A 118,287-nucleotide genomic window follows, 5' to 3' on the forward strand; every position below is an offset into this window, starting at 1 on the left:
ATTTTTCCGGACAATGAAATGCACCGTGTCCTTGCTAATGCCCAATTCCTCCGTCATCAGTCATAGAGTGAATCGTCGATCTCATGCCTGCATTTGTCACACTTACTTAATCGTGTCTGGGATTCTGCTTGTCGCCGGCTGGCCCAAATGTGGCTCATCCTCAGTCGTTTCCTTCCCGTCACGAAAGCGTTTGAACCGTAATGTTGTAAACACGTCATTTTCTGCTCACGGCTTCTGCTCACGGCTTCTCTCCCGTACAGTCCCATACCAACATTTAATGTGTCTCCATTGCTGTTTTCCCCAATTTGTAGCAGAACTTGATGTTCACTTGTTGCTCCATTGCATTGTGACCCTACCTCTCACATGGACTACATTCCACTGCCCGCAGCGGGTTTACTCTGGCGTTCACGTGTGCTCCATACTAGGTGGTGCTTCGCAGTGTATCTCTGGATAACCATGTGCATGCGTGCGCACCTGGCCCATATTGCCATTGAGATATTGGGCCATTCACAAAACTTTTTAGACACACCTCGTATAGATATGTTCTGTTTTACTGTGCTTCGAACTGGCTTAGTAGAAGGCTTTTTGGTGACCCTCACCATAACCTGTCTGGTTAGAACTGCAAGCCCTTTTGGCAGCTACATGTTCTGGTGAGTGCGGAGTGCTGGCGGTGGCTTTGGCACAGTGGAAAACAATGGTATTTGTTTATGAAACACAGCTCGTGAGCCAACTATATGTAATTCAGATCGCAGTGATTCCCGCAACCACCCGCAGTGAAAACGCACTGTAATTAGGAGATGCGTGGGACTGCCATTCATTCTAAATTGCACCCCCATGCATTCTTAGCCCGCATCGCGCTTGCGGGAACCACAGGGGAATCGCATGGTCAAAAAGACCATGCGATTTAACTGCAGTCACGTTTTTGTAAAACACAGGCATAACAACCCATTCATTTGGCTGCAAAAACGTCATGGTGTGCACCTAGTGTAAATCTTCTTAAAATGATGAAGATTTAAACCCTATCTGACTTACATATCGTTCGCTAACAAGCTGTGTATCATAAACAAAAACTTTTTTTTTATGTAATACTTGTTTTTATTTATTTTATATTTTGTTGCATCTCACTACTACAGTTGCTACTGATCTCCTGCGGACTGATTTTTCTGTTTTTTTTTTAATTTTGTGGCTGCACTTAAAATGATACTAAATTCTCATTTTTTTTTGTTTGTTTAAAAATAGTGAGAAACAAAATAACAACAAAAATATCCAGAAAAACATACTTCAAAAAAGTTGTAAGTTGATTTGCATTTTAATGAGAAATAAAAATAAATGAAATAAGTATTTGACTCCTTCACAAAACATGACTTAGTACTTGGTGGCAAAACCCTTGTTGGCAATCACAGAGGTCAGACGTTTCTTGTAGTTGGCCACCAAGTTTGCACACATCTCAGGAGGGATTTTGTCCCACTCCTCTTTGCAGATCCTCTCCAAGTCATTAAGGTTTTGAGGGTGATGTTTGATAACTCAAACCTTCAACTCGCGGCACATATTTTCTATGGGATTAAGGTCTGGAGACTGACTAGGCCACTAAAGGAGCTTAATGTGTTTCTTCTTGAGCCACTCCTTTGTTGCCTTGGTGGTATGTTTTGGGTCATTGTCATGCTGGAAGACCCATCCACGACCCATTTTGAATGCCCTGGCTGAGTGAAGGAGGTTCTCACCCAAGATTGGATGGTACATGGCCCTAGCTGGCACTCCAGGTTTTCATTCCTTCATGGCGTAGTGTGTTACCAATTGTTTTCTTGGTGACTATGGTCCCAGCTGCCTTGAGATCATTGACAAGATTCTCCTTTGTAGTTCTGGTTCCTCACTGTTCTCATGATCATTGAAACTCCATGAGGTGAGATCTTGCATGGAGCCGCAGACTGAAGGAGATTGACAGTTATTTTGTGTTTCTTCCATTTGCAAATAATCGCACCAACTATTGTCGTCCTCTCATCAAGCTGCTTGGCGATGGTCTTGTAGCCCATTCCAGCCTTGTGTAGGTCTACAATCTTGTCCCTGACATGCTTGGACAGCTCTTTGGTCTTGGCCATGGTGGAGAGATTGGAATCTGTTTGATTGATTGCTTCTGTGGACAGGTGTCTTTTTTACAGGTAACAAGCTGAGATTAGGAGCACTCCCTTTAAGAGAGTGCTCCTAATTTCAGCTTGCTACCTGTAGAGAGGACACCTGGGAGCCAGAAATCTTGATTTATAGGGAATCATATACTTATTTCACTCATTAAAATACAACTTTATAACTTTGTGCATTTTTTTCACTTTGTGCAGTGAAAAATGCATTTTTCTGGATATTTCTGTTGTTATTCTGTCTCTCATGCCGCGTACACACGAGCGGACTTCTTGTCGGACTGAACTCCGAAGCACTTTTCGCCAGAGTTCCGACGGAGTTGCAACGAAACGGACTTGCCTACACGCGATCACACCAAAGTCTGATTGTTTAGAACGTGATGACGTACGACCGGACTAGAAAAGGAAGTTCAATAGCCAGTAGCCAATAGCTGCCCTTGCGTCGTTTTCGGACTAGCATACAGATGAACGTTTTTTTCGATAGGAATCGAGTCCATCTGAAAGATTTGAAACATGTTCTATTTCTAGGTAAGTTGGAATTTTTGACAGAAAAGGTCCGATGAAGCCCACACACGATCGAATTGTCCGACGGATTTGTTCCGTTGGACCTTTGATGCCAAAAAGTGCGGTCGTGTGTACGCAGCATTACTGTTAAAATAAACCAACATTAAAATTATAGACTGATAATGTCTTTGTCAGTAGGCAAACGTACAAAATTAGCAGGGGGGTCAAATACTTTCATCCCTCACTGTAGTAAGCAGCTTGCTATGGGGCACCTGAGCCGAGCCGCTGCTCTGTGTGTACATTCTCTCTCTCCTCATTGGCTTACTGCCTTTGATTGACAGCAGCAGGGCACCGTTGGCTCCAATGAGGAGGGAGAGTCCCAGACAGGCAAGACTCTCGTGCAACATCCCTGGATCAAGATAGGGATCAGGTAAGTATTAGGGGGGCTGAGAGGGGATCTGCACACTGAAGGTTTTTTTTATCTTAATGCATAAAATGCATTAAGATAAAAAAAAACCTTCTGACTTTAGAACCACTTTAAATTAATTTTGCATGCCCAATGTTTCACTTTAGGAATTAATAAAAAAAAAGAAAAGGGACATAAAAAAAAAAGAAATCTCCTTGAAATGTTGCTTTCCAGTACATATCAGCCTTCATTTGGAGTATGTATAGGAAAAGAGAGAGGCAGATCACTTCTGTGCACAGGAGAACTATCATCATTCGAGGCTCCTTAGATCACATCTATGCACCCAGCCTGGGACACCCTGATGCAATTTTCAAGTTGAACTAGGCATGATTTTTATTATATTTATAGTTAAATTGGTCTAGCTTGAATATATGTGTGATGGTGATGTCATGATCTCCACCTGATCTCCAATCAGTGAACGCTTTGTATTCATTGAAAAAAATATAAGGCATTTGGTGAATGGCAGAGAGTGACCTCCTGTGGTTACTATGCAGTAGGAAAGGCAAGCCATTGATGATTACATTTTCTTTCCTTCCACCCACTTGATTTCCCCATCAACACAGTCAGTGTTGATGGGGGAATTCCTCCCGTGACGCTATTGTGTTCTACCGGCAGGGATCCTTCCCTGCCGACAGAACACAATAATTACTGCTAGCGGCTATAGCCGCTGGCAATAATCGCATGTAAAAATTCGAAAGGCTGGTTGTACCTAAGTCGATCAATGGATCAACTTAGGTACAACCATCCTGCCCACAGACAGATCAAATTTCACCCAGTCCCTACTGAACTGGCTGAGACCTGAGCCATCTATGGCCGCCTGAAGCCCCTTGGCACGGGATCCTCATGATAGCAGCTATCTTAGTTGTAGAGCCAACACAACAATCACTGTATGTCATATTAATACTTAGATCTCTTTTAGATGGGTTATCAGTAGGGATGAGCCGAACACCCCCCGGTTCGGTTCGCATCCAGAACATGCGAGCAGGCAAAAAATTTGTTTGAACACGCGAACACCGTTAAAGTCTATGGGAAACGCTCATTTTAAAGGCTTATATGCAAGTTATTGTCATAAAAAGTGTTTGGAGACCCGGGTCCTGCCCCAAGGGACATGTATCAATGCAAAAAGAAGTTTTAAAAACGGACGTTTTTTCGGGAGCAGTGATTTTAATAATGCTTAACAATGAAACAATAAAAGTGTAATATTCCTTTAAATTTTGTACCTGGTGGGTGTCTATAATATACATGTAAAGGGGTGCATGTTTCCCGTGTTTAGAACAGTCTGACAGCAAAATGACATTTCTAAAGGAAAAAAAGTCATGTAAAACTACTATCGTTAGCGCCGGCTATAATAAATTGTCGGTCCGGCAATACACATAAAAGTTCAGTGATAAAAAAGGCATGGAATTTCTCCACAGGGGAACCCCGAGCCAAAATTAAAAAAAAATGCATGGGGGGTCCCCCTAAATTCCATACCAGGCCCTTCAGGTCTGGTATGGATATTAAGGGGAACCCCGTGCCAAAATATACAAAAAAAATGGCGTGGGGGTCCCCCTCAAAGTCCATACCAGACCCTTATCCGAGCATGCAACCTGGCAGGCCGCAGGAAAAGAGGGGGGATGAGAGAGCGCCCCCCCGACCTGACCATACCAGGCCACCTGCCCTCAACATTGGGAGGGTGCTTTGGGGTAGCCCCCAAAGCACCTTGTCCCCATGTTGATGGGGAGAAGGGCCTTATCCACACAACACTTGCCCGGTGGTTGTGGGGGTCTGCGGGCGGGGGGCTCATTGGAATCTGGAAGCCCCCTTTAACAAGGGGACCCCCAGATCCCGACCCCCCCGTGTGAATTAGTAATGGGGTACAAATGTACCCCTACCATTTCACAAAAAAAGTGTCAAAAAGGTTAAAAAACACAAGAGACGGTTTTTGGCAAGTCCTTTATTAATTTCTTCTTCTTTCCGCTTCTTCTTCCATCTTCTTTCTTCTGGTCTTTCTTCGGTGTTCTTTTTCTTCCTCTATCTTCTTCTTCTCCATCTTCTTCTTCCTCCGCTCTTCTCGTCCCGCATTTTCCTCCGGCTTCTTCTCCGCTCCGTTCCCACGATCCGCCTCAGTGGGAGTCTTCCGCCATGTGACGCTTTGGTTCTTCTGACACTTCTTATATAACGGAGGGCGGGGCCACCTGGTGACCCCGGTGACTTCACGGGGACTTCCCTCTGGCTTTCCCTGTGTTGTCAGAGGGGGCGGGGTCTCCCGGTTACATAAACGGGTGACTCCGCCCCCTCTGACAACAAGGGAAAGCCAGAGGGAAGTCCGTGTGAAGTCCCTGTGCATCAGAGGAGGGCGGGGTCACCGGATGGCCCTCCATTATATAAGAAGTGTCAGAAGAACCGAAGCGCCACACGGCCGAAGACTCCCACTGAGGCAGATCGTGTGGACAGAGCGGAGAAGAAGCGGAGTAAGATGCGGGACAAGAAGAGCAGAGGAAGAAGAAGATGGAGGAAGAAGAAGAACACCGAAGAAAGACCAGAAGAAAGAAGATGGAAGAAGAAGAAATTAATAAAAGGACTTGTCAAAAACCCTGTGTGAATTGGTAATGAACCCCTACCATTTCAGAAAAAAAGTGTCAAAAAGGTTAAAAAACACAAGAGATGGTTTTTGACAAGTCCTTTATTATTTTCTTCTTCTTTCCGCTTCTTCTTCCATCATCTTTCTTCTGGTCTTTCTTCGGTGTTCTTCTTCTTCCTCCATCTTCTTCTTCTCCATCTTCTTCTTCCTCCGCTCTTCTCGTCCCGCATTTTTCTCCAGCTTCTTCTCCGCTCCGTCCGCACAATCTGCCTCAGTGGGAGTCTTCCGCCATGTGACGCTTCTGTTCTTCTGACACTTCTTATATAATGGAGGACGGGGCCACCCGGTGACCCCGCCCTCCTCTGACGCACAGGGACTTCACGGAGACTTCCCTTTGGCTTTCCCCGTGTTGTCAGAGGGGGCCGGGGTCACCCGGTTCCGTAAATGGGTGGCTTTCGAATTTGCCGCGAACACCCCAAAGTGTTCGCTGTTCGACGAACGGGAGAACAACCAATGTTCGAGTCGAGCTTATGTTCGGCCCGAACATAAAGCCTATCCCTAGTGATCAGGGGGCTGTAAAAATGGGAGGTTGAGCCAGGGTTTTATGCCCCCATCCCCTGCCACCAACGTAATCCATAAGAACAACCGGAGAGGGACAGGGCTGTTTACATACCGTCGTGGTGCTTTGCTTCACAGATGCAGCATTTTTAACTCAGGGTGCAGAGTTTGACAAGGGGCACTAATGAAATCAATAGCAACCACGTGCAATACGCACAATTGCGGCTCAGTAGTGCGACATTATAAAACTAAAGTGGTTCTAAAGCCTTAAGGCTTTTTACCTTAATGCATTCTATATATTAAGGTAAAAAAAAACTTCTGAGCTGCAGGATGCACCCAGCCCCCCCCTTATCTGAGCTCGATCCCAATCCAGCGATGTGCACAAAAGCAAAGGCTCTCTCCATTGGCTCTCGCTGCTGTCAATCAAATCCTGTGACAAGGGAGCAGGGGGTGGGGCCAAGCCACCTGGTCTGTGTCAATGGACGCACACACGGTGGGTCAGGAGCGAATCTGCACGAGTGGCCCCATAGAAAGCGGCTTTCTATGGGGCATTAGCCAAAGCGGAGGAGCCAGGAGACCAGGGGGAACCCCAGGAGAAAAGCATCGAGGTGCTCTGTGCAAAACCTTTACACAGAGCAGGTAAGTATAACATATTTACTACTTTAATTTAAAACAAAAACTAAGCTTTAGTGTTACTTTAACCTCTTGCCGATCGCCGCACACAGATGTACGACGGCAGAATTGCACAGGCAGGCAAATGGGTGTACCTGTACGTCCCTTTAAATTTGCGCCTATCGGGCGCGTGCGTGCCCGCCGCACGCCGCGGGAGTGTGCCCACGGGTCCCAGGAACTCGATGTTCGCCGGCGGCCTGCGATTGCAGTGTGGAGAGGTAGAACGGGGAGATGTCTATGTAAACAGGGCATTTCCCCGTTCTGCCTTATGACATGACAGAGATCTACTGCTCCCTGTCATCGGGAGCAGTGATCGCTGTCATGTCAGTGGAAGCCCACCCCCCCACCGTTAGAACACCTCCCTAGGACACACTTAACCTCTTGATCGCCCCCTAGTGTTTAACCCCTTCCCTGCCAGTGTCATTTACACAGTAATCAGTGCATTTTTATAGCACTGATCACTGTATAAATGACAATGGTCCCAAAATGGTGTCAAAAGTGTTCGATGTGTCCGCCATAATGTCGCAGTCACGATAAAAATCGCAGATCGCCGCCATTACATTTAAAAAAAAATAATAATAAAAATGCTATAAAACTATCCCCTATTTTGTAGACGCTATAACTTTTGTGCAAACCAATCAATATATGCTTATTGCGATTTTTTTTAACCAAAAATATGTAGAAAATTGCATATCGGCCTAAACTGAGAAAAAAAAATAGTTTTTTTATATTTTTTGGGGGATATTTATTATAGCAAAAAGTAAAAAATATTGCTTTTTTTTTTAAATTGTCGCTCTTTTTTTGGTCATAGTGCAAAAAGCAAAAACCCCAGAGGTGATCAAATACCACCAAAAGAAAGCTCTATTTGTGGGGAAAAAAAAGACGTCAATTTTGTTTGGGTGCAACGCTGCACGACCGCGCAATTGTCAGTTAAAGCGACGCAGTGCCGAATCGCAAAAAGTGCTCTGGTCAGGAAGGGGGTGAAATCTTCCAGGGCTGAAGTGGTTAAATCAGGTGGTGAGGAGGTGATATAACGCCTCCTCATCACCTGTCAAATGCCCTCTGAAAAGTGATCAAGATGCAGATAGCTATTCAGAGGGCACCACAAGTCTGGAAGAGCCCCTACATTGGCGATTGCTGTGTGAGATATACATACTTACATTGTTCCAAGATGGACCAATGTAACACTGCAATAAAAATCATATCTAGAGTTCAGCTTTAATCCCTTCCATTGTAACAAAACTCACCAGGTTTTCCTTTTTCATTTACAGATTAGTCACTTTAGCGGATCTTATTTAGTATATAACTTCAAGCAGCATCAAAAAAGAAAGGATAATGGTGTTTTCTGACAGTTTGTCAACCTTTTTTATTTTTTTATTATATAACAAATTCTTCTTGTGTGAAGAATTGTGATGACTCACGTCCCTCCTCCAGGGATAACACTTGTCTTGCGCCCCGGTCTCCCACTTGAGTGTCACTGCAAACCCTGCACCGCGGATGGCTCTTGACGAATCGCTCAATTTTAATATACGATCGTTTCCAGAATAACCTGCGATTAACATAAACGGGTCGTGACTTGCGCCTTGCCTATGATCACATCTTTCATTGTCTTTTCTTTCATGATTTAGCTCGGGTGACAAATCTCGAACGCATTTTATGTCATCGGGAGAGAGGTTTATAGTGCACGGCCCCCGAATGGCGTCACCGTAGACAAATTGCAAGTTGCAACAGGAGGGGTCATCTGCTGGAGGGGGGGGGGGGGGGGTCATGATTACGTCTATATAGGCATATTAAAAAAAAAAAAAAACAAGGTTGGATTAAAAAAAATTCTTTTGGGAAAGCCTCCAAGTCTAATTGAATATTGATAAGGGAATATTAGCGTGCAGACGTCACACTGTCCCCCATATGGTGAATTGAGTTGGTTGGAATTAGGTAATTAGGTTTGGAACACGAACGTTCTTTAGTCCTGCCCATCCTCTCCTTATATATATAGTTGAGCTCTGGGGAGTGCAGTGAACAGCAACACACAAGCTGAACAGGCTAGAGCTGCCAGAGATCTTCCTATCCAAGTACAGTAAGTGATCACATCTTCCTCTTGGCTTCTTTATTGTAGGAGAAATCTATTATACTTGACTAGGAAATTAGGTGTAGTGAAAAGCTTTAATCGCTATTTTATGTTATCGTTTTTGCAGCTAATATGTTGAAATGTAGTAAAATAACATGCTTTGTATGTTAAAGCAACAACACTAGTTGCATTTTATGTATGTTTCCTTTTTTTTTCTTTTTTTTTAATCTTTTTTATCTATTTATGGATGACTTTTTTTTTCTTTTGTATTTATATATGGATGACTTTTTTTTCTTTTCTATCTATATATATATATATATAAGGATGACTTTTTTTTCTTTTCTATTTATGTATGGATGACTTTTTTTTGTATCTATATATAGTTGACTTTTTTTTTATTTTCTATTCATGTATGGATGACTTTTTTTATCTTTTGTATCTATATATGGATGACTTTTTTTTTTGGATCTATATATATATATATGGATGAATTTTTGTTTTTTTTATTTTCTATTTATGTATGGATGACTTTTTTTGTATCTATAAATGGATGACTTTTTTTTCTTTTGTATTTATGTGTGAATGAATTTTTTTTCTTTTGTATTTATGTATATATTACTTTTTTTTCTTGCTGTTGATTGACATTTCTAACTTTAACATGCTCTCAAAAAAACAGCTGCTTCCACATTTCTTTCAGCTATGTTGTTGCTTTGGATTGGGAATATCTATATTTTTGAATGTGTTACTTGCAAATGACTTTTTTTTTTGTTCCTGCTGATTGACATCTCCTGTCTTCTTTTGCAGAAGCTGCATCTCCTGACTCTTCGCTTTCGCTTCGCAGAGATCATTACTTCTCTTGTCTCTCGGTTTGAAACGCCACCCTTACACTTGTGTCAGAAGCAGAGCCGGTCCCGTTCAAAGGGTTCTGTGGTGAAAGCGGGAAAGCATGAAGATCCTCGTAGCCTTTGCTGTCATTATGTTGGTTTCAGCGCAAGTTTTTGCGGCAGAAATAGGACTTAACGAAGAGCCAGACTGGTACAACGACCAAATCCAGGTAAGATCGTTGACTCATCAAAATTGGAGAAGTTAGGCTAAAAGTTTCTTTCTCTTGTTCCTTCTTTTTTACTCTGTACAGATAGATAGATAGATAGATAGATAGATAGATAGATAGATAGATAGATAGATAGATAGATAGATAGATAGATAGATAGATAGATAGATAGATAGATAGATAGATAGATAGATAGATAGATAGATAGATAGATAGACCAATACAGTAGAGATAGGTCAATTACCTATGTAAGGGTTATTTGTATCAGATATTTAGCATTCAAAATGCTCTAAAATTAATTTATTTTTTCAACGATTTAATAAATACTGGAGTATCTGATTATCTCCAAAAATTGAATTTAAAAAAATAAAAAAAATAATTGGCAATTAAATAATTTTAGAAAGTTACATGCACCTGTTAGCTGCAGCCCCAAATGAGATAGATAGATAGATAGATAGATAGATAGATAGATAGATAGATAGATAGATAGATAGATAGGTAGATACATACATACATAGAAAAGTGACAGCAGAAAAAGACCGAATAGTCTATCGACTCTGCCCATTTAAAAAAAACAAAAATTCTTTTTTTTTCTTTTTAGTTCTTGATTTTTTTGTTTGTTAACTTTTTTGTCTGAGTATAGATCTATGTTTGTCCCAAGCATGTTTGAAGATAGATATACCATCTGCCTGCCTATAGATAAATATTTGCAGAAAAAAAAAAAAAAAATATATATATATATATATATATATATATATATATATATATATATATATATATATATTTTTTTTTTTACTTTCTGCTTGCAATATATATATATATATATTGCAAGCAGAAAGTAAATATAAGGATATTAAAATTTGCAAATACATATATATATATATATATATATATATATATATATATATATATATATATATATATATAAATAAAAATATGAATATATATAAGAATATATATATGTATGTAAATCTCTTAGACATAAATCTGAATGTTTTTTTCCAGCAAACAGCACCCAGTTGAATCTGTCACTGCTCCTACCTTAGTATTTACTGTAGATTGTACAATCATTATTTTTCCCATTGCTGGATGGGGCATGTCACAGCAGTGAACAATACTATCATTATATATAATATTCTCACATGTGTCGTATAGCAAGAACATCAATGATGTTATTAGAGAAGAGTATAGAAAATAACACGTTATCAGAATGATTTTCTGAGTCTAAACATATCCTTTTCTGCTTAAGAAAAGAATGTAAAAAAAATTTGCACGTGACCAGACAGAATTTAAAGGAGCTCATTTTGATGTGTATCTCGCTCTTTTTAGAACATACAAGCTTATTTTGTGTCCAAGGAGAAATGTTCAAATTTTTTATGGCGCTATAAGGGCAAATGTAAACATAAGGATTTCTGTGCCTGTTGAATTATGGATGACACACAGAAAACAAAAAACAGAAATTAAATGCAATCATTTATGGGCACCATTGACGCTTTCAATTCTTGGCTTAATGAAACGAGATAGATCACATGCATTATTTACCTAATAGGGTACAACAACATAGAAAGCACTTTTACTTTGAAAATGCACGCTACCCTTGCCGAGCACACAACAGTGTAAAAATAGCCGTTCTGGCACTTTTAATTTCCTGACTCCTACAAGCTGAATAGAATAGTCTGGACCAGCCATTCTCAGTCAGGGCTCCATGGAACTCTAGGTTTCTTCGAGGGGTTTCTAGGGGCTCCTTAAGCTGTTGAAAAATGACCTCCCTTTTGATGGTGCATGCATAGTTCTGGGTCTAACACCACTTTGCAGAGCCAGCGGCATGAACCCAGTGACCTTTTTAGCTGTTTTTAAGGGCAGCATTATGACCACCACTTTGGGGGACATTTATTCCATTGACTACCAATGTAAGGGGCATCCTTCTTACTGACCCCTGAACAATTAATCTTAGCAGGCGTTCCTTGAGACCTGAAAAATATTTCAAAGGTCCCTCTAAAGTAAAAAGGTTGAGAAAGACTGGTCTGGACTCTACCATGTGCCCATGTGCTGCACATGTATGCTACATAAGCAAGATAACATACAAAGGTACTGTGGTCTTCAGGTGAGATGTAGTAGCGATATGGTTTAAGAAATCACTGAAAATTATTACATGGATAATAGTAACATCTATCTATTTATCTATCTAATTTTGGGGCTGCATATCCAATGAATGAAACGTGCAGATTTATTTTCCAAATTATTCTATTGTGTTGGCAATTTTTTTTTTATAAAATTTTTAGAGGTAATCAGGTTTTTAGATATCCAATATTTACTAAATCATTGAAAAAACAAATCCATTTTCCAGGTATTTTGGATGCTAAATATCTGATGCAAATAACCCCTTAGCGACAAAAATGTAATGGGAATCAATAAGTAGCATAAATTAGATGGTCATCCTCAAGAGGTTAATCACATGCTGTCAACAGGGGCTATCTATAAAAACACTGGAGGGAAGAAATCTACAAGTACAATCTACAATGTTTCCTAACCAGGTTCTGTGGGACCCTAGGGTTCCTCCAAAGGTTGCTAGGGGTTCTTTGAGCAATGAGCTATGTCTGCCTCTAAGATAGGTTACTATCCATACAAATAGCTATCTGTATGGGGGAATTCTTCCAACTGACCACCAATGGTCAGTAGAAATAACCCACTCATTTCCATGGGTCCTTCTCTCCTCACCACCAATGTAAGGGGACACTTCATTGACCACCAGCGTAAGGGAGAACTTCATTGATCACCAATGTAAGAGAGCTCCTCACAGTTCAACAGTGTAAGGGATTACATCACTGACCCTCAATTTAAAAGGGCATTTCAAAGACTACCAGTGTATTGGGGGTTCTTCACTGACTACCAATGTGTGGGAGCTCTTCACTGGCCATCAATGTAGAGGGACATGTCACTGATCACCAAGTAAGCAGACACTTTACTGACCATCTATGTAAGGGGGCACTTCACTGACCACCAATATAAGGGGGCACTTTATTGACCACCAATGTAAAGGAGCATTTCATTGATCACCAATATAAGAGAGCTCTTCATTGGCCACCAGTGTAAGGGGGTGCTTCATTGACTACCAATGTAAAGTGACACGTCACTGATCACCAAGTAGGAGGACATTTTACTAACCACCTATAAAAGGGGGCACTTCATTGACTGATGTGTGGGAGCGCTTTACTGGCCATCAATGTAGAGGGACATGTCACTGAACACCAAGTAAGCGGACACTTTACTGACCATCTATGTAAGGGGGCACTTCACTGACCACCAGTATAAGGGGGCACTTCATTGACCACCAATGTAAGGGTGCATTTCATTTATCACCAATGTAAGAGAGCTCTTCACTGGCCACCAGTGTAAGGGGGTGCTTCATTGACTACCAATGTAAAGTGACACGTCACTAATCACCAAGTAGGGGGGCATTTTACTGACCACCTATGGAAGGGGGTACTTCATTAACTGCCAATAGAAGCGGGCATTTCATTGATCACCAACGTAAGGGAGCATTTCATTGATCATTAATCTAAGAAAGTTCTTCACAGACCATCAATGTAAGGGAACAATTCACTGACCACCACTGTAAGGGGACACTTCAATGACCCCCAATGTAAGAGCGCACTTCACTGACTACCAATGTGAGGGAGCTTTTCTCTGGCCACCAATGTAAGGGGGCACTTTACCATTCACCAATGTAAAAGGACACTTCACTAACCACTAATGTAAGGGGTCATTTCACTGATCAACAATGTAAGGGGGCACTTCACTGACCACAAATGTGAGGGAACACTCCACTAACAGCCAATGTTAGGGGGAACATCCACCACCCATTCATGTAAGAAGTATTTTTCCACTGACCGCCAGGAAACACTACAATGTTCACTGTCTGCATTTCTTTTCTGGTCTTTTATTGATTTTGCTAAAAGTAATTTTGCCACAGAATGACTGTCAAACATGCGCTTTAATGTATTCTTAAATGTCAGCTTACTGTTCATGCTAATGTACCGTAAGTTGTAGATAAAGTAACTATTAGCAGGGTCTCCCTGGGACCTGAAAGTCATTTCATAGGTTTCTCTAGGTTAAAAAGGTTGAGGAAGGATGCTCTACATTTACATAGCAGGGTCGATTTGGGTAGCGATCAATTTTTTTTTTTTTTTTTTTGGAGAAAAGACAGACAGAACATGCAAATGCCACACAGACGGCATCCCTCTTGGGAATCAAACCATGGACCCCTGTAGCGATTTATTCATAGGACCGCTTTGCTACCTTTGATTGTCTATACAATGTCAGCACTGGATATATCATATGTATGGCCAATATGTGTGATTATATTTACTTGTGGAACAACACATTCCTGCATGCCCTTAACTAACTCCTAGGGACTTGTCTTTTCACAACAGTTGGACACCCACATTTCAGCTGTCTTTTCTGATTTGATTTTTCATTTTGAAAACGATCATAGGATCTTTTTATTCCCAATGTCCCCAGAGACATGGAATACTATCCTTTGATTCAATCTTTGGAAGTGTTTTAAGCAAGTGTAAACTCTCCATCTTTAAGGGCTAACCTACTATTAGAAGTCTTATCTACTGGTTCTTCCACACCATAATGCATGCAGGAACGTGCAATAAAATGTGCCTAACCTCATGCATAGTAATGCATTCTACGGCATTCATTTACTAAAAGCAAATAGGCTGTTTACTTTGCAAGGGAATTTTCACCACCTTCACTAAGTGCATCGCAATGCAAAGATGTAAATGCTATGTGCATTGCGGTGTGCTGAGTGATTACAAATCATACAAGAGCTGGGCTGCTTAAGGCAATTAACCCTCAAAAACGCTCATATGTTATCGTCCGAACAAAAATGAAAGGAGTGGTTTTTACCCAGGTAAAATTACAGTATTTAAAAATCCTCTTTACTGGGCTGGTTATTTACGGAGCTTGCGTTAACTTCAAGAGTTAAAATGATTCCTTTGGTAAATCAAACAACTTAATCCACATTAGTATAGAATAGTCTTTCTTAATCTTTTCACCCCAGAGGAATAATTTTCAGGTGTCTGGGAACCCCTGCTAAGATTAGTCCATCAGGGGCCATAAGGAAAATTCCCATTACATTGGTGGTCAGTGGAAGGAATGACCACTTACGTAGCTGGTTGGAATGGCATCCTTACAGTTAGCCAACCTGGAACTATGAAAGCACCGTCAGATGGAATCAGCCACAGCTCAAGGAACCACTAGCAACCTCTGAAGGAACTCCACAGAACCCTGGCTGATAATGCCTAATATAGAGTTTAAAGGATCCATCTAAACAAGAGCAGACTAACATTTTCCTACAGAGAAGATATTTCATGTATGGCTTCATCTGCTGTCCATGGTCCTGAAACACATTGTCATTACTAACAGACCTGAATTGAAGTGCTATGTACATCCTGCAAAGCTACAATTCACATACTTATAAGCCTTGCATAAAACGAGTTGCAATAAGTGACTTCTTCATTAAAACAGAGATTAGAATTCTAATATTTGCATTGCATGTTCCATAGCACTGAAACAATTATGTGCAATTATCTACTGACCTCGATCGAGCGAATATCATTAGCTTTGTTAGTCCTGCTCCAAGAGGATTATATTCATTAAAGGGCAACGTATTCTGGATACTTATCTCAGATCTTTTATTACAGCTTGAAAATTTAGTCCCAGAGTCGGTTCATGGATGAGAATATTACAAGGGGGTGTGTGTGTGACCCCACGTTATATGGAAACTACTGATGAAATCATGATTATTGAAAAAAAAAACAAAAAAAACATTGGGGCTGATTTACGAAAGCCGTATGCCATCAGTAGAGGCGCACGGTGAGGTGCAAAGCACATTTTCATATTTACGAAACAGTGCACCGGGAACAGAGCGCGAATCCCCCATTTACTATAGCGATCTCAGCGCAATCTGTGCGCCACTATGGACATGGCGCATGCCATCTTCAATTCAATATTAACAGAAGATGGAGGTGCCAGTATTATGGGGTGATGTGGGGTGATGTGAGGAAGTTTCGTAACAACCACCCAAGTTACAAATATACCCAAAATAGAATGAGAAAGTAACTTTTTCAGAGAAAGCCTGCTGTGCCCGCAAGTATGTTTAGAACTACGTGAGATCAATGTAAGCACTGTGCATGCTCAAGCGGCTCTTGCGCTCGTTCAAATGCGTTTGTTCACTGCACAGACAAAATCTTAGTAAATGTCAAGCAACGCAAATGCAATTGCGTGGGTTGAACGGGCGCACCTCTAAAAATGACATTTTTTTTTTACACTGGTTGACTTTTGGGGTGCCCGAGCCCCTTCTGCCCCCAAGCATCCACCCCTCTTTCATGGGCTGGCTTGCTGTACGTTTGGCTAGGGGTTTGTTGGTGTGTGGGAGGGGCACAATATTTTTTTAGTTTGGGGTGGGATTTTTCACATGGGGGTTCTTATTTTAAGCCTTAACAGACCCAAATGGCCTTGTATGTATTGGGGGGCAGGCTATTTTTTGTTTTTGGTTAAAATCTTGCAGCTGCAATGTAGATTTGTAAGTTTTCTCTAAAGCCGTACATCTTTGAAGCAGCATTTTGGATACATGCTACAGATGCACCACTTTACATGCAGAGTAATCCCCCCCGTCCCCAAGTTACTAGCTTTTAAGCAATTTTGCATTTTTAAAGGCACTTTTCCTTGTTTCGTTTTTGGGGTTGTCCAAATTGGTGACATTGATATATGTCCCTCAGGGTGGGACCTGGGCCCCCATACCATATTTAAAGCCAATAGCTAGAAGATAAGCCAGCCAAGTGGGAACTAGCAAAATGAACAGTTCATTTTGTCAATCAGTCAGTTCCCATTGACTGCAATGATATTTCTTGTATAACTTTTGCCAATGTTAGGCTCTTTGTTTGCCCCCCTGGACCGGGGGGTGTTTGTCCCATCTGTAATTTTGTAGCATGCTGGATGATGTGCTTAATTTTGGACAAGAGGTTGCTTATTTTCTGCTAGCTGCATTTGGGTTGGTCTGGGCATGCTCAGAGACTTTGATTTTTTCCTGTGCCCTTTGGTGTGTGAAGTGCATTTGGGTTGATCTGGGCATGCTCAGGGACTTTGATTTTTTCCTATGCCTTTTGATGTGTGAAATGCATTTGGGTTGATCTGGGCATGCTTGGACTTTTTTTCGGATTTTTTTTTCAGCTTTTTGTGTGTGAACAGCACTTGGATGTTTCTGGGCAAGCTCAGAGAGTGTGTTTTTGGGTTAGTAATTTAAGGACATCCACTTTGAAGTTCTGTCTCTACATTGGGTGAACTTGCATTTTGTGTGTTTCATGGACTGTGCATGTGTGTGTGTGCGCAAGGGAGTACATTTGGGTGTCCTTACAGAGTTTGTAACACATGTATTTTCTCTTTGTATTTTGTTTGTTATGTCTTTGCAAAACAGATGTGTTTTAGAGCATTTTTTTTTTACTTTGGTTTATTGTATATTTTTGATGTTGTCACTGTGTGTCGTTTGTAGGTTGTTTCACTTTGATTTAATTGTCTGTGCTGCATTATTTTGCAAAATCTTCCTCCAAGATGTTGTGACTAATTAATATTTAAATCCTTGATAGATGTCCGTTTGTCGGCGCAGTCCTTTAAACTCCTGTTAATTTCCTCTGCAACCATATTCTGTTAGTGTCTCAAATTACATTCATGTATTTTTTGCTTTCCTTGCTCTTTTCCAAGTCCTGTTTTGTTGACCAATAGAATTTGTAGGAATTTTTATGTTTTATGTGTTTTGTTAATTTTCATGCAACAGATTTCCCAGCTGCAGCTTAAAGAGGAGCTCCACCTTAAACAAAAAATATTAAAAGCCAGCAGCTACAAATACTGCAGCTGCTGACTTTTAATAAATGGACACTTACCTGTCCCAGGGTCCAGCGATGTCGGCAGCCGAAGCCGATCGATTGCTCGTCTCTCGGCTGCCCCCGCCGCCATCCTCGGTCAGGGATTCAGGAAGTGAAGTGTTGCGGCTTCACTGCCCAGTTCCCTACTGCGCATGCGCGAGTCGCGCTGCGCGTCTGCACTGGTCCCCGTTGTGTTGTGGGAACTGTGTGATTCCCACAACACAATGGGGGGGGGGGCGGGCATTTGCGGCTAGCTGCGGCTAGCTATTCCCGGAAGTGGGTGCAGATACCTGTATTATACAGGTATCCACACCCCCCTCCCCCCTGAAAGGTGCCAATTGAGGCACCGGAGGGGGGGAGGAATCCAATGAGCGGAAGTTCCACTTTAGGGTTTAAGTAGGCTGATTTACATGGCAAAACAAAAAAAAGGTGTGATTTGTCTAAAAGCTACTTTCCTGGTGCCTTCATGGTAGCATATGCATGGATTGTGCGTATGCTGCCATGGATAGGCACCAGGAAAGGGAAATTACAAAGAGGTAAGTATTCAACTTTCCATTTTAGCTCAGTGCTTCTCAGCCTCAGTCCTCAAGTACCCCCGACGGGACATGTTTTGGGAATTTATCTTAGCTAAAATAGCTGTCCAAAATACCAAGCCATTGACTCTGATTTAAAGCACCTGTGCAAGATGAAGGAAAACCTGCAAACATGGCCTGTTGGGGGTACTTGACTGGGTTGGGAAGCACTGATTTAGAGCACTGAGCTAAACTCTGGCTAATTGGGGGCATTTGAGGGAAACCAAGTGAGAGTTAGAACCCCTGCTTGTCTTTTTTAGGTTGGGCTTTGTGTCCCTTTTCTGAAAATTGGCTTCACTTCCTGTCACAGCCAAACAGGAAATGAGGGTAAAACCCTACCAATGTCTTTCCTAGGGGACACACAGGTCAATCTAACTAGTATCCCCATTAGGCAAATTGCACTCTAGCACTTTGTTTTGTACACGCCAACTTATTAGGTATTTGGGGGTTTATTAAAGGCAAATCCACTCTGCAATACAAGTGTACTCGCTGAGGGGAAGCACTGCTGATTTTATCATCCAATCATGTAGAAGCAAAGATGCTGTTTTTTTATTTTCCTTGTATGTCCCCAACAACTGCACTTCCAAGTGCACTTGTAGTGGAAGTGGAAGTGCATTTGCCTTTAATAAATAAAACCCAAAGTCCAAGATACCTGATAATTTGGGGTGTACAGAGTAAAATGCTAGAGTTATTAGATTGACCTGTGTGTCCCCAAGGAAAGACATTGGTAGAGTTTTACCCTCACTTCCTGTTTGGCTATGTGACAGGAAGTAAATCAATTTGAAGGAGAAAGGGGCAAAATTTGGGAGGTGTCTTCACCCTATCAGGGGTGCAGACATCCCCAAAAACTGACAAGACTTCTAATCCCTCTGCACTCTATCCCCAACCAAAAATAAGAAAGGATTTAATTTAGTTTGACTTTGCAAAGACACATTCCTAAGTTCAACTGTGATGCATGTCAATGGCCCATTTAGACCTTGTTTAATAGAAAACACCAGTTGCCTTTCACTAGAAACATTTCTTAGTCCAGTCCTGGAAATCTGCATCTGCTTTACTATTAATTTCCCTAAAAATTGGGTTCCTGCAGCTAGATGCACGGCCAATGTGTATGTGAGATGCGCAACTGCTGTGTGCGCGGAGGTATGTGCCCGTGGCGCATATCTGGTTCCCGGAAGCGGTGGCCAGCACACAGGAATGACATCACGCCCCTACAGGAAGTTGCTTGTACTGCTGCTAATTTCTTCCCACCACCATGCCCTGCTCATTGTTCTCTGAGGAAGTGATGATCCTTATTTGCAAATTAGGAAAATTATTTAATTTTTAACATAGGGAGGTGTTGGTGTGGGTCCCTAACACACATTCATACATATTAGGGCCAATTTAGACAGGATCCGATTTACCTACCAGCATGTTTTTAGAGTGTGTGAGGAAACCAGAGTACCTGGAGGAAACCCACGCAGGCACAGGGAGAACATGCAAACTCCCGGTAGATGGCGTCACGGGCGGGATTCGAACCAGTGACCCTTTTTTCTGCTAAGTGAAAGTGCTAACCACTATACCTCTGTGCTGTCCAGATATATATTTATAGATGTAGGTTCTTGTGTCTACCAGCAGAGAGATGTTGGGTAGATGCCACACTCCCAATTCTGAAGGCATAATAATGGTCTAGCACAGGGGTCTTCAAACTACGGCCCTCCAGTTGTTCAGGAACTACAATTCCCATCATGCCTAGTCATGTCTGTGAATGTCAGAGTTTTGCAATGCCTCATGGGATGTGTAGTTCCGCAACAGCTGGGGGGCCGTAGTTTGAAGATTCCTGATCACTCTAGTATGTCTTGAAAAAAGGTGGGTTCTCATGTGCCTTGTAGAATGCCCAAGAAATATTGTTAGGAAAATACAAGTGGGTCATGGCACATCTACATTCCAAATTTGGCACTTAAGATGGTCATGCACTATGCAATCTGATTGGCCAATCTCTGTACAACTCAATATTTTGGCAAAATAGGTAATAGGAAGACGCACTTGAACAATTAATTCAAATTATAGGAAATCAAACAAACTCTTGCACTAAATCTGATTTTTTTAAGATCTAACCAATTGCAGTGTATGGTCACCTTTAAAGATCAAGATCTGAAAATATTAATTTATTGAGTTTAGAAACACTTCTCTGTGCTTTGTAATGTGTTGAAAGATTTGGGTAAAAATAGAAAAAAAAAAACACATTTCAAAATGATATTAAAAGTAATAGGAATGAGATTAGCATCAAAAGGGTTAATTATCTGAGAACACCTACTAATTGCCTAACAAGACACATCCAATGAGATGAAATGAACCAATTGTACTGGGAATGCGCTATTATCAATGAGAAAACCGCAGTTTACCCTAGCGACAGTTGTAGTTTACATATTTATTATCGTTTTGCGCTTCAAAGTGCGCCGGTTCGCACGTTAGGTTAATGACTTTTCCAGCGCACCAATTAAGGTATTAACTGGCGCAACGCATTCTTCTTAGTAAATCTGCCCCCTTGTGTCTAAATACACATTCAAATGCCATAAAGACAGCATCAGTGGTGGGAATCCAACCAAGGTGCTTCAAGTACTTCAAGGCGGGAGAGCTAGCTATTTAATCATAGGACTACCTTCCTGCTTACAACTGTATATTTGATTTCAGCACCGAACATATCATACCTAAGGCCAAATTGAGTTATTATCTTTACTTGTGTAACAACAAGTTTCTGCATGTCTTCCAACCAATTGTTAGGGAGTGTGGCAAAATAAACATTCAAAATCAACATTCACCCTTAAATTAATTATTTATTAATGTGCCTAAGTAGTTACTAATCAACAAGCACCGTTTTTTGAAATCTGGAACAAGCAATATCTATGTTACTTTAGTAATAGGCATTAGATATTTTTGATTCTAGTATGTATTTTTTTCTTTTTTTTTTAACAAAAACACTTTGAAGTTAATTTACTAAGAGCAAATTGGCTTTGCAAGGGAATTTCTACTTCTACTTTCCAAGGGAATTTACCCTTAACCTAATGCAGCCTTTCTCAACCTTTTTACCCTAGAGGAACCCATAAAATAATGTTAAGGTCTCAGTGAACCCCTGCTAAAACCAGTTCTTTGGGGTCAGTGGGAAAATTTTCCCTTCCATTGGTGGTCAGTGGGAAGAGCGTCCTTCTTACAGTGATGATCAGAATGTCACCCTTAAAAAACAACTCAAAAGATCATTGGTGCTATGCAACTAACTTTGCCAAGTGCCATCAGCAGCCACCATTAAATGGCAGGTCAATCAGCCACAGCTCAAGGAACCCCTGCCAATCTCTGGAGGAAATCTAGGGTTCTATGGAACTCTAATTGAGAATGGCTGGTTTAGTGAATGTTGGGAAAAATTCACTTTGCAAAGTGTATTCAAACACATGCATGGAAACTTAAAAACTATGAAAATAGAATAGAGCTTCAACCCATTCACTAAGCTAAGGGGAAATTCTCTTGCAAGGTAAACAGCCTATTTGCCTTTAGAAAATCAACCCCATTCTTCATCAATAAGCCAAATACTACAATGCTAGCAATCCCTTAATATATCCCAAGGCTAAATATATGCATTTGTTTTGGTTGTATGTTAGGAATTTGAAAACTGTCTAAAAATCATGCACAGTGGTCCCACAGGTCGCATTGTAGATTGAGGGTCTCGATGAGCACATAAACTGAATATTATTGGTCATACCAGCTGGGATGGTCTATTTTACAGTGAGAGTGATGAAGCAAATTAGGAAATCTTTGGCTTGACCAAAATACACCTATGTAGATTGCCCCTAAACTGGTCAGTGGTCTGCAGGGAACACAGCTGCTGTAAAACTCTTTAGCAGTTAATCTCAAATAGAGTCATTAAAAGTATTCCCAGCTGGGATTGTATTAATTACCGTGTCCGAATTATTAATCAGACCTTCCACTGACGAAATAGCAAATGCGATTTCCATTTAGTATAAATTGTGTTGATAAGGAGCTTTGGTGATTGGCTGTCCAACTCATGCAAACTCATGTAAAATTCAGGTGAACCTGTGACCTGTAAAATATTCATGACCCAACACATGCCATTTTGTGAAGTCCCAGATGAGAGCACTAATCTAAATAGAATAGCTGCTAATTTGTAAAATTCAATTCCACAGTTAGATTGGGGCATAGGGGTTGATCTATTTTATTAACTGTCTTAACCGAACACTTTTGCACAGCCCCAGCTGTTATTTGAAGTTATTAAGCTTTTATGTCAAAGTAGATATAAACCCAATTTCATATATGCTTTAACATGTTATTGCAATGTCAAAAGTCAATTCCTATTTTTTTAAATCTGCAGCATTCATGACTATAATATCTGGTGATTAGGGATGTGCAAACCGCTCTTTCCGGGAGGTTACATCTTCTTCCTCAATTCTGTCAATTTGTAGGGCTAATAAGGAAGCTATTGTCAAACAAAAGGCATGGGAAGCCAGGTACTGCCATTGGGGATATGTACTTTGGCCAAAATTCAAAGCACGGTATAACACATAGGGGTTGATTTACTAAAGGCAAATAAAATGTGCACTTTGCAAGTGCAGTTGCAATCATTTTTCCTAAAGCTCAGTGAATGTGGTGAAGCTTCACTTTGTAAAGCATACCCAATCAGGTCCAAGGAAAATAAAAAAAACAGCATTTTTGCTTGCACATGATTGGATGATGGAAATCAGCAGAGCTTCGCTGCATTCACTAAGCTCTGGTGACAATTAGTGCAACTGCCCTTGCAAAGTGAACTGCCTATTTGCCTTTAGTAAATCAAGCCCCAGTATCTCTCTCTATATATAGAGCTGTCAACTTTCCCTGACAGCAATGCATACTTACAATATGGCTGCTGTAAGTCCACCCTTTTATAGTTAGGGGACTGGTTTATTCATTCCTTCAAATTATTGGTTCTTGTGACTGAGCTGACCAGGGACAAAATCTTTGCACTGCACAATAGACTGTTCCTTATTTCTGGTGGCAATCCCTGCAATGTTTTCATCCAAAAGTTTACAATTTTTGAACCCAACAAAGCCCCAGGCTTTGCTGAAAACCCATAGTAAAAGGGAACCCAAACCGCTTCCCTTCTGTTAACCCTGCCATGAAGGTTCTTGTTCACGCCTTCTGTCATGGTCTACCAATTTTGCACATATGGGCATACCAGGAATGCCTTATAAATAATGATAGGTCACCTGGGAAGAGGCCTGGGTCAGGTCTCTGGTGAGAGCAGGGTAACAAGATGAGAGGGGTAAATAACAGGGTGGCTACCTGAATTTTACACACACGTTGACATCATTTTCAATATGCAATCTGAATAAGTATAGCAGAATTTCAAACAACAGACCAAACATGGAGAAGCCTGGTTTAGACTTATCTAACCTTCATCATCATCATCATCATCCTACAGCACCCAGGAAAGAACTCATTACCTCCAACCTGCTTGCCATAGGGTGCCACGGGCTATACATTCTTCACTAATAGACAGCATCTCATAGACATTGAAACAGAAACACACAAATTCATAGCTCTGCTTAAGACTGGCCTTTCCTGCACATAGACAACCTGGGTGGCACCCATCACAGTCTGTCTCCACTCTTCATTGAAAATAGGAAAAACCAGCCTTCCATAATGCTTTTCACCACTCCTGGCTTGCTCAAAAGTCAGGAGTGGTAAAACATGTCAAGGAAGACTGGTTTTGGGTTGGAGACATCATCATACGCAGTCCACACAGTGATTAATAACATTTCTGCAAGAAGAGCTAATTGGAGTACGGCTGATTTTTTCCTATCTCACAGACATTGCCTAACTGGACCCCAAGTATGCTATAGGCAAGTAAGCTGGGGAGTATGGAATTGATTCCTGATTGCTATTGGCTGCTGGATGTTCATATGCTAATAATGTGGATTTGTTCTAAGCTGGCTGCTGCCTCAGGTCATCCTTTTACACCTATTTGCTCAGCCTGCTTGATTGCCCCCTCTACACAAAAATATAACAAAAAAGGTCAAATAAAATGTACCTGTTCTGAAAAAAATACAGAGGTCTGCCATTGCTGACCCCCTTTAAAAAATACTAGTTGCTTGACTTTTTATGAATGCTCTTAGTTCTGATCACTGACCCCAAACATGTTTAGAGATACATCAGAGAAAACTCAGGCATTCTTCAGTGCATTACTGTTCCAGGTCAGTTACCTGAAGTATTAAACCACAAGGATCAGCATGGCAACCAGGCAACTAGAATTTTGAGAAGAGTACATCAGTAGTGGTCTCTATTTTTCAAGCATAGACATGAAGTGTTTGCTTTATGACTTGTCTTTCCTGGGGCAAGTACCACCCACAGCTGGTGCCCAATGGTGCCCATCTCACAGCTTGGCATAAAGTACACTACCTCTTCCCTCTGCTACCACCTGCATACATTATATGAGGCATAGCATTCATATAACCCAGCCTTTCTCAACCTTTTCAACACAGAAGAACTCTTCAAATAATGTTCCAGTCTCAAGAAACCCCTGCTAAAAATGACGATATATATAATGAAGGATGCATTAGTGTTATGGTCAGTGCTAAGAATGCTCCTTACACTTGTGGTCATTGGGAACAATTACCCCCTTACAGATAGCTATAAAGATTAATGGTGTCAGTGGGAACTTATCTGGGAGCCAGAAATTGTTCAATGCTCAAGGAACACCTAGCAACCTCTGGAGGAACCTTAGGGATCCACGGAACCCCGGTTGAGGGACCTTGGTATAACTGATCATTAATGCCAATTTAATTGCAAGATTTATTTTATAATTTCGTACAAGATGTTTAAATTTGTAATATCTGTATAATCTGTATTATGCCCAACCAGAGTTGTTAGTTAGGGCTTGTTGACACCACAAGGCATTATATAACACGTAACAGACTGTAAATGTGCATTGTGATGCATTGCCATTCATTGACAGGCACACCTCAATGCACATCTATGGTGGGCTACCACACAACTGCACTATAACACACCACAATGCATAGATGCAAATGCTGTATGCAATGCAGTGTGCTGCAATTTAAAAAAAAAAAAAAAAACAGAATCTATTTTTCATGTGTTGAGAAGCATTGATAGACCACTTCAAGAGAATGGGCTTCCTAAAGCACCACATTGATTTGTGAACGGTCTTTTTAAAAGAAGAGAACCACCCAAGCAAGGGTGTGACTATATCCACAGCAGATAGATGACTGGTATGGGGGGCCCAGAACACAGGGGGCCCAGGTCTGTCCGGCTAAACAGTAAGTTGTGCAGAGAACAGGGGCATCGTAATAAATAAATGCCTTCTGTTTATTGTTTGAGAACTCTAGCAATAACAATTTAGCATTGCTTGGAAAATTTACATACCTCCCAACTTTCTGAGATGAAAGTAAGGAAACCCTAAAACACAAAGAATGATGGCAAATGACACATACCCCAGAAGGAGTAGATCAGCCTTTCTCAAACTTTTCTACACAGAGGAACCCATTCTCAGGAAACCCCTGCTTAAAATGACTTTATCTACAATTCATAAAACATTAGTGTGATGGTCGGTGGGCAGAATGCTCCTTACACTTGTGGTCATTGGGGAGAATCCCCTCTTACAGATAGATAAAAAGATCAATGGTGTCAGTGGGAACTTATCTGAGAGACAGAAATCGCTCATTGCTCAAGAAACCTCTGGAGGAACCCTAGGGTTTCATGGAACCCTGACTGAGACCATGAAGAATCAACACACCAAAAATGCTTTTCTTTTTTTGCATTCCTTTTCTTTTATATCAGCTTTTCAAATAACAAATGCAGTAATTCAGAGGTTGGATGAAAGGTTTAGTGCAGTATGACACTTTTGGTAGTTGTGTAGTACATTAGATATATAAAAAAAAAAAAAAGAGTGTAAGCTGGGGAGTGGGGACGAAAGAGGTTTTTAAAAGAGGGACAGTTGGGAGTTCCTGAAATTGTCTTGAGATGGAGGTGAGAGAGGCGAAGGGACCCCTAATGGTTTTTCTTTGGGACCTCATCACATTGAGTTACAGTACTGACACCCAAGGCTTTCACGTGTAAAATAGTGGAGTGGAGATGAAATGTCTGATACTTCATTACTGTAACCAGACAAATTTGAGGTACTGCTGTGATAATATGTATATATAACGTAGGGGGTTTCCATATTCAAATTGGCAGGGAAATCTCTTGGCACATTATGCATTGGCAGACTGGGGGAGAGGTTAGAAGGTGGGGAGGGCGGTGGTGGGCAGAATCCAAAACCTCTGAGGAGGCCTAGTCTAAGGGTAAGGTTCGGGGACTCTACAATGATGGGACTGAAGTGAATCCAGTGGGCTTTGAGAATCCTGGTAATTTTTCTGCAGATCCACCCAGGAGAATCTGCACAAAACCCTCCCCCTGCTGTTTAGTATTTCAGAAAATATTGCATTGATCCATGTCCCCTAACCCCTATGGCAATGCCCAGCCTCTAGTTACTTTTTTGGGTAGTTTGCCTGTTTCTAAGCTTGGCTTTGATGTCTTTCAAACAGGATTCGCCAAACCCTTGGGGTCCTTCCTGTTTGGGCAGTACAGCTGGCAGCAAGGGTGCCTAAAAGTTATGTGCATTAGCCACTGATTTGTAAGGACTAATGCACCCGGCTTATAAGGAGCTTATAAGGGCCGCACACAGCTCAGCTCAGCATACTGTTGCAGTGGGTACAGCTTAGGCCTCATGTGCCCTAGGTGCTTGCCCAGCTATTCTGAATGCCTTTCTCCTGGAAGAAGAAAAACAGTGCCAAAAATGTGGCAAAAGCCATGTTTTTGTAAATGCGTTTAGGTGTGTTTAGATGCATTTAGGCACGTCAAGAGCTTGGATGTTAATTGATTTAATTAGCCAGAATAACCATTTATTTTGGCCATTGAAATTAATGAAAGTAGTTATAAAGCTTTGTTTTTTTTTTTTTTAAATAAAAAAAATAAATAAACATATCTATACTTACCTGCTCTGTGCAATGGCTTTGCACAGAGCAGCCTCAATCCTCTTTTTCTGGGGTCCCCCACCGGCGCTCCAGGCCTCTCCTCTTCATCGGGTGCCCCCGGGGAAAGCCGCATGCGCTCCCGAGTCCCGCTACTGTATCCATTGACACAGACAGCGGGACTCGGCCCAGCCGCCCCCTGCCATGTCACCGATTTGATTGACAGCAGTGTGAGCCAATCGCTTCTATCATCCTGTCCAATGAGGAGAGACACAGAAGCAGGAGCCGGTGCCTCTTGTGCACATTACTGGATCGGGTGGGTTCAGGTAAGAAAAAGGGGGGGTCTGGGGGGCAGCGGCTGCACAGAATGTTTTTTTTACCTTAATGCATAAAATGCATTAAGGTGAAAAACCTTAAGGCTTTAGAACCACTTTAATGCTCAAGAGCTAAGTACTCTTAGCACATGCTGCTCCTGAACACTCTGGCAGTTGTTTTTTTTTTGTCTGCCTGTAAATGCCTATGTGTGAATGGACACATAGGGGTTGATTTACTAAAGGCAAATAGATTGTGCACTTTGGAAAGTGCAGTTGTACTCTGTAAGAGCAGTTGCTCCAGAGCTTTGCTTACTTCCATCATCCAATCACGTGCAAGCAAAAATGTTTTCTTTTATTTTCCTTGTACATAATTGGGTTTTCTTTGCAAAGTAAAGCTTTACCTCATTTACTTACCTCTGGAGCAATTGCACTTGCAGAGTGCACAGTCTATTTGCCTTTATTAAATCAACCCTGTAGGCTAACATTGAGAGGCGTTTAGAGGAAGAAAAAAAAATACATCAAACGTTCCTAAAAGTGTAATTTTTACTGTGCAGTGTGCATGAGGCCTAAGCTCATCGAACACCTTGTCCATGACCGAATGAGTCGCTACCTCACGGACAACAACCTTCTCGACCCCCTACAGTCCGGCTTCCATCCACAACATTCCACTGAAACTGCCCTACTAAAACTCACCAATGACCTACTAACTGCTAAAACCAATGGCCATTACTCCATACTCATACTCTTAGACCTCTCTGCTGCCTTTGACACAGTTGACCACCTGCTCCTCAGCAAATTACACTCCCTTGGCCTCTGTGATTCTGCTTTATCCTGGTTCTCCTCCTACCTATCTCAGCGCACTTTCAGTTTTTACTTACAACTCCATCTCCTCCGCTCCTCTTCCTCTTTCTGTTGGGGTACCCCAAGGCTCCGTCCTTGGGCCCCTCCTAATCTCGCTCTATACCTCTTCCCTGGGCCAGTTGATAACCTCCCATGGCTTCCAATACCACCTCTATGCCGATGACACACAGATCTATCTCTCCACTCCTCAACTCACCCCCTCGATCTCCTCACGAATCTCAAACTTACTGAATGACATATCAGTATGGATGTCACACCACTTTCTCAAACTTAATCTTTCTAAAACTGAGCTTGTAATATTTCCTCCTTCCCGGTCCCCCTCCATGACTTTACCATTAAAATCAACAGCACAACCATTGGTCCCTCCACACATGCCAGGGTGCTGGGTGTAATGCTTGACTCTGACCTCTCCTTCAGCCCCCACATCCAATCACTGGCTAAATCCTGCCGCCTTAACCTCCGCAACATCTCCAGAATTCGACCCTTCCTGACTAATGACACCACAAAGCAACTTATTTACTCCTTGATTATTTCCCGCCTTGACTACGGCAACTCTCTCCTTAATGGCCTACCCTTAAGCAGGCTATCCCCCCTTCAGTCTATAATGAATTCTGCTGCTAGACTAATACACCTCACCAACCGATCCATGACTGCTGCCCCTCTCTGCCAATACCTTCACTGGCTTCCCCTACCCCACTGTGTAAAATTCAAAATGCTAACCACAACATACAAGGCCATCCACAACATCGCACCCAGCTACATCACCAATCTTATCTGCAGATATCACCCAAATCGCCCCCTCCGCTACTCCCAGGACCTCCTGCTCTCTAGCTCCCGGCATTTTAACTGTGGGCGCCCAGCTGTGGCTTCACAGCCGGGCGCCCACTGCGCATGCGCGAGCCGTGCTGCGCGCCGTCACTGGCCGCGCAATCATCTGGGACCGGTCATGTGTCCCAGATGATTGACAAGAGGGAAGGGGGGAGAGGCGATCTCCCTTCCTGCACCGAAGCAAGTGACGTCAGGCGCCCAGGCGCTGAAGGAGGCAGACTACGAGGGACCCCCTAGCAACAGGCATTTAGAGGTGAGTAAAAAAAAAATTTTCTGCAAATGTTTTTTTTTTATTTTTTTTAAGCACATTAATAATTTTTTTTTTTTTTTTGGGGGGTGGAACTCCACTTTAACACATAACGGTCAGGAACCATGAAACAGACAGAGACAGAAAATGCAGTAAAAATAACGCCTTTTAATAAAATGGTAAAAATGTGTACAACTGATAAACATAGGCAAAACATAGGCAGAGTTCGGTAGCCAAATCGGGTAGTCAGAACAAGCCAGGAAATCAGGAAGCCAGAGATCAGCATAGGTAGAGGCAGCAGACAGGTTTAGGAACCAGAAGGGAAGTCAGCCAGGTAAGTCTTCAACAGGAACATAGCAGAGAGTCTCTAGATATGTTGACTGAGGCAAAGGCATTGAGAAAATGAACCAGGCGGTTTAAATAGCCAGAAGGGGCTGGCTGTGGGCTTGACTGACGAGCAGGAGATGATCAACATGTGAGCCACTGTGGAATGATGAGTACTGGCAATTAACCGACAGCTGAGCAACCTGAGCACAGAGAAGGAAGGGCTGCGAGCCAAGTCCTGACAATAACACCTTAGGCCCCTTTAACACTGCTGCAACTTGAAAGTCACGCGATTTTGCTGTGATTTTGTCGCAATTTGGCAGCAATTTTGCTGCTATTTTGCAGACTATAGCAGGAGACCCCAGTATCAGGTTGCTTTGAGCTGATTATATTAACATCTGCTCTGAGCCTCACAGTCTATAGCAGTCATTGTTGGTTTAGGCACAAAGGCCCCAAATCTGTATCCCGGGCCTATATTTCCAGAGTTTGTGTGTTTCGGAGGGGGGGGGGGACATTGCCCCTGTCCTGGTTGGTTCTGTCACAATGTGTATACAGTGGAACCTTGGTTAACGAGTAACGCGGTTAACGAGTGTTTTGAAAGACGAGCAACTTTTTTCTTTTAAATTCTGACTCGGTTTGCGAGTGTTGTCTCACAAAACGAGCAGAATTCAAGCTAATGGGGTGTGCAGTATCTCATTTGCTCAGAGGTGCGGCGGCGCCGGGGACACTTGGAACGGTTCGGAGCCATTTGGAAATACTCAGAACCACTCGGAAATACTCAGAACCACTTGGAAATACTCTGTTCCCGAGTGTTTCCAAGCCTTTCCGAGTTCAGCCGAGCTGTCCCCAAGTATTTCCGAGACTCTCCGGCGCCCCCCCCACGTCTGGCCATATGCGGTATTACATGTAATAGAAGCCAATGCGGAACTAATTATCTTTGTTTCCATTGACTTCTATGGGGAAACTCGCTTTGATATGCGAGTGCTTTGGATTACAAGCATTCTCCTGGAAGGGATTATGCTCGTAATCCAAGGTTCCACTGTATATGAATGTGAGTTGGGGACCTTTGATTGTAAGCTCCTTGAGGGCAGGGACTGATGAATAGAAAATATGTGTAAGGTGCTGAGTAAATTGATGGCGCTATACAAGTATCTGTAATAAAAAAAGTTTACTTTCCGCTTTAAATACAGCAACATGACATGTCCCTTTAAATCAGTCAGAGCTAAACACGCTCACAATGGCTTTTCATACAATATGTTTTAATAAAAGTCTGAAAAGGTTGTGAGCGTGAAATGTATGTATCTCTTCTTGCATGCCAGAGCCCCTTTCATAACGGCAGCTGTTTATTCGCGCAATATTCCGCTCATTATAATAAGCTATTTGTCCGTAAAATGCTGAGCGCCTTATCTGCAGCATGGCTGCTCGGGGACATTGTCTTCCCTCCGTATTTACTCGGATTCATTTAGTCATCCGGATGAATTCAGTTTTGCTTGATGTGCGGGACCTCCGAGTGGTTTGAGTATAGCGGGCGAAGGAACAAGGTGACTTTTTTTTTTTTTTTTCATATGTTACGTCAGGGCAGCCAAGGGCGGCCAATCAGGAAGGAGGATTTTAATTTGTTTGTATTTCATCTCTCTAATCAAATAAAAAAAATCTAATTTCTTTATGGAAGAGGTACGAGATGTGGATGTTCAGATGCTGGAGACATCCTTGTCTATATACTCACATGGTGAATCATCTGGGAAGTGGTTGTACACCTCAGACATGAAATATGAACAAAGCACATCCCTCTGTAGTGTGTACTTGTCTCAATTAACCACTTCAGCCCTGGAAGGATTTACTCCCTTCCTGACCAGAGCACTTTTTTGTGATTCGGCACTGTGTCACTTTAACTGACAATTGCGCGGTGGTGCGACATTGCACCCAAACAAAATTGACGTCCTTTTTTTCCCCACAAATAGAGCTTTCTTCTGGTGGGATTTGATCACCTCTGCGTTTTTTATTTTTTGTGCTATAAACTAAAAAAGAGCGACAATTTTGAAAAAAACACAATATTTTTTACTTTTTGCTATAATAAATATCCCCCAAAAATATATGAAAAAATGTTTTTTCTCAGTTTAGTATTCTTTTACATATTTTTGTTAAAAAAAAGTTGCAATAAGATTATATTGATTGGTTTGCGCAAACGTTATAGCTTCTACAAAATAGGGGATAGTTTTATGGCATTTTTATTATTATTTTTTTTTATTAGTAATGGCAGCGATCTGCGAGTTTTATCATGACTGCGACATTATGGCGGACAGATCGGACACTTTAGACACCATTTTGGGACCATTGTCATTTATACAGCGATCAGAGCTATAAAAATACACTGATTACTGTGTAAATGACACTGGCAAGGAAATGGTTAACACTAGGGGTTGATCAAGGGGTTAAGTGTGTCCTAGGGAGTGATTCTAACTGTGGAGGGGATGGGCTACCATTAACATGACACCGATCACTGCTCCCGATGACAGGGAGCAGTGAACTCTGCCATACCATTAGGCAGAACGGGGAAATACTTTGTTTACAAAGGCCTCTCCCCGTTCTTCCGCTCTGTGATACGATCGCGGGCACCCGGCGGACATCGAGTCCGCGGGACCTATGGTCACGGAGCACCCGTCGCGCGCCCACAATGCCGCATCTTAAAGGGGACGTACCTGTATGCCCTTTTGCCCACCCATGCCATTCTGCTGACGTATGTCGGCGTGTGGCGGTCGGGAAGGGGTTAAGAGCTCATAGGGGTTGATTTACTAAAGGCAAATAGACAATGCACTTTGCAAGTGCAGTTGCTCCAGAGCTTAGTAAATGAGCAGAAGCTCTGCTGACTTCCATCATCCAATCATGTGCAAGCAAAAATACTGTTTTTTTAAATTTCCCTTGCATGTGATTGGGTACTCTTTGCAAAGTGAAGCTTTACCTCGTTTACTAAGCTCTGGAGCAACTGCACTTGCAAAGTGCACAGTGTATTAGCCTTTAGTAAATCAACTCCTAAAATCAGATGACAAATCATCCGAATTTTTCACTTGCTTGTCGCAAGCAAAAATTGAAGTGTTTGCTAAAGTTAGGAAAATTCTTGTATGACAAAATAAAAATTCCGAAGTAATGTCATGTGTTGTAGTGCATTTGTATTGTATTTTTGGACGACAACTGTACTGATTAAAAGAAAATTGTGCGATCTGGTATCATACGAGAAACATTTTCATGCTTGTCCAATTGGATAATATCGGATGAACTGTCGTTATCGGCTACCGAAAGCTCTGTACTAACGGTCAAATTATCATACGATCGATTCGAAAGCGGTATTTTTCGCACGAACGTGTGTACGGGTCATAAGTGTCATTTCTGTCTGCTGCTTCCTTCCTCTGCTATCAGCCTGAATCACTTCTCACAAGCTTTCCTGACACCAAGAGAAAAATGGTGACAGGGGAGGGAGCTCCTGCGGATTCACAGCCTCAGCTCTGTTCCTGCTAGCTGTGTGGAGGGGGGGGGGGGGTGTCTCTTCCTTCCAATCAGCTCTGAGAGATCTCCTTACTGAGTTCTGCAGAGTGTAATTTTAGCTGTCTGCCCCCCTTTTTTTCCTGAACTTTCAAACAAGCTTATAAATTCAGCACTTAGAATGGCTGTAGAGAACAGAAGACTGCAGATAAACAGGTGCAACCCACATAGGAGGTTTTGTTTATTCTCTATATCACCTGTGGCCAATCACTTTACTGGGTTTACAACCACTGTAACATAGATTGGATGACATTTTCACTTTTTTGCCCTATAAAATACTGTCTTTACCTTTATTCTTCATCCTTTCATCCAGTGCTGCTGACCTGCTCCAGCCGCTTTCAACCACTTCCTGTCTACATTGCTCCAGTTTTGACTGCACATCATTGCTATGGACCGGTTTCCAATGGTGAACCATGCTTGTTGGGTTTTGGAAGAGCCATGTGTAGTCTTCATCAGGAGCTCATGAGACCGAAGCAGAGAAATAATTATTCATCTGAAAGATTTTGTACCTGGAGTTTAGCTTTAAAAATGTTATACATTTTTAACATTTGTAACATTTATTTTGGGGACCCTTACATATACCCAGTGAAGTGACTGGTCTCAGGTGATACACATAGATGAAACAAATCCTCCTACATAAGTTGTACCTGTTTATCTACAGCAATCTTTTCCCTACGCCCATTCAAAGTGCAGAATTTACACAGGATCTCTCAGCTCTGAAAATCAGGGGGCGGAGAGCTGAAGTTACATCAATGAGCAGAGATCTGAGAGCTGATTGGAGGGAAGGGACACAGCCCTTCTCACAGCGCACAGGAACAGAGCTAAGACTGTCACTCCTCGGTCACCATTTTTCTCTTGGTGTCTGGAAAATTTGTCAGAAGGGACTCATGCTTATAGCAGAGGAACAAAGCAGTAGACAGAAATGAGACTTAGTGTTCTGGATTGAGACAAGCACACACTAAAGAGGCATATGCTTTGTTAATATTTCATATCTGAGGCTTACAATCACTTTAAAGGCAGAGCATACAGTATCTCACAAAAGTAAGTACACCCTTCACATTTTTGTAAATATTTTATTATATCTTTTCATGTGAAAACACTGAAGAAATGACACTTCGCTACAATGTAAAGTAGTGATTGTACAGCTTGTATAACAGTGTAAATTTGCTGTCCCCTCAAAATCTAAACCGCTGGCAACAAAAGTGAGTACACCCCTAAGTGAAAATGTCCAAATTGGACCTGAAGTGTCAATATTTTGTGTGGCCACCATTATTTTCCAGCACTGCCTTAACTCTGTTAAGTATGGAGTTCACCAGAACTTCACAGGTTGCCACTGGAGTCCTCTTCCACTTCTCCATGACGACATCACGGAGCTGGTTGATGTTATAGACCTTGCGCTCCTCCATCTTCTGTTTGAGGATGCCCCACAGATGCTCAATAGGGTTTAGGTCTGGAGACATGCTTGGCCAGTCCATCACCTTTACCCTCAGCTTCTTTAGCAAGGCATTGGTTGTCTTGGGGTGTGTTTGGGGTCGTTATCATGTTGGAATACTGCCCTGCGGCCCAGTCTCCGAAGGGAGGGGATCATGCTCTGCTTCAGTATGTCACAGTACATGTCCGCATTCATGGTTCCCTCAATGAACTGTAGCTCCCCAGTGCTCATGCAGCCCCAGACCATGACACTCCCACCACCATGCTTGACTGTAGGCAGGACACACTTGTCTTTGTACTCCTCACCTGGTTGTCGCCACACACGCTTGACACCATCTGAACCAAATAAGTTTAGCTTGGTCCACAGGATATGGTTCCAGTAATCCATGTCCTTAGTCTGCTTGTCTTTAGCAAACTGTGTGTTGGCTTTCTAGTGCATCATCTTTAGAAGAGGCTTCCTTCTGGGCTGACAGCCATGCAGACCAATTTGATACAGTGTGCGGCATGTGGTCTGAGCACTGACAGGCTGACCCCCCACCCCTTCAACCTCTGTAGCAATGCTGGCAGCACTCATACGTCTATTTCCCAAAGACAACCTCTGGATATGACGCTGAGCACGTGCACTCAACTGCTTTGGTCGACCATGGCGAGGCCTGTTCTGAGTGGAACCTGTCTTGTTAAACCGCTGTATGGTCTTGGACACCGTGCTGCAGCTCAGTTTCAGGGTCTTGGCAATCTTCTTTTAGCCTAGGCCATCTTTATGTAGAGCAACAATTCTTTTTTTCAGATCCTCAGAGAGTTCTTTGCCATAAGGGGCCATGTTGAACTTCCAGTGACCAGTATGAGAGAGTGAGAGCGATAACACCAAATTTAAAAAAACAAACAAGATATTTGGTGGGCACACCCTAAAAGATGCATTAAAGCTGGTGCAGCCATAAGACTATACAGCAGAGCAAAATATTACAGCGCACACATGCAAAAAAGACATTTACCTCCAGCAGGGCTAGTTTAAAACACCTAGACAGTTTAAAAAAATATTATTATCAAAAAATATGGGGATTTGGTCACACCATATTGCTATATGGTGCTAAGCCCACTTACTGCGTCAAAGTACCCCATTATTAGTGGGTCCTACACTATCCATAGATTGGGAGATCCTGCTTCTCTGAACCATGAGAGCAATACACTCTTTTATATGGGAGAACTTTGAGGTCTCCACCCATGACACAAGTGGACACTAATGAGAGATACTTAATGAGAGATTGGGGTGCTCCTCACCCAAAGGGATTTGGTCAGAATCCATACAATAGACAAACAAGATATTTGGGGGCACAGTGGGCTTAGCACCATATAGCAATATGGTGTGACCAAATCCCCATATTTTTTGATAATAATATTTTTTTTAAATGTCTAGGTGTTTTAAACTAGCCCTGCTGGAGGTAAATGTCTTTTTTGCATGTGTGCGCTGTAATATTTTGCTCAACACCAAATTTAACACACCTGTTCCCCGTTCATACCTGAGACCTTGTAACACTAAGGAGTCACATGACACCGGGGAGGGAAAATGGCTAATTGGGCCCAATTTGGACATTTTCACTTAGGGTGTACTCACTTTTGTTGCCAGTGGTTTAGACATTAATGGCTGTGTGTTGAGTTATTTTGAGGGGACAGCAAATTTACACTGTTATACAAGCTGTACACTCACTACTTTACATTTTAGCAAAGTGTAATTTCTTCAGTGTTGTCACATGAAAAGATATAATAAAATATTTACAAAAATGTGAGGGGTGTACTCACTTTTGTGAGATACTGTATGCTCTGCCATGACTGCGGCAGGTAGAGGAGGTGGATGCTGTACTTTATTTTTTGTAGTGAGGGATTTAGTGTGTCTTGTTTAAAGATGACCTATCAGCGCCTCACAAACCTGCGAAGTAGATTAAATAAGTAGAGCGGCTGGTTCATCACCTTTTGATTGTTCAAAATATCTCTATATAGAGTTGTCTAATCTACAGAGAAACATAAGACAACAGGCAATTGTGACTCATACATTCTATGAATTAATGCAGACTGGACAAACCAGCATGCATGTATATGAGGATATTAAGAAAACATTCCTAATTCATAGAGATGTGTTCATCACTAATTCCATGAGTCCTGGTCCAACTTCATCAGGGCCCCTCTGCACCAGAGGAAGTCTTTGAAATTTTGTCCATATGTATGAGGAGGACCCAACTTCAGATTTGTCCTTTTGTTGCTACCAGGGCTGTGGAGGTAAAGGCATTTATTGGAACCCTACTGCCCTCTTCCTGATTAAAGAGGCCAAGGAGACAAATTGCTGGAGGACACAGTGCACCCAAGACTGCATGCTACAGATCATTAACAACCTTGCCCATCTTTTTCTTGGCTGAAGCCCTGCTTTGAAGTGCAATGCTGTATGGATAATGTAATGCCAAAGTTATCGCAATCTGCATGTGTGCAACTAGAACATTATACTGTATATCTCTATTCACTATCTAACTTCTATCCAAGGTGGAAACTGTTGTAAATTCTGACATGGATATGATTGATTAGAACTGAGAAAAAAGTGGTTAACAAGACTTAAGGGAATGGATGAGTGGTGATAGGCATTAACCTGTCCAGTAATTGCCACCAACCACAACCTAACCATCAGCTGCCAATTATTTTCTTATTTACTGTTGCACAAAATTATTATTTCAGATTTAGGTAGGTGCAAGTTTGCTGAGTTTCTCACCTTCCTCCTTGTAGTATGGCAGTCAATTGGTTAGCATTGTCCAACTGTGCTAGGATCCTTGTAGTGCTCCTTGCGACTGGTGGTTAATTCAGTTCAGGCCCTGGATCCTACTGCATTATTTATAGTGATTGAGGATCCAAAACCCATGTTGCCATTGTTCCGGCTCTACTCTTCTTAGCCTACAAGCCACGTCAGGATAAACACAGTCAATTACGAGGGGCTCCTCAGATTCCATTGGTTACAGGCCTAGTCCATTTGGGATCCAAACACCAGAACCCAAAAATCACCAGGGTCACGGGTTACAAGGTGCGTGGTCTCATCAGGGAGCCCATCTCACCATTTTATGTCTTTGCTCACCACATATAGGCTTATCCTCTGTTCCAAAGGAATAAAGATACTCCATCCATATCTTCCTTTATGTCCTCTTTATTGCAAAGGAACGTGCACAACAACAGTTAACAGACAAACATTATTCCATCTTCCATGATTGGCCAAGGTCAGATCTCTTATCCTCAAACACAGGGATTGCTTAACCTTCGTAACTTCTGGCAATGCTGGGGAAGCCCACATGGAGGAGAATTTGCCCTAAAGCCCCAAATTTTCTAAGCAAAGGGTCAATTTACAGTCCTTCAGGCTTAAGGGGAGCTGGATGGTGTGAAGTGGGTGTAGAAAATGTCCCAGCATCAGTGCTCCTTCATTAGTTTTAAGGGGGGAAATGGTGCTCCATTTATAGTGTCAATAGGGAGAATTATGCCCCATTATTGGTGTCAGTTTTTGGAAGAGTGCCCCAAGGGCCAGATAAAGCAGAAGGGCAACATTTGGAGACCACTGCCCTAAAGAAATAGCTGTGTGTTGGTGTTCTTACATTCTCATGGCTGAGGCCTCAATACTCCTAAAAGAGCTCCAACTGGACTTCTCTCTAATACTGACACCGACCACTCTCTTTCTTCATTTATCCCCACCTAAGCTCATGACACCACCCCAGCTAAACACCCATTTGTCCCTGCCTAGCACTAGCAGGCCATACATCCTGGGTTCAGGTTCCACCAAGAACACTATCTGAATAGACTTTATATGTTCTCTGGTTTCCTCCCACAATCCAAAAATCTATTTGTAGCTGAATCAACATAGAAGCCGTCATTACTGACCTCATGTTCTGGAGGTGTTGGTTGCCTCGCTTTCATGTTGACCTTTTAATATTTGTACGTTCAGTCACTTAACTGGAGCAATGTGGCAATGTCTACGAAAAGGGTCAGCCATGAGTCCTTTATACTCACCTTACTTGCACCCCCCTCACAGCTCCTTGCTCCTCCACAGTTGGTGAAAATACAATGCACTTCTCAGTTAGGGGAAGCATATGACCTGCTCCCCTGGAAATCACCACCGCACTGGGTCACTGAAACAGTCAATCTCAGCAGCGCCTGTAGAGAATATGATATACATTCATTTACATTGATAACATTATTTACATCAGGCCAGGTTTTATTACATTATTTATTTAGTTATTACAATCATAATAACTAAATATTGAAAGTAATAATTATTATTAAATGAAATATAATAATTACAATTAATAATAACAATAAAAATGATAATAATAATAATAATAATAATAATAATAATAATAATAATAATAATAAATTATGAAATCATAAACACATAATTATTCCATTAAAATATAATACGTATATCTGATATACAATAATATTCCTTGATAACATAATTTGAATCAGGCACATTTTTATTTCATGAAATAAAATAAATAAAAATTAAATATAATAATAATTATTAAAACAAAATATAATAATTAAGAATAATACATGATAATGTAATATGTATATCTGGTATTTTATTATATATATATTTTTTTCTTTTCTTTTCTTTAATATATGAATCTAAAATGTCTATTAAAAAAGTCATACATTATCCTTTAAGATAAGAGATTCTGATTCTTGCATATGTCCGTTCTCTTAAAAAAATAAAAATAAATAAACCTGACATTCTCCATTGAGCAAAAAAGTAGCCCGGCCTCATTTCTCTTATGTAATTAATGCCATTTATCAGGACAGATTTGGCATGGTCCCTTCTGGATTCCAGGCACGCTCCATAGACATGATGTTTCACCTATTTTACCGTACTAACAACTACAGACATCTCTGCCAAAATCCCCCCCCCCAATTACTTTAAATAATCAATGTGACTCAATTACTGGCCTCCAACTAAAATGTCCCCCGTTTCCGACCCCCCCCCCCCCATGATATATAGCTGAATGTACAGATTGATATGCAGGCTGCGGCTCATGTCAGGAGTGACCTTGAAAGGATGGCTGCAATTATGTTAAAAGAGTTGTCTAATTCCGCCAGGAACTCTTTGTCATAGTTTAAATACACTGGCGGGACTTGCAACGCAATATTGCTAATTGCCTTTAAAAAAATGGTCGATAGAGAGAGTATAGCGGTGGGAAGACATGATTTGTAGATCCATTTTATCTGCAATTTTGCTTAGGATGCATTTAAAGGGGATGCTAAGTACTATTATATATAATTATATATTATTCCCTTATTATATTCATTATATAGCATTGGTATAAAATAAATGAGTATCGGTACACTAAAGTTAATTTTAGGGCACAGAAATGCAATATATTACCCATTGAGGTTGTTCTGAGTAAATAGATACTGAACATTTTAAGCTTTAACCACCTCAATACTAAGCACTTTCACCCCCTTCCTGCCCAGGCCATTATTCAGCTTTCAGAGCTGTTGCACTTTGAATGACAATTGCGCGGTCATGCAACACTGTATCCAAATACATTTTTAATCATTTTGTTCACACAAAAAGAGCTTTCTTTTAATAGTATTTAATCACTGCTTTTTTTTAATTCTTTACATAAAAAAAAAGTTTTTCTTCGTTTTTGTCAGTAAATTTAGTAAATAAGTAATTTTTCTCCTTCACTGATGTGTGCTGATGAGGCTGCACTGATAGGCTGCACTGATGGGCACCGATGAGGCGGCACTTATGGGCACTGATGAGGAGGCACTAATATGCTGCACTGATGGGCACTGTTAGGTGGCACTGATATGCGGCACTGATAGGCGATACTGATGGGCACTGGTGGGTACTGATAGGTGGCACTAGTACGTGACACTGGTGGGCACTGGAAGGCAGCACTGGTGGGCACTGATGGACAGCACTGGTGGGCACTGATAGGCGGCACAGATAGGCAGCACTGATGGGTACTGATGGGTGGCACTGATGGAAGGCACTGATAGGCATTGATGGGCAGCACTGATAAGCAGGCACTGATGGGCACTAAAAGGATACACTGACTGGTCTCACTAATGGGCACTGATTAGTGGCACTGATGGCCACTGATTGGTGGCACTAATGGGCACTGCTGGGGCTTTCCTGTGATCAGTGCCCTGATTACCTGATTACCTGCCCTGGTCTCCCCTGAGAGGAGATACCACTGATCGGCTCTCCTCGCTACACACTCTGTCAGTGTGCGCAAGAGCGGCCAATTTGGGGTGCTGTCTTATGACATCCACCCAGAACGAGAGCCGCACTGCTCCTCCATTTGACAGTGGGCGGGCGGGAAGTGGTTAAATTTGTGCACCCCAGCAAAATTAGTGTGAACTTTGGTACCCTATATTTTTTCCATAAGCGATGCTTTAAAAGTCCCTAGAGGCCATAAATTTTGAGTTAACTGTGAATAACGGCCCTAGAATTATTGCTCTCTCTCAGGCGTGAATGGTGATATGTAACATGGGTAAGCAACGATTTCATATGAAGGTGTCTTCAATGGGTGCGTTTATATTTATGTGTGCGTGTACATGGGGGCAGGGCAGGCTAAAACATTTTTTTTTTTTTGGAAGGGGGTTTTTCAGTGCTTGGGTGTAACTTTATTTTTTAATTTTTTCTTCTCTTTAATGAGACATCTGGTTTCTTTTTAGCCCCCTGATGTCCTTCCTTTGAAGCTAATGGAGTGGAGATCACACTTCATTAGCTTCTTCCCTGGCCAAAGCTAATGAGACATCAGGGGTCTTTTAGACCCCTGATGTCTCCTCTGCCATCCATTGAAGCTAATGGAGTGCAGATTATACTTCATTAGCTTCTTCCTTGGCCGTAAGGACTAGGGATAGTGACACCAGGAACCAGAAGTGAAGTTTTATTCATTGCTTCCAGGTTCATTCCCAGCTAAGGGAAGTACTGCCTATCATGTCAACTTTACAGGATGGCCCCTTAAAGACTCTGCCCATAAATACGCAGAGACTTTCCACTTGAGGCCCCAATCCCAGCAATTAATGTCTGTTTGAGTTACTGCACATGCTCAGTAACTCAAATGAGGGTTGACACTGTGATCCGGGGACATGGCATTGGCAGGATAGAGGGCCAAGATGTGGGACTGTCCTGGCAGATCTGGGACAGTTTGCATATATAAGATAGTATCCCTGGAAAGTGAAACCCTTGAATGGACCACTGCCATTATGCTGCCAAGCCAACAATCGATAATAGGCATTGATGACTGGATCGGTTCCCAAACAATTAGCCTGATGTCAGGAATCAGCAGCAAGGATGGCCAAATCTGTGGGGCTATACTCAGGAAACTGGGACCATATTATTTACAATAAGCCAAAATCCATCCAAACACCAGCACACAGCAAACATAAAGATATAAATGAAACAGTACCCAACTAAACAACCTAACAAACAGAAAGCCTAACTAGGAACTAACTCTTTACAATATAGACAAAACAGGGAACACAGAAAAGTAGGGAAAACTGGAGGTGCAGAGGGCAGATGGGAAGGGGGAAACAAAACTGGGATTAGGAGCAAGGCAGCAGGGTACAAGGCAGGATCCAGATCAGAATAAATGGCAAACAGTATCTGGCAGCAGCAAAACACTAGTGCGAGAGGCAATAGTAGAAGAGGACCTGAATACCCTCCCAGCAGCCAGCATCAGGTGGAAAGTAATTACTCGGATCTGCTGGCTACTGGGAGACATCTGCTGGTGAACACCAGAACTACAGCCTTCCACACTGGGAAGCACAGTGATAGCAGCAGGTGATCCAGGTCCTGACACCTGATTAGCCTGGGGAACCAATCTGCTTAATGGTGAGCTAGTCCCTGCAGACTCACTTACTGGTGCCATAATGTATATGGGATGCCCATACCACATTCTGTGAGCACAGCACTCCTCAATCACACAATATCAGCCAGCGAGTTAGAACAGAGGGCCAATTAGGCTACACCCCCACCCCCGTAATTTCAATGCCTTAAAGGGTATGTAAACCTTTTGAACGAACTTCTGCTATTTGGACCCCTTTGTAACATAGCACTGAAGGCACTTTGTTATATCTGTTTGAGGAGCATAAAAACTACCCGTTGATCCTGCCAGAAATCTTGTGGGCTGACAGCTTCCTGTCCTTTCTAATTATGCCGACTGTTAACAGTTACATTGTTCGCAGCTTTTTCTGAGGACCACAGGACTACACCCCGCTAGGTTATGGAGCATAGCAGAGGGGTGTAGTTCTGTTGTCCTGATACTGTAGGGGGAGTAAGCATTGTCAACCTGGCACAGGAAGTGTGTTGCTGGCAGAATCACCAGATGAAGATAAAGGAAAAAAAAAAGCTTAAAAAAAAGCTCCTCCCACCAACCATCATCTGCCTGCATTGCACAGGAAAGCACAGAGACCCAGAGATGACATCACTGGGTCTAAGGCTGGGTTTACATTAATGCGAAATGGTTGTGGGTTTCCCCGCATCCAATTCGCACAGTAGGAGATTGTGACCCGCTCTCTATGGAGCCAGTTCACCTATCTCCGCAGCCGATACGGTGCGACTTGTCTTTTGGTCCATTTCAGGTCGAAATTCAGCCAAAAATTCGGGCTGATTTCGGACCAGAAACAGTGAAAGAGGATGCACCGGACTCCTGCTGTGAGCCGCTGCGTGCTCATATGTGAACCCAGCCTAAAGGAATGTAATGAAAACAGATATACTTAATCTAAAATGTTTTGTATATTCATGAGGCAGGAGGAACCAGGGAAGGGCACATTAAAGTAATATTAAAGGCAATTTTTTTTTTTAAATAACAAACATGTTATACTTAACTGCTCTGTGCAGTGGTTTTGCACAGAGCAGCCCCGATCCTCTTCTTCACGGGTCCCCCGCTGGTGCTCCTGGCTCCTCCCACCTGCCAAGTACCCCCAAAGCAAACAGCTTGCAATGGGGCACCCAAGCAGACTTGTTCCCAAGCCACAACTCTGCGCATCTATTCACACACAGAGCCGTTGCTTGACCCTGCCGCCTCTCTGTCCTTATTGGCTCACTGGCTGTGATTGACAGCAGCGGGAACCAATGGCTCCCATTGCTGTCTCAGCCAATGAGGAGGGAGAGTCTCTGGAGAGCCACTGCTCTCCTGCACATCGCTGGAGGAAGATGGGGCTCACGTAAGTATATGGGGGGCTGGGGGAGCTGCTGCAGACAGAATGCATGAAGGTAAAAAGCCTTTAGAACCACTTTATGGCGTTAAAAAGGAAATGCTACACTTACTAGTATCAAAGTTTTAGGCATTATTAGGGCAATTATGCAATGGGGGATATGCAGGATCTCACATTATATTCCCTTTTGGTCAATAATAGAGGGATCTTAGTTTACAGCAGGGGAGCCCTCCCCAAAGACAAAGCAGATAAGAGCCACGCCGGACCAAGCACCAGACACGTCGAGAGGTTGAGGAACCGAGAGGAAAACCCCTCACTGAAGCGAACCGTCAGAATCTGCACGTCACTATTTTGTGACTATATATTCTGCCAAATCAATACCGACCATTTCTCAGGTCCAACATCCCTTGGTGTCTTTCAGTTGTGGCCCCTCTTTAGGTGGATCTGCGTAGGGTTATCCTATAACTGAGGGGGGTGGGGGGCAGCTCCCTACCACCATGCCAGCCTGGTTCCTTTTTGTACCCATTGACCCTCTGTGGGTCTTTTGCTTTTATTTGTATGTATGAAGTCAATGGATGCCAACAGATTTGATATATACAATTGCAGTCTTCTCTGTAGAAGAAGGCATTCAAGTCGGAAACGTTGGGTCCACCAGAGACAAAATCGTCACCTGTTTATATCGTATAGTACTATATGTATAACATCCATGTGTCTTTGCATAGACATTTTTACTGTAATGTAATTTATTATTATTTTTTGTAATAAAATGTATACTATTTTATACTTTTGGTGTCCATGTCACCTTTAAAATCCTGTCCCGTCAAGGGGGTTTTTCTGTTTGTACCAATCATTGGGATGTGGTAACAGGACACCTGGCTCTGTGAATGGTGGAATCTTATTTCAAAGACAAAGCAGGTACAAAATGAAAACAGAAGGGACTGGTTAGTGTTCATCACTTTCATGTAGATTGAGATATACCATTAGGCACAGTAGGCTCATGCCCAAAGGTGGCAGATGCAAAGTGGAGGCTTTTCTTTCTTTCTATTTCTTTGTAAGTTAGTTGCTTATTATCAGTACTAGTAGTCTTCTCATATAAGGATAATACATTATCACAATATTCTAAGCCAAGCCAGGACATGGAAAACAAAGACGTGTTATGGGTGCCAAAACGTTTGTGCCTAAGAGCTCTAGTGATTAAAGTGTATGCAAATCCTACCAATGTACTTTTTTTAGGCCCCTTGCACATGCGGTCATCTAGGTTCAATGCGTCCCTCTCGACATACAATGAGCCTAGGAGGGACAAGCCCAGCATCCAGCTCCGCGTCAGGCAGCCTATCAAAGTCAGTGTCAGACTCCGGCTGGACGGGGCCGGACACTGTACTGTCCGATTTTACTCTGTGAATGCCGCACTACCATGCTGCGTCTCTGGGAGGGTGGGGTGGGGTGCTAAAACCATGACTCAATCGCCTGGTTTTAGCTCCCCCTAGCTGCACATGTGAATGAAGCCTTAAAAACTGATAAGCTACAACATTTTTTTTCTTAGGTTTACATACATTTTAAAATAGTAAATATACTTTTTGTTTGTAAGCTGATCAAATACAGTGTTTCCCCGAAAATAAGACCTACCCTTAAAATAAGACCTGCAATAAGGGTTACAATAAGGGCTGCAATATAAGCCATACCCAAAAAATAAGCCTTAGTTTAAAGTGCTTTTAATTATATTACAGAAACCTACACAGTTTACATTATATACTACTGTATAAGAGAGGATGCTAGGATTTTACTATGTTCCCACTGGGGATTCCTGACAGGCAGGGAGGGAGAGGGGGAGAGAAGACATCATAATAAATGGTAAGACTTACCCCGAAAATAAGCCCTACTGTGTCTTTTGTTGCCAAAATTAATGTAAGACCCGGGCTTATTTTTGGGGGAAACACGGTGAAAACCTCCGCGATATACACCCATCAGCCATAACATTATGACCACTGACAGGTAAAGTGAATAACACTGATTATCTCATTACAGTGGCACCTGAAAGTGGAAGGGGTATATTGGGCAGCAAGTGAACATGTTGTCCCTGAACTTGATGTGTTGAAAGCATATAAGATGGAAGTCAGGATTTGAGCAACATTGACAAGGGCCAAATTGTAATGGTTAGACGACTGGGTCCAAGCCACTCCAAACCTGCAGCTCTTGTGGAATGTTCCTGGTCTGCAGTGGTCTGGACTTACCAACAGTGGTCCAATAAATGAAAACTAGAGAACTGGGGACAGAGTCATGAGCGACCAAGGCTCATAGATGCACGTGGGGAGCTAAGGCTGGCCTGCGTAGTCCCATCCAATAGAACTACTGGAGCTCAAATTACTGAAAAAATGAATGAGGGTTCCAATAGAAAGGTGTGAGAACACACAGAGCATCACAGTTTGCTGCATATGAAGCTGTGTATCCCCAGACCAGTCAGGGTGCCCATGCTGACCTGTATCCACAGCCAAAAGCTCCTACAATGGGCACATGGGCATCAGACCTGGACAACGGAGCAATAGAAGAAGGTAGCCTGGTCTGATAAATTCAAGAATGGTTTAAGGGACACAACAATGAGTTTGAGGTATTGACTTGTCTCTCAAATTCTCCAGTTCTCAGTTTGATGTGGGATATGCTGGACAAAAAGTCTGATCCATGGAGGCCCCACCTTGCAATTTACAGGGCATAAAGTATCTTCTACTGACGGCTTGATGCCAGATACCACATCATACCTTCAGAGGTCTAGTGGAGTGCATGACTTGATGGGTTATGGTGGGTGGTCATATTGCTATGGTTGATGCCGACCAGTGACATACCTAGTATGCCGATGGCCTTCAAGTGGTTATACTAGGATGATGCCTGCACCTGCAGGCATCACCCTGGTACTGTTTTATAGAGCCGACAGTCAGTTCTCTTGTACTCTTGTAAAAGCAATCCTAGCAGCTAAATAGCCCCTGGATTGCTTTTACAAGCAGTGGGAGGGGATGTCCCGTCCCATCCCCCTCCTGCCGCTTTCTGCAGCTTTACCAGGATCTCCCGTCCCACTGAGAGTCCCGATTAACCAGCTGCCACTATCTACAGATGTGAGAGCCACACAAAGACCGGAACAGCTTTGTTCAGCTTTGGGCTATGGTAACCCGGAAGCGGTGACCTGACATCACTTTACCCAGTTGTAAACAGCTATATTTTAAAAATATCAAAAGCATTCGAACATACCAATCTTAGTATGTTCAAAAGATTTTAAGGGCAGGGGAGGGATTTGGGGTCTTATAGACCTCATATCTCTCCATAAAGAGGACCTGTCACATGCCTATTGCTGTTACCAAGGATGTCTACATTCCCTTTGACAGGAATGAAAGTGATTAAAAAAAATTATAAATTGATGGTGTAAAAAAAAAAAGTAAAAAAAAAAAAAGGTCTGTGTCCCCTCGTGCTCACGCACAAAGACGAACGCACGTGGCGGTCCTGCATGCACACGAACAGTGATCGTCCCACACATGTGAGGTATCAGCACGAACAATGAAATGATCATGGGCAGTAATTCTAGCACCAGACCTCCGTAAATCTAAAGTGGTAACCTGTAATGACTTTAAAAGCGTCGCCTATGGATAGTAACAATTTACATTGTTTGTTGCTGTTACATGGCATTGCAAAATTTTAAAACGTTACATGTTTGGTATCTATTTACTCTGCGTATCATCATCTTTTATATTTTACCAAAAACTGGGTTATGTATTGTGTTTTTTTTTGCATTAGATTTAAAAAAATTATATATTTTCAAAACAAATTGCGTTTGAAAAACCGCTGCACAAATACCGTGTGACAATAAAAAATTGCAAAAATCCAACATCTTATTCTCTAGGGCCTTTGCTTAAAAAAAAAAACAACAAAAAAAAAAACATATAATGATTGGGGGTTCTAAGACATATTCTAACAAAAAATACTGATTGTTCAATGTAAACAAAAAGTGTCAGAAAAGGCCTGGGGGTGGGGGGTGGGGTGGTCAAGTGAATATACACTACTGGTCAAAAGTTTTAGCACACCCCCATTTTTTCCTAGTTTTTATTGACACTTATGCAGTATATATATCTATATTTATATCTACAGTATATATCTATATATCTTATGATGTGTTATTTTCCATGCTAATAATTCTGTTTGCTGTGATATGTTTTAGTAATAACCTCTAATTTCTATGTAATAATATTACTCATCGCCCGTCCTCAGTGCTCGGCCTCGGTTCAGGTTCCATACACAGGGCTCTTCATACATAAAGAATTACCTGGGGCTTCATTCCAGCTCTGAATTTAATTTTACTTAATGAGTCCTGTGCAGATTAAGCAGTGAAGGGTGATCTGGGCTGAATTATTTTAAGCTCTCTGTAATAGGCTGAGTTACAAGGATGGACCTGATTGACCAAATTTACTGAACACTGACAACATTACATAGAAAGATGAACGTCTGTGTACTGTATACATGAGTCAGTTAGGAAAAGCTTACCTCTAGTCTTCCCTTCAGTCTCGCACAGTTGTAGAGGTCCCTCTTCTGCACTGAAATGGCTTACTCTGATTGCACTGCACACTGTGAGCTTCTCACAACGTGCATTAGAAGCTTCAGCAAGTCCGATAGAGCCCACCTCAGAGGTGAAGGTCTAGATCAGTGATGGCAAACCTTGGCACCCCAGATGTTTTGGAACTACATTTCCCTTGATGCTCAACTACACCGCAGAGTGCATGAACATCATGGGAAATGGAGTTCCGAAACATCTGGGGTGCCAAGGTTTGCCATAACTGGTCTAGATTCTCCAGTCTAGTCTAAACATAGTGTGGCATTTCCTCCATGTAGCATCTCGGAGAGGCTAGTTCCACCCAAAGCCACCTTGTTTCATTGGGAACCAAATTTCCCGTTCTCCCTGCAGTGCTGGTGGCTCATTCATCATCAATGGGTTGGTCCACCGAAACATATCTAATACTAGAGAGACATTTCACCTGACAGTCTCTTCTATCTCTTGGGGACTCTATTGGTGAGATCTCTGCATTACAGTCCTAGGTCTGCAATCCCAATGACCCATTATGAGGGGTTCCCACCATCTCTGTTAGATGACTAGTGTATTCCAAATGATGGAGAATGTAACAGGAAGAGCCAGCCCACCAGGCTCCACCTATAACACAAAATATCACTATTGGGTGGACTGATCCTTGAACTATTAAAGCTGCAAAAGTATCCATTGTTATCTATAAGATTTGTCAATATTGTGAACAGATATCTATATAAATATTTCAGGATCCCTTTAGAACATATCCTATTATCCGGGGGGGGGGGGTGGGGGGGGTGGGGGGGGGCTACAAACTTACCAGTATCAGGGACACATTGCAAATTTTATAAAAAGTCACCCGTATATCAGGATCCCCATTAGAGTCCCCCTTACATCAGGGCCCCCACCAGAGTCCCCCTTACATGAGGGTCCCCATCAGAGTCCCCACTTACATCAAGGTCCCCATTAGAGTTCCCCTTTACATTAGGTTCCCAATTGAAAGTCCCCCCTTACATCTGGGTCCCCATCAGAGGATCCCTATACATCAAGGTCATCATCAGAGTCCTCCATACATTAGGATCCCCATCAGAATCCCTCTTGCATCAGATTCCCCCTTACGTCAGAGACCCCCCTTACATCAGGGTCCCATCTGAGTTCCTCTTACATCACAGTCCCCATCAGAGATCCCCTTACATTAGGTTCCCATCAGAGTCCCCCTTATACTAGGTTCCCCATCAGAGTCCCCCCTTTCATCAGGGTCCCCATCAGAGTCCCCCCTTACATCAAGGTCCCCATCAGAGTCCCCCTTACATCAGGATCCCTATCAAAGTGCCGCTTACATCAGGGTCGCCATCAGAGTCCTCCAACCGAGTCTTCATTACATCAGGATCCCCATGAAAGCGAGCCTTACATTCTTACATCAGAGTCCCCATCAGAATCTCCCTTACATCAGGATCCCCATGATAGTGATCCTTACATTAGAGCCCCCATCAGATTCCCCTTACATCAGAGTCCTCATTTACATCAGGGTCTCCATCAGAGTTCCCCTTACAATTTAGTCCACCCTTACAACATAGTCCCTCCTTACATTACATTACAGGCCCCATCAAAGTTTCCTTTTCATCACCGAGTCCTGCTGCCTGTGTCAATGGCTGCCACCAGAGAAAGCGTCTTTCCGGGGGGGCTCCCGATGAAGAGGAGGGACCTGGAGCGCCTGCAGGGGGGCCCCAGAAGTAGAGCATTGGGGCTGCTCTGTGCAAAACGATTGCACAGAGAAGGTAAGTATGTATATTTGTTATTTTTATAAAAACAAAAACAAAAAAATTAGGGTTTACAACCCCTTTAATAGCCCAAAATATTTTAATATTAATGTTTGCTTAAAACAAGGAACAAGGAAAAATAAAACAGCAAACACGTTTCAGGTGCAATGATGCTCCCCTCTCATCAGGGATACAATAGAAACAAGAATTCAAAAATGGAAATACTTGGAACAATCACAAAAACGTCAACATATAATAACAAGATATAAGTTACAAGAAATTCATAACAACCAGGTCATGAGGAAAAAACATATGATATGCAAACATGATCAAGGAGATGAGTATTGAGTATTCACTATTGTGGTTTTCTTTTTCTAAGCATGTGCCATTAGCCATATGAATGATGATTTATCTTTGTTAATATCCTGAAATACCTTTTCATATGCCCATATACATGAACTAATTCATCTATGGATGTTGAATTGTATCTTTTCTTGATCATTTTGGCATGGTAGATCATTTTTGATAGATACTTTTTGCATAGAGAAACAAAGAGGCCTAGTGATGACATCTAAAATAAGGTAAAAAAACAAAAACAAAAAAAAACCAGAAAAGTTGTATTTAAACTACTCATTAGCATGTTGATAAGGGTGAGGGAGGAACCAAGAAAGGCCAAATATAAATTGAAAAAACAAAACACAAATAAATTAAAAAAAAAAAATATATATATATATATATATATATATATATATATATATATATATATATATATATATATATATATATATATATATATATATATATATAAATTAGATTATACCTAACCATTTTCGCCCATTCCCAGTGTCTTTACACCTCAGGGATGGGATGGACTTCCCAATCACGTGTCTACTGTGATTGGCTGTCAAAAGGGCCCAATCCTGCCAGCTCCCAATCATGACTAGAGACCAAGAGCTGTCAATGAGTCTGACAGCAGATATGCAATATGTGGGCACCAAAAGGGTAAACTTTAATTTTTTTTTTTTGTTATTTTATTTGTGTCCGGATTTCAGCCCTAAGGGCCGGTTCACACCATAGAAGTGCAGTCCAGATGCATTTCTGTTTGCATGTTTTTGATACATTTTCAATTCGTTCCAGCACGTTTTTCTCTTATTATTTATTTATTTTTCCCAAAGTTTCCTGTTTTTTTGGGGTTTTTTTTGCTGTAATGCATTTCACTGCGTTTTTGATGCGTTTTTCTACGTTTTGCCGCATGCCAGTGCAGTTCCTTGCAAAAAAAAAAAAGCAGCATATTCTACTTTTGTCAACTGTCCTGGAACTCACTGCATTGGTGTGAACTTTGCCATTGGGATCCATGTAACCGATTATCCATGTGTTTCTGATGCAGAAAAAAAATATACAGGAGTACTCCATTTTTGGTAAAAAAAAAAATAATATAGCACATACAGGCCATTTTGTAATTTATTACATCTGGGTACATCTTTGCCATTTATTGTAATTAAAAATGGCCCTTCCATTTCAATATGCAGGGGCTGAAAAATATGTAATGCAACACGCGAATCAGAACACCTCCAAAAATGTTATTTTCTGAAATTGAAGGCATCATCTGCAATAGGTATATCATTTTTGGGGAAGAACCCCCCCCCCCAAGGGTTAAATACTTCTAAATGGCTGCAGACACTGCAACTTTTCTCATGAGAACACTTAAGCCTCGTCCACATGTTCGGATTTTCTGATGGGAAATGTGTGATGACAGGCTGTTGGCGCAAAATTCGACTGTGTGTGCGCTCCAACGGACAATTGTTGGCCAACTTTCCGTGGACAAATGTTGGATGGCCGGTTTATAAAATTTCCGCGGACAAATTTTCTGAGCGTGTGTACACAAGTCCGTCGGACAAAAGTCCAAAGTACAAACACGCATGCTCGGAAGCAAGAACGAGCCAGAAGCGGTCGGTCTTGTAAACTAGCGTTCGTAATGGAGAATTAACATTCGTGACGCGGCAAATTATGAAATCTCCAAATGCAGCACACAATTCTCTTCTTCTTTAATGGGATAATAATGGAGCTGCTTTGCTGGTGATACTGATGGAGTTATTGCAAACAAATTTTCAAAGGCTTTTTTTTTCTAGTGATATCAAGAATAATATTATTATGCTTGTTATTTTTTTTTATTTGGGCAAGTTACCACAACACCATTATCCTGTAGTTTTCAAGATCAAAGATACAACTATGTTGGTGTCCCTTGTCAATTTTACATTGTATTTTTTGATGTAACTGTCTACTCCCAAACTGTCATTTGAAGTAAAACACATAGCCAAGTATTTTTCTCCACAATTTTTTTTATTGTGCATTAAAAAAGAAAACAAATAAAATTAGACATGCTATCTGCCAATAGAACTTAACCAAAAAGTGCATTCTATGCATCAAAAAATATAGAAAATATACCAAATCAAATCATTATTATATAACCAAAATAATGTCAAAGTAATAACCCCAAGGCCAATAATAAATAACCCGTTATCTCCTCCGATTCTGCGATTCCGCAATATGTCTGGTTGGCGAACGGCTGTTCAGAAACGAACTGAAAAGCACAAAATGAAAAGCGCAAAATGAAAAGCGCGAAAAGAAAAGCGCGAATCAACACTCAAACTTCTACTAACACGAAATTAGCAGAAGGAGCCCAAAGGGTGGCGCTAAAGAGCTGAAAAACGACGTAGTACGTCACTACATTTGTAATTGTTGGCTAACAATTGTGTGGCCGTGTGTATGCAAGACAAGTCTGGGCCAACGCCCTTCGGACAAAATTCCATGGTTTTGTTGGCCAACAGTTCGATCGTGTGTACGAAGCTTAAGAGTGCACTAGGTGATTATAACGAATCAGGTCCTCCCATTCAGAATTTAGTTTGGAAAGGACATGGTCAAACAAACAGCTATTTCTTCAGAACAGGAAAGGGTAAGAATATGCAACAAAATATGTTAAAATCCTTGCAATGTACATTGGTCACCCAGGGTTGTTTTTTTTTTTTCTTAACAAAAGTGGAATTTCACTTTGAGACTGAAAATGTAGATTCTTGCACTATTATCTTCACAGACCTGTCTTTTAATGACTCAAATCTTACAGTAAAAGGGGACATTATGTGAGATGGATTACGGAAAATTGAGTTAAAAAGCGGAGTTATTCCTTTGAGGTCTTCCTGAGCCGTTTTCACCTCCTAACTCCTTGTAACTGTACACTATTTATCTGCATTATACTGTTCTCCCCGCACACTTCCACTGCTGGACTTTCTGTATAATGTGTTTTTCTGCTTGTAATGTGCGGAATGCAGTTGGTGTAAATATTACTATCATCGCAATTATGTGTAATGTGATTTTGTATTAAGGTCATACAATATATATGGACTGTGAAGAGGTTTTGCATTACTGTAGACTGTTTACTGAGAGGAGAGAGCACTTCCGTTCATTAAATATATTATTCTTGTAGGAAGCAGATGTTTGGAGGCAAAGCTTTACAACTTGATCTTGTATAAGCACTATGGGATGAATTATTTATATTTAAAGTGATTCTCAGGCTCGTTTCACATATATGCGAATCGGACACTCTTCAAACAGGATTATGGAGCCAGTTCACATATGTCTGGTCTGGCCAGAGTCTGTTTTTAAAAAGAGCCCTGTACATTTTTCAGTCCGGTTTAGGTGCGATTTCAAGTAAAATTTCACACCTGAATCGCACCTGGACCAGTGAACGAAACCACACCGGACTCCTTTTAAATATCGCAATTAAACCGACTTATGTGAAATGAGCCTAAACCTTTATTTATTTACTTTGTAATAACAAGCATGTTATATTTACCTGCTCTGTGGTTTTGCAGCCTAGATCCTCCTCTCCTGAGGTTCCCCGCCAGTACTCTTGGCTCTTCCTGCCTTTGGAGTACCCTCCCCTAGCTAGACACTTGTACTCATGCCGGCATGCTCCCAAGCCGGCATGCTCCCAAGCCTCACTGCCTGAATCCAAAAAGCACATAGCGGGGCTTTGTCTCGCTCCCTTTTGTCCCTCCCCCGCTCCCTTTCTCATTGGATTTGATTGGCTCCCACTGCTATCAATCTACCTGGTGAGGAGGGAGTGGAGAGAGAGCATCTGTGCCCCTTCCCTCTCAGCTCTCAGGGCTCTCCTCACTGAGCTCTGCAGAGTGTAACCTCACCTCTCCACCTTTTTTTTTCTGAACTCTTAACAAAGCTTTAAAATTCTGGACTTTGAACAGATGTAAAGAAGAGAAGACTTCAAATAAACAGGTACAACATATGTAGGAGGATTTGTTTCATCTCCGTGTATCACCCGAGGCCAGTCACTTCACTGGGTATATAGATTTTTTTTTTGTTATATTTGATAACTGATCATGTGACCACGCTTTCTCTTTGTTGGTCCCCCTTCCCAAGTGTGGGGTAGGCTCACATTGCCTGAGGGTCGTCAGCTTAATAATGTCAGTAGTGAAATATATTGGCTGTCTATGTGTAATGTGTGTAGCAGAGCAGGGCTGCACAGGGAGCATGGCAGCAAAGCTGCAGGCATCCTACCCCCCGGTTCTGGGATGGATGATGACCATTGCCCCAAAGCCACTCCCAATGCAGCTGTCCTGCATTATACCCGAGGACTTCAAGGGCCTGCCCATATTACAGGGTTGGAGTGAGGAATAAGGTAAGCATTCCTCTACTTTACAACCCCTCCTTCCCACGGACTAAATATGCATTAGACTCTTACTATATAGGAGACAGTGGGCACCCAAAAGTTATTATTAAAGGGTGGCTGGAATTCAGTATTAAAGAAAGCATTCAGGAATGAGTTCAATGTTCTTACAGTGCTCATTGGAGGGGAGGGAAGGGTTTTTCACTCATTAAACTGAGCCTTTTAAGAAAGATACAGTACATGTGAGGTGCCATTGCTGACCTGTTTTTTTTAAAGGCAAAGTTCCCACTGCTATCATACTTATTCTATAGTGTGTTACTCTTGTAGAACCCGCATGCAGTCAATAATGTCTGAGTTTGAACTTTTGTCCTTTGCGCTTATTCCAGATCAGTGATTCATTGGCAATGAAGCCATGACATGGTGCCTTTAAAATCCAGCTCAACAATGGCAGTCCCATATGCCTATCTTCACAGTTTTCCTTTAACCTTCACAGGAGAGCTGAGAGCTGCTGAAGTCCAGACCCAACTCTGGGCAAGCCTTTACTCGCATATACTATCAGAACCACATCTGTGTTTAAAGTAGCATCCCCACCCCCAACAAGCACTCCACACAGCTGATGTCCGAGCCATGTCACGTTTTCAAATAAGCCGAAGCCCATCCATGGAGCCAATATTCTAATAGCTGTATATCAGTGTAGTTATGTATTGTTATAAAGTGAAAGTGGTGCAAAGCTTTTGTTAACGATTCAAATGGTCAGTGGATAGCACCATGTCCTCACTGTGTCCTTACCATGATGTTGCCTCAGGTTAGGGCAGGGTTTCTCAATCAGGGTTCCTCCAGATGTTGCAAGGGATTCCTTAAGCAATGAGCAATTTCCACCTCTCAGATAAGTTCCCACTAACACTATTGATCTTTTTAGCTATCTGTATAGGGGTAATTCTTCCCAATGACCACAAGTGTAAGGATCATTCTTCCCACTGACCATCACACTAATGTATCATTATTTCAAGGGTTCCTCTGTGTTGAAAAGTTTGAGAAAGGCTGGGTTATTGTCTTCTCACAACATTTGTGCAAAATTATCCCATTTTCATAGAGTTAGTTTGGTTTTGCTTTGTTTGCTTGGGTCTTATTTCTGTGCTCTGCTTTTCTCTTTCAATCCAAGGCATACTGGTAGTTAAATCAGTTTTCACACAAACTGACCCAATTTAGTACTAGGGTGGACATTAGATTGGAACTCAACTAGAGTTAGAACTGAAGTTTTCTATAGTGCCTGTCTACGTTCTTTTTTTTCTGTGTATGGATATCTCAGATATTTATTTGGCATTGTATTAGCATGTTAGACCCAACTGGATATAACAGGATATAACAAGCATGTTTTTTGGTCAATTTTAGGAGGATCTCCCCGTGTTTGAAAATTTTCTACAAAGGATCGCAAGGAAACCAAGTCCAGACAGATTCTATGGGTTAATGGGAAAAAGGAATAATGGTAAGATTGCCCTTTGCTTTATTTATTAATTTACTTTTTTAAATGTATGAGAAATTCGGGGCCGCCATTGCAGGCTCCTTTTTGAAAACGCTAGCTGCCTGGCTGTGTCTGAGTCACTGAGAAGCATGCACCAAATGAAAGTCAAAGAGAAGTCAAATCAAGTCTAAGGCAAAATCAAAGGAATGTACCTACGCCCCATAGGGTTGATTTACTAAGACTGGAGAGTGCAACATCTGGTACAACTTTGCATAGAAACCAATCAGGTTTTATTTTCAAAAATGTATTGAACAACCTGAAGTTAGAAGCTGATTGGTTACTATGCTCACTATAATTTTTTTTACATTTATTTATTTTTGAGTAGCTGTAGATGAGCAGATTTTTTTTTTTTAACTTGATAGAATTGTGCTCTATGGGCCCCCTTAGACCTCCACAAGCCATGTTATATTCATTTTCCATTAGAATGTTCATTGATAGCAGAAATTTCCAACATGCCAAAAACCTCTACATCTAATAAAAGCCACTTCTAACATACAGATGTGCTCATTACACATGGGTGGAAAGTTTTCTTGATCATTGGTGAAGAAATGCAAGCATTGGAATCTATCGCACCATTTTAAATATCAGGGGATGCCACGGTCAACCTCAGGGCTCACGCACACGCAAGCACTTCACATGCACTATGTTCTCTGCTCTGGGTCAGGCGCCCCAATTGGTAAATATGGCACAGATCCTTGATGTGTATTTTCGAGGTATTGTTTACTTCTTTAGAGTGAATAATGTTATCCTCCACCGAACATCAACACACCGGGACTCTTACCCTAAACAGTGGACCACTAGATTATAGGTGGTCAAACAGGTATAGTGTATATCCACAGGCTGGTCACGTCTCCACCAAGACAACAAGCAGATGGATCTTGTATAGTCCTCACATGTAGTGAATCCACAGGTTCACGCATTGAAATAAGAGAAAATGACTCCTCATGGTGCAGTATATCAAATCAATGTATAATTTATTCCTAAGAGAATTCCAGAGCACTCACATTTAAAACGATAAAAATAGCAATTCATAAGGTACAAAATGAGATGTTTCCAACCCACAAGATGGCTGCGGTCAGTGCGTGTAGCATTAGATCCCTGGCTCCACCCTACATGTTTCGTCCAACGAGGAATGTCGTCTGGATGAAGAAACGATACCTATGCAAGCTACACTTTGCTTTAGTCCAAGCTTGCACAGGCATATAGACTTTCTTTTCATCCCCATGTGATAGTGCTGAGCCAGTCATCACTTGAGGGGAAGGGGAATGAATTGCATACTCCTCTGTACCTGGAACTACTGGGTGTTTCCTTCACTCCTAGTGGCCGAACAGTGCAGTGAGAGAGCAAAAGAAGTGAAAGTTATGTACTGCTTTCCAGGGAGGCATTCAGGAGAACCTGTTTCTTTGCATGTTATCAGAAGATTGGGTAGACTTTGCAAGCTTAAAATAATATTAAACCCTCAGCATTTATTTTAGCTTAACACATTGAGCACAATAAAATAAACATTCCCATGTAAACTATTTGTTAAAATTTTTACCCCAGCAGTTTACAACTTTCAGCTCTCCTGACTTCTGTTCTCTCAGTGCTGCTTCCAGTCCTCCCAGGAAAGTGTTAACAGAGGATGGTGCAGTCTAGAGTCAGTCTATTACTTGGAGAAGAGAGGAGGAGAGAACCATGCACAGCTGCAGCAGATTTTGAGTACTCCAGTTTTAGTAAATCTCAATCACCCCCTCCACCCATTTTGTCTTGGTGAAAATGAGCATCAGGATAAAAAAAAGGGGTAACTGTTCCCAGTGGGGGGACACACAACAATTGAAACCTGATATGGGCTGTAACCCTTTGCTACTCTATTAAAAGCTATGTTTTCGCTGAAAGCTGAACTTTTGGACAAGAAAATGTTGTCTATATAGAAGAGCCCTGTGTATTCTTGCTTAAATCTTGCTGTGCTTTGTGTATTTTTTCCAGATCTGTACAGTAATCTAGTGTGAGACGTTCTCTCTGTGCAGAAGCTTCCTGTAATAAAGACTGCTCACTGCTGCTCTCTCTCCTTGTGCAGGGTGGCTGGTCTTGTCTCCGCCCCCTCCTGCAGTTTTCTGTAGGCAACCTGTAGTGGGTGGAGCCTGCTGGGTCCCTCCCACAGCTCTGCTCTCTGCACAGGCTATGTACAGCACAGTGATGATGTCATTGCTACCTTTATATTATTATACAGGATTTATGTAACGCCAACAGTTTGTGCAGTGCTTTACAATACAAAAAAGGGAGACAATACAGCAACAATACAATTCAATACAAGGGGGTTAGGAGTGCCCTGCTCCTGAGAGCTTAAAATCTAAAAGGGAGGGGCTGGTGAAACAAAAGGTAGTAACTGCGAGGGATGAACTGATGAGGGAAGTAGAGGATTCTGTTGTGAGCTGAAGGCAGGATAGGCCTCCCTGAAGAGATGAGTTTTCAGGGATTGTCTAAAAGTTGACAGAGTAGGAGACAACTGGACAGATTGGGATAAGGAGTTCCAGAGGATGGGAGAGGCTCTGGAGAAGTTCTGGAGAGGAGCATGGGAGGAGGAAACAAGGGAGCTAGAGAGTAGGGGGTCTTGGGAGGAGTGGAGAGGGTGGTTTGGATGATATTTGGAGACAATATTGGTGATATAGTTGGGTGCAGTGTTGTAAATGACTTTGTATGTTATTATTAGTGTTTTGAATTTTATTTGTTGGGCAATGAGAAGCCAGTGGAGGGATTGGCAGAGGGGGGTGGTGGACATTGAGCGGTTGGTATGGTGGATGAGTCTGGCAGAGGCATTCATGGTAGACTGATAGCTTGCGGAGGTGTAGGCCAATGAGGAGGGAGTTACAATAGTCAAGGCAAGAGATAACAAGGGAGTGAATAAGTTGCTTAGTGGTTTCAACGGTCAGAAAGGGGCGTGTTTTGGAGGTGTTATGAAAAAATTGAAAATTGAAAAATTATGAGCTCAGTTTTAGAAAGACTGAGTTTGAGGAAGTGGTGTGACATCCATGCTGATATGTCAGTTAGTAAGTTAGTAATGCGAGAGGAGACTGAAGGAGTGAGGTGAGGAGTAAAGAGATAGATTTGTGTGTCATCAGCACAGAGATGGTACTGGAAGCCATGGGAGTTTATTCATTGACCAAGGGAGGAAGTGTAAATGGAGAAGATAAGGGGTCCGAGGACAGAACCTTGAGGTACCCCTACAGAAAGAGGAAGTGGAGAGGAGAAACAGAGTTATAAATAACACTGAGGGAGCGCTGTGATAAGTAGGAGAACTAGGAGAGAGCAAAGTCTTGAAGGCCAAGAGAGTGGAGTTTTTTGAGGAGGAGGGGATGGTCAACAGTATCAAAGGCTGCAGAGAGGTTTAGTAGTATGAGTATAGAGTAGTGGCCATTGGTTTTAGCAGTTAGTAGATCATTAGTGAGTTTCAGTAGGGCAGTTTCAGTGAAGTGCAGTAAGCGAAAGCCGGACTGTAAGGGGTCAAGAAGGTTGTTGTCAGTGAAGTAGGAGCTCAGACAAGTGTAGACTAAGCATTCTAAAAGTTTTGATGCAGATGGGAGTAAGGAGATGGGTCTTAAGTTGTTCAGGCTGGTGAGGTCCAGTGAGGGCTTTTTAAGTATGGGGGTGATCAGGGCATGTTTTGAAGGGGAAGGTGCCATTAGAGAGGGGGAGATTGAAGATGTGAATGAGGGAGCATAGGATAGAAGAAGAGCTGTTGTAGACAGAAGTGGCCAAGTCAGAATAAGACAGGGGTGAGATTTTGTCATGGAGGTGGACAGTTATAGAAATAGAAAATAGAAAATAGCAGAATAGAAAAGAGAAGGATTAAAGTGGCGAAGGTTTCTGCAGGTAATCGTTTTCTGCTTGGAGGGACAGGTGGTTGGAGACAAGGACATTATGAAAGTGATGAGGTTGGGGGTCAGAGAGAGGAAAGGGGGTGTTGGTGAGGTTATAGGGGGTACAAAGATGGGAGAAAAGGTAAATGGTATTACCATCAGAGTAAGTGGGGGACTTTGTCCTTTATATGGTGATATCTGGCTTTGGTGCTCACAAAGTGAATTTATATCCTCTGACTTTTCAGGAATATATTTTAATGAAAATTTTGTGCTACAAGTTTAGCTTTAATGTAAGCTTGAACCACTGGCCTGGATTGCAGGTACTTGGCTTTTTAGGTCACTTAATTGCAGATAACATTGCAAGAAATTGATACTGGAGTTTCAATAACCCCTCCCCAAGGATCGGCAATCATGTGGCCAATGCGAGAGTGATCACATGATCAGAAGCTGGTCCCACTGACTCCCAGTCTGTAGCCTGGACCAAAAGCTGTCTGTGACAGCTTGGTGTGTGTAAATAGGAAAAAATATCAGCCGCACTCCAATGAGCTCTTCTTGCAGTATTTTTAATAATCAGTGAATTAACTGCATACAGTGATGTCTTCAACAGAAAACCAACCTTCCTTAATGCATTTCATCACTCTTGGCTTGCTCACAAGGGGACTTCCCATATCCTATTGAGCAAGCCAAGAGTTGTGAAATATGTCAAGTAAGGTTGGTTTTGGTTTGTAGACATCACCATATGCAGTCAATTTACTGATTATTAAAAATACTGCAAGAAGAGTTCATAGGAGTGCTGCTGAAATGTTTTCCTATTTTTAATGAAGAGTGGAGATGGACTGTGATGGCTGGCACCCAGTTTGTCTATGTGCAGTAGAGGCTGGTTTTGAGCAGAGATATGGATCTGAATGTGTTTCAGCTCAGTCTAGGTGTTGACAGCACACAACTAGCACTCTCCTAAACAACAGCAGCCCAGCGACGCATATGTGCAGTGTGTGGGCTTCAAAGCCCATCCTTTTGCCGCCACACATATATGTCACAATTCATAAAGGGGTTAAATACATTTCTACCCTTGACGAATAATGAATTCTTTTTGTCAGTGAAAATAGAAAGTCCATTTTTGCAATTGCATATACTGTAGCTTCTGGTTTATTATCTAATGTTTTTCTTAATTTATATTTTTTCTAGGATTTGGACAGATGTCCCGCAAAAGTAAGTTGACGAGATTGTGAAATATTAAAGACCCCTTGTCCCATTTCTGTTTGTTCTGTTCTTTATCTGTTTCATGCATCACCATACTCCCTGTCCTCTCTCTATATTCACCTGTTTTCAGCATTTGGCATTTTACATTCTGTCCCAGAAACTGTCTTGCCAACCAGATCTATGTAGAACATTATATGATCAAAAATATGTTGACAACCCTCTAAATGATTGATCTCTCCAGTGAGGGGTGCTGTCAATACTACAATATACAAAGACATTTTAGACCAGGATTTCTCAACCAGGGATCCATGAAACTCGAAGGTTCCTCCAGAGGTTGCTAGGGGTTCCTTGAGCAATGAAGCAGTTTCTGCCTCTCAGATAAGTTCCCACTGATGCCAAGATCATTTTAGCTAAGGGGGTAATACTTCCCAAAGACTACAAATTTAAGGAGCATTCTTTCCACTGACCATCACACTAATGTATCATGAGTTGTAGATATAGTAGTTTTTAGCAGGGGTTCCATGCAGGATGGGGCCCCATAGAAAAATATTATATATTAGCATTGAACAATAAAAAAAAAGACTAAAAAAAAAAAACAGGCAATATGGCCTCCTGAATGCCTGGTAACCTCCCTTTCCCGTCCTCAGAAAAGTGATCTACTGCAGCTTTCTATGGCTCGCTCCTGAGCTGCTGCTCTGTGTTTCCATTAACACATGGCCCCATCCCCACTCTCTCCTCATTGGCTCACTGGCTGTGATGGACAGTAGCGGGAACCAATGGCTCCCTCTGCTGTCTAGGCCAATGAGGAGGAAGAGACCAAGGAGAGCCACTGCTGTCCTGCACGTCGCCTGATCGAGATGGGGCTCAGGTATGTAATGGGGGGGGGCACACCCAAGATTTTTTTACCTTTATGCATTAAATACAAAACCTTGAACCTTTATAACCATTTTAAGGATTGGTAAGCTGCAAAATATATCCAATATTTGTTTTTGGGTTTCGATATGCTTTAAAATGAATATGCATTCATTTTCATATATTTGTCAAATGCTATTTCTAGCTACATAAATCACTGTGTGAATAAACAGCTTTGGGTCCCTGTACTTTGGGGCCCCATAGCAATTGTATGCTATCTTAGTCTCAGTTGTTACATCCTTGCACTTAGGAAAATGCTCGTTGGTATTGAAACACATAGCCCTATAAAAAAAAATATATTATTAGGGCAATATTGCAATTACATTCCTTTGTGAAATTAACATTTATAATTAGTTTAACTAGAACTGAATTATTTGCAATATGAAACAATGCCTCTTTGGAGCACAGTGTTCTCTCAGTGCACCAAATGCTCATTATACACAGAAAGATGTGTTGGCTGCACACTCTTGTCTTTTGTTCTCCTTGTAGGATTTGGTCCGATATCCCGCAAACGTAAGTTGGAACATCGGTGGTGTAGAATATGGAACAAAATCAGTGATTGCTTAAGATTTATTAATGAAACGACACAGAAATCGATTGCTTTTTAAAGGGGAATGTATAGTATATTTTCAGTAAGCACATGCTGAGTTATTACTGCTCTGCTTACCTTTTTATATGGCTTTGACCTTTTTTTTTTACAAGCTCGTCTTTCAAGTTTGTGTTATTGCATAAAAAAAAAAAAAAGAAATTCGTAGAATGGCCTCTCCTATGGTGGCAGAATAAATAACAGATATGAAAAAAAAGTATATATTGAAAAGCTATAAGTATGGAACTCTCAAATCAGATCAAAGTCAACCATTTTTTAAGACGTGGAAACAATTCATAGACTGCACAGATACAACAATTTATGTTCATATTTAGATATCTAGAGTATTACATTAATGCTGATATTATTTATAGTCTAGGTAATCTTAAACGTAACTCATAGATCTCATAATTAACTCATGTTAATTAAAGCGGAGCCCAAAAGGGGAAGCTCTGCTCATTTGCACCCTTCCCTCCCCCCTCCTCCACTGCCACATTTGGCACTTTTTTGGGGGACAGGTACCCACTCCCATTTCCACCTCAGATCACCACTGCGATCTACAAGTATGGTTGCCCCCTCTTCCCTCCCTCCCGCAGCCTTCTGGGATGCACACATAGTTACATAGTTACGTAGTTAGTCAGGCTGAAAAAAGACACAAGTCCATCGAGTTCAGCCAAAAAAATATATATATATATATATCATACAATCCCATATACACAATCCTTCAACCACAGTTGATCCAGAGGAAGGCGAAAAACCCCAGCAAAGCATGATCCAATTTGCTACAGCAGGGGAAAATATTCCTTCACAGGTCCCAGAAGGTCCCTGTTAACCTCCTTTTGCCGTCCTCAGAAAAGTGATCTACTGCAACTTTCTATGGGGCACCCCAGCAGACTCGCTCCTGAGCTGTTGCTGTGTTTCCATTCACACATGGCCCATCCCCACTCTCTCCTCATTGGCTTACTGGCTGTGATTGACAGTGGGACAGTCCCAAGAAGACTGTGGGACGGTTCACATAGCGCAGCACGACTCGCGCATGTGCAGTAGGAAAGGCTTCACTACCGGTTTCCCCTACGTAAATGCCGGCGCCTGCACCCATAGCCAATTGAAGAATCAGCTTGGGTGCCAACATCGCTGGATCCCTGGACAGGTAAGTGTCCTCAATTTAAAAGTCAGCAGCTACAGTATTTGTAGCTGCTAACTTTTATCTTTTTTAGGGGGAGACTGCAGCTCCTCTTAAACCTATTTATTCAGCCATTTCAGTACCGGGCACTTATACCCCCTTCCTGCCCAAGCCAATTTTCAGCTTTCAGTGCTGTCACACTTTGAATGGTGATTGCGTGGTAATCATAGGCGTGCGCAGGGGTTGTGCCCGGTGTGCCTGGGCACACCTTAATCACCCATACGTGATTCCTCCTACTGCCCAGTGTTCCCCGATGTTGGCCACCCCACCCACAGTGCTGCTGGCTTCCCTCCTCTCCTTTCTTCCCAGTTGCTGCGGGGGATATTTCAGGATGTAATGTGAGGGAAGGGGTTAGTAAATATGTCATTTACCAGTGCCTTCCTTTTCTAAATGAACACAGTGAACACATTCACTCACTGTGTTTACTTTGCTTCAGTTTGTGAATGAACAAGAAGCTGCTCAGCACAGAGCACTTCCCATTTATCCCCTGTCCCATGCAGCCTCAGCTGCAGAGAAAGGCATATTTGTTTGAGTTTTGGGGTGCGCACACTAATTCAATAGGCTGCGCACACCTATGGTGGTAATGAAACACTGCACCCAAATGACAGTTTTATTATATTGTTCACACAAATAGAGCTTTCATTTAGTGGTATTAATCACCACTGGATTTTTGTTTTTTTGCTAAACAAACAAGAAAAGACCGAAAATATTGAAAAAAAAAACATTATTCTTAGTTTCTGTAAAGATTCTTTGCAAATAAGTAATTTTTCTTCTTCACTCATGTGCGCTGATGAGGCTGCACTGATGGGCACTGATGTGACTGCGCTGATGAGGCTGCGCTGATGTGCACTAATGAGGCTGCACCAATGAGGCTGCACTGATGGGCACTGATGTGACTGCGCTGATGAGGCTGCACTGATGTGCACTAATGAGGCTGCACCAATGAGGCTGCACTGATGGGCACTGATGAGGCTGCACTGATGCGCACTGATAAGACTGCACTGATGAGGCTGCACTAATGAGGCGGCACCGATGGGCACTGAAGAGGCAGCACTGATGGACACTGATGAGGCAGCACTGATGGGCACTGATAAGCTGCACTAATAGGCACTGATGAGGGGGCACTAACAAGACTGCACTGATGAGGTGGCACTGATGGGCACTGATAGGTGGCACTGATGGGCACTGATAGGCAGCACTGATGGGCACTTATAGTCTGTACTGATGGGCACTGATTGGCACTGTTGGGGCTGCACTGACAATCAGTGCCCTGATTATCAGTGTAAATGTCCCCGTCACACTTGTCGGTTACTGTCTCTCCTTTCCTCAGGCTGTGACAGCGGATGAGTAAAGCAATGCCAACAAGCGGCAAGTTTGTTTACATGTGGTCAGCTGTGATTGGACACGGCTGATAACATGGAAAAGGCTTGCTGTGATTAGCCCTTTACCTTGATCTGCGATCAGCTGTATCCAAAGGATCACAGAGCCCACCTGATGTGCGCCCCAGGGGGCGCAAGGAATGCGTGTTCTGGGAGGACATCCATAGACACCCTCCCACAACAATAAAGCCATGCTGTAGCTGTCTTTTGACTATGGCGCAGTATTGAAGTGGTTCAAGATAAATAGTTGCTTGCAATTGCAGTTGCTCCAGAGCTTAGTAAATGAGATAAAGCTTAACGTTGCAAAGAATACCCAATTACATGCAAGGAAACTAGAAAAAACAGCATTTTTGTTTGCACATGATTGGATGATGGAAATCATCAGAGATTCCGCTCTTTTACTAAGCTCTGGAGCAACTGCACTTGCAGAGTGCACAGTCTATTTACCTTTAGTAAATCAACCCCCATTGTATAACAACACAAAGGAGCAAGAGAAGCCTGTACCGTTTATGGAATAAGCAAATACACCATATACTTGGAGAATTACAAATTATATATAAAAGGAATCATTTTAAAAAGCAGTAGCACATTGCTTACTGAATATTTGCGTTAAGGTGAGATCACATACTGTACATGTTAATGGAAAAAATGAAAAGTCTATACATTCCCTTTAAGAAAACCAGCAACAAATCAAAAAATGAAAAAAATGAAATGAGCAAAAAAAAAAACAAAACAAATCTGCCTAAATATGATTTTTGTTTTTGTATTAATGTGCATGCCTAAAGTAGACATAATACATATCATGTAGTCTATTTGTACATATCTTCCTAAGGCTGGGTTCACACTTATGCGAATTGGATGTGGGTTTCCCCGCATTCAATTTGCATAACAGAAGACTGTGACCGGCTCTCAATGGAGCTGGTTCACACAGCTCCGGGCAGCCGCAGTGCGCACTGGAAAAGGATCCTGTGCGTCTTTGACTCCATTTCAGGTCCGAATACAGGCAAAAAGTCAGACCTGATTCGCCCCTGAAACGGAGAACAGGGATGCACTGGACCCCTGCTGTGAGCTGCGGCCACATCAGTGTGAAGCGGGCCTAAATGTTACTGGTCTGCAAAGTATACTATATATTTCCATGTCCATGTACTGTCATGTCCACTACACTTTACAGAATTACAAATAGTAGCTATCTTTTCAGCAGTCAGATATTAAACCGATGACATAGAATACTTATACAAAAAAAAAGAATTTGGGGATTTTTAAGGTGATAATATTTGTAAATAAAAAATATGAAAAAGTCACATATATCTTAGTATACACACACACACACACACACACACACATATATATATATATATATATATATATATATATATATACACACACATAATATATACATTTGAAGTCATGTGTAGTAGTAGCGGAATGATTATTAGCATGATTACATTCTCCTTCTGATCCCTCATACATATTTGAGATCAGAAGGAGAATGTAATCATGTTAATCACTCCATTAGTATAAATTACTTTAAATATAATTGGGGCTTCAATACGTATTCAAACAGGTCAGTAAAGGTAAAAGACAGTTATTCAGAGAGTTCACTGGTTCTGGTTAGGCAGGTCACAAGCATACTTCCCCTCAATAGGTACCCAGAGCATAAACAAACAAAAAAAAGGAAAGACAGACCATATTCAAAAAAAGATTTAGAAACTGCTTTAATTTTTCAGAAAACAACATCCAGTGTGTTTCTGGGGCAACCACAACCCCCTCCCTGCCAGGGCTCAGAAATATTTGCAAATGCTTAAATAGACTTAGGAAAGCAAATTCCAGATAAATCTTAAAAGTCTTTCATCCCGTGTTTCATGTTACTCCCATATATAGGGTTTAACTTAACATGGTCACAGTCTGCAGCCCCCCACCCCAAAACTACACCTGACTCCCCATTTTCACAATCTAGGGGTTCTTCTCCCCACCATCTCCAGTCAATATTTGGATTTGGCACGTCTGCCTCTAGCTGACAGCACCATCATCCATTCACAGAAATCTGTGAACGAAGAAACTGTGATAGAGAGACTGGTGCTGGAGCTCAACAAGGTCACTGCACTTGTAGTCCAGCTCTGTAACTAAAGGTCCATACCTTGGCGATGGAGGAGTTAGTCTGCAGGAGCCGGAGCATTGCACCCACAACCCACAAGTTATGATTGCAGTGCATCACAGGCTCAAATGCAAAAAAATAGGAAATGCACTTTTTTTTTTTTAAATAATTGCCATGTACTGGCAGTTAAACATTGGTTCCTGTGGAACTCTCTATAAGAGTGATGGCGAACCTTCGCACCCCAGATGTTTTGGAACTACTTTTCCCATGATGCTCAACTACACTGCAGAGTGCAAGAGCATCATGGGAAATGTAGTTCCAAAACATCAGGGGTGCCAAGGTTCACCATTTCTGCTCTATAACATCAACAAACTACTTTCCTTTCATGCATTTCCAACTCATGGTTCTAGCTACTTGGAATGGTCTTTGGGTATTAGAGGTCCTCAGGTTGTCTATTGGCCATGGTGGTCATGGTCACCCAATAGTCATGTATACAAATGTGTGCTATGTTTGGTAAGGATGTCCAGCCCAGAAGGAAAGGGAACTTTGCTCCCTTTGGCCTCCCAGGAAATTACATATAGGAGCTCACATTATGAGAACAGCAATGTCTCATTTTGTGATATACTTGCCTGGTATTATGTTTATTCTACACAACATCTCTGTAATTGTTTATTTGATGTAACTTGTTGATATAATTCATATTATTCATTATTTCCCAGATTTGGTAGCAGATTTTTTTTAAGATAGACACCTTACTTTTCTGCAAGAGGCCAAATCTACATATTTGGTTAGATCTGAATTTTATTCCATAAGCCTATTTTCCAGTGACCACACAGCATGGTACAGGTGGTGTGCTACTATGCCAAGGACCATGAAGTTCTGTCTCCCAAGCCACCCAAGCCCAGAATAACATGTATGAATCTGTGGTTCCCAACCATGGCGGAGTGAGGTCGCCTTTCCATACACACATGCTACATAAAGTTGTATCTTCTGAGCCCATGGTACATTGACCAGTTGGCAGTTAGCTTACAAGATCATACATGAAAACTAACTTATTATACCTTTACATAGTCACTCTAGGTAGTGTGGTTGATTTAATAAATCACAGATAATTTCCATGTTATACCCTTGTATGAACTCTCTATCCTATGTCTTTTCATTTGTCTGTTATGCCCAGTCTTCTTTAATCAGCCTCCTGCCCTGAGCAAAGACGTATTGTGATTATAATCAAAATTGTAATGCTAACAATTTTGTAATTGTATTTTTAGCATAAAGGTGTCCACATACAATGATAGCTAGAATGCTATCATAGCACTTTAAAAGGTTTGATTCCTATTAGTATCTACCTGTAGCTGTAGTTATCTATCTGGAGAAGGTACAAAGTTGTCCATCAGCAACACTGTCTTTAGATCTTCTCTCCATGTCTGCTTGAGTTTCCTGTGGGTTCTCCTGAAATCCAACACCATACTAACAGGTTTATTAGCATCAGTATTTGTATAAAACACAGATATGCAATTAGCAGACCTCCAGCTGTTGCAAAACTACAAGTCCCATCATGCCTCTGCCTCTGGATGTCATGCTTGTGGCTGTCAGAGTCTTGCTATGCCTCATGGGACATGTAGTTCTGCAACAGCTGGAGGTCCGCTAATTGCATATCTCTGGTATAAAACATTAGATTATGAACTCCTGTGGGGGACCGGTGTAATTTTTGTATATAAATATGAGGAAAATATATTTCAAGTGAACTGGCTATTTGAACTCTCTCACTTTTGACCATGACTGTTCATGAACGTAAAGTGTCAACATTTTTTTTTTCTTTTAGATTTGGACAGAGTAGGGATGATTAAAACTTGTTTCTGTTTGTGTCCCATTGGACAAATTTCGCTTTCTGCCCGAGAGATGCAACAAAAACTTCCAACAAATCTCCTTTTAGGCAGCAGTCGCCATAACAGGTGCCCCAATAGAAAATGTACCTCACTGCATGTTCTGGTGACAACTTTAACATTTTAGATTTTCCATCACTTTATGTCGTGGTGACAATTAGTAATGAGCTAAGCTTTGGGCAAAACTCAGTTTAGCCTGAACCTGTGGGAAATTGTCACCATGATAGCAGACCACCAGCCCAATTGTTTGAAACTGGGGAAATTCCAGAAAGGGGCAGTGATGTGGTCATATTAGGGTTATAATGTCACCAGCATCCCTGCCTCTTTGATATATGAGGCTGAGGGGCAGGAAATTCCCCGATCACAACTCATTGGGATGGTGGCTTGCTATCTTGGGAGAGTTCCAGCTGAACTGAGTTGGACCCGAACCTTAGCTCATTACTAATTGTCACCAAGGCATAAAGTGATGGGAAATCCCAAATTTTACAGTTGCCACTAGAATATGCAGTGAGGGTACATTTTTAATTGAGACACGTGTCAAAATGGCTATTTGTTGTCAACCTGTAAAAGGAAATGCCCAAACCTTCATGGCAGGATTACCAGGTATTAGTTTGATGTAAGCTTCAGATTTTAAAATATTGAAAAAGACTTTTGAAATGACATTAACATGTTAAAGCGTATCTGAAATTTTAGCAATTGGCTCTTTAAATACAATACTTTAAAAGAATATTTGTGTTTGGACACCTTTATTGCTAATAATATGTTAATAGTGCTTATTTAGATCATAAACTTTGACATAAAGCTGTGTTTTCTAAGACTCATATGGCCTCTGAACAAAATTAAAAATGCAAAGTTCACAAACATCATATAGTAGTTGGAGAATCATTTTTTTTTACTAAATCAATTATAACACTCTATATAGGTCTACACATACTTCTGATATTATTATATTGATAAAACTTGAGCACTCAGACTCTGGTACAGCTGTGCATGGTAGCCAATCATCTTCTAACTTCAGCTTGTTCAATGTTCAATTCAGCTTTAACAATAAAACCTGGAAGCTGATTGGTTACCATGCACAGGTGCACCAGATTTTGCACTCTCCAGTTTTAGGAAATCCCCTCCAATGAGTCAATTGTTACACAGTCAAGTACAACACTATATTATATCCATTCACTGACCTGAATAAAAACCGCAAACTTCAAATGTATATTTTTTCAGGGTATAAATCAGATTCCTTTTATGGACTAATGGGAAAAAGATCTTTATTGTCTGGTATGTATTCCTCCCTTGTATCATTTATAGGAAATACAAATTGTGAATGTCCCAGATTGAAACTTATAATTTGTGCTAATGCAAAAAAGTTTTTTTTTTTTTTTAACTTAGACCTTGATCATCTATTAAATTTACTTCAAAAGTTAAAAAAGACTTACAAACTCCAAAATAAAATTTATATTTATGTTTTGTTTATATATAAAGGCAGTTTGATAGACATATTGGTATACATGACCCCCAATCAAAATTTGATTGATGATAGTTGACTTTCTGACATTTCCTCTGCAGTAAACCATTAAGGCTTTGTGTAAATAACAGAAGAAAATATCCTTCAAGGATCAATCCATGCACAAAATATAATATTGTTATAGGTGGAGTCTGGTGGGCTAAGTCAGCCCCTGGCTTCTTATGTGTTGGCTAAGTCAGCCCCTGGCTTCTTATGTGTCTTGGATAATCAAACATTGAGATCTCCCTTACCTAATTCCTGACTTTCTTCCTATCCAACTGGGAGTTTCCACTTTTGTGTGTTCAGGCTTCTTCTGATAAGTTCCCCATAATAGAAAATACATAAAAAATTCAGCAGAGATGTTGGGATTCCCTCATAATGGGCACAGCAGGTATGCAAAGCCTGGAAATCAGCACAGAGAACAGAGCCCTAGGAGACACTCTGCACGTGCTCAGTTTGGTATGTATTGCTGGAAAGTTTTTTTTGGGGGGGGGAGGGGGGTGCATGTGATCAGCACAAGACCAATCAGCACTGTCCAGACAGAGGATCAGGGATCATACACCCTCATAAGACAGTCAGAGGAGAATGAAAACTCCTCCTACAAGCTTTAACCAGACATTGATAGAAGTCAGAAGACTGCTATATACTGCTGATGAGAAAAGGTATTTAGCTGTTTACATTTACTAAACTAATTGCATTTCCATGTTCTGTGTACTGTGGAAGGCCAGATATAGTGAATGCAGGGTCTTGGGTTTAGTATCACTTTAACTCTCCAGCATCTGCCAGATGCTGAAATATTAGTCTTGGGTGGACTGTCCCTTTAAGTTATCAATACAGGATTAACTACCTAAACTATTAGGGTCATTCTTTTCCATAATGATCATTTTTTATCAATGACATCAAGGGATAAAATGTCACATACAGTAGATACATAGGTTTAAAAAAGACATAAGTTCATCTAGTTTAACCAATAGAAAAAAAATAATTAAATTTAAAAAATGTCCGTATACAGAATCCTATATCCACAGATGATCCAGAGGAAGGCAAAAAACCCCTATAAAGCACTGTTTAATTTTCTCCAGCAGGGGGAAAAAATGATTTTCTGATCCCCCTGGAGGTAATCATATAATCCCCAGATTATCAATCTCTTGTGTTAATACCTACAAATGTTAATAGCCACCTGGCTTAATTAATGTTATGACAAAGTATCACATTCATTATTGCATAATGAAACAAGTCATACATTTTGTTTTCATCTTGCTGCAACCGTTACTTTTTGTAACTAAGTCACAAATGTAATTTAATCCATTTAAAGGCAGAGTGGTCTAAGGATGTTGTACTACTGCAGGAACTTGTTGGACCATGTTGGGTCATACCGAGGCCATGTTGGGTCATGGTAGGCAATGAATCTCATCGAGTATTACAGGGGCCTTTTCTGAATGCAGTAAGGCTATGTTCAAGATCATAAATTGGACCCCTTTCCTCAAGAAAAGAAACTCAGAGGAAAAAAAAGAAGAGGCATGGGCAGCATGCCTAGCTACAGAGTACAGGGGTCAGAAGTATGTAATGTACAAAGTTTAGGTGTGAGGAGTATATACTATTCAAAATACAGGGCTCAAGATTATGTAACAGAGTGCAATGGTCAGGAATTTGTAATGTACACAGTGAAGGGGTTATAAATATGTAACATACAGAGTGCAATAGTCAGAAATATGTAATTTACAGAGTGCAGGGGTCAGTAGTACGTAACTTACAGAGTGCAGTGGTCATTAATATGTAACTTACACAGTACAGGGGTCAGGAATACATAATTTACAGAGTGCAGGGGTCAGGAATACATACTGTACAGAGTGCAGGGGTCAAGAATATGTAATGTACAGAGTGCAGGGGCCAGGAATATGTAAAATGCAGAGTGCAGTGGTCAGGAATATGTAACTTACAGAGTGCAGGGGTTGATAATATGTAACTTGCAGAGTGTAGGGGTCACTAATACATAATGTACAGAGTGCAGGGGTTAGGAATATGTAAAGTACAGAGTGCAGGGGTTTAGAATATAAAAAATGCAGAGTTCAGTGGTCAGGAAAATGTAATGTACAGAGTGCAGGGGTCGATAATATGTAACTTACAGAGTGCAGGGGTCGATAATATGTAACTTACAGAGTGCAGGGGTCACTAATACATAATGTACAGAGTGCAGGGGTCACTAATACATAATGTACAGAGTGCAGGGGTCACTAATACATAATGTACAGAGTGCAGGGGTCAGGAATATGTAAAGTACAGAGTGCAAGAGCCAGGATTATGTAAAGTACAGAATGCACTGTATAGAGTGCAAGGGTCAAGAACATGCAGAGTACAGAGTGAAGGGGTCAGGAATATGTAACTTTACAGAGTAAAGTTGCCTTGTTATCCTAAAGTATATAACATGTGAAGAATCAACTCAGATCAGAGCTGTTCTCAAGCCTGCTACTGTAGGATCCCTGGAGATGTTGTCATTAATCATAAGGATGTTGTAGAAGCTCCATGCTGGGAGGCAGAGAAGTCACAGCATCCTCTGTAAACTTTTAGAGATCTGCTAGGAAGACAAGCAGCAGTAGAGGGACTTAGCAGCCCAGCCAGTGAAGCTGTGCCTTGTGTTTTAAATGAAACAGGAAAAGAGGCCGTATAATTCCCTCTCTCCATCTCCTTCTTCACCTCCTGTGTCTATAGGCACACTTCAGAGGAGAGGAGGGGGAACATCTGCAGATGGTCCTAGGCGTAAAGCTGGGATTTGATCCTTACTAGCAACAATTTGATCCTTACTAGCATCTATCTCTTATATTAAATTGAGGTGCTTGACAGAACAGCCCAAAACAATGAAAATAGTACTACTCGAATGCACCCAAAAAGGGCAAAACCTGTCAGAGAAAAAAGGCAAAACCCGTCAGAGAAAAAGGGCAAAACCCGTCTCAGGTGTTCTCTGCAGGTGGAGAACAGGAGCTGAAGCCATCTTTTACTCATTTCACTCACATTTATGCAACAAGGGGTTGGTTTCTGTGTTCAGAAAGCCATCATTCTGCTTCATTCAACATGAATGAATATCATCACCATTTCTTTAATGTTCATACTCTGATTATAAAGGGTGCTGTTTACTCGGTGAAGGCCCAAGGCCTCTGAAGGCAAAGATCTACTGAAAGGGGTCATGTTAGGAGCATGACAGGCGTCATGTAATTAATAATGCACCCTGATTTATTTTGATGCCTTTTTTCTTCCCTTTAAGTACGTACAGCTTGTACATTACTGATCAAACCCTGCTTAATTAGGGACCCCAAGGGAGCGAGTTTTTTTTTTTTTTTTTAAAGCTTCAACTCAAACGATGACAAATTGCTCAACGACTGCAGGGGAGGTTTTTGCTGACGAGCCAGTTAATACTGCAAAGTTTGGATGTTTGATGTCGAGTTTTAATGCTTATTGCTGGGAAGGGAAGTTGCATACTCTAAGTCATTAAGGAAAAAAAAAAGTCAGCAGTAGGATGATTAACGTCACTTACAAACATAATCTGGCATCAAGCCTGTCTCTTCACTTTCTAGGTTAATGAGTTTGTCATCATAAGAATGAAAGCACACCGCAAAATTGTTGTTTTTGCTAGTTTGCGTGGACATGCTGCCACCTCCTATTAATCGATTCGTAAACAAAAAGTAAAGTGCAATCGTGTGAAAAGATATTTCATTAGCAAATTTATATTGAAATCAAGTGTATACAATCAGCACCACCTGTAAGTTGATACTTTTTAAAGCGGTGTTCCGCCCCCCAAAAAAAAAAATTAAAAGCCAGCAGCTACACATACTGTAGCTGCTGGCTTTTAACAATAGGACACTTACCTGTCCTGGAGTCCAGTGATGTCGGCACCGCAGCTGATGTTTCCATCAGCTGTCGTGTGCATGCCGCCGCCATTGCGGGTAAGGGTACCCTTACTGTGTATGCGCAAGGCTCCGCTCATCTCTCCTACTGGCCCTGCGACAGGGAGAGGAGGAGCGAGGAGGAGGGAGCCCTGCGGTGATGTCACGGGCCGTGGCCCGGACTCCCGGAAGTGGGAACAGGATACCTGTCAAAGACAGGTATCCTGTCCCCCCTCCCCCCCGAAAGGTGCCAATTGTGGGACCGGAGGGGGAGAGGAGACAAATGAGTGGAAGTTCCACTTTTGGGTGGAACTTCGCTTTAACCAACTAACCTAATCCAAACAAACAATAGAGTAAATTTATATTTACATTACATATATTTATACCCATACACCTATATATATATATATATATATATATATATATATATATATATATATATATATATATATATATATATATATATATATATATATATATATATATATATATATATATATAGTAGCATTGGGGGTTGTTTAACTCTTGTAGTAGATGCTTTTGCCAGTGATTCAAACCAGTCAAGAACTATATTTTAGGGCCTTGTAGCCCATTTTTATTAAAAAGGTAAAAAAAAGCAAGGTCCATAAAGACATGGATGAGAGAGTTTGGGGTGGAGGAACTTGACTGGCCTGCACAGAGTCCTGACCTCTACCCAAGAGAACACCTTTGGGATGAATTAGAGAATAGACTCTGAGCCAGGCCTTCTCATTCAACATCAGTGCCTGACCTCACAAATGCGCTTTTGGAAGAATGGTCAAACATTCCCATAGACACACTCCTAAACCTTGTGGACAGCCTTCCCAGAAGAGTTGAAGCTGTTATAGCTGCAAAGGGTGGGCCAACTCAATATTGAACACTATGGACTAAGACTGGGAGGCCATTAAAGTTCATTTGCGTGTAAAGGCAGGCATCCCAATACTTTTGGTTATATATATATATATATATATATATATATATATATATATATATACTTATGAATGCACTGAAATGTAGATATTGGCCACCTCAAGCTCAACTCAACTTTTAGAATTTGTCAGGGGTATGATTAATCAATCAGTTATACCAAGCAAGTGCTAATGATTTTAATTTCATATCAATTTCATAAGTACTGTATATGTACAGTATAACATATATATATATATTTATACAGATACTTATGACTGTACTGAAATTTAGATATTTGGCATTTCAAGCTCAACTCAAGGCAAAACTTGTTTTTTTTTCTAATGTGGGAAAGGTTTACGTTTTAATTCCTGTGTCCCAACAAGATTCACCCTCTCTTTTCAAAAAAGAGGCACTGGAAATTCAAAATTGTACAGCTGTCATCAGAAAAGGAAGTCAGGGGAATGAAGACAGCTGTTGCAGTGACAGCTGTCTTAGAGGAGATTTTCCCTCACTTTGGAGAGATTTCCTCTCACTTTCTGTTCTGTTCAGGAAGTAAAGAAAAAATTTCACAATGGTAAAAAGACAGCTTAAAAAAATATATTAACCATTACTCCATCAATCCAAAACTCCACAAAGAAGTTGAGGTTCAGGTTCATTGGGGTTGATTTGCTAAAACTGTAGAGTGCAAAATCTGGTACAGTTCTGCATAGAAACCAATCAGCTTCCAGTTTTTTTTTTTTTTTTTTATATCAAAGCTTAATTGAACAAACTGAAGTTAGAAGCTATTTGGCTACCATGCAGAGCTGCACCAGATTTTGCCCTCTCCAGTTTTAATAAATCAATCTCACTGCTACCAGGGGTTTGAGGTGAATCCTGTGGGTTCAAGATTTAAAATCCTGGTGAATTTATGTGCAGATTCACCCTGGATTAAAAAAAAAAAACAATAATACATTGCATTTCTGCATGGCCTTTGAACTGAGCTAGTCCCCTAACTAAAAAAGAGTTTGGAGCACAAAGCAGCTACTGTAGATAATCAGTGTTTTGGAAGCTGCTGTTGGGAAAGCATGGAGGAAACTGACAAAATACAATACAAAAGATTAGGGTCAGTTAGGAAATGGTACTTTATTTCTGATTGCTTGGTCCGCAATCAACCTCTGGTTCATCGGATTTAGGGCTTTTGTTTCAGGGTTTGGTATTTTGGAGTTTTTATCTAATTTTGCGAGAGCATTTTTAATTTACTTTATTTTAGGTTAAATTACTGTTTCTTTGCTGCAAGGTTTCCCTTAAACAAAGTGCACTTTGGATTCATTGGTAGTATTTTGGGGTTTATAATTCTTCTGTGGGTTTTTATTTTTATTCTACTTTTTTTTTTTTGGAGTGTTCAGAGCAGAGCATTGACTTGTTACTCGCCATCTATTTTTGGAGCCGCTTTTTGTTTATTAAATTAAAAATAATTAAGTTAAATAAATGAATCAATTAAATAATGAATAAAGTTAACACACCAATTATTATTATTATTAGCGATTTATATAGCGCCAACAGTTTACGCAGCGCTTTACAAAGTAGAGGGGGGACAGCACAATTACAGCACAGTTCAATACAGAAGGGCCCGGCTCGTAGAATTACAGTTCTGATGTAGCAATGAGTGATGCATTGTAAAGATGTAGTAAAAATATACAAACATATATTATGTAGTGTACATACAAAGTTGGAGTAAAATGTACATGATAGCAACAAAATGTATACAAAGTATCTAATTACAAAATTATATTCCAGGACTAAGCATATTGCAGTATGGTGGTCACAAAGGTACAGTCAAGCAGAAAGCGAGGTCCTATACAGAAGCATCTTTCTTGGGGGAGCTGCTCATTTTGAGGGGGACCCGTACCTACATGATTACCAACTCCTGCAGCCTAGGGCTGAGAAATATACATGTACATTTCATATAGATGTAAATGTAGATAAAAAAAATCCCAAGCTGGTCCACATAAAATATATATTTTTTTCCCATTAAGAGTTTCTAAGCACTGTGCATCACTAATTGCTTGTTTGTTAGTAATTGAAAAGGATCCTTCGGGATGTGTTCTCAAATGTCCTTGCATGGTCAATAAAAGTTCTAAATTAGAATTAGATACCTGCTCGTAAATATCCCATTTATAATTTTATTTTATTTATCATAATTGTTGTTGAGCTTTGAGATTACCTTTGCCATTGGACCCCCTTACTAATTCATTCATATTCTGGAAGGCAAACTCCCTGCCATTAATCCTTTGAAACATGTATATGATAAGATATCTAATTAGGAAGTACGATGCTTCTTTAATAGGTGCTGGGGTATTCTGAAAGCAGTTGTCCTATGTGCAAGCATATAAGTTGGGTCCCCTTCCTCCAGAAAAGTACAACTTAAACTTCGTTCACACTGGCGTTTGTAGTGCTGCATTCAAATGCTGGCACAACTCAAAATCTAATCGAAATCGAAAACTCGAATCTCTAGTGTTTGAAGTGCACAGCAGTTGTAAGTGGGCAGTTCCCACGTAATTAAGGGAGAGCCTGCCCAGAAAGTAAATGTGATCTGGTTGGGGTCACCCAGGAAGCAATCATGATCTGAGCCAAGGTGACAGTGTCCTGGAGCAGGGCAGGGCCGTCTTTAATATTGATTGGACCCTGGGCAAAAATTTTCTTGGGCCCCCCCCCATGCAATTTCACTCTCCACCTGCTCTGAGACATATAATAAATAGCAGCTAGACTTAAAATCAGTTTACTGTATCAGATCAGGCAGCAATTGCAAGTGGTTGCCAGCAGTTACAGCATATCATTACTGCTTACTGACTGGTTGCTAGAGGTTACAGCACACATTACAACTCACTGATTAGTTGCTAGAGGTTACAGCAAATTATTTTTGCTTGTTAATTGGCTGCTAGAGATTACTGTAGAGTAATACTGCTCACTGATTGGTTGCTAGAGGTTACAGTACATCATCTCCTCACTGCAGGGGGCATGATATACATATGAATGCCGCTTTTATTTACATATCAATGCCGCCAGCCACAGCTATTTACATGTAAACACAGGGTCTACAGGTGAGTCATCTGTACACAACAATAGGGCAGAGTTGGGCAGCATTAGTACCAGCACTTCACACTGAGATATCAGGACACAGCACAGGACTAAAACTTCAAAGGACAAGGACATTTAAACTGGGATAGTTGGCAAGTATGAGACAGCTGCTTTGGGCCCCACAACAATGACAGGGCCCAGGGCAGCTGCCCCTTTTGCCCTGCCTTAAAGATGGCCCTGGAGCGGGGACTAATATTTTGGCAAGTATGCAATCAGAAACTTGGTCTACAGCAGGCTTTCTCAACCTTTTTACCCCAGAGGAACCCTTGAAATAGATTTCGGGTCTCAGAGAACACTGCTAAAACCAATTCATAGGAGGTCAATAAGAAAAATGCCCCTAGGCCTGTTTCACACATTCTTGAGTTTGTAAAAAAGCAGTGTGAACAGCAAGCTTTTATAAAACTTTCAGCAAGCTTTTATAAAACTTTCAGCAAGCTTTTGCAAAGTTTTCAGCAAGCCTCAAGCAGCTTTCTCTAAGCTTTTAAAGTGTCCTTCAGCTCCTGTTTGGAAATGTTATACACGGATCTTAATGGGAGTGCTGATTGCCACATTAAACAAGCTCTTAGCAGACTTCAGCAGGCTTTTAACAAGCTTCAAATGGTGCTGAAGCCTGCTAGCAGCTTGTTTAACCACTTCAGCCCTGGAAGGATTTGCCCCCTTCCTGACCAGGCCATTTTTTGCTATACAGCACTGTGTCGCTTTAACTGACAATTGCGTGGTCATGCAACTTTGTACCCAAACAAAATTGATGTTCTAATTTCCCCACAAATAGAACTTTCTTTTGGTGGTATTTGATCACCTCTGCGGTTTTTATTTTTTGTGCTATAAACAAAAAAAGAGCAACAATTTTGAAGAAAACACAATATTTTGTACTTTTTGCTATAATAAATATCCTAAAAATTAAAAAAGGCTGATATACATATTCTTGTATATATTTTTGGTAAAAAAAAAATGCAATAGGCATATATTGATTGGTTTGCACAAAAGTTATAGCGTCTAAAACATAGGGGAAAGATTTATGGCATTTTTATTACTATTATTTTATTTTTACTAGTAATGGCGGTGATCAGTGATTTTTATCATGACTGCGACATTGCAGCAGACAGATTGGACACTTTTGACACTTTTTTGGGGCCATTGACATTTATACATATATTTATCAGAGCTAAAAATACCCACTGATTACTGTATAAATGTCATTGGCAGGGAAGGGGTTAACACTAGGGGGCGATAAAGGGGTTAACTGTGTTCCCTGGGTGTGTTTCTAACTGTGAAGGGATAGGACTGACTAGGGGTGGAGACAGATCGGTGTTCCTAATTAGTAGGAGCACACGATCTGTCTCCTCTCCCCTGAGAGAACTGGGATTCGTGTGTTTACACACACAGATCCCGGTTCTCGCTTTGTCACGAGTGATCGCGGGTGCCCGGTGGTCATCTCGCCCCGCCGGGCACGCGCATCGGCTCCAGGGACACGCTGCGGGCGCACGCACGTGCCTGCTTGAGCGTCTTAAATTTCTGGCATACAGCTACGACGGCTCGCACAGGGGAGCCAACCTGCCACAGTATAACTGCGACGGCTGGTCAGGAAGGGGCTAAAGTTGCAATCAGCACTCCCATTAGGATCTGTGTTCAGCATTTACAAACTGGAGCTAAATGGCACTTTAAAAGCTTCAACAAACCTTACAGTGGTGCTCAGAAAGCCACCCAAACAAATAGCTTAAAAGACAATTGGTGTAATTCTTCTGGCTCTGCCAAGTACATTGGCCCCAGAACTACGGATATGTGTTACATAAGTGTGCTGTGGTTCTCAAACTATGTGGGGAGGTCAAACAGCCACAGTTCAAGGAAACCCCAAAAAACTCTGGAGGAATCCTGGGGTTTTCCACAGAACCTTGGTTGAGAATGGCTGGTCTAGAGCAATGCAGCCAAGTGAAGGAATGTAGACAACAAGTGGCTGAAAACAGCTGGGGGAGATCAACAGCACTAAAATGCAAAAAAAAAAAAAAAAAAAAAAAAAGATCAATCGTTTATGATATCTGGTACTTTAGCATACTAAACATAATCTTTTTTTAAGTTTAAATCTACTAAATAATAATTAAAATGCTGCAGTTGCTTGGATGTAGGTGTAAGGAAGACAAAACCTATGTTAGCAAAGGAATCGCTTCCTTCAGTTTTTGATCCATTTTAAATCCTTTTTTTCTTTCCAAAAATCAGTCAGGCAGGTCTTCAGCACAGGGCAGGTCTTCTTTTATCCGCCTGTTTGGTCTCATGAATGTCAGTTACCAATTATTTTCTTTAGGGTTTTTTTTTTGTTCTTCTTTTAAAAATACGTCTTGAAGTTTTTGATTTTGATGGTTTCTTTTCTTCTTCACAGTCAAGGGGATGAAAAACTCAATTTCATCCCATTTTTTATGTTTTTTCCTTTTTAGTACAGAAATCAGAAAAAAAAACTCTTGATAATGAGGATTTAAATGGAGTGCTTGAAACAAAGTACGGTGAAAAAAAAATAAGGATTTAAAACTGAATAAAAATGGAGCAAGGAAGGAGTAAAATTGATTGTGTTTTCTTATAGTTGTTAATCCTGTTTTGTTATGCAATGAAAAGAACAATTTTCACATTAGATGATCAGGTTTAAAATGATCTAATTATCCCTTTTATGTAAAACGACCACAAAGTTGGACATGCAATGGAGGCCTCACTCCATTGCTAAGATGCACCTCCTCCGACATATGTGTCTGCCCTCCATGGCCAAGGAAGATGGGTTATAGGGCTCTCCTCTGGAAAAGGTAGACTTTAAAAGAACATGGGTATACGGCGTGGTCCAAGACTGAAGGTGGGGTGGGCAGGTAATGTCCGGTACAGCACCTCAGCAGCACTTCAGGAGAGAGAAGCATACTCTAACAGAAACAAAGCAAAGGAGAAAGCGCTTCTAAGCGCAATAGAAACTGAACTTTAATAGCCCAAACAAGGTTAAAAAACACTTACAAGATACACAAGTTAAAAGGCTCATCAATGGCGTCCAGCAGGAGGAATCCTTCTAGGATGTGACAGATGCAGATGGAGTCCAGCTTGGCCAGTGTTAGGGAGCTGTGTGGGGTAATCCAGGAAGGGCAGCCACGCTGTCAGGACCAGCGTAGAACGCAGGGACCCAAAAGTGCTGTCAGATTGGGCAGGACTCATTTGGGAGCATGCCCAGTTCGCTCCTTCTTCAAAGCCAGCATGACTGCCCTTCCTGGATTACCCCACACAGCTCTCCACTGCTGGCCAGCCTGGACTTCATCTGCAGCTGTCACATCCTAGAAGCATTCCTCCCGCTGGATGCCATTACACATTGATGAGCCTTTTAACCTGTGTATCTTTAAGTGTTTTTAGACTTGTTTGTGCTATTAAATTTAGTGTCTACTGCACTTAGAAGTGCCTTCTCCTTTCCTTGCTCCCCATGGCCAAGCATACTGTAAGTTCAAAGAAGTAGAAGCTGCACTGAGAAGAGGAGGAGCATAGAAGGCCAATGGGGGACCCGAGAAGACAATAATCAGGGCTGCTCTGTGTAATGCCATTGATCAGAGCAGGTAAGTATAACATGTTTACTAATTTACCAAAAAAAAACCTTCACAATCACTTTAAAAGAGAAGTATAGGATTTAGGTAAAAAAAAAAATACACTCACTTAGGTAGATACAGCATCGATCCAATGCTGCATCTGTCCCCCGCTGGCTCTTCACTGGGAACTGAGCGATCAAAGACAGCTGATCGCTCAGTTTGTCAGCATTCTTTGGGCAGAAAGTTGGGAACTCTCAGTCTCCGATGCTCTGCTCTGCCCCCTCCCCCTCACTGGAGTGCTGAGCTGGGGAGGGGGCAGGAAGGGCTGGCTCAGGGTTCCAGTGGATCACTAAGAGGCTGAGCCAGGTGCTGGTCCAGGCTTTTGGGTGGACCCCGATCATATGGTCGGGATCTTTTCAGAGCCTGCACCAGCTCTGTGATGTCAGCCTACTGCCAGCTGAAAATGGATCACAGGTGTGCAGAGCAAACTTCTCCAGTGATTCATAGAAGAAGTATAGCCAAAATAGCTTTGGCTATACTTCTCCTTTAAGCAATAAGGGCAGTTTTTGTGATTCCAAAGTGCTAATTATCAAGATTAAAGTCTTTTTCAATAGATTGCTAAACTTTTTAGGGGTAGAATAAAGGATCTTACTGGACACTGTAAGAACTTTGAATTTCACACAGTCAAAATTTGCACAAAACCATTAGGGTGATATGGTGGCAGAACAGGATGACTAAAGAGCATGGAGAAGGTAAGTTCCACCTGCCTGTATTGGCCGCTGTACGGCAAAACCTATCATTTTGTCTTATATGAGCTAAATAGTCAGGTTCTTTCAAAAGCCCAATTGTGAATCGTTCTTTTTAACAAAATATCACAGTCTAATGGAGCACTTATACCATGTATTTTAGACAACAATAACTATATTTTGCATTAATATGTTGATTAGAGTTGCTATTTTTTAAAATTATTTCTATTTTTCCCCCCTCAGGATCAGCAGAAAGAAACACGATACATAACTATGAAAGAAGACGCAAATGAATTATCCTCCCCGGTTGCATTGGCCAGGCTTCATTCACTAATTCAGAAGATGAAGTGTAATATACTATATCCAGTGTAAAATGAATATCTATTTATTTTAAGATTGATTGTTTTAGCTTGTATATTCAATAAATTTATTATTTTTAATAGTGTGGCAATGATACTTGTTACATACGTGTGCTGTGGTTTTCAAACTATGTACAAGAGGTGAACGTTTCTGGGGTGGGCTACTGTAGACGAATGAGGCAATATGATTGCTCTGTGGGGGTAGAGTTTCTGTAGACTTTCAATGTGTAGTACGATAGAGCTGTATTCAGTTTACAAGGTTGTCTACTCCTTAAAGGGACAGGCTTTCCAAAGGTTTTTTCTTATTTAGGTTGGTTGATTTAAGATGGGGTAATATTCCCTTTAGTGCTCTTTAGGGGTAAAGTTTCTGTAGACTGCCACTGTGATATTTGATGGAACTCTTTTAATCTATAAGTGGGTTGTCACAGGTTCTCTACCCAAGGGACACTCCACTCAAAGTTTTTTTTTTTTGGGTTGGTTGAAGTAAGATGGGGTAATATTCCCTTTAGTGCTGTGTAAGGGTAGAGTTTCTGTAGGCTGTCATTGTAAAGTATGATGGAACTGTTTCAAAGCTATAAGTGGGTTGCCACAGGTTGTCTACCCCTTAAAGGAACAAGTCTATTCAAAGCCTTTTTTTTTTTTTTAGTTAGATGATATAACATAAGATAATTAGTCTGGGTTTCTTCCATGCTCCCCTGCTGACTGCTTTCTCCTTTAATTCTTTTGTAGCCATGTTACCTATGGTGTGTCAGACAGGAGCGTTTACCTCCTGACACACAAGCTTGTGGACTGCAAGAAGAATGGAGAACATGCTAAAATAGGGAGCATGGAGGTGCATCAGATTAAAACTCTTGCCTTGGTCCACCCAACTTGGTTTAATGTGAGCTTGAGCTTTGTTTATGCAAGGAAAAGCAACAGGTTCAATTAATTTGCCTCCTCCTCAGCCGCACATACTTCCCTTTCCTCCCACGCCCCTCTTTTGAACCATTGGGAACAAAAAGAATGTTTAAACGCCAAATTGCTCTAGACAGAGCATACACAGGGCTGAGGACTTTTCCCGATCCCAGGTGACAGCGTTAGGCCAATCACCAAGCACCAATGCTGTCACATGAGAGGAAGGATATTGAGTCACATACTCCCCCCAATACCCACAAGTACGGGTATTTATCTTTGCCCCAACAAGTAAATAGAGTTAAGGAAAGTTAAGCATATGCTGGGGGAGGGGGCATTAAAGCACATACGGAAGTGATATATTTTTCTATAAAACATGTTGGGAAGTCTCCTTTCAGTAAACCTACCACGTATTAGGGACACATTTTTTTGGCCTGAAGCAACAGTCTCTTGAATTGTGGCTCTTCTCCTGCGGGGATACCCAATGAAATAAGCCATTTCCATGGTCGTCAGTGAGTGACAGAAATGCAAATGTTGTTTCAATGTTGACACATGAAAATAAAATATGTTGTACCTTTGTTATTTGGAATAAATTGGTATCATTGCAGCATGTTTATTTTTCTTTTATCCTTTTTTTGTCCTGAATGTGAATCCAAAGTCTTCATTTCATAGTACAGATGTTTTTTTCTGATAGTGGCACTTTGAATAAAAAAAAGAGATTTTGCAACATTTCTTTTGGTTTGCGGCTCGTTCATTGTGAATTTGTTGTGTTGAATGGCGAATGGGCAAGCTTTTATGTCTAAGTATGCACAAGCAAACTTCTCAGAGGGATCAGGTTGTAGAAGCAATCTAACCCAAAGCATATCTACAGCCAATTTTACATTTTCATTGTGAAAAGAGCATAGAACGACTGCCAGGCTATTATTGCTAGGCAAACAGGATGAATGGCACTGGAACCCTGAGGTTTCTTTGTATGTTTATTTTTAGATTATGGTTATTATCCAATAGCATGGTGATGGTGTAGATATATAGAATCTGAATACTGGACTGACGACTTCTGCACACCGTAGGGTTTCTGCAACCACCTTGGGTTGTTTTAGGAATGAGTCAGTCCAGAACTGAAGAGCCTAGACCTGATACAAGTTTATTCCAATGACTTTATTCCAGACTCTTTATAGAGGCAACACATTTTTAGGGGCTGTAAATTTGCCTCATTAAAGTAGAACTTTACTCTTTCAATCAACATTGACTATTTTTAATCCTTATGCTGCTGGCATTAGCAAATAGATAGGAGGGTATTTAATATTTACTTGGTTTAAACTTTTGAAATTTCTATAGTTGTGTCCTGGTTTCTGACCTAGGCAAAAAGGAGAGGAAAAGGGGCTTTCTCAGCCAAGCACGCCCTCCTGGCTGCATGCCTGAGCTAAGAGCAGAGGAGGGCAGGAATTGTTCCTAATTTTTACTGACAGTCTACTGACTAGAATGGTACCAGGTGATTGGACAACTACATGGCAAATGAGGTTTAATGTAGAAAAATGTAAAATAATGCATTTGGGTAGCAAATATATGAATGCAATCTATACACTGGGGGGAGAACCTCTGGGGGAATCTAGGATGGAAAAGGACCTGGGGGTCCTAGTAGTTGACAGGCTCAGCAATGGCATGCAATGCCAAGCTGCTGCTAACAAAGCAAACAGAATATTGGCATGTATTAAAAGGGGGATCAACTCCAGAGAGAAAACGATAATTCTCCAGTTCTACAAGACTCTGGTCCGTCCGCACCTACAGTATGCTGTCCAGTTCTGGGCACCAGTCCTCAGGAAAGATGTACTGGAAATGGAGCTAGTACAAAGAAGGGCAACAAAACTAATAAAGGGTCTGGAGGATATTAGTTATAAGGAAAGGTTATGAACACTGAACTTACTCTCTCTGGAGAAGAGACGCTTGAGAGGGGATATGATTTCAATTTACAAATACCGTACTGGTGACCCCACAATAGGGATAAACCTTTTTTGCAGGAGGGAGTTTAACAAGACTCGTGGCCACTCATTATAAATAATAAGAAAAAAGGTCTAGCCTTAACCTACGTAGAGAGTTCTTTACTGTAAGAGCGGCAAAGATGGTGGTGGTCTCAGCGGGGAGCATAGTTAGTTTCAAAAAACTATTAGATAAGCACCTGAATGACCGCAACATACAGAGATATACAATGTAATACTGACATATAATCACACACATAGGTTGGACTTGATGGATTTGTGTCCCTTTTCAACCTCACCTACTATGTAACTATGTAAAAGTGCAGGAAGTAAAAGCTAGATCAATCATCTGCCCTTACTCAAGTTGGCCAAGGCTAGAAATGCCAGGTAGGTGTTTTTCAAATGAATTTCTCAACAAAATAAAGCATGGACACATGGATGGATGAATGAAAGACATGTGCGGTTCGTTACGTTTCTAATTGAAATTCAGACAAATTTTTAGTTATTCAGAAATTCACATGTATCCAAATTTCCGAATTACAATTGTAATGAATTTAAACAAATTCAAAATAACGAATCAACATTTTGGATGAAATTTTAGATAGAAAATAATAGAATATAAAGGAATATAATAGAAAAGAATATATTAGAATATAAAATAAATAAAACAATAGAATATAATAAAGTAAAACAGAACAGGAGACTAAATAAAAGAATAGAGGAAAATAGAATAGAAAAAAATGGATACAATAGAAAATAAAAGAATAGTGTAAAACAGAACAAGATAGAATAGAAGATAAAAGAACAGAATAAAAAGAATAGAATAGAAAATAAAGGAATAGAATAGAATGAAAATAGAATAGAATACAATAAAATAAAAAGAATATAACCATCTTCTTCAAATTTCAAATAGAATAAAGTCAAATAGAACAGAAAAGAATAGAAAGTAAAATGATAGAATAGAAAAAAAATATAGAATAGAATAAACAATAGAAAATAATAAAATAGAATAGAAAGAATATAACACTATAACCATTTTTGGAAATTTGAATGTAGAATAGAATACATTTGAATTTAGTCTATTCTAAATTGAATGTATTCTAGTCTAAATTCAAATTTCCAAAAGAATATAATAGAATATAATAGAAAAGAACAGAATAGAAAATAAAAAATAGAATAGAAAAAACAATAGAATAAATGGAATAGAAAGAATATAACCATTTTCCAAAATTCAAATTTTGAATAGAATAAATTTGATTCGAATGCAATTCGAATGGAATTTGAAAAATTTGAATCAATTCAAATTCGATTAAATTAAACGAATTCTGAAAACAAATTTATGTAAATAACGAATCGAAATGAAACAAAACACAGTTTTTCGTTTTGCACATTTCTAACGGATGAATTTACTCTGAAAAAAAAAAATGAAATAGGTTTTTGGTTTGAGGTGCTCAGATACCTTTAAGCTCTGCTTTAATAAGGGCTTGAGAAAATAAAACAGTTTAAGTGGACTCCATAAACAATATATAAATTAGGCATTATTAATGAGTTGCAAATGCACACCATCCCTCAAAGAGAGGATTCCCTCAAAAACACAAACAGAATGCAAAGACTTGGCATTCTTTTTTTTTTCATAATAAATTAACCATTCTTTACTAATCTAAAAAAAAAGTTTTGGTTTTAGATACACTATAAACAATTATCTAGAGCAGCCTTTCCCAACCTTTTTAACATGGAGGAACCCTTGAAATACCTTTTTGGCTTTAGGGAACCCCAGTACTTTAGCAGGTGATGGTCACTGGGAAGAATGCTCTTTCCATTTGTGGCCATTGGGAAGAATACCCCCCTTTCAGATAGCTAAAATCCTAATTGGTATCAGTGGTTACTCATCCGAGAGGCCGAAATCACTTATTGCTCAAGAAACTCCTAGCAACTTCTGGAGGAACCCTAGAGTTCCACAGAACCCTGACTGAGAAACCCTGCTCTAAAGCCATGTGTTTGCTGAGCTGTGTCTCCAAAATAAGTGTTTGAGATGTAAGATCACCTAAAACTGACATTTCAGTTATTGGTAGATGTTGACGAGGGAAACCACTCATTTCCTATACCTCTTATGGGTTGCTATGGTGGTTAGAACTCTGTTTAAAATGTATGATCACCCAAAACCAATATTTAAGTAATTGGTGGATACCCACATGAATTTTGGTACCATCAAAGACATCCACCATAAACACACCAGCTGCAGATGCCCGCATCTTCAGAATCCATCTCCTTCCACATAAACTAGCGCAATTTAATGAATCTCCAGACTGCTAATTTTAATGAAGCACACTGCCAATTGTATTATTTCAGCACAATAGAAATCACCCAGGACCTCTAACCAAACCTCCACCAAAATGCAACAGAGAGCGGTGCAGAGTGGAGTGTTTTAGCTTCTTGGATGTAGAGTTGTGCAGCTTCATTACATTGCTTTTGATTTATTGGTAGATGCTGGAAAGGTAAACCACTTAACAGTGTTTTTTTTTGTTTTTTTTTTACCTCTTATGCCGCGTACACAAGGCCGGACTTGCCAACGGGCTGAACTCCGTCGGCATCTCCGACGAAAGATTTAGAACATGTTCTATATCTGAGTCCGTCAGAAATGCCGACAGAAAAAGTCAGATGGGGCATACACACGGTCGGAATGTCTGACCGAAATCTCCCATCTGACTTTTTCTGTCGGGAAGTCCGGCCGTGTGTACGCGGCATTATGGGTTGTGATAGTAAGATCTGTCCTTTTGTTCCCAGATCTGTACACCTGCTGTGGCCATTACGAGGGGATCCCATATACCCTGCTAGAGTGGGAATATCACAAGCAGGGCGGAAACACCCAAAACTGCAAGAAGGGTGGGAGACAAAAACCTTAGCAAAGAGATTTTCTAACTGGAGTAGGTTCCATAATGTGATTCAATACACCAGACTGCGCCTGTAGCCAAAACACAACTTTATGGTGGACTGTTCCTTTAGGCAACCTTCTTTGCTTGTCTGGTACTGGTGTTGTTCTTTTCTAGTTTTTATGATCCAGTATGACACAAGCTAATTAACGCAAATTTGCAGCTCAGTACATGTAGCCTATATCAAAGGGAAAATGGAATGTATTTTTTCTGGTCACATATTGGAGTTTTTATTATAGTTTATTCAAAAAGCATTAACTATCACACTTCAAATCATGGCTGCATTATATTTTAATGATCATATAGATTAGTTTGACAGTTTTTGTAGTCATGCAGTCTGGTAGAGTTGCACTGAGAGGAACCATGAAATACAACCACTGTGCAGCATGATGGCCCAGCGGGAAGCAGATCCTGTATTTGTAATGAGGAAATATGGATGCCTCCAACATCAGTTTGTGTATTGAGGATACTTGGTTCATGATTGGTCATGCTGCCTTTGATCTGTAGACATTATGTCATAGGCCCCTGTTCAAACTACGTGGAGTGCTGGGAGAAAAAGGCTGTGCTGCATCTTGACCAGGGATAACTAGGACTAGAGATCTTAGGAGAAGGAGACAGCATGTAAGTTACCTTACTGGCCAACCAGGGAAGGGCTTGCAACCATTGGCCTGGGGGACAAACACAGCCAAGTGACCTTTTCATGACAGGGTCAAATTTCTGTGGGACAAAGAAAGTATACTATACAAAGTGTTCCATGGTGCTGCATTTACTGGTGGAGTATAGTAAAAGATGAGTTTTCCTATGGGACAAGGTCTATTGAGGCACACATCTTCCAGCATCAGCTTCCATTGGGGTTCTAAGTATTTGGCCACATGACATCTCAGAACTGCAAAGGTAATCAGTGCTGGATAGCTTCCATCTACAAGACGTGAAGGAAGCCATCTAATTGGGAAGCTGGTAGCTATATACAGTGCCTGGAAAAAGTATTCACACCCCTTGACATTTCCCACATTTTGTTGTGTTATTGATGAGCCTTTTAACGTAAATGTATTCTATAGGGATTTTATTTGATAGACCAACACAAAGTGGCACATAATTGTGAAGTGGAAGGAAAAATGATAAATGGTTTTCAGAATGTTTTACAAATAAATATCTGAAAAGTGTGGCATGCATTTGTATGCAGCCCCCCTGAGTCAATACTTTGTAAATACTTTGTAGGACCACCTTTCGCTGCAATTACAGCTGCAAGTCGTTTTGGGGATGTCTCTACCAGCTTTGCACATCTAGAGAGTGACATTTTTGCCCATTGTTCTTTGCAAAATAGCTCAAGCTCTGTCAGATTGCATGGAGAGAGTCTGTGAACAGCAATTTTCAAATCTTGCCACAGATTCTCAATTGGATTTAGATCTGGACTTTGACTGGGCCATTCTAACACATGAATATGCTTTGATCTAAACCAATGTTTCTAAACTCCAGTTCTCAAGTACCCAGAACAGGTCATGTTTTCAGGATTTCTCTTAGATGAAACGACTGTGGTAATTACTAAGGCAGTGAAACTGATCAAATCACCTGTGCAAAATAATGGATGGCCTGAAAACATGACCTATTGGGAGTACTTGAGGACTGGAGTTGAGAAACATTGATCTAAACCATTCCATTTTATCTCTGGTTGTATGTTTAGGGTCGTTGTCCTGCTGGAAGGTGAACCTCTGCCCCAGTCTCGTCTTTTGCAGATTTTAACCGATTTTCTTCTAAGATTGCCTTGTATTTGGCCCCATCCATCCTCCCATTAACTCTGACCAGCTTCCAGGGGCGGATCCAGGGGGGGGGGCAACGGGGCAATTGCCCCCTCCGAGAAATGCGGGTGAGTGAGCCGGCGGGCGGCTCCGTAATTGAGAGAGCCGCCGAGCGGCTCGGCGGCTCCATAGGTGAAAGAGCCGCCGGGCGGCTCCGTAGAGACAGACAGCGGCAATGGCGTTGTTAGGTGGGTGCGGGGGTGTGCGGTCCGCACCCGGGTGACACCCGCCAGAGGGGTGACACCCGTAGGTAGCGGCACGCACCGCTAACACCGCCCGCTGACCTGATCTGCTTCTCAGGTCTTGCGCTGTGTGTGTGCCTCAGCGCAGCGGACTGAAGCCGCCTCCCCCTCCTCTCTGTTTACATTCACACAGGAGGAGGAGGAGCCCGAGGGACACACACGGCTGTGTGTATCTTCCGGTCCGCGCTGTTCTGAGGTCTGTATTAATGGGGGGCTCTGCACTGAGGGGGATTCTATACCAATGGGGGGCTCTGCACTGAGGGGGATTCTATACTAATGGGGGCTCTGCACTGAGGGGGATTCTATACTAATGGGGGGCTCTGCACTGAGGGGGATTCTATACTAATGGGGGCTCTGCACTGAGGGGGATTCTATACCAATGGGGAGCTCTGCACTGAGGGGGATTCTATACTAATGGGGGCTCTGCACTGAGGGGGATTCTATACTAATGGGGGGCTCTGCACTGAGGGGGATTCTGTACCAATGGGGGGCTCTGCACTGAGGGGGATTCTGTACCAATGGGGGGCTCTGCACTGAGGGGGATTCTGTACCAATGGGGGGCTCTGCACTGAGGGGGATTCTGTACCAATGGGGGGCTCTGCACTGAGGGGGATTCTGTACCAATGGGGGGCTCTGCACTGAGGGGGATTCTGTACCAATTAGGGGCTCTGCACTGAGGGGGATTCTATACCAATGGGGGGCTCTGCACTGAGGGGGATTCTGTACCAGTGGGGGGCTCTGCACTGAGGGGGATTCTATACTAATGGGGGCTCTGCACTGAGGGGGATTCTGTACCAATGGGGGGCTCTGCACTGAAGGGGATTCTGTACCAATGGGGGACTCTGCACTGAGGGGGATTCTGTACCAATGGGGGGCTCTGCACTAAGGGGGATTCTATACTAATGGGGGGCTCTGCATTGAGGGGGATTCTGTACCAATGGGGGGCTCTGCACTGAGGGGGATTCTGTACCAATGGGGGGCTCTGCACTGAGGGGGGTTCTGTACCAATGGGGGGCTCTGCACTGAGGGGGGTTCTGTACCAATGGGGGCTCTGCACTGAGGGGGATTCTGTACCAATGGGGGGCTCTGCACTGAGGGGGATTCTGTACCAATGGGGGGCTCTGCACTGAGGGGGATTCTGTACCAATGGGGGGCTCTGCACTGAGGGGGATTCTGTACCAATGGGGGGCTCTGCACTGAGGGGGATTCTATACAAATAGGGGCCCTGCACTGAGGGGGATTCTATATTAATGGGGGTTCTGCACTGAGGGGGATCTATACTAATGGGGGCTCTGCACTGAGGGGGATTGTATACAAATGGGGGGCTCTGCACTGAGGGGGAGCTATACTAAAGGGGGCTCTGCACTGAGGGGGATTCTATACAAATGGGGGGCTCTGCACTGAGGGGGAGCTATACTAAAGGGGGCTCTGCACTGAGGGGGATTCTATACAAATGGGGGGCTCTGCACTGAGGGGGATTCTATATTAATGGGGGTTCTGCACTGAGGGGGATCTATACTAATGGGGGCTCTGCACTGAGGGGGGATTCTATACTAATGGGGGGCTCTGCACTGAGGGGGGATTCTATACTAATGGGGATTACAACATCTCTCTGCTGCCTGTCTCTGGGACACACGAGACCACCTTAGCAGGTGGCAAGTGACAATCTTCATCTGGTGACAGGCGACGTGGCAAGAGACAATCCGCAACATGTGGCAGGTGACGTGGCAAGTGTCAATCTGCATCTGGTGACAGGTGACGTGGCAAGTGACACACTCGGGGCTCCCACTGATTCTGCATTATGGTGAGTTAAACTATTTAATTTTTTATAACAATGTAATAATAGTAATAATGCGCTTCAATCATCCTGACACCATAACAACCATGGTGCCGTGATGATTGAAGCGCCAACACCAGCCATTTCCCCGATAGATGTACCCCAAAAAAATATATTTTCTGGCAGTGCCCCTCCCGAGACTAGACTCTGGATCCGCCCCTGCCAGCTTCCCCCTGCTGAAGGAAAGCATCCCCACAAATTGATGCTGCCAGAGTGGGGATGGTGTGTTCAGGGTGATGTGCAGTGTTAGTTTTCCGCCACACATAGCGTTTTGCTTTTAGGCCAAAAGGTTCAATTTTGACCAGAGCACCTTCTTCCACATGTTTGCTGTGTCCTCCACATGGCTTCTCCCAAACTGTAAGAGGGACTTCTTATGGTTTTCTTTCAACAATAGCTTTCTTCTTGCCACTCATCCATATAGGCCAGATTTGTGGAGTACATGAGTAACAGCTGTCCTGTGGACACATTCTCCCACCTGAGCCGTGGATCTCTGCAGCTCCTCCAGAGTTACCATGGCCCCTTGGGCCCTGTTTTTGGTTGTAACATGACAAAATGCGGAAAATTTCAAGGGGTATGAATACTAATTCAAAGCACTGCATTGCCCAGTAGCTGTCAATGGCTGCCAGTATCACTCTGATCAGTATCTAAGTGGAAATGTGTCTCTACTTAGGGCCACCAGCCCAACATATATTATTGATCCTGGCCCAGGGAGCAAAAGCCCCCTTCTTCCCAGCCCAGTCCCCACCCACCGTGACTGAAATATTAGTTTTGGAGAGGATCTAGTAATAAATGGTACCTGTAACAATAGAGTAAATATAAAACTCTAACAGATGAAGTGGTAGACATGTTGATTGGTTCTTTGTTTGTATCTGCCTACTGCTGTACTATGTATTTTAAGCCAGATTGGAAGGCTTTTTAAAAATATTATTAATGGGAAAAAAAGCTGAGACCTCAAAAAGGTTTATAACCTTAATGCCTTCATGCTGCCTCTGCATTGCACTAGGATGCTAGTTTACAAGATGCACCTAACATCAAGCTCCGCATATTTTTTGTTATGCCTCACTCCCCATCTCGAAATCTTTAAAAAAAAAATATAAAAAAATACCTGCAAGTGGAATATAAGTCAATGAGTTCACTTAAAGTAGAACTAAAGGCAAAACCTTTTTTTTAGCTTTGGACAGAGTGGAGAGGAATTAGAACCTCTGTCAGTTTTTATTGCTGTCTGTGCCCTTGTTAAGGAGATTCATAATTTTTTGTCCTGTTTACCATTCTCATTGAAAGATAAGAAAATCACAAATTTTGGGTTGTTCCCAGAAAAATAACAGAAGAGAAATCTTCCAGTGGGAACACTCGTTCTGGTGACATGGGGGTCCCCAAATAATTCCTTTAATTTGCCAAATAATTCCTTTAATTTGCAGGGAGTTCCTCTCACTTATTGTTTGGCTATGGGACAGGAAGTGAAGGTAAATCTCTGCAATGGGACACAAATGATGAAAAAAAAAACAATCTGACAAGGATTTCTATAGTTTCACTTTAAAGTGATTGTAAACCCTCACCTTGTAAAACAACCTATTATGTTTAAAATAGAATTGAAGAGCAAAACATCTGTGTATAGTTATATGAATACATTATAAATATTTTTTCCCCATTTTTATAAGTGATCACATACCCTCTATTCACAGCTGCATAAGAGTTGGGGGAGGAGAAGCAGCAGTGCACTGAACTTGGATGAGCAGGGGGTGTGTCAGGACAAGTCTGATCAGTGGAATAGAGCAGGCTGAGTTCCTAGTATAGCTAGAGAACTCACCATGCTGTGCTCACCTGCTTAGTGTGATCAATTTTTGATAGGAAAGCAGAGGCAGGAACTCCAGGGATTTTACATAAGGAAGCAATAGAAAGAGAATAGGAGACTTTTTCATACACGTTCTTGGTACAGCAGGCACATAGCAGGAATATGTTGGGCGGCACAGTGGTGCAGTGGATAGCACTTTCACCTAGCAGTAAGAAGGGTCGCTGGTTCGAATCCCAACCACGACACTACCTGCCTGGAGTTTGCATGTTCTCCCTGTGTCTGCATGGGTTTCCTCTGGGTACTCCAGTTTCCTCCCACACTCCAAAGACATGCTGGTAGGTTAATTGGATCCTGTCTAAATTGTCCCTAGTATGTATGAATGCGACTGTAGATTGTAAGCTCCTTGAGGGTAGGGACTGATGTGAATGTACAATGTATATGTAAAGCGCTGCGTAAATTGACGGCGCTATATAAGTAGCTGAAATAAATAAATAATAATAAATGTTGGGTTTATACATTCTTTAACTTTCTCAGATTCCACCTAGACAAGGGTGACATAAGGATTGTTCGACTGAAGCCGTGAGATCGGCTTCTGTAGGAGAAGCAGCGGTACACACAGACTGAAAGTCATCCGGTTACTACTGTAAGGCTGATTTCGATTGATATTCGGCCCGTGTATGGGGAATGCCACTCCCCACAGACTGACAATGCTTCTGTTTAATATATCCCCTGTGCTCCTTCATCCAGAGTGGGTGCACTCCAATACAGGAGGTGTGTTACTGGCCAGATCACCAGGTGAAAACAGAGAAAAAAAAAACCTAAACATCTAATGATTGGTAATACATTTTTAGTTTTGGGTTTTAGGCTTGGTTCACACTGGTTCACACCGGTGCAATGCAGAAACCATGCGAATCCAGTGCGGGTTCCCGATTTACACCTGATTCGCAGGCAGTTCACACTGCCCTATGCGAACCACTGGGAATGTCAATACAAAGTTAATGACACCTCCAGATCGGGTTCGCATATTGCAGTGCCAACTGTCATTTCGGAAAGGAATCGAATCGGATCTGAACACCAATGCGATTCGATTTTGGTGCTGACAAAAAAAAGGGTCCTGCGCGAGTTTGGACGATATGTATGGCTGAATTCGCATCGCACGGACATCGCATGTGATCTGGCATTGCCGCAGTGTGAACCGGCCCTAATACCGTTCTAAAGTTCCATTGGAGTTTAAAAATTCAAATTAGTTGCGTGATTGTTATTTTTTCTTTCAGTGTGTCCAGAGTTCTGCTTTAGCTGTGATCAATGGAGTGGAACTGGATGTCAAAAGCCCAAAAGTGAACAGGAGAAGCTAAAAACTGATAAACTGGACAATTTTTAATTACCTAAATATGGAGAGTTTCCACTTCTTCAAACGACCCTTATAAATCATTGAGAAGGAGTTTAATCAGGGGAAACAAATAATAGGAAGCAGAATCATGTAATTACCTAATGAAGCGGAAAATGGTGACCAGGCAAAGTCATCGTAAAAACATCCGTTAGAAGAAACACAATATAATCGCTATAAAGGCTGTACCGAAAGTAATGCAAAACTGGGCATAACCTTTTTTTCTTTAGTTTACTTAGGTCGTTCAAATTTCACATTTTGGAAGAGTTAAGCCTCATACACACGATTAGATTTTCCGGCGGGAAATGTTCAATGACAGGCTGTTAGTGGAAAATCCGACCGTGTGTATGCTCCATCGGACAATTGTTGGATCGCAGGTTTTAATATTTTCTGCGGACAAATGTCTGTTGCCAGATTTTCTGAATGTGTGTACACAAGTCCATTGGACAAAAGTCCAAAGTACAAACACACATGCTCGGAAGCAAGGACGAGCCAGAAGCGGTAAACTGTAAACTAGCGCTCGTAATGGAGAATTAACATTCGTGACGCTGCAAATTATGAAATCTTGAAATGCAGCGCACAATTCTCTTCTTCTTTAATGGGATAATAATGAAGCTGCTTTGCTGGTGATACTGATGGAGTTATTGCAAATGAATTTTTAAAGGCTTTTATTTCTAGTGATAGCAAGAATAATATTATTATGCTTGTTATTTTTTTTGGTGCAAGTTACCACAACACCATTATCTCGTAGTTTTTAAAATCAAAGATACAACTATGTTGGTGTCCCTTGTTAATTTTATATTGTATTTTTTTAAATGTAACTACCTACTCCCAAATTGTCATTTGAAGTAAAACACATAGCCAAGTATTATTCTACACATTTTTTTTATCGTGCATTAAAAAAGAAAACAAATAAAATAGACATGTTATCTGCCAATAGAACTAACCAAAAAGTGCATTCTATGCATCCAAAAATATAGAAAATATAACAAATCAAATCATTATTCAAGCAAAAAAATAATGTCAAAGCAACAACTCCAAGGCCAATAATAAATAACACATTATCTCCAAGATGTGACATTTGAACAACCTATGTAAGGTAATAAAAAAGTTATGCCCACTTTGCGTTACTTTTGGCACAGCCGTTGTACAAGTATAATAAAAGTGATTATAGAAATGGAAATAATGTAGCAAACCATCCAGCATAAATATCTTTATTCTAGTCAACATATTGATTGTCTGCAGACTTTTCCTGTTTCATGTGAATGAAAAACAAAACAATTTCATTCTAACTAGTACTGCCATTTTTATTTTATTTGAACTATGGCCTTCCAATTAAAATATATAATTAGCAGTTAAAGTATAACTAAAGGCAAAACTTATTTTTGTAGGTTTGGACAAAAGTGGAGAGGAATTATAACCCCTGTCTCCAGGCTCCTTCAGAAAAAAATTAAAGTCAGTAGCTACAAATAAAACAATAAAGATACTCAAGCGCTGATACGGATTAAACCCAAAAAATGTGACAAAATTATATACATAAATAGGGTGGAGCTGCAACTATTCAGCAAGGGTTCTGACACCATATAAATGAATAAATAAGAAATAATAGTGCGGTAAATCCCAAATGCATGCTTAATAGTAAACACCAATATATATGTGAATACAATAATGACCAGTTATATAAATATTTTTGTGCAAAGAGTCCACATGCATAAATAAATGTGAATATTGATTCTTAATTGTTGACAAAACGTGAATATCAAATCACTCCATTATCCGTGACACTCTCTGCAGGATATATATGGTATGTGCTAAAGATGATCACCACCACCTCTGTGTGCAATGCTTGCTCATCTCAAAGGAAGACCCCCTTGGGTCTAATAACGCTTTCAGTGATAATCCAAAAAAGTCAACCAGATCAGGAAAGGACTTCAGCTAATAATTCCAGGTTTATATAAATTTCTCCAGGTTCAGTTTCTCAAAGCAAATAAAAAATCATCATCACGCAAGATTGAATAAATTCCTTGCTTTAATTAAAATGAATTCTTAAACAGATACACTCACATTTTGATGTGACCTGTGACGCAACACGTCGGGAGAAGCTGGTGACAACACTTCCGGTGTCTCGTATCTGAGGAAGTATAATGGGGAGGAGAGCTGTCCCATTGTAAATTGATCCTTTGAGGCGTTTTTATCACTATCAAAATGTGAGTGTATCTGTTTAAGAATTCATTTTAATTAAAGGAATTTATTCAATCTTGCTTAATGCAGCTTCCTGTGATGGGGTGACAATGATGCTGCGCTGCTCCTGAACTCAGAGCAGAGTTGCCACTCTCATGTAAGTTGTTGACCAACGACATGTTGACTTTGTTCATCCCTTGTGATAGAAATAAAGTTTAATAAAAAAAATTCAAGAGACAGTGTAAAATAATACATGTAAATAAAATAATACAATTTATATATATATACAGACCATGAAGAAAAAAGCCTGGGATAAGAAGGGGCAATCTGGCAATATACAAGTTCCAGAGTGGTTACACCAACCTGTAATCTGTGTATCACTAAACGCAGTCCTTGGTCTCCGATGCTGTGGGAGAAGAGGGGAGAGAGATAAGAGGGGACAAACATCCTCCTGGGAGAATGGCGCTTCTCTCCCTTCTGTTTGTGTGTCCCGACCGGGATCACGCGCCAGACGAGTGTCTGCCATCACCCGGCCCAGCCGATATCTCACCGCGCATGCGCCAACCCAACGCACGTGTGCATCAGGACTCAAACCGGCTGGGTAGATCCTAGTACCCGCCAGGTGCGCTGGCTATGGTGAGATACAGGGACACTAGGAGACCCCAAATGTCCCCTCACTCACCGTGGACAGTCATGCATTACCCCCTCCACGACATACACAATTTTTTAAAGCTGAACATGTTAGGTATCTTTTAACTTGGCGTAACATCATCTTTTTTATTTTTACCAAAAATTAGCTATTACATTGTGTTTGTGTGCATTAAAATTCATTAAAGTGTATTTTTATTTTTTAACATTCATAGAAGGGGTTCTTCCCAGATTTGTGTCCTTCCAGGAAGGTATCCGAGTTCATGGGGGGACTTTAACCACTTCCCGCCCAGCCTATAGCAAAATGACGGCTGGGCGGTGGTTCAGTTATCCTGACTGGGCGTCATATGACGGCGATTGGTGGAGCGGTGTGTCAGTGTGACACACCGCTCCACCGATCTCGGTAAAGAGCCTCCGGCTAATCACGATGTAAATAGGAAGAGCCGTTGATCGGCTTTTCCTCACTTGCGTCTGACAGACCCGAGTAGAGGAGAGCCGATCGGCGACTCTCCTGATAGGGGGGGGTCTGCGCTGATTGTTTATCAGCGCAGCACCCCCTCAGATGACCACACTGGACCACTAGGGACGCCATTAGGACCACCAGGGGAGGGGGCAACATGTGGATGACCAGGAATGTTCCCCATGGCCATCCACATGTTCAAATGAATACCCAATCTGTGCCAATCAGTGCCCACAAATGGGCAATGATTGGCACCAGTATGTACTAACAGACATCAGTGATGCCCAGCAATGCCACCCATCAGTATCATCAGTGCCACCCATCAGTGACATCAGTGCAACCCATCAGTGCCACCTGTCAGTGCCCATCCATGCCTGTCAGTGCCCACCTATCAGTGCCCATCAGTGCCCATCCGTGCCACCTATCAGTGCCCCCCATAAGTACCCATCAATGCCACCCATAAGTGCCCATCAGTGCTGCCTATGAGTGCCCATCAGTGCCGCCTATGAGTGCCTATGAGTGCCGCATACCAGTGCCACCTATCAGTGCCCATCAGTGCCACCTATCAGTGCCCATCAGTGCCGCATATCAGTGCCCGTCATCAGTGTCCGTCAGTGCCACCTCATCAGTGCCACCTCATTGGTGCCACCTCATAGGTGCCCATCAGTGCCACCTTATCAATGCCCGTTAGTGCAGCCATATCAGTGCCCATCATTGAAGGAGAAAACTTTTCGGTCTTTTTTTATTTGTTGCGCAAAAAATAAAAATCCCAGAGGTGATCAAATACCACCAAAAGAAAGCTCTATTTGTGGGAACAAAATGATAAAAAATTTGTTTGGGTGCAGTGTAGCACGTCCGCGCAATTGTCATTCAAATTGCGACAGCACTGAAAGCTGAAAATTGGCCTGGGCAGGAAGTTGTCTAAGTGCCTGGTATTGAAGTGGTTAACCAAAGTCCCAACCCAAAGCTGGTTATATCGACTGAAAGGTCAGCACTATCTCAGATGGCCCTAAAGTGTTTTTGCAAGGCTATGCAGTCAAATCATTTAACTGACTGCTGGAAACTGCTTAACGCATCTCCAAATAACTAAGTTATTATTCTAGGGTCAGTTTTATTTAGATCTGTTAGAAGGAGCAGCTATCAAACAAATTACGCTGTCGGATCATGCTCCTATCCCAAATACGATTAGACCTCCCAATAGGACGGAGAGGGAATAGACCTGGCGCATGAAAGGCAACATCTTGCATGCAGTGGTGGCCCGTCCATAGGGGGCGCCTGGGCGCCGCCCTCCCCCTCCTGTAGTCACAAAAAAAAAATGAAAAAATATTTTTTTTTTAAAACTGGCCCTTTAAGAAATAATAAAAAAAAAAAAAAATAACTCCTTTAACCTTTAACATAGTGCACTGTGGCGCCGGACGCAGTGCACTATGGGAAGCACCACGTCAATGCAATCACGAGATTGCAGACATGGTGCTTCATTTGCGGGCTTATAACCCACCTTGTGGCGCAATGCAGAATACCGAGTAGCTTCCGCCCGTAAAATCACTGTGATTCGATGGGCGGGAGCATTGTTGTTAAAAATCTTGAGGTCACTTCCAGGTTTTCTGAAACTGACAAAAGCCGGAAGTGACGTTGTCACGTCGGCAGCTCCGTTCTTCGGAGCTGCAGTAAGGTGAGAGACTGCATAGACATTCAATGGACTATATTAGCAGCGGGGCAGCTGGGCTTGGGAGTCGGGCTGAGCGGGCACCAGTTCTACTTTGCCTTCCAGCTGGACTGTAGGGTGTCACCTGTCCTGAACCCCCCCTGAGTGTATGGAAATGCCCTTTGCCGAATTTCAGCGGCTCCGCCTCCACGTTCCACCCACAGCCCAGCCAGAACTCCGTGACTGGAAGCTGGATGGGTGTACAGTGAACTGTGCTGCCTGTGCTGATCCTGCTGTGTCACTTAATATCTCACTCCTGAGATTTTGGATACAGCAGGATTCCTAGTGAACAGCACAGGCCCCCAGGATGCTGAAGACACCTTGTAGTGACCAATCCCTGCTGTGCCCACAATAGCAGCCCCGCACTCTGATGTACACACACAGCATGTGCTAGGTGTGTGTGTAAAGCTGCAGCAGGCCAAAACTTCAATTGGAGGACATAAGAGGCTGCAAAATTGGTGAGTCCACTGTCATAACTTGACAAATGCATATGTCCCTCTCCTCTGATGCTCTGAGTCTCTTACTACTTACTATAAAAGACTGCCACTCCTCTGAAAAGCTGGCTGCTATATACTATCTGTGGTGCTGGGTGCTATATACTATCTGTGGTGCTGGGTGCTATATACGATCTGTGGTGCTGATCTATATACTATCTGTGGTGCTGGCTGCTATATACTATCTGTGGTGCTGGGTGCTATATACTATCTGTGGTGCTGGGTGCTATATACGATCTGTGGTGCTGATCTATATACTATCTGTGGTGCTGATCTATATACTATCTGTGGTGCTGATCTATATACTATCTGTGGTGCTGGCTACTGTATACTATCTGTGGTGCTGATCTATATACTATCTGTGGTGCTGATCTACATACTATCTGTGGTGCTGATCTATATACTATCTGTGGTGCTGGCTGCTATATAATATCTGTGGTGCTGGGTGCTATATACTATCTGTGGTGCTGGGTGCTATATACTATCTATTTCAGAGGAAAAAGCCACGCATCATGAAACCCTTTACAATAAGAGATCTACTCATATGTATTAAATATTCCTAATGGGTAAGGGATAAATAAACTTCCAATCCACATGTCAATTTGATCAATCACATGATATGATCAAAAAGAATGTCCCTGAGAGAGTTCATATCAACAAGGATTCACTAAAAATATATATATTTTAGTGATTCCTTGTTGATATGAACTCTCTCAGGGACATTCTTTTTGATCATACCATATAGATGATTTTATATGCATTTATTTACAATATTCCGATACCTGTGGTTTAGTATTGTTGGAATTAGATCTACTAATTGACATGTGGATTGGAAGTTTATTTGTCCCTTACCCATTAGGGATATTTAATACATATGAGTAGATGTCATATTGTAAAGGGTTTCATGATGCGCGGCTTTTTCCTCTGAATTATATGTATTGTGTGTATCTCACATGTAAGCTGCAGCTGGACCTGTTGGTTTTTATATATATTTTACATTCCAGACAGCGCTGTATTCCCATTTGCAACATTACTATATACTATCTGGGGTGCTGGCTGCTATATACTATCTGTGGTGCTGGCTGCTATATACTATCTGCGGTGTTGGCTGCTATATACTATCTGAGGTGCTGATCTGTATACTATCTGCGATGCTGATCTACATACCGTACAGTATCTGTGATGCTGAGCTCTGTATACTCTGTCCTGTAATTCTGAGCTGTATACTCCTGACAATATGCGTGGAAGCAAGTTCAATACAGAGGACGGAGTGGGTGGATTATATAAGGGGTGGGGCTTATGAGAAGTGGGAGGGGTCAAAAAGGAAGGGCGGGATCTGGCGCCCCCCCATCCTAAAACTTCACCAGCCGCCACTGCTTGGATGACCCCATGGCTTTGGCAGCAGTCACTGAAGCAATTACAACATGCTCTGAGATAAACGACACAGACAACGTTCTGATTTCACAGGGTTCGAGGCTTAAGAAACCAAAATCTTTGGAAATACAGCGTTTGCTTTCAGATATTCAATATATGGAAAACTTACATAAACGCTTCCAATCTTCTGAATTCGAGAGCCGCCTCAATGAGGTACGTGATAGATTGTGGGTGTTCTTGGACCAGAAGGTTAAGAAAAGATTAAGGTTCTGGGCTCATAGGTTCACTGAACATGGCAACAAACCTGGGAAAATGTTGGCCTTGAGAAAGAGAAAGGAGAAGTGCCATGTTCATCGGCTTGTGTCGTGGGATGAACAACAGGTTTTTCAATCATCCAAAATAACTAGGCTGTTCCGGGAATTCTACTGCAATCTTTACTGCTTATATCTAGCTAGATTATCACAGGCTTCTAAAATATAGAGAGAGGATTAAGAGCTATTTAGCAGATATAAAATATCCAAAACTATCTCCTGACCTAGTTGCTTCCTTTGAGAAACCAATCACTCAGAAAGAACTGGAATATATAATTAAGAACCTACCTAAAGGGAAGAGCCCTGGACCAGACGGATTTAATAATACATACTATGGGAAATTTTCACAGCTTCTTCTCCAAAATATGTGGGATTATTTCAATTCACTGACCAAACGTAATGATATTTTACCATTGGTTTTTATGGCTTATGTAACAGTAATCCCTAAAGAGGGAAAGGACCCTACACTATGTATGAGCTACCATCCAATATCTAAATCTAATATTTAAATCTAGATATTAAAATATTAGCAAAGGTGCTGGCCTCTAGGTTGCAACCTTATTTATTGTCCTTGATAAACCCTGATCAGACCGGGTTTATTAAGGGCAGGGAAGCCAGAGATGAATCAATAAGAGCCCTGCATCTGATCCACTGGGTTACCCGGCAAAAAACTCAAATTCCCAGTCTACTTCTGTCCACAGATGCCGAGAAAGCATTTCACAGGGAAGACTGGGTATTTCTTGAGGAGGTCCTGTTCGCTGTGGGCCTGGGTACAAAAATGTTAGGCTGGTTTATGGCCCTGTATGAAAAACCCTCAGCCAGGGTGAAGGTCAATGGTGTCCTTTCCCCCCCTTTTAAGATAAAGAACAGGACTTGGCAGGGGTATCCATTGTCACCACTGCTGTTCGCACTGGTCATAGAGGCACTGTTATGTAAAATAAGAGAAAAACCCCAAATCCATGGTTTTGGGGGTTTTCTCTTATTTTGTGGGCCTTGCAGAGCATAAACTTTCCACTTATGCGGACGATATTCTATTTTTTATTTCGGAATAATTAATAACATTACCTAATTTAATGGCGGACTTAAAGGAATTTGGAGTTATGTTGAATTCTAAAATAAATTATAGTAAATCCGAAATTATAGAGGATTCCCTTATGCCGCATACACACGAGCGGAATTTGCGTCTGAAAAATCTTGGATGGTTTTTCCGACGGAATTCCGCTCAAGCTTGGCTTGCATACACACGGTCACGCAAAAGTTCGCTGAACTTTCGACCGTCAAGAACGCAGGGACGTACAACACTACGACGAGCCGAGAAAATGAAGTTCAGTGCTTCCGAGCATGCGTCAAATTATTTTCCGAGCATGCGTAGGAATTTTGCGCGTCGGAATTGGTACAGATGATCGGAATTTCAGATCTGAACTTTTTCCGACCTAAAAATTGAGAACATGCTCTCAATCTTTTTCCGACTTGAATTCCGCCAGCAAAAGGCCGATGGAGCATACGCACGGTCGCATTTTCCGACCAAAAGCTCTCATCGGTCTTTTGCTGGACGAATTTCTGATCGTGTGTACGGGGCATTAGGCAGTCTTTTTCTTTCATATGGAATAAACAATGTATTAAGTATCTAGGAATTAGTTTGACGGCTTTGCTTCATATAGCAAAGCTATATGAAGAAAATTATATTCCGCTCCTCCAAAAAATTAAGGGAGATCAGGCAGATTGGGATAGAACTACCCTCTCCTGGTTGGGAAGAGTTAAAACTTTAAAGATGGGGGTGCTCCCAAAAGCCTTATTCGACTTACAAATTCATTTTTTGTTAATGTTTGGTGGATTTTTACTGACTTTGTATGGCGAAAGACTAAATCAAGACTTGCATATCATATTCTCACGAGGTCTAAACTGGATGGGGGATTAGGTCTCCCCAACTTGATAAATTATTATGGAGCCATTGCCTGAACCAGAATTCTTAGCTGGAGACCACACCACTCAAAAGGCCTGGGTGATACTAGAAAAGACATTGGCGGGCTGCGATTTAGCCCAAGCGCGATTGGTCCTGTACCTATATAGAGGGCTTTTTAAAACTACCTCTTTTCTTACTACCTACACCTTGAAGTGTTGGGATTCAGTCAACAAACAAGAAGCCCTACCACCAAAAATCTCTCCATTATTACCAATGAATAATTTCTGTTGGTTTCCCCCAGGTGACTCACTACCTTTCTTTAAATCTTGGGTGACTGATGGGGGCACTAGTTGTCTCAAGCTTATGTGGAACGGGAGATTGTGCCCATTGAGGGACCTTAGAGAGCAATATGGCAAGTTTTCCATGGATACCTGGAGGCATCAGCAACTACAGCATTTTTGTACTGTTCACCTACAAGGGATTTGTCAGAGATACCACATGCAGGCATCCAGCAGGGGTGATCAGATCAGTTTCAAATGAAGAACCTAGTGTCGGAGTACCTCAATAAGCAGGGTGACTCTGCAGGTACTCAGTAGCGATTTGTGCCAACGTCCCCAGGAATCAGACTGTGGATAAGGAAACTCTAAGTATGGGACTTTAAGGGCACAATAGTATTAAACTACAAAAAATATATTGAATAGAGGTATTTTATTAGAAAAATATAAAAGACATTGGACACACATAGATTGTTTAAAAACACTTCAGGCTCGATATAGATCCTAATAGTAATACACCGTATGGATCCTATCCTGCAAATTTATGTAGCATAAAGAAGGCTATAAACATATACATATATTGCTTAATCCATATACAGGAGAAATACTTCCCCTGAAAATCGAACAGTAGGCAAGCACATAACTATAGCAGACAAGATGCAGCAGGTTTGGTAATCCACGGTGAGGTGTTCTCTAGTTGCTCTACATGTTTCGCGTTACGCAGAACGCTTCCTCAGGAGCTAGAGACTCAATTGAGTGTGGTAAGTTTGCAAAAATCAACCAATAGTAATTGTATGCAAATGATCGCAATTTAATCATAAATATAGGATGTCTGAATCAAATTGAAAACAGCAATCGGTCACAACCTGGAACCTCTCAGGAAAATGTAGCATCGAGTATCCGTAAGAGGGAAAGCAAAGGCTTTATCGTTGTAGTGCCTCAGGTAGATGAGAGGAAGCAACAAGGTTGTACCGTCTGGTCTGTGTAGGGGCCGGAAGAGTTGGCTGGAACGCAAGGTGGGACGCATGATTAGTTCTGTTTCCCGATCCCATCCTCAGCTCACAGCCGCGACTGCATACGTTTGATACGCTTTTATTGTATATTCAATCTTTAATAAACCGGACGTACTTCACTATGCAAGCCCCCTGTCTATTTCTTTGCGTGAGGAGGACTTAGCAGCACGGAGGTGGATAATAGCGGAGGTACCCGCGCTTGGATCAGCACAAGGGGACCCACATTATCGGTCTAAACAGAAGAAACTCATGGTGAGTGGAGCCTAAGAGGGACATCAGAGACAGCTACCCAAAGACACCCACTCCTCTGCCTAATACCCCCTTGGGGGTGACGGATTCTGGTGAGTGGGGGAGCACCGGGGGGGGAGCACTTGGAGTCACCAGCTTCTACTTGCACGGAAGTCACCTTATATCACCCCTTGAGCATTCCTGAATGCATGTCAACCGATCCTGATGTTCTCAATTGTTCCCGTCTCCACATAATAGACATTTTATTCCATTATATTCCAATTTATAGGGACTGGTCTACAGATGGTGTATTCACACTCGCTGTCTCTATTATGAGTGTTATTTGTTTGGATTCCTATATCCTTTATGGTTTATATATGAAATTTGAGGATATTTAATATACTGTAATTTAGAGTCTGTTGCACTTTGGTTCACTTTATACACAGTGCACTTTAATCACTATATTTATTGGGGATATGTGGTAACCTTATATGGTTACCGTGAGCACCTAAACAGTGTGTTGTTTCACGGACCCCGTGTATATATATGTAGTAATAATATTATTTTTTATCTAATTTGGTTTATTGTGTATAAACTCAACTCATTTACTGTAACATTTATTTACATGACACAGAAGATGTGCACATTCACTTAGTAGGATTTTACATCAACTATTTTCATTTATTTCTGGTGCATACTGTATATAGGGGGACATTCACTTAAGGAACACATATCTACTCCTTTCGTTTCACATACACAATTGCTGTCACTAATTTTATTTATTCACTTATTTATTTATTTATTTATTTATTTTCTTGACCCTTAAACAACACTTATTGTCAACAGGGCAGCGCCAATTCCCCACATCTCTTCATTACATATGTGTGTCCAATGTCTTTTATATTTTTCTAATAAAATACCTCTATTCAATATATTTTTTGTAGTTTAATACTATTGTGCCCTTAAAGTCCCATACTTAGAGTTTCCTTATCCACAGTCTGATCAGATCAGTTGGCTGCACCTAAAGGAATCAGGACCAGATGAGTTGATAAGTGAAAATATATTTATTAAGGTAATGACATACTTCCAATACCAACACCAGTAAATCATAAACAAGTATGTGGAAAGTAAATGTAACACAGCCAAAACCCCATAAAATAACCTAACTAACTATCTACAAGTGGGGGGAACACACATGAACAAAACAGGACAGGGACAAGAGAAAAGGGGAACAGGAAACCAGGAATTGGGAGCAGGAAGCCAGTTAGTGGGAGCAGGAAGCAGGTTCCAGGGGACAGGTCTCTGGATGAGGGTACAGGATCAGGAATGGATCGGACTCAGACAGGGTCACGGCTTGCAGGGAAAATACTGAAGCACTGGACCTCAGTGAAAGGCATGCTTATATACCCACGGCAGTCCATATCAGGTGCAGCCTAATTCCCTGTATAGTCCATCTGTTGGGAGACACACGCTGGTGGACACTGGAACTGCATCCCATGGATCTGGGAGCCACAGTGCCACCAGCAGATGAGTCCTTTCCTGACAGGATTAGAAAGACGGAACCTCTCTCTGATTTTGAAACTCTATGGCATAAACAGCCGATGGATAGGGGTTTGCTGCTCTCTATCTCTTATAAATTGCTAAATAGACGTAGTGTCACCACAGGCCTTCAATTTTTGGGTGAGACGGTCACTTTACAGACTTAGGGAAACAGAATATGTTAAGACTGGTACATACATCTTCCATAAATACTAAAATACAGGAGACAAATTATAAACCTCTGTCTAGGTGGTACAGGGTCCTGAAGATGCTGGCCGTCACATACCCCTCACTCTCAAATAGATTTTGGCAGTGCAGCGAGCAACAAGGCTCTCATATCCACATTTGGTGGGATTGCCCTAAGATTAGACCATTTTGGGCCGAGCTCAGGAATTTGATCTCTAAAGTAATAATGGTCTTGATCAAGGATGACCCTGTGAAATGCCTCTTTCATGGTACTCAAAGCTCCATCAGGGCATATAAGAAGAGTATAGTTCCACATCTGTTGGATGCAGCTAAAGGGCTAATTCCGGTCTATTAGAAAAAGCCACAAGCACCTACTATAGAACATTGGGTGAAACAGGTCAACAAAATCATGGAAGATGAGAAATGGGTCTGTACCAATAGTAATAGATTGGAAGAGTTTCATGCTAAATGGGAACCATGGATTAATTTTGGTACAGTGAACAGAAGTTTACAGTTCCATTCTCCATTAAAGGGAGGTGACACCCCCCCCCTTTTTTTTCCAGATATGAAACTCTTCCTATTGGGATTTCAGGAATCTTATTATGATGCAGTACTAAAAGATTCAGGGACCCCCCCTCCTTCCCCCCCCCCTTTTTTATATGAATGGGTGATTATATTGGGAATTTGTATGAGGTAGTCTTTTAATGTTTGTTAGTTATGTTTGTCAACTGATTGTAAAAAATAAAAAATTTAAATAAAGATTATAAAAAAAGTTTATTTTTTTTCCTGAAAATTTGCATTCAATAAACTGCTGCACAAATATCATATGACATAAAAAATTACAACACCCATCATTTTATTCCACGGAGCCTTTGCTTTCAGAAAATATATAATGTTTGGTGGTTCTAAGTAATTTGCTAGCAAAAAAAAAAAAATGCAGATTTTAACATGTGTGTGAGAAATGTTAGAATTGGCCCAGACGGCAGGTGGTTAAATATGTTGTATAGACGTGAATATATCTTAGTGCCGTGTATGAGTAAAAAAATGAGCAGAACAAGAAGATTGCGGCACGGCATTCCTGCTCCATTCTCCCTTTGACTGCTCATCCACAATTGTCAGCTCGCCTTTGCTTTAATACGGTGATGGATTATAATGTATTCCGCACACAATGGGTCATTTATTATGGGCATTATGAAGATCTGCCTGCACTGGATTTCGTAATTAACTTCTTAAACAAACAATTATTTTCTGTTGGAAGGAGCAAGATAATGACAGCGGTACAAGACCAAAGCCGAACGGTTTAATCTCTGAACAAAGTGCTGATTTAAATACCTTCCTTTAGAATTATAGATTTACATAGTTCAATGTTCAATTTGGGCATTGTTTTTGGACAAATTAGGGCTGAATTTAGTAAAAGAGAAAATAATGCATTCAGAGAAGCCTGTTTAGGAAATGATAGGGATCGTGTGCTGAGAGAAGTACACAATTACTAATTTACTTCTGACTGTCATGTTGATCCCCTGGCTTCAATACTTTAAACCAGTGGTTTCCAAACTGCAGCCTGCCGGGCACAGGCCATATGCAACACTTTGTATGCCTCTATCCAGCCCCTGGGGTACTCATTTGCCCACTGACATCATCAAGGAGGCACTATTCCTCCCACTGATACCAATGATGGGGCACTATTCCTCCCACTGATACCAATGACGGGACAATATTACTCCCACTGATACCAATTAAGGATCACCATTCCTCCCACTAATACCAATGACGGGACACTATTCCTCCCACTGATACCAATGATGGATCACTATTCCTCCCACTGATACCAATGACGGGACACTATTCCTCCCACTGATACCAATGATGGGACACTATTCCTTCTGCTGATACCAATGATGGGACACTATTCCTCCCACTGATACCAATGATGGGGCACTATTCCTCCCACTGATACCAATGATGGGACACTATTCCTCCCACTGATACCAATTATGGATCACTATTCCTCCCACTGATACCAATGACGGGACACTATTCCTCCCACTTATACCAATGATGGGACACTATTCCTCCCACTGATACCAATAATGGGGCACTATTCCTCCCACTGATACCAATGATGGGTCACTATTCCTCCCACTGATACCAATGATGGGGCACTATTTCTACCATTGATACCAATATTGGGGCACTATTCCCCTTACTGATACCAAGGATGGGACACTATTCCTTCCACTGATACCAATGATGGGGCACTATTCCTTCCATTGATACCAATGATGTGGCACTTTTCCTCCCACTGATACCAATGATGGGACACTATTCCTCCCACTGATACCAATAATTGGACACTATTCCTTCCACTGATACCAATAATGGGGCACTATTCCTCCCACTGATACCAATGATGGGTCACTATTCCTCCCACTGATACCAATGATGGGTTACTATTCCTCCCACTGATACCAATGATGGGGCAAGATTCCCCCCACTGATAACAATGATGGGGCACTATTCCTTCCACTGATTCCAATGATGGGACACAATTCTTTCCACTGATACCAATGATGGAGCACTATTCCCTCCACTGATTCCAATGATGAAGCACTATTCCTTCCACTGATACCAATGATGGGGCACTGTTCCTTCCACTGATACCAATGACGGGGCACTATTCCTTCCACTGATTTCAATGATGGGGCACTATTCCTTCCACTGATACCAATGATGGGGCACTATTCCTTCCACTGACACCAATGATGGGGCAGCCCCTACTGATACCAATGGTGGGACACTATTCCTTCCACTGACACCAATGATGGAGCACTATTCCTTCCATTGATACCAATGATGGGGCACTGTTCCTTCCACTGATACCAATGACGGGGCACTATACCTTCCACTGATTTCAATGATGGGGTACTATTCTTTCCACCGATTCCAATGATGGGGCACTATTCTTTCCACTGATACCAATGATGGAGCACTATTCCTTCCACTAATACAAATGATGGGGCACTATTCCTTCCACTGATACCAGTGATGGGGCACTATTCTTTTCACTGTCACCAATGATGGAGCACTATTCCTTCCACTGATACCAATGATGGGGCATTATTCCTTCCACTGATACAAAAGATGGGACAATATTTGTTCCACGGATACCAGTGATGGGGCATTATGCCTTCCACTGATACCAATGATGGGGCACTATTACTTCCATTGATACCAATGATGTGGCACTATTCCCCTTACTAAGACCAATGATGAGACACTATTCCTTCCACTGACACCAATGATGAGACACTATTCCTTCCACTGACACCAATGATGGGGCACTATTCCTCTCACTGATACCAATGATGGGGCACCATTACTTCCACTGATACCAATGATGGGGTGCTATTCCTTCCATTGATACCAATGATGGGGCACTATTTCTACCACTGATACCAATAATGGGGCACTATTCCCCTTACTGATACCAAAGATGAGACACTATTCCTTCCACTGACACCAATGATGGGGCACCATTCCTTCCACTGATACCAATGATGGAGCACTATTACTTCCATTGATACCAATGACGTGGCACTATTTCTCCCACTGATATCAATTCTGGGACACTATTCCTCTCACTGACACCAATGATGGGACACTCATCCCCCCACTGATACCAATTATAGGGCACTATTTCTACCACTGATACCAATGATGGGGCACTATTCCTCCCACTAACGTCAACAATGGGGCGCTATGCCAAATCTAAAATTAAATGGCATTCTATGGGTAGAAGCACCCTGCAATTCAGGTAAGTGAACAGGCAGGGGGGAAATGGGTGTAAGGGGTTGGGGAATATTCCCATGTTTCATGTTATACCCCAAATGTGGGTGTAACATGGAACATCATCCAAAATATAGAATTAGCCTTTAAGCAGTATTGAAACTAAAGGATCACCCATATAGCTGGGAGAATGTACAATATATACAAGGGCGAAGGATGGCGTTGTTTTTAATGAGTCAATTGGAGGTTGATTAAGTAGAGGCTGTTCTGTAGTGAATAAGGTGAAGCTGTGTTCACTTCACTCATCCAACCATAGGTAAGCATTTTTTTTTAAGTAAATACGACTTCACTTTATTTTCTATGTGAACAGTCTCTGCTCCTTTAGTAAATCACCCACATAAACCTGCTCTGAAAGAAGGAGCTGTAAAGCTCAACCACTGCTAGGCTGTTGCCTCCCTCCTCCCAGGCCTCCAACCAGCTGCAGATCCCCTTCCCCCCCACAGTGCCTCCCAGCTGTCATAGTGTAATCCAACCTTCCATAGTGGCCCACAGTGTCCCTCAACGTCTCACAATGCCCACAGGCCTCCTAAAAGTCTAGACAGCACCTGATGAGCTTCCACAGTGTCCACAGACCCCTGAATGCCCCTAGTTAATGCCTTCAACAGTGTGCCAAAGTGCTCTCTACCCCTGCAGTACCATTCAGTCTGCCCCAAATGCCCCAGCTTCTTGGAGATACCCCCCCCCCATCCTCTCCAGAGACCACAATCCCAACAGTTACTGCCAGCTTCCTCCAAAAACCTCATCCCCTACAGGTCCACTAAGTCTGCTGCAGAGTCCCCTAACCTCCCCCCACAAAGTGACACCCAGTCCCATCCAGAGCCTTCCAAAATTTCAATACATATTTTGTATTTCTATACTTTACATATTTTGTATTTGCTTACTTTTATTGTGTGAGCATAAACTTTTTTGACCGTTTAGCCTGGAAGGTTTTGGAGGATCTTACTGGCCCCTTGTCTCAATAAGTTTGAAGACCACTGCTCTAAGCATCACAAAGCAAAAAGCCGTATCTGAGTAGGTGATAAGCAAATATAGCTGCCTCTATGTGTATAAATACAAACTTTATTTTCTTTGTTTTTTTTTTTCTCTACTCAGGACTGTAGGGTGTGGGTCTTGGGGCCTACCCTAAAGTCTAAGGAGAAGATGTGTGGCTATTAGGTTCCCATCTCTCCTGCTTTTAGGGGGTTCTTTCTTTGGGAGAGCCCCCCCAAATAGTACTCATTGGTTTCAGATGATTGTGAGGATCGGGGTCCGCTGGGCCTTTTGGTTAGGTGGAAGTGAGTGTGCCTTGCCCCTGTCAGGATTCTTGTACCTGGGGGAGGGACTAATCGACACTTTTTGGTTGACCTGCAGTGTTTTGTTTTTGCCAACCACACATGGGCTGGTAAAAGAAAGAAAAAAAATTGCAGAAAAACAAGGTTTTAAAAAAATAAACACACATCAATGACATCACTGACACGAAGCTCATCTCTTTTATAAATAAATATAAAATAACTGAAAAGATGATAAGTTCACTTGAAGGCTCCTTGCCTTTTTCTTTGGAAGCGCGACACACTTTGTTCCAGTGCACCGCTGTTTAGGTTAATACCTGTCATTTGATGTAATGTGTACCTGTTGGAGACATCTGTAGTCTCTGCAAACACAAAGATGAAAAATTTCATATATTTAGAGATTCTAAATGTGGAGGCTCTTTGTAGCTCAAGGATACAAGATGACCTAATGTTCTGTATAAACTGGATGAAAAAGACTACTAGAAGATTTGTATTAAATAACTTCTGAAAAGGGACAAATCCTTTACAGGCAGGACAATATAAATCGGCTTTTCTTATCATCACATCAAATTCTTTTTATATTTCTGATTTTTGATCCTGAGATTTGGTTACTATTTCTATAGTACGTGGGTGTTATTTATTAATTAAAGTAACACTCAACTCTGGTTAAAAACAAATTCTATTCAGGTATGTATTCTTAACTCAAAAAGTCTGTAATATTGCTCTTAGCCACCTCTGAATCTCCAATATTTTTTTTATTTTGCTGCTGTGATCTGACTTCCTTTTGGTGGGTGGTTACATTTGTTCACCATGGTCCAACTATATGTAGGAATGTAGCCACCTCCTCTTGCTAGCTCCTGAGATGGACTATACATTAATGGTCCAGGTCTTCTCATCCAACATCAGTATCTGACCGCACAATATTTTTTTCGGCTATATAGACACAAAGTCCCACAGATACACATAAATCTGAAGAGCAGGGGCAGTTATAGCAACAAAGGGAAGGGCAGCTTCTTAATAATATAAAAAAATAGAATTTGCGCTAGGTGTGTAATAAATAAAAACTAAAAACTAATAAATTACTGAAAATTGAACTGTGAGGGATATCCTGCTGCTAGCACTATAGCCCTGATATGGGGCACAGAAAGATAAATGTATAAGTAAAAGTGCAGCGCCAGACAGTAAACCAATAATTTACCCTACCAAGTGAACATAATATGTATGCTTACACTAAAGTGAAATATGTGTCATAATCAAATATGTATCATAATCAAAAATATCCAGTGGAAAAAAAACTGAAAAAATAGTCCATACATAAAGTTAATGTGTTAAAGAAAATATGTGCATAATAAAACACATAAAGTGACAACAAAAAAGTTCATAAGTGAAGGTATCGCAATGAAAGAATTCCAATACAGGGCCGAGGGTCTCCACCGCTTGTGCTGCCCGTCACCTTACAATAGATAATGGAGGCTTACCAGAAAGCCTGCGACCGCCCTTCTCAGGGGGTCAAAACAGGCTTAGTAGAAACAGCAGGGACACTGTTAAGGGTTCCCAGGTGACCAGCTGGCATCAGTAAGGAGTAACTTCCATAGCGCACTTCCAGGAGATAAGTTCTGCTCACCAATGGATGACCGAAGGAGCAGGAGCGCTCCAATGAATGACTGAAGGGACAGGAGCTGCGCACCAATGGATAGCCACTGCTGGCTCAGGGCACAGAGAGCGGAGGGTGTCCCCAGCACAGGAAAGTGTCACTCAGCCTCTCCCACACAGCGGGCCCCTTGCCTGCTACAGTGTCTTAAAGAGCCGACGTACAGCTCGCGCAGCGGAACCAACCTGCTGCAGTATAACTGCGGTGGCTGATTGGGAAGGGGTTAAATCTCTTTTCCTCCATACGTAAAGAGTGACCCCTTGTCCGCTGTGATGACCTTAAAGTGAATAACTCAACACCAAGCTCACTATATGGACCACTTCTGTATTTATACATGTTGATCATATCCCTCCTTAATCTCCTCTTCTCAAGAGAGAATAAATTCAGTTCCTCTAATCTTTCCTCATAGCTGAGCTCCTCCATGCCTCTTCTATCAGTTTTATTGCCCTTCTCTGTACTTTCTCCAGTTTCCTGATATCCTTTTTGTGAACTGGTGCCCAAAACTGAACCGCATATTCCAGATGAGGTCTTACTAATGATTTTTACAGGGGCAAAATTATATATCTCTCTCTTTGGAGTCCATACCTCTCCTAATACAAGAAAGGATTTTGCTTGCTTTGGAAATTTGGCTTGGCATTGCATGCTATTATTAAGCTTATGGTCTACCAGAACCCCCAGATCCTTCTCCATCATTGGCTCCCTCAGTTGTACTCCCCCTAGTATGTATGTTGCATGCATATTCTTAGCCCCCAAGTGCATAACTTTACATTTATTAACATTAAACTTTATCTGCCACACAGTTGCCCAATTAAATTAAAATATATTTTAACAGCAAGCACTTGTCTATGCGGTCTTTTATTAAACTCTTCAGTATCTTCCTGACTATAGAAGTTAAACTAACAGGTCTATAGTTAAAGGCTTTGATGCCTTTTTAAATATAGGCACCACATTGGCCTTATGCCAATCTAGTGGTACTATTTCAGTCATTAAAGAGTGCCTAAAAATGAGAAACAATGGCTTTGAAATGACAGAGCTCAATTCTTGTAGGATCTATGGGTGGATGACATCTGGTCCAGGTGCTTTATTCACCTTTATTCTTTCTAAATATTTCTGGACCATATCAATTTTGAGCCATTGTGGATCATTTGGGGCCGTGTCAAAACCATCCCCATTATGGACATGAACTCCCCCATGCTCCTTTGTATACACAGAACTGAAGAAGGTATTTACTAAATTTGCCTTCTCTTTGTCTCCAGTCACCCATTCCAGATTACTTTGTAAAGGACCTATATGCTCACACCTGACCTTTTCACTATAAATTTTTGAAGAATTTTTTGAGGTTTGTCCTTCTATCTTTTGCAATCTGTCATTTGTATTGAATTTTTGCAACCCTTATTTCATTACATATTCTGTTAGATTCTTTGTAACATTTAAACAATGATAGTGTTCCTCCATTTTAATATTCCTAAAAGCTCCTTTTCTATTATTTATAGCTAAGTAAGTATTTTTAACTCAAAAAAGTCCATTCTTTTGCTCTCAGCCTCCTCCATCCTTAAAGGATGGCTACGTTTGTTTTCAGTGATCCCACTGTATGTAGAAGGTAGCTACCCTCTGTTGCTCGCACTCGAGATGGACTATGAACGATGGCATTTGTAGTGTGCATAGAGCAGTGTACATGACTGCAACTAACAAGCACTGCTCATTCCAAACACATGGAAGTGAGGAGGGAAAAGGAAAGGTTTGTGAGCTCATGGAAGACATTATAAGAAGGCAGAAAAACACAGTAAGAAATAATTTAATGAAAAATAGATTACAAGGCCATTAGGTAGTAGATGTGCATGGATTATTTTTGGAGAATAAAGATAATATTTAGTGTCACTTTCAAGATAATGTGTTGTGCTTTTCATACTCTTTCTTCTCTTAACCACTTCAGCCCCGGAAGAATTTACCCCCTTCCTGACCAGAGCACTTTTTGCGATTCGGCACTGTGTCGTTTTAACTGACAATTGCGTGGTCATGCAACGTTGTACCCAAACAAAATTGACATCCTTTTTTTTACCACAAATAGAGCTTTCTTTCGGTGGTATTTGATAGCCTCTGTGGTTTTTATTTTTTGTGCTGTAAACAAAAGAATAGTAAAAATTGTGAAAAAAAGTATTTGTTTTTATTTCTTGCTATATTAAATATCCCCCAAAAATATATAAAAAAACTATTTTTTTCCTCAGTTTAGGCCGATATGTATTCTTCTACATATTTTTGGTAAAAAAAAATTATGATAAGCGTATATTGATTGGTTTGCGCAAAAGTTATAGCGTCTACAAAATAGGGGATAGATTTATAGCATTTTTATTATTAATTTTTTTTTATTAGTAATGGCGGCGAGCTGCGATTTTTATCAGGACTGCGACATTATGGCGGACACATCGGACATTTTTTACACTATTTTGGGACCATTGTCAT

General features: G+C 41.5%; 1 protein-coding gene across 3 annotated transcripts; it reads left to right on the plus strand.

The window, feature by feature from the left end:
• The first annotated feature begins 8,816 nt into the window (after positions 1–8,816).
• TAC1 (tachykinin precursor 1) lies at positions 8,817–85,514 on the plus strand. Of its 3 annotated transcripts, XM_073629558.1 has the most exons (7): positions 8,817–8,966; positions 9,762–10,011; positions 56,624–56,717; positions 61,775–61,798; positions 63,191–63,214; positions 71,049–71,102; positions 83,779–85,514. In XM_073629558.1, the coding sequence occupies exons 2-7, from the start codon at positions 9,904–9,906 to the stop codon at positions 83,826–83,828; spliced, it is 354 nt and encodes a 117-aa protein (XP_073485659.1). In that variant the 5' UTR covers positions 8,817–8,966; positions 9,762–9,903; the 3' UTR covers positions 83,829–85,514. The 3 variants fall into 3 exon arrangements, with proteins under 3 accessions (XP_073485659.1, XP_073485661.1, XP_073485660.1); XM_073629560.1 differs by lacking the exon at positions 71,049–71,102; XM_073629559.1 differs by lacking the exon at positions 63,191–63,214.
• The last annotated feature ends 32,773 nt before the right edge of the window (positions 85,515–118,287 follow it).

This window comes from Aquarana catesbeiana, linkage group LG05, assembly GCF_042186555.1.
Source record: "Aquarana catesbeiana isolate 2022-GZ linkage group LG05, ASM4218655v1, whole genome shotgun sequence".
Lineage (NCBI taxonomy): Eukaryota > Metazoa > Chordata > Amphibia > Anura > Ranidae > Aquarana > Aquarana catesbeiana.

What these genes read in the sequence shown, in the direction of transcription:
- TAC1 (XM_073629558.1), top strand. Translation starts at nt 9,904, where the DNA reads ATGAAGATCCTCGTAGCCTTTGCTGTCATTATGTTGGTTTCAGCGCAA. An exon ending in AATGGGAAAAAGGAATAATG is followed by an intron (nt 56,718 to 61,774) that starts GTAAGATTGCCC and finishes TATTTTTTCTAG; the next exon opens with GATTTGGACAGATGTCCCGC. An exon ending in TGGTCCGATATCCCGCAAAC is followed by an intron (nt 63,215 to 71,048) that starts GTAAGTTGGAAC and finishes ATATTTTTTCAG; the next exon opens with GGTATAAATCAGATTCCTTT.